The sequence below is a fragment of the Tachysurus vachellii genome, chromosome 2 (assembly GCF_030014155.1).
Source record: "Tachysurus vachellii isolate PV-2020 chromosome 2, HZAU_Pvac_v1, whole genome shotgun sequence".
Lineage (NCBI taxonomy): Eukaryota > Metazoa > Chordata > Actinopteri > Siluriformes > Bagridae > Tachysurus > Tachysurus vachellii.
In genome coordinates this window covers 11,227,336-11,371,514 of record NC_083461.1, presented here as the reverse complement: position 1 = coordinate 11,371,514, position 144,179 = coordinate 11,227,336, and the positions used below count along the sequence as shown (strand labels likewise).

The 144,179-nt window shown below is 37.0% G+C and overlaps 1 protein-coding gene across 1 annotated transcript; it reads right to left on the bottom strand.

Moving 5' to 3' along the window:
* Positions 1 to 69,071: 69,071 nt before the first annotated feature.
* On the bottom strand, positions 69,072 to 138,030 carry LOC132863714 (cadherin-12). The gene is made up of 11 exons (XM_060896674.1): positions 137,563 to 138,030; positions 120,717 to 121,011; positions 111,854 to 111,973; positions 108,755 to 108,922; positions 106,371 to 106,558; positions 87,177 to 87,430; positions 85,219 to 85,355; positions 79,996 to 80,117; positions 77,277 to 77,394; positions 75,386 to 75,637; positions 69,072 to 70,152 (listed from the first exon to the last, which is right to left on the bottom strand). Exons 1-11 carry the CDS (start codon positions 137,812 to 137,814, stop codon positions 69,629 to 69,631), a joined length of 2,430 nt encoding a protein of 809 aa, XP_060752657.1. The 5' UTR covers positions 137,815 to 138,030; the 3' UTR covers positions 69,072 to 69,628.
* Positions 138,031 to 144,179: the final 6,149 nt, after the last annotated feature.

The following is a 144,179-nucleotide window of genomic DNA, read 5'->3' as shown; positions in this document are numbered from 1 at the left end:
AGGCAAGCTTTCTTTTGTATCAAACATTCAAGGTAGTAGACTACAGTACATCATCATTCTGCTATGCTCTTTCTCAAGTTGTCTTCATCCTGCCCTTCTCAATATCATTCTTTACTTGATTCAGAAGCACTTTTGCCATATTAATATTTTAGACTGACATTGACACGGGTGCTATGTATGTGAGTGGGACAGCAAATATCAAGAGATTACAGTGCAGGAGACCATCTGTCATCCCATGCAATCTATCACATCCTTCAAATGCAACCTAAGTGAGACAAAGAGAAAGTTGTTGTTCTCACACCAACATTATGTGCACTGAGTGGCTTATTCACTGTGCCTCTGTAAGCGAACCAATACAGAGTCTTCTGCTTTTAAAGTCATTTAAAGCTTACTTTGTGAGATATCAGGCTGGTTAAAACTCTCAGTATATTAGACAATTTTACAGAGAAATAAAGAAAGAAAAAAATGCCATATTTCTAACACTCTGATGCTTTTAAAAGAGAAATATCCTAAATGCAGAAATGATCTGTAAATGACAGAAAAGAATTAATACTTGGATTGTTAAGTCACTTATGTAGTCACACCCTGTCATGTCAACACCTTTATATGCACCCCAACCACCAAAGAAAAGAACATTTTCAAAGAATTTTCTCTGCATACAAAATACCCCAAGCCATCAGCTCTCATACTGCTCTGAACTGGATTTCTTTTGTCCGCAATATTTCATGACCTTTGTGATTTATTCTTCATAAGCTTTAAGTGATTTTATTATGCATACTCTCCACCAGCTTACTTACAGTACATCTTGTGACTTTAGTTCTGTAAAGTTCTTTGTATTTTTGCTTAAACCATAACTGCGAGTGTACTTTATAAATCACATTCATATACGAAATACAGCTTGGTTTTATGATCTTTTCATAGATCTGTTAAATTAAGTGACAAATAGAAAGAAGTGAAATTATGATGACAATATCAACATACACATTCTAAAAATACTCTAATTTGAAAATAATGTGTCGACTGATGGAAGACAGGTATATGATATACAAGACAATCTTTTATCATCTCTTCAGTCAGAACAAGTAATTCTCTCTCTTTTTTTTGTTATCACATGTTATTGTTCTATTGTTGACAACAGTAGAGCACATAATGAAAAGTGCTCCATTACCTCTTACTGGGGAAAAAGCACATTGAAACCATCAAAGGTGTGTAAACGGATTTCTCTGTGAAGTGAGTGTGCTACGCTTGTCATTTAGACTTTGGTGGATGAACTCTTAAACTAGAATTGGGTAACAAGAGACAGAAGCTCTTAGGTCACAGCAATGAAGCGCTCCATGTTGCTTCCCTGCCGTGCTCAAGATTGCACTGTTAGTCAGAGCCAGGTTTAACTTTGTTTTGAGGAATAGCAATGGCAATGTATTGTCACCATGGGTGTAGACTGGCTCCCTCAGACTTAGACTCAGCTCCAATGTGGAGAAATACAATTACTTTTCAGAGATGGCACAGTGAGGAGACATTAAAGATCTGGGATTTTATTTGTTGGAAATAGATGGAGAAAACACATTAGCTATATGGTGGTCATTCAAAAACATACATTCTGAGTCTTCTATTATTTTTAGTCCTTAATATTGTATATCATTTCAGAGGTTAGCATCCCATCTGACTGTTCAATCTAAACATGGATTTTACATCACCTTGTGCACTTATAAATATCTTTTATAGTTAAAGGAATTGCTCAGGGGATGCTTGAGATCTGAACTCCTAACCTTCTAATTAGGAGTCCAACACCTTGACCACTGAGTTACCACTTCCCTTGCACAGCTAACATATTTCAAGGCAGGGTAAGACTTTCATCAGGTCTTATTCAGACCTCAGACCTTAATCAGATCTTTTTGAAAATGATTCTCATTCCCTGATAAGGTTATGGTATGATTATTTTTTTCCTTTTTTTTTTTTTTTTAATATATATGGATTTTAGAAGAATAAAGTGATCAATAACATTTCTTGGCTTTCTCTGATTATCTGCAAAAGGAACTAAAGCATCCTTGACAGCCTTTAAGGAGACTATTGCTCTCGCAAAGTGTTTTTTTGACCCCCAGTGGGATCATTTTTCTATTGTTCATTCTGAGAATTTCAGCAAACAAGTTTCTAAGCTCACTGCAAGGTGGTTGTTTGTGCATTTACTGACATTGTACTAGCAGTAAAGTAAGGGATTTTACAGAAAACAAGTTGCAACTAAGATATATTTATAGAATCATTATTAGACTGATTTAACAGTTACTTATCAGAGGTTGGTCAGATCTTAAATAGATTCCCAAGAGTGATTGGTGCTCTCATATTTCACTCCTGAGGCTATTTACTTCGTGACTTTCCTGGTGTTTCAACATGCCCATTGATTTGATTGATCTGTTGTACATACCATAGGGAGATTGCAGTTACAGTAGGTAGTGGTGCACAAGAACATGTATAATCATTAGTCACGACAGTTCACAATGTGTCTGTATTCATTATGGCTCACACAACCTAAGTAGATAAAGTTAACTTCTGCTCTCTTGGGGTAAGGATTGATTGTCATGACCTCCCAGCTGGCGTAATAATGTATAATGTTAAAACATTTTTTCCATAGCAAGAAAAAAAAAATATATATATATTTTTTTTTTACAAGAAAAGGGGATGAATTCATACAATACAAGCAGGATTATGACCAGGATAAAATTTTTAGTGAGGTCCAAACTTATAGAGTCTTCTGATTTCATTTTAATCTGAAAAAAAAAAAAACCTTTGAACTGTGTTTTATGTTCATGGTATCATAAGTCTGTAACCTAGTAAAGCTGAGTTAATGTATTCAATGATGGAGACTTAAAAGCACTGTGTACGCCGCTCTGGATAAGGGCATCTGCCAAATGCTGTAAATGTAAATGTAAATGAAATAAGAATTTGCTCTATGATGCTAATATCCAAAGTATCACCTGTAAACCTGTTATTCTTTAGATTATACAACCTATTATTTTAGTTTCACAACATGCTATACAGGGGGCACGGTGGCTTAGTGGTTAGCACGTTCGCCTCACACCTCCAGGGTTGGGGGTTCGATTCCTGCCTCCGCCTTGTGTGTGTGGAGTTTGCATGTTCTCCCCGTGGTTTTTTTGCATATTCTCCTCCCCCGGTCCAAAGACATGCATGGTAGGTTGATTGGCATCGCTGGAAAATTGTCCGTAGTGTGTGATTGTGTGAGTGAATGAGAGTGTGTGTGTGCCCTGTGATGGGTTGGCACTCCGTCCAGGGTGTATCCTGCCTTGATGCCCGATGACGCCTGAGATAGGCACAGGCTCCCCGTGACCCGAGGTAGTTCAGATAAGCGGTAGAAAATGAATGAACATGCTATACATTTTTTAGAATTTATAGGACAAACTTTAAGGTGTCTAAAATGGCAATTTCCTTCATACATTCACAGATTAATGTTCCTAAAATCAATTTCACGTTTATATCAGAAGTTATACTATATTATATGTGTTGCTCTTAACAAGAAGTTAAAGTTAGCAACAGCTCTTGAGGGCTAAATATAATAGCCAATTAATGTGCAGCATTTAATCAGTTGGAATCATATCTTGTTGCGTCTGATGTCTTGGCATGGATCAACTACAGTGAAAGTCATTCAACCCTGAAACGTCTCAACTGCAGGAAGCAAATCAAACATGCCAAGCATTTTGGTTTGCATGGAGCAGTTTTTTTAATAGATGTGAGCTACTGAACTGAAGCTCAAATGAGCCAACGGATAGAGCTGGAGTGCTGCATAAACGCCATGTGTTCTGGATATTTAGACCGAAATCAAATTAAAAACAAACGCTTTTTGTGATACAGAAAATGTTTAAACTAGCTATTCAATTAGCTATTCATTTATTGAGATGTGGTTCTGTGTTGTCTGTCTGACTGTCTGTCTGGTTTTGCTGATTAAGCAGTCATAGAAACTAATTTTTGGTGATTTATTTTTACATTTTAGAGTACATCTTTCTGCTACGTTATTAGGTTGTTGCTGTTTACATAGTAAAATTGACAAGTGGTTACATGAGCAGTAAATGAATTAATAAGTTCATGAATAAATTACATAAAAGCTTGCATTTCTGGACCCTGTTTGATGTGAATGTCTTCTTAAAAGCTTGTGTGGGTTCCAACAAGATAAACTTTTCCTCAAATGAAAATAAGAAATACACACAGTAGTATAGATACTGGGGTTTTTTAGCATAATTGGGTCAGCAATTTTAGGTCAGTTATTTTTCAATTTGCTGCAAGTCATCAGTGCTCTCTGTACATATAAAATTAACATGGAATGAAACATCAATTACTTTGCTTTCAAGGCCTGTTTATGCTGCTATTGTTGCAAATGAAGAGTAATTCTAAAGGGCCAATTTGAGTCAACTAATCACCATTCTCTCTGACTTAATTACTGAGTTAATCAGTAGGTTTTATTCAGCTATCTTAATTTCCTTAATTTACTTTATATTATTTCCTTTGTTATACTTTATTTGCACTCAAGAATTGCAACTTTGCCATATCAACAGAGATGCATGTACATCACAGATAATTTAATAATTTAAATGGATGTTATTTTTAAGTAAAACATTTTCAAACAATCTTATCAACTATATTTTCTCATTTAAGTTTCAGTGAAACAATGCAATATATTTAGACACATGCTCTGACAATCGAGGATGTTGCATTACAATATACTACATATGAGCAAGCTGTGCTCAAAATGGAATAGATCTTGTAGTTATGGTCAGCCATGCAGCTAGTAATGACCATCATAGTGCTAAAAAGATGCAACACTGAAGCTGCTAGCTCACAGGGTCTAAATGTGAGGCTGGCAGATGGTGTCTAATTTTAAATTTGCATAAATAGAAAATTGCCTGTTGCAACATTTGGGCTCTCTGGATGTTATAAAAAATTATATTTTATACAATAACCATAAATGGTGTAAAATGAGCTCTATAGGCAGTTATAAGTTTTGCACAGGCACTAATATAGGTACAGCTAATATAGGTACAACTAAAATAGGTACATCTAGTGACATATATTTGGAACTCTGAATACAGCTGAAAGTAAATCCTCACTTACACTATTATTTCTGAGAGATCAGTAGAAGTCAAGAATCTTCCATCGTCCATAATCCTGTCTTCTGTGGAGACACAGCAGGATCGGTTTACTGCATTGCATTTTTAAAAGTAAAAACACACATAAATCTCACAGTCTTCTAGGTATAAGTCAAATGGAGTAGCCGATGAACTCAGTTATAAAGCTATTCAAACAGTTTGTTTTCTGTATCTTCAAAACGGTTGATATGTTTTAAAAACAACAAAGGCTATGAGTTGAACCTTATCAGCTGAGTGATTTGTTTTATATCAGAAGAAATGTTTTCCTTTTCTTTTTTTTTTTCTTCTTACATAGAACATCAGGGAACATCAGGAGACTTTAATCGTAGAGCATCTAAATTTACTCCCAAGAAACTTCACTCCCCTGCTCAAATCAAACAAACTATAACAGAAATCTGAAAACAGCTTTTATATAATCCGATGAGGAAAGCTCGAGTGCTGAGTATTCAAGCTGATCATAAGGTGATATCAAAAATCCCACAAACTGACAGAATCAAAGAAAAACAGTAATTTTAACCTTTAAAAATAGCCATGCTCTGTAGTTTGTTTTCGATTACTCAGAAATGTTAATAATAATAGGTTTTCACTTGTGCTTTTCTTGCACCCAAGGTTGCTTTGCATATCAATGCAGAAAAAAGAGCAAAAATCAAATTGGAATAGAAATGACAACTGAGCATTGAAAAGTTGTAGACTTGCTCATATTAGCATAGTTTGGCAGCTCAGAGTCCCATTCATGGCTAGTGCCATCACACAACACATCACACATTGCCGCAGCTCTATGAAGTGCGTTGTGAATTATGCATTGGCCTACTGTGGTGGCCCTGATGGGAAAGTCACCTAAAGAGAGAGCGAGAGCGAGAGCGAGAGAGAGAGAGAGAGAATATATGTTTTTAAAAAAATGTAAACAAAAGAGACATTAAAAAATCGATATCTTAGATGAAAATACAATGATTTTGTAACTTTCTACCTGGTGTAAGTTAAAAGTTACAAAAAAACATGCCTACTTTTAGCAATGGCATATCTTGGAATTTACAGTGAAACATATTAGAATTAGCAACTGCATGCAGAACAATATAGTTTTCAGGGATAGAGTTCAATTTGTGAAGCAGGTGTTTCATAATTATGCTGTTATATTATACTGTTTCTTAATAGAAATGGAGATGTAGTGTTTTGTAATGTAAAATGTGATGGAATTTTAACAGTGCTAATGTTATTGGAACGTATGAGAGAAATGTGTGTGAATGGGAAAGGTGTCACTGTCTCCAACTAATCTTTGCCCATGTTCAAGCACTGAATTCATAATTTAGGCACTACTAAATTTGTCACTAAATGACATTTATTTAAAACTGGAAAGTACTTTTGTCAGATAGCACATCCGAGATTGTTTTTTTTTGTGACACCTGATTCTTTTATGTAGAGATCTGGTGCTATATCTGATTCTATTTGTTATGCACAAGGCACCTGCAACAGTTCAGTAGCTAATGAGATGAGTGCTCCATTTTATATCTAATTGTGCTGCATATCTGGATGATGTCAGGGTACATACATTCACTTCCACTGAACACATTCAATCTATAAGGACAGTATGTTGCCAAATATGAATTTGTTAAGCCATGACACGTCTAAAAGCATATATGAACTTGTTGAATATCTGGAAATCTAATTTCAAGTTTACATACAGGCTAAAACTCTACATTTTAAAGTTACTGGGGAATTGATTCATTTTAAAACTCAAAATAGCATAATGAAAATATGAAAAGGTTGATTGTCCTGTTAACTTGTACATCCAACTTACATCCAATGTTATGGCATCTGAAAATATATGAAACTATACAGTTCGCTTTGTTAGTCTGTATTTTCTATCCCCTGATTGTTTCAGAATTTGTTTTAAAAAAGCACAGGAAAATGTGAGCCATGAACTGAATGTGCTAATATAAATAATTAATAATCTAAATAATAGGGATGAGCGAGTACAGCATTATCTGTATCTGTATCCGTATCTGTTAACCATATGAATTATCTGTATCTGTATCCGTACTCTGAGTGGGTGGGGCCTAAGTAGGCGGGGCATGTCTTGAAATGGGCGGGGCTTTAACCAGTAATAATTAATTTGTAATATTTATAACACTAGTTTACTACCTTTATGTTTTTATGAAATACAGCAAAAACGTGTCAGACACTCAGTGTCTGGTTACTGGTTAGAGACAGCTGAAGGTTTAAAAAAGAAAAAAAATCTCCGACAGGCAGAGACGCAATGCGAGTCCCATTCTACCAAGCAAGCACCACGTCTGAACGAACCCACGTTTACCAGAACTCTACTGGTTAGTAAGTACGTATTATTAACGTTACAACCCGAAGTAAAAAGCTGAAGAAACCCTAAACGTTAACGGAAAAGACCCGCGAACCCGAGTGACTGAGGGAGAGACAGAGAGCTGTTCTGTGTGTGACTGTGAGTGAGCAGAGCGAGACACAGCAACACAATACATCTGTATGTGTGTAGGGGCGGGGCGCTGTGACTAGCCTATCACAGAACGCTGACACAATCAGTTACCCAATGATGATTTTCATTCAATCCGAGCACAGATATTGACTCGTATTACTCGTATAATACTTGTACTCGGCAGAAGTGCTTTATCCGTACCAGATACTCGTTTCAGTATCCGGCTCATCTCTACTAAATAATGATATGGAGCTGACTCTGAATACAGATTCTTAGAACACTAGACAACCTTTTAGTTGTCTATAGCTGAAAGTACATCCACAACTTGTAGTAAATATATTGTTATTTTAAATGAAATCATTAGAATTCAAGAATCTTTCATAGTGAGCTCTTCAGCACAACCCATTCCACTGCCCAAGTTGGTCTATGGAGATTTCATAGCAATGTACTTGATTTATTGCACTTTTATTAATGGATGTACAGTAGCTGAAACACCTGAAGATAATCATTAGGAGGAGTGTACACATAATTTTTGTCATCATGTTAATGTATGGATCCTAAATTGATAAAAACCTGTCCTGGAATATTCAACTCATCAGGTGTGAATTGCACCAATTCTGAAAACTCTTCTTTTGGAAGGATTTTTCCTCGGTGGTGTTTTTGGTAGTCTAGTCTGCTCAGTGACTGAATCGTTGACTGTGTGAGCTAAAGACTTCCGGAAGTCATCTGATGAAACGCCCTGTAGCGCATTTGAATTTAAAGTTAATGAATGTGATACTGGAGCTGGTGATCCAGCTGTGTTGATCCAGCAGGATAGCTAAGGTAATGACTATCTCATTTGGCTTGATGACAAAATGTTTATGAGTTACAAAAGGTGTTACAGTATAATTGATATGGAAAGCCTTGCATTACTACCTTAACTTAACATGTTCTACTGTCCTTGTTTTAAGCTGCCACTTTTTTAAATGCCTTGCCCATTGGTCCCATTCAGATAATAGATCCTAGTAACTTCTGCTGAATGTGGACCATCAGATGCTATTGGCTCAGTTTACATTAATCAGTGCCACTGTTCTCCACAGTCTGAGCTGTATCATAGATGTGCCAGCCCAACATGTGGCTGCTCAAACCCTGGAAAACTACACTACTGATCTGTGTATACTGGGCTGAAAAAGCCATGCCTCATCTCCTGTAGTCATAAATGACAGTCTGCACATGGCAAAAGCACCTGGGTTTTGCAATCAACTTGGCTCCTAAAAAAATATTATTACCTACAGAATTCCAAAGCCAGGAAAATGCACTGCTTGAGCTCTGGCTTGTCAGACCTTCACTACAGCCCGGAGGAACAACTCAAGCACTAAGCAAACCAGCTTCAATGCTACATAGGAATAATATTTAATAGTTCAAATTAAGATTTTCATTCTTGCGCAATACATTTACATTTTATTTTTTACATTTCTAGTATTTGGCAGACACCCTTACCTAGAGTGACTTACATTATCTAATCTTTTTTATACAGCTGAGCAATTGAGGCTTAAGGGCCTTGCTCAGGGGCCCAACAGTGGCAGCTTGGTGGACCTGGGATCAAACTCACAACCTTCCAATTAGTAGTCCAACACTTGAACCAATAGGCTACCACATGCCTTTAACACTTACTGTACAGTATTATGCTGCAATCTGTTGCTAACTGTCCTTTAAGTTTACTGCAGCCCATAGCGTTTTAGTTATTTTTTTCCTGCATGCACTTTATGTAGCATTGTTTATTGTACTAATTTTTGTGTTGTTTCGTTTTATGTAGCACCATGGTCGAGGAGAGCACACAGGAAAATTGGTTCATTTCCCTTTGTACTGCACCCGCTGTATATGGTTGAAATGACAATAAAATCTTGTTGACTTGACTCTTGACTAGCGAATACTGTTATCAAATTTGCACAGAATTTGCATGAAGAATATATGTTAAAATCTTTAATGCTCAACGCTGTAAAATCTGAAACTGGAGGTCTATCTCTTTGAGAACAGTTGAGAAAGAAAGGGAGTGATAACATTGCTCGACATGTTTGTATCTCAGTACATGGGAGCCGAGACAAATCATCACTGACTATAGCAAAGCTAAATAAAGTAATGTATACAGTAAATAGAGTGATATAGATAACAGTATTTTCATTACCTTGACCATTTTGAGGCTTGTATAACAATTTCTATCAAGACTGCCATGGTGCAAGATTTTTTACTTTATATAAGTTTTAAAAAAGATTTAGAGTATAAAATTACAATCTAAACAGCAATTTATATCTATGGTTATTTATATTTTGGCCAAGCTCTGACCACTCACTCACTCATTTTCTACCGCTTATCCGAACTACTCTCGGGTCACGGGGAGCTCAGGCGTCATCAGGCATCAAGGCAGGATACACCCTGGATGGAATGCCAACCCCCGAGGCACGGGGAGAACATGCAATCTCCACACACACAAGGCAGAGGCGGGAATCGAACCCCCAACCCTGGAGGTGTGAGGGGAACGTGCTAACCACTAAGCCACCGTGCCCCCCAGCTCTGACCACTCTTTTTAGACATTTCAAAAAATGATATTTATCATCATTACTAACTCTAACGCCAGTAGCCTTAAGAACTAATGTTGCTCACTAGTGTCCATGGGAAGTTCATTGAAATAGTCACACACTACAAGCTCCTCCTAATTACTGTCTTTGGCACCCTTGTTTAACTGCAATCATTCTTTCATTCAGCATTTTCTTTCTGCCCCCAGCTGTCTCAGGGACCGTCTGTGCTGAGAATTAGCCCTGCAGTTTAAATTCATCACCTGAATCCTGCCAGAAGGTGACAGTCATTTTGACTACGGCCATGTGGCGTTGATACTGTTGGGCTAAGGAGCAGGGGATGATGGAGGATAGGAGAGGTAAATGAGGCTCACTGTAGCCACTCAAGTGTAAAGCTTGTGAGCTGACTTAGTTGATGACTCCCAGCCTAATGGGTAATCTTTAGATCCTTCTGCAGTTTTGACTGACAGATCTTGCCACCATCTGTGACTTTTTCCTTCCCTTAACAATTTCTAATTAATTGTTTTTTCAATCATCCTCCAAAGTGGTATCCCAGCATTTTACAGAAACGCTCGCAGAGAATTAACATTTTTCACCCGTTTTTACCAGGATTCGGAAACAGATGGCTAGCTTAAGCTGCCATACAGGGCTTAATTTGCTCATGTGATTATTTGAACTGGAAATGAGAAAATAATTCCATGACTGGAACAGAGATATGCAAGTGTTTGAGTTCCTCCGCTATTAAAAATATATCAGATGTAATGAAAGCTTTTGGGACAGATAAATACAAAAAAGCACTCTCTTAATATAAATGAAGTACGTGGCTAATAACAAATACCAGTTGTTTATGTACAATCAGTTAAGCTCAAGGGATACATAAAAAGATCAGTGCTTGTCTTGACCTTCTGGGTCAAAATAATTAAACTTACAGTACCTCTATACAGTTTATTAAAGTGCGTGGTTGTTTATTTCTTTGTTTTTTTGCTCTTGAAGCAGGAGGTACATAAAGCTACTACTTTTGATGGATAATAATAATAAAATAATAATAATAATAATAATAATAATAATAATAATAAGAAGAAGAAGAAGAAGAAGAAGAAGATGAAGAAGAAGAAGAGGAAGAAGAAGAAGAAGAAGAAGAAAGAAAGAAAGAAAGAAAGAAAGAAAGAAAGAAATTTGCCCTAAAACATCATTCAACATGTAAAAGAACAAGTAAAGTGGTAAAGGAAGTTACATTTCACTGGTACAAAAAACAAGCAAATAAATATGCAGTTATCTGATAATAGACAGATCAGAAATAGATTCCAAAAAAAAAAGATTATTAAAATATGTATGGAAAAACCGATAAATACCATTTATAAATAGATACCATTTACAGTAAACAATCACCGTCCACTTTAATAGGAACACCTGTACACCTGTTCATTCATGCAGTTATTTGATTAGTCAATAATTTGGCAGCAGAGCAATAATAAAATCACAAAGATAAAGTTAAGAGCTTCAGTTAATGTTCATATCAAACAGAGTTGGAGAAAACAATGATTTGAGTAAAAGAATTGCACAGCAAGATCTCCCATAATCAGTACTAGTAAGAGTGGGGCCAGCAAGCCTAGAGAGGATGAAGGATGTCAGACTAAGGCACAGGGCTTTATAACATCACAGACTGCGTATAGTACAAGGGGTAAATATTATTCTAAATAAAGAGCTTTGGGGAAATTTAAACCTACATGCAGTATTTTATGTTAATCGTCATTAGACCATTTTGCTGTTTTTTTTTTGTGTGTAATTTTAATACTAATTTTAGTACTATCTTTAGTTCACACCTTCAGGGCTGAGGTTTGATTCTTGCCTCTGCTCTTTGTTTGTGGACTTTGCATTTGTTCCAATTTCCTCCCAATCATAGACATGCATAGTAGTCTGACTGGAATATCTAAACTGTTCCTGGTGTTTGTGTGTGTGTGTGTGTGTGTGTGTGTGTGTGTGTGTGTGTGTGTGTGTGTGTGTGTGTGTGTGTGTGTATGTGTGTGTGTGTGTGCCCAAAGTTTATCTGGGATAGACTCCAGGCTTCCTGTGACATTGTGTAGGATAAGCAATACCAAAAAAAAATAGATGGAATGGTTGGATCATTACTGAACATTATCAATTTCTTATCATTATCAAAACCTAACAATATATAATCTAGAAATTCTATAAAATTCTTGACTTGATCTGAAGAACCTGATCTATGTGGTTGGGCTTTGTTTCATATCACACCATTGGGTATAAAAAAGTATGGATGCTAAGTGTAATTTGTAAGCACGAGACAATCTTCGTCTCATTGCCCATGATACAAATGATGAGTGGTGTAAGTAGAAGTTCATTAATTGAGTATACAACATTGATTCCTAATTTAATTTCACATTCATTTTACTTCAGTCAACTAAATAATACAATGAACAGACTCACCACCATAGGACATGAAGAAATTAGAAACATAAAGAAATTTTAATCTTTTATTAGATTTCAGAGATTTGACTGAACTGCATTAAACATTTAAGATTAATGCAGATAAACCTCATTCTTCCTCTTCCCGGCCAAGACTTACTCGGGAAACTTCTTGAGCTTTGTAAAATGAGGGTGCAATTGCCATTGCCATGTAAATTCAGTGCCAGGGCTGCAGGCGAAAAGCCAACAATTGATCTGGAAATTGACATACTGCCACAGCAAGTGCCCTTCACTTTTTCTGAGATAAACAAAGTTGCGGTGAAAAATAAAACTATTACTTTTTTTTTTCACCATGATTAACTTAAAGGGTGGCAGTGCTTCAGGGTGTAAATTTATGTGGCCTCCTTAATGTCTAAGAAGCAATTAAAGCGTGTTAAATGGCAGCCGAAAGCCATCATGCACCACATACAAACAAATAAGCAAAATCTGGAAAATGAGTTTTTATTAAATTAAAAAATCTTCTGCATTAAACATCTTAAATTAGCCCTATATACTGTAAATGATGCCGTGTTAAATTAACACGTTGCTAATGCGATTTTTTAAGGATGTAAACATAGAGCTGGCAACAAAACCATGTGTTCGTTTGGATTCCTATTCAGATTTTTCCAAGAATTTTACCATGGATATAAATGCCATGGATATGAATACATAAAAATTCACCCTGTTACACAAGACTGAAAACCAAGCTCTAGAAAAAAAGGAAGAGTATTAATCATAATCCGCAATAAGGCTTTTAAACAATCTCACAACATATTACATTTATACATGGAATTCATTTCCTATATTTTTCTTCATATCTTTGTGTTATTCATGGATTATGTAGATTTTGAACTTCCCTAGAATTGTGTCATAGTGATCGATTGCAACAGCAAGACAGCGTAAAGGGTGCTGTATTCATGCTGCCAAAGCTAGCGGACAATAGATGACAGAAAATAAACTTCAGACAGAGAAAAAAAGAATCATCATGGTAATTCTCATGGAGAAGGAAAAAAATGTTGTGAGGGATTAAGAATGAGTGCCTGATGTATTTCTGGGTTTTTCTATTTTTGCTGTGTCATTTCCTTTTTTGCCACAATCATATGTCAAGGCTCGATTAAGGAAGTTTGCAACATCTCTTGGTGTAAGCAGTAAAAAATGGAATTGAATATACTTAGATATTTTAGAGTTTTATTCAGCCTTTTTTCACATTTGCCTTGTAAAGTTTTTCAAATCAATTTCAGCTGTATCTAACCTTGAACGAAGACCACCACTGAGGCCAAAACAAGTTTAATTTTTAATATGTTAAATGCTTAACCACTCACAGTGCTATATTGTAAATCTGCTTTATTACAAGTCAGTTGCATCAGGCCACAGGGTATTGAATTTTTGTTGATCTCTCTTTCTCTCTCTCTCTCTCTCTCTCTCTCTCTCTCTCTCTCTCTCTCTCTATCAATCTTCTAACTCCTGTCTTACTTAGATTTGTTATTGCTCCTCACTTAAATGGATGACTGATGGATGACACAAGGTGCCTTTTAAAGATGCTTCGGTTGATGATGGTCATGATGTTCATAGTGTTACTCTTTTATACTTCTTTCATCTAAATGGTTCTTTAAACCTAAACCCTCTGTTGTATTATAATACACTTTAGGGATTCATTCTCATTCTTGAATTAAAGTGACATTTTTTAAACACAGTTTTACAAAATAAATATTTCAGAGTACCTAAAAAAATGTTAACCCACAAATTTGAACCCACTTTATAAAACTTTCCAGTTCTTTATAAATCTATTCCATTAAATTGCCTTTCTGGCACCATTATAGTATAACTATACATATATTTCAATGTGTAAAATTGCATGCAAAATTAGTAATGCTTCTAAAACCAACTGCGCTTAGTCAGGTGAAAACCTATTAGCTTTCACCTGACTAAACAATGAACTAGACTTGTATTCACTTATTCTTCCTCTCACTCTCTACCTGAGAGGAACCCCCCACCACCACCACCACCAACCCACACAAACACAGACACACACACACACACACACACACACACACACACACACACACCATTTTTAACCCGTACTAATTTTAGTGCACAGAAAATGTTTAAGATGGAAAATGTACACTTAATGTTCTGTAAAACACATTATTACAGAAAAGGTTCTTACTCATAACATAATATTTTTTGGCTGATACAGAAAAAAAAGTATGAGTATTACAATTAATCCCACATCACAGTAACAAAGTAACAGACTTTATATAGGATACATGCTGATACTGGCTCTAACTAATGCTGAAAAGCAACCCAAACAGAATCAGGGCAAACATGAGCAAAACAGACTGCATACTGTAAAGTGCCTTCACATAAACTGTATGAACAATACAGTGCATCAGCCAAGTTATCCCTTAAAAACAATGTAATACTGATTTGTAAGAAACACAAAAACATTGAAAAAACGCTGATCCACCCATGCGTCGATTATAGATTAGCCTATAAAATAATCTCCCTTTTGCACAAATCACCTACATTTTGTAATATTCACAACATTTCATTGTTGTTACTCGTTCTCTAAATAGACAAGGGCTAAAAATTTAAATTTAAAAAAAAGTAAATCTTCACCTCATCACACTTCAACAGTTGACAAACTACAGGCATAGAATTTTTTTTCTTCTGCTGACTGTAAATTAATCATTATTTCTTAGTAGAATTTGTTTTTTTAAATAATTTTAATCAAATCTGTTATCTGGATTTGTGGAAAATAATGAAATCAAATAAATTTGCAAGCAGCCAGGTGGTAGTGGTAGGTGGTAAGAACTGCGGTGAGTAGCTTCAGGGAATAAATAAACTCTGTTTATCAAACATGTTACTGTATGTTCAATGTAGGACATGATATCTGGATTCAATCATTTATTAAATTGTTTATGGAATAGGTATGCATTCATACAAAGAAAATGCAGGTTATAAAGCATATTGTTTTAGTGAATGCTAAAGTGATAGAAAAAGCCAATATAAAGGTCTAACAGATTATTTTTTATCCAGGCTTAGAAATAAAATAAAATCATCGAACTCCACATTATATATTAATTTAAGCCAAAATGACAGCATGTATCATCACATTAAGGGATCATGCATGGCTAAAGGAAAGCAGGATTATAATTTATCTGTGATAGGTACTCTATCAGCCTCATGCCTGGCCTTAAATCTACATTAAATCTTCCATCATCTTTAATGTGGCAATCTAATGCACTATTAATGGAAAGGACAGGAGACAGGAGACAGGGTGAGACTGAGATGCAGGCTGTATTGAGGAAACAGAGCGATGCTGAACTGAATTGACAGCAGCGACAACAGAGGAAGTGAGTTAGAGCTAATCAAGTAATGGTTGACCATTCTCACCTTGAGTTTCTTCCCGAAAATGACATTCCATCATTGTCCTTGGTGTTTTTTCATGGACATTGACAAAACGAGGCAAACAATATTATTTCACATTATTCAACATATGCATCAGTGGTTTTACTGACAGGCGGCACATGGCTCCAAATAGGCGTTATTTCTCAAAACTGTTAATCTGATATTAAATTTTATCCTAGGTTTAAACCCAGAGCATCACCTGAGGACTGAATCATTATTTCTTAACAGATTAACCTTTTAGCTCTTGCTCTCAGTCCTAGCTGCCTTTTTTAATGACTTGCCAAACCACTGATTTCTAGGAATTACTTATCCAGGTCATAAGATGTCAGGACCACTCAGCTTGGGTGTTTGTCTCTGTGTTTTATCTGAAGCCCCTAAATGGGTAACGTTAAAGCCACTCTCTGACTCTGCTTTTTTTCTAAATTTATTAAAGTTCAACCTGGGCCTTCAGGGAAATCAACAGTGAGGAGACCACTGAGCCTCAATTCAATGCACCAAAAGGAGTAATGCAATCCCAAGAGATTTATTGAGTAATAAATAGAGCAAACATTTTCAATCAACACATACTGTAGATGCACAGAAGACTATTGGCCTGACTACCAGCATGCTATGGTTGTTCCTCCGCTATGCTATGAGGAGCAAACAAATGAATTATTTTATCAATGCACGTCCGATATAAAATTAGTCAGGAAACTGTTGGCTTTCAGGATTTAACAGTGTTTTTTCTTCTGTTTCGATACTCTTACACAGAATTTGGTGGTTGAATATAATTTAATGGTTGAATATAACACCTTCACAGTTTTGATACTTCTGACTACTACAAAGTCCGTATGATACTTAAAGCCTGGAGTGTCTTCTTTCATATGAGCCATTAACCACCACTCTGGAGTGTGACATGACAAAGAAATTCAATGCTGAACAGGAGCAAATTGCACTTTTTGGTAAAAAGACTTAAAAGTAACACGCCACTAATTTAAACTGATGTATAGCTCAGTGACAGAGTGGTGTGTGGTGGTTTTTAATTCACTATTTTGATTAAGATCCTTTCTATTAGTGGCTGCCTTAAGGACTTTTTGCACTTGAAATTCTAAACCCTGGGTAAACAGAATCTACATTGCTCATACATTATCTGGGGTTAACAGTTAATCCTGGCTTTTCATAATCTGACATTTCACACTTTAAATTCCTAAACCATCTTATTTGCATATTTGAGGTGCAACAACCATGAATGGATGAATACAGCACACGACCACAATGAATAATCTCTTATCTTGTTGCTAAGCATCTAGCCTTAACATTCTAGCACTGCATTATTTTATGCAGTACACATTTGGCAGCACAACGAGAGCTGAACACCACAAAAGCAGTGTTAATTCTGCTTCGGAGTAGGATTTGATTAACTGGGCACGAGAAGCTCTTAAAAGAGGAAACTATAATTGAGTGTAATTTTTCTGTTATATATTTTTGAATAAAATGTGATATTTTGTGTATGTTATAATGTACTAAAATATTGATAGACAATGATAAACTATATTTTTTTAACTAGATTTTTTTAAACTTTTTTTTTCAGTCCATAAAGTTTACTTTTTTAAATTTACACTTGCGTTGTTTTGTGATTGGTGTTAAAATTTAGAAAAACAAACAAACAAACATTTGGTATACGTTTACTGAAAAAGGGAAGGTTATGTAATGTGTTATTCTGATAATTATAATAAACATTCCGTCAGTTGTTGCAATATCTGTAGGTGTCTACAAAATTAAAAAGAAAGAAAAACTAAGAAATACAAAAGATATACATGCTTATGTAAAAGGATTTGAGTGATTTAGATAAGGGAAACTATTAAATTGTTTATACGGTATTTATTCAAATTTTGTAACAAAAAAGGTCTATGGGGTCAGTGCTGGTGTTGTACATGATCAATCACACTGCATATAATTGAGAGACAGACCAGTCACACATACAGTCACTGTACTGTAAGACATTTAATTAAAAATCATTGGTTTAAACTGTGTCTCGGATTTTGGCAAACAGTTATCGAAATGCACACCAAGGACATCATTGTTTAACACTGAACAATAGTAATTAGCTGCAAATGCAACCACAAACAAAATGAATAATGCTACTTCAGACACTGTAACCGAGTCTGTGATTTTTATTTATTTATCATTATTCATTTTCGTACCGTTGAACAAAAATCCTGGCAGTTAAAATAAATTAACATATTTTAAAATGAGACATTAGCTTGTTGACATTTTTTTTGTTGTGTGTGTGCATGTGTGCGTGCTTGTGTGTGTGTGTGTGTGTGTGTGTGTGTGTGTGTGTGTGTGTGTGTGTGTGTGTGTGAAAACAGCTCACAGGCTAAACATCAACCAACGACTTGATGACTTTTTGTTGAGGGAGCAAAAAGCAACACAGAACTGCATTTACAGTATACTCACTTTCACTTGCTCATTGGGTGAATTTATGATTTGTCCAACCCTGTATATGTATGTTAGTTGTATATAAGCTGTTTACAATGGTCAGCCCGTTCAGTTCCTGTTTATAGTGTTATACTGTAAACATACTGTATAGCGGCAGTGGTTGCTCAAGCGGTTAAAGGTCGGGTTGATGATTCGAGGCTCAGGGTTCAATCCCCCAGCACTGCCAAGCTGCCACTGTTAAGCCCTTGAGCAAGGCCCTTAACCCTCTCTGCTCTAGGGGAGCTGTATCATGCTTTGACCCCAACCTCCAAAGTTGATATTTCATGTATACTGAATGTACAAAAATAAATGGCTTTGTTTTATGACATTCTTCTTCTCCTATAGTGATGTATTCTTTCTGATAATATGACATCTAATAATAATAATAATATGTGACATAAAGTGTTGATGTATGAATTTGCTAAGTATAAAGTGACATGAATTGAATCGTTTTGTATCAGAGGAATAAAAGACATTTGTGTAAGATTCAGGTTGCTGTAGGAAGTATGGTTTGTGAGAAACTAAACAAAAAATACAAATCCTCCCTTCTCTCCTCTGCTGTCTGTCAGTTATGTCAAAGCAGCAGAGCACAGACAGTCACAGTTTCAGCTTTATTAAAGCACAGTGGGTGAGCCTGGGTCTGCTGACTCCAAAATGACATTTATGTCTTCCAATTATGTCCTGCAGTGGGGACCATATACATTATAAATTGTCCTACCATTTTTTTGTGTATTGCTTTTTGGAAATCATAACATTGTGGGATTGTAAGAGATATACTGTATACACTGACAGCTAGTATCTATTCAAACCATTGAGCATGGATGTCACCTCAGGATGGAGCTGCTGGTGGATTATTCGCAGTCCACAAGAGGATTGAGAAGAAGAGCAAATTGCTGGTCAGTGGGCACAAAGGGAGTTAAATTAGTTGAGCGTGTCCTGTCTGAAGAGCATTGAACACTTCTGCCACACACAAGGAAAGGAGATAGGAGAGGAGGAGTGACTGGCATAACCTAATTATGTGGACACAACTTAATTCAGGCTCAACAAAGGGCAAATCGATGATAAGGAAGTGCCAGCAAGTAGCTTTGACACCAGTCAATTGGTTATGTCAGTGTCCAGCTCAGATGGTGAATGCTGGCTCATAGTTGATTAAATTAAGTAGTACAGTACTTCTCTTTCACACACTTTATCTTTCACTTGGAGAGCAGGAGTAGTACACCAAATTCAGGAACCTTGTCATGAATCAATACACTTTTACAGAGGTTTAGATCTTATAACCCCCTCCCATACACACACACACACACACACACACACATACACACACACATCTGCTGAGAGGATAGTGAAACGTGAAGCGGTAGCAGCATTACATCAGTCTATTAAATTAAAAACTGTCAAAGAGATGGAAATTGTATTTAGTCGCTGATGAAAAACTTTTAGCATCGCGTAGAAACGCCAAATGGATTCAGACAGTATTAAATCATAAGCATCTGAATGAGTTGCACGAAGCCACTGTAAAGCCAGGAGATATTTTACAGTATTGGATAATAATATGTTAATGTATATGTAGTGCTAACAAACAACAGATATTTACAAATCAAGTATATGCATGACACATAGACAAGACCAAAGCAACAAAAGCAACAATCAAAAAATCAGTACAGTGAGAGCATCTGAAAATGTGAAAATCCAGTCTCAACATCTGAATTACATAAGCAAGGCATGTACAGTATAAACCTGGAGATCAGAGCTAAAGAATGAGTACCAAAAAGATAGGCTTCAATATTCAAATTTATACAAATTAAAATTTATTTGTATAGTGTTTTTAAAAATGGACATTGTCTCAAAGCAGCTTTACAGAACATAAACATAAAACAAAAAGTTTAACATAAAGATTAATATAATACAAAAATTAAAAATGAATATTAGATATATTTAAATGTGTGAAGGGTGTTAAATAAAATAAAATAAATTAAAATAAATTAAAATAAAATAAAATAAAATAAAATAAAATAATAATAATTCTTCTTCTTCTGCTTCTGCTCATTCACATGTGTATAGAGATAAGTAAAATAAAATAAAGTGATTTTGATTAAATAATACTTTTAATTTTGCTGCCTTTGTTTATCACAAGATTCTTCTTTTAAACTACTATCAGTGAAGAAATGTTTAATCACATTTTATGATGTGAATACTTGTGTTTGATTTATGTGAACTAAAGAGGGCTTTGGCAAAATGCATGTTGTAATGTCACATGACACATCTTGGCCCAAAATCTGTGAAAAATCTGCTGTATTTTTGAAAAATTGAAAGCTCATTCTAGTCAGTTAATTGGACTTGCTGTTTTGTTTTGTCCCCAGAAGTCACTCAGGAAAGTAAATACAACTTTTTAAAAAAATATTAAAACATCACTGTTTTTTTTTTTTTTTTCATGTCAACAGCAAGTTTAGGAAATTATCTCAGCTCAGTGGGTTATATTCTACACCGTGCTGTGTTCACTGAACACAAGTCTCTCGCAGCTGTTGAGTGTATGAAGTAGTGGATGTGTATGAAGTACTAAGTAGCAGCCCAGAGCCGATAGCACACAGGTTGCAGTTAAGGCTGAATTTCAATCAGTGACCTGTTATGCATGCAAAATTTTCACACTGACACAGAATATTATTAATACTGAAAGTTTATTCTCCTACTAAATAATGTCACATGTTTATATTGCTTATTTTTATCAGTTAACAATAACATAGCTGTCTTTGTTGTTGAGGGTAATAGTATTACTGGGTTTGAATCCTAATTTCAATATGTCATAAAAGCTGGCAAACAAGCTCAAGAGTATACAAATTAACACTTTTTTACTTGTAAATGCATTATGAGGTGGTCACTATACATCTAGCTAAGTGGATTGCTTGACATAAAAAAAAATGAACATAGAGGCATCAATGTTTTTATCCCCTCGTATATAAGAGTTTAGTTCCGGTCCAGTAATTTGATTGGTCAATCAGCATTCCAAGATTGCTCGTATATCTCCTATAACTGCACCTGGAACGTTCATTGTGTGTTTCAGTGCAAATCGGTTACTATGCTAGAGTTATAGCTACTGTTATAATAATTATACAATAATAGATTGATGGCAGAAGAAAAGCAAAAGGGAGAAGAGAATCCTGGAAGCACTTTTAATGAGAATGTACAAATCAATGTGAGCTAGCTGGTCATCTAGCTGACATTCTGTAAAGTGAGTGTGGATTCTTAAAGATTTATTTCTGCTAGCAAAACAAAACACGATTATCCAAAATGTCACTTATTCAATGTTGAATCTTATTTATAGAACTGCTGTATTAAAGTAATACCACACTTACAATTGTGCAGCTATATTATAAATCTGCACAGCTGTAAAAACACCACTCACCCTGTGGGCTTGTGCCTACAGCCCAATCACAACCATGTCACTATTACTGCTGTCTTCTTCTCCTGTGTGTCTTCCAATTGCAGTGCTGGCTCAAGTGGTTAAGGCTCTGGGTTGTTGATTGGAGGATCAGGGTTCAAACACCAGCACTGCCAAGCTGCCACTGTTGGGCCCTTGAGGCCCCCCTGAGTCCAAAAAATTGCAAAGAAAAATGTGACTTCTATTCTCTTCTAATATCACTTAGCTGTAGCTCAAGTGCACAGGTTGAAAATGCGTAAAGTAAAATAATTGAGAACTGAGTGAGAACTCAGTTCCCTGGAAGGAAGTTCATTTTCAAAGCCAAATACAGAATTTTACTTTTCATGTTACAGAATAATATATTGTGTTAAATATTTTTTATAATATTTTTACAAGGTTTTTCAGTTTGTACACTGAAACCTTGAAGCTCTTAGCAGAAATGGAACAAATACATGATTATACGTAAGGTGTCATCATCAACTACCCCCATGTTTTCTCTTGTTTGTAACAAAGCTTGAGCTGTGTGGCAGCCACATCCATACCAACAGAGTTCTGATCATGCTGTAGGACGTGGGAATGTTTCTATGATCCTGTAGGGAGGCAAACCTGGTGCTCCAATCCAGTCACAGCAGGTACATATTACCACATGTCAGCAAAACAGTACTAGACTAATGGCAGCGCTAGGAACAAATGAATCAGCACTATCATGGCAATACAATCTAAAACCCTGCCAAGAATACTGCATTATTACAGCATTGTTTCTGAATCAAAATAAATCCACACAGGTCATATATTGTAAAACTTTCCTTTAAAAACAAAATCTATGTGGATGTGGTTTTAATCAATAATATGTTCTGTACATGTTAAATACTAATGAATACACTTAGAAATATTATAAGCTATCATTAATAATTAATTCATTCTTAAATTCATATATCAGAGTCCAGTATTTGGTAATTGCTCATAAACAGGGTCTCTAAGCAAACATATTCCACATTTATTGCTTCTCCAATTAATGGACAATTTAGAGTAATTGAAAGTAATTACTTGAGGTAAAACTGATATGAAAAAATAAGTTTCCCTATAGACACACACTCACTCACTCACTCACTCATCTTCTACCGCTTATCCGAACTACCTCGGGTCACGGGGAGCCTGTGCCTATCTCAGGCGTCATCGGGCATCAAGGCAGGATACACCCTGGACGGAGTGCCAACCCATCGCAGGGCACACACACACACACACACACACACTCTCATTCACTCACGCAATCACACACTACGATTGATGTAGTGTTGATACACTGTAGTGCAACACTGTAGTGCAACATGTAGTGTTGATATACGATTGATACACTTCCAGACATGCCAATCAACCTACCATGCATGTCTTTGGACCAGGGGAGGAAACCGGAGTACTTGGAGGAAACCCCTGAGGCACGAGGAGAACATGCAAACTCCACACACACAAGGTGGAGGCGGGAATCAAACCCCCAACCCTGGAGGTGTGAGGCAAACATGCTAACCACTAAGCCACCGTGCCCCCCCTCCCTATAGACAGAGACTAAATAATAATATATTGCCACAGATTTGTTTCTATGTGAGTGGCAATTATGCACTGTTTATTTCTTTAAACTAAAAAAGAATCAGTGCATGATTTATATATGCATGAATGTTATGCATGTTAAAGTTTATATACTTTAAAGTAATTGGAGAAATTAGATGCAAAAATAATTTTAAATGAAATGTTAATGAAACTGCTCTTTTTCTTAGTGTTGGTGCTCTAACAGATCCTGTAACTTACATATTCCTGCATAGTTTGGACTGTAAATCTTCACCCTTCTCTTCATTAGGTGAATTCTGTTGTTAATCTGGTTTAATTTGGGTTAAACACTTGGTCAAAACAAGTCCATTTTACTCCAAAAAACTCAGATTCTTGTGAACTATGCTATTCACCATTTTCATCTCATTTTTAAAATTTTAAATATCTTTTGCCATTTAATACTTATAGCCTTAATGGAGATTCAATCCTCTCTATAGTGCATTCTCCTCAGAGACATTTGAAACAAACAACACTTGACACACAAAGTGCCATTCATTTAGTGCTCTGGGGAAGCTAATTACATTTTTCATAAGCAATCCAGCTTTGTGTTGGCACTTGGACATGCCACCCTGTGCGTTTGACAGAATATCTGGAAAAGAGCCTCTTAAAAATGCGTTAAATGTGACACTAAACTGTGCATTTCACTGGAGTCTTGCCCCTTTGTTAATTTTATGGTGGTAACAACAAAATACCATGGCTTGCATTATGAATGCCTAAATTCCAATTAATCATGAACAAAGGTATGATGTAGAAAATGATCTAATCTAGACTGAAAGAGACATAAACAGCACATAAAAGAAGACTGAATGAATGAATGCTCTTCTGAAAATGTGACCATTTTTTTTTTTTTTTTTTTTTTTACACATTTGTGATTAGGGAGAATCTACGAATTTAATAAGAGTTAAGATTTTTAAGAATTTCTCTAAAAATCTACTCTAAGAATTTAATTCATGTCGATTAAAAAAAGATTTTATACTGTACATTATTATATTTGTACATTTTACATTTCACATTGCAATAAATAAATAAATAAATAAATAAATAAATAAATTCTATGAGGGATAAAACAGAGAAAGCAAGACAGCATACGTTAAACGAATGAAGCACAACATGACAAACAAGTGTACACAAAGGATTTTACCTCTTTCTGTTTAAAAATAAAACTTTAAAGCTCTTAATATTTTGTATCAGTTGTTGGACTGCATTCTGTGACATGCCCAAATACTTGGGGGAGCCTCTTAATCAGACACGCATCAGACATGAATAGAACAAGGCTGGTTTTGTAAACAGATGCATATTCTTGAGATCCCTTTGTGTATATATATATATATATATATATATATATATATATATATATATATATATATATATATATATATATATATATATATATATAGACTGGACTAGGTTATATATATATAACCTTTGTTCTTTGTTATAAACTTTGTTTCTTACATTTATCCTGCTTCTTTATTTTTACTATGCACCAACACACTAAGACAAATTCTTGTACATGTAAACACTACAGTACCTGGCAATAAACCTGATTCTGATGTTTATTATTCACTTTGCTGAAGCATTTAAAGAAAAGTCTATTTAAAATCACTTTACATTTCCGTGGAGAAGATAAACAGATGTAGAGTGAATGCACTTACGGTTACGCTTACACATAGTTTTGCTCAAGTTGATCATTGTTGTATAGAAAAGGTATTGCTTTTCATTTTCGACATCCTCCATCAGTTGACATTTAAATGAAATTCACCAGCATAAAACTTCCTAAACGCACCATAGGTTAAAGAGATAAAAGTTGTATAAACCTCTAGGCCAAAAGAACGGATTTCCTTAGCCACTAATCGTGATCATTAATCACTGAGCAAGGCTTTTTTCTTTCCCATTGGCCAAGAGAGCACAGGTCAGAGCTTGAAACTGCACCGCGCTGCAGTTGCTTTGGATAATATAAATTATACAGTCCAGGTGTGAATTATATAGAAAATATCTGGGAAGGAAGATTATAGCAATAAGAAAAAAACTGCTGCAAAAATAATGACTGAATGTTATGAAACATACACCATTAATTCCAACAAAATTATTTTATTGGCATCAACAAGAGTGTGAGTCACGGACAAATCATCAAGAAGAAACCGATCCATACTTTAATAAATTCTGACTAATTTGTAATGAAATTACATTGTAATGATATCAGCATTTAATCTGATGTTGTTCTCAAAACTGAACTTGATTATAATTCAGATAAATCATTGATATTATCAAGGGAGATACCGTTTGCTCTGCAGTCTGACCTCTGTTATTGATTTGTTAGAAAAGATGAATAAAAATCAGATACTTACTGGCATCAAAATACAGAAAAATAGTGTAGATAAAAGAAACACAGCTATAGTGTTTTAGTAGCTGCTTTATCCTGGCCAGAGAAGTGGTTGATTTAGAGACGATCTCAATGGGTGCATAGCAGTTATACACCCTGTATGGGACTGTAGTTTACATCTAACAAACCTATCTTATCCAGTCCACCTACTGCCATCTCACTGTTTTTGAGATGCATGAAGAAACCAGTGATCCCAGAAGAACCTCACACAGACGGAAAACATGCACAGAAACTCTGCATAGATAGTAAACTAAACTCAGGATCAAAACTGGTACCCTAACTAAATGTCCCCAAAAAGGTCAAACCTGTCAGATGTCCTGATCACCATGGGGTCATTTGGTCTCCTCCATGAGTTAAATCACGTCTTACAGAGAAACAGGAACCACTGCATTTTCAGTGGAAGTCATTTTTGTGATGGAAAAACAGCTCCACTCAAGGTCAGCAAGTGCAACCTCACCTCGGGTATAAAAGAATGTGATATCCCTGCCTGCAGATGAAAATGGAAAAGAAAAAAAAAGAAATCAAAGACCAGCCAAGCAGAAAAATTCATAGCAGGGTCCTGCCTGCTATTTAAAATGTGTAGAAGGATCATTTCCCTAATGGATCTTTCTCAACGAAAGAAAAAAAAGGTGGTGAGTGAGAAACAGTTTGACTAATTTAAACAAAAATCAGAAAAACCTGAAACGAATTGAGAATGATTCGCACAAATGTACTTTCAGAAGATGTAGCATCACAAATGTGATGTAGTCACAAATCAATACTCACATACACTGACCTAAGCTCTCTCTGAAAGTCATTTGTAATCACTATCCTGATAATTCCCCACAGACATGAGGGAAGATAACGCTAAGACACTGGACCACAAAATCTATGCAGCACTCAGAATGGGTGCGTGCTTGTTCGTGTCAAATTAAGCTACAAGTGAAGTGAAAAATTAAACACACACTTTGAAAAAAATTCTTATTAAACGGTTACCTTTGCTGTGGACGTACCTCTTATTCTGTTCCTTAATACTGTATCTTTAGAGAGGATTTAAAGAATAACACAAAGAAGAACCACCCTAGAAACAAGAAACGGTCCAGTTTAGTACCATTTTAATACAATTAATAATTAATTTAAAAAGACAATAAAATCACCATTTGCATTTTGGCACTGAGGCACTGCAATGATCTGATCAATGACCGAGGCAATGGCAGGTAGCAGCTGGCTAATCATATCTGGCATGGTAAGAGCATTTTAATCAACAAGACTGTGCTTCACCAGACTGTGGCCGATAAAGAAATCGAAGGTGGATGCACACACATACACACACACACACACACACACACACACACACACACACACACACACACACACACACACACACACACACACACAGCTCTTCTGTTTATTTGCATGTCCACTTGTGATCACTAGCGGCATGTTTTTCTTCTTTCCATGGTAAATCTTCACTGTCACGATCAGACCTTGGACAAAGCATTCATACTGTGAGTCTCAAAGACACCTGAATACAGTTTCTCTCTAGGTAAGAAACAATGTCACTAACTTATAACTTTACAGTTTTAGCTCTACAGAAGTGGAACCTGGAGAAGGGAATTTTCCTAAACATGCATCATATCAGATTTGGGGCAATGGAGTCAATTACATTCATTGAAAATATCATGGGCTGGTACAAAACAAAAATCTAACAAAATAATGAATACTATTACTACTAATAATAATCTCTTAAAAATTACTGACAGTCTCCGGTTCCAACCTGTGTCAGTAGAGTCTACATATTCTTCCCATGATTAAAGTATTCTCTAGCTTCCCTTCCCAGTATAATGACACGTGTTGTACGCTGACTGACATCTCTAAATGTTTTATAGCGTGTGAAAGTTTGTGCACGACTGTGCCTGCTAGAATCATATAGACATGTATTTTGGTTTCTTGGGTTTTCTTTGATGATGTTGTGCTTGTTTTATAGATAGTCTGACAAAAACGACAGCTGTTCCTGGCACATTGTGTCTGAATGTTAGGATGCTTGAAAAGAAAGCGAGGGTTCAAAACAGATACATTTCTGAGTAGACAGCGTGGATACAAAAGCAGCTCTTTGACAGGGCAGAGAAGTTAAATTTTCTCTCCCGCAGATTTGGTTATACATGATGCATCAGAGATATAAATGCAGAGTGCATACAGCAGGTCACAATATCATGACCAGTACACCAAGTAATTCTCATAGCAGTAGAATGTCTTATCCTCCTCCTTTTCTTTGGCCTTTATCTATCCCACCTTTCAAGTTACTGTCCTTTACCCTACAGTATATAATCAGTCAAGCTGTTTAAAATGTTTAAATCTTTCGTTCACATACAGATTTTTAAGCATTCCTGTTTTCTGAGGCTCCCCCAAAAAGACCCATCAGACATGAGCAGAGAATGAGGGGGCAGAATAAAAGAAAGAGAAACAGTTAGAGAAAATGTTGATTTATGGATCCAAGGAGAGTACAATACTCATGCTGGATGGGGCACAGTGTGAATCATCCCTGAGATGAATCAAAACAGAACAAGCTAGTGAGAAAGAAAGGAAGAACGTAAAAAAAAAAAAAGCAAAGGGACAATAGATGATCAGATCAGTGAAGAGGAAAGGAGAGCTCTGACAAGTGTACACACAGAGGCGTAGTTATGCATTTCACCATGCAGGCCAATATGTTGTCGCTGGCAGATACAAAACCTGCATGTTTTGAAGAGTTTATTATACAACTGGACATGTCAACTGAAACTGTATATTCATGTATATTCATGTAGATTTTTGCAAACATTTTCTTTACTCATGGGTATGTGCTTTATACGTGCTAAATATGAGTGCATTGACTCTATATACATGTTAAATATTCGGATATTTAACAAGACACTCTGCTTGTCTGAAAACGTATTAGTACTGACTGTGAATATACAGAGAGACGAGTAATTAACCATTACTCAAACAAATTACTATGAATGCTTTCCATGTAAAGCATTTAAATATAACCTCATTTAGCAGAAACATGTTAAGGTTTACATTCGTAATAATAATAATAATAATAATAATAATAATAATAATAATAATAATAATAATAATAATAATTTTGTAATTTTTTTCAAAGCAGCTTTACAGAACAGGAAATATAGTTGTTCAAGATTATTAACTTGTTCAAGATTATTATTAGACATATTTATGTGTTACTATGTCTTTGTATTTGTCTACTAAGCAAATCTAAGGTGACTGAGGCGACTGTACCAAGGAAAATCTCTCTTAGATGGAAGAGGAAGAAACCTTGAGAGGAAGAAGATTCAAAAGGGAACCTCATCTTCATTTGGGTGACACTAGTGGGTGTGTTATGAATTGTATACACACCTTAATAATGGCAGAACCAACTGCATATTATATATGGAGAGAGAGAGAGAGAGAGAGAGAGAGAGAGAGAGAGAGAAGCCACCCATTTCTCCTGGTATCTTATTTACTAGCTAGCCTTGGATAAAGGAGTGCATTGTGTCAGATACTGTAGATGAGCAGAAGTATATGTTATGACAGCTTGTCAATCAAATATGCCTCTAGGTTATAGTGACTCCACAGCATGACTTCAATTTATGGGTGAAAGGGCGAATTTTTTTTCTCAACTCAGACAATATCATGTCGATCAAAGATAATTTTTCTATTGTTCTATGTTACATTTTTGTTCTATAATGTTTACCTTTTAATGTTTAAAAGGACTCGTCTTTTAAGGCATCCTCATTTTTAACACATTAGTATGTGTAGGTGTTGCTCCCAGTATACAATCCATATCTGAGAATATGTTGCTCCCATTATACAATCATATCCTGAGAAGTATGAAGATGAAGACAGAAACTAAAAAAACATCTAAACTGTAGATTTATATTTTAAATCACGTATACACACACACACACACACACACACACACACACACACACACACACTACCTAAGTTACACAAACAGTTTATCACAGGAATAAAAAGATGTTCTTTTTCAATATATACACATACACGTGGTATATTTGTCTTCTTACATTCAACCTTAAATTCTCTCTCTCTCTCAGCCACAGTGTACTGTGGCCTTGTGTCAGTGGATCATAGGGAATAACAGCACAGTATTCAAACACACACACACACACATGCACACGCACATGCACACACACACACGCACACACGCACACACACGCACACACACGCACACACACACACACACACACACACACACACGCACACACACACACAGCCCATCTATTTTTCCCCAGACACAAATAGTTCACAGAATGGAATCACTGTGGCTATGAATACACATATGTTATTCATAGTTGACAGGAGACTACAAAACAAATGACATCATTAAATTTTTATACAAATTTTATTTTTTCCTATGATGCTAAAGTTGTTCAGCCTATCCCTACTTCTCAGGTATCGGGGATATTTTTACCTTTAGACCTTTACTGTTCCTATTCCTGTGCAGATCTCTATTCTCCAGTCTCCTCTACCCCACACAGCTACTCCAGCTCATCACATAATTATAAAGCCCTTAGTAAAGTGTGAGAAACATTGTTCTAGATGTTCAAAATGATTGCAATCTTCTGTAGAATTTAGTCATCCAGTTAATTCACTCACTCACTCATCCACCCACTCAAACACACCCATTTACTCACTTAGTAAGTAAAGATTCTTAGTAAGCTTTTTACCCTGATCAGTGCTACTATGGATCTGGAGTCGATCCCAGGATCACTGGGTGTGAGGAGGAGCAAATACACCTGATTGGGATGCCAGTTCAATTTATAGCACAATGCGCACACATTCAGAATGTCCTTCAAAACTAGGGGAAATTTATCTTTGTCAATCCACTTGCTTGCACATTTTTTGGGAGGTGTAAGGGAAACTAGAAAACCTGGAGAAAATCCACAAGGACATGAGAAGAACATGCACAGAAATTCCATACAGACAGGACAGCAAGCCAACCACTGAAGCCAAATGGTAAGCCATCATTTGCTGCAAATCATATGATAAAATAAACATATTATATTTCAAACAAATTGCCATGATTATCAGGACTTTGTATAAATTAGTATTTGAAAGTTTTTAAATTTATCTACTATATACTTCTTGTATTTGTAAGAAAGCATTTTTGGAAATGTCTCGCTTCGTATAAAACACACTAGAAAGACATGGATAGGGAAGTGACGTTTGGTTTTATTATTTATGTCTGTTTCAGAAACGGGGGAGTCTTCATTGGGTAAAACCAGACCCAAATGCCAGGATAACAAAAATACAATTTAATAACAATAAATCAAAAAAACATAGACAGGGGAAACTATCACAAGAACTAAGAGAAATGACACAGCAAGAACAAACACAGAAAATACCAACTGAGCCGAACAGGGGGAAAGCAGATACATGATATATTTATTTATATTTATATATAAAATTTATATTTTTTAAAATAAGTATTTTTTTCTCATATAATTGTCCATATATAACATGTATACATAATAAATGCCATTATTAATAATAAATAAAATGGCATTCATAAAAATAAAATGGCATTTACTTTCAGTGTGTGTGTGTATGTGGTTGTCAGGGGATGTTGGCTACTGATTTAGCTAAACAACCCAGTTTTGTTTTACCTGATTGAATATGACATCTGGACATATTCAATCAGGTAAAACAAAACTGGGTTGTTTAGCTAAATCTTGTATCTTGTATCTTGTATCTTGTAGAGATGTTCTATAAATAAAGTCACTCATTGAATGAGTGACTTTATTTATAGAACATCTCTACAAGATACAAGATAGTCATTTCTTTGTAAACACATACATAGTCATACTGTATCTTTCAACCTTAGTCTCCAGCTTGGCAACAAAGTCCATCTCAACCTTGCAACAGCTTTCCGATTCAGTCATGAGAATAATCTCAAGACGTTCTTTTTTTTTTTTTGGCAAATACATTCTTTAAGGACATCTATAAATAAATAAATATATAAGCTCTTATTAATATATCCATAAGTTCTTATTAATATAAAATGTTCATTATATAATATAATCATTATTCAAAAATATAATCATTATTCTATCATGTTTTTCTCACTCACTCTCACTCAATCATTTTCTACCGCTTATCCGAACTACCTCGGGTAACAGGGAGCCTGTGCCTGTCTCAGGCGTCATCGGGCATCAAGGCAGGATACACCCTGGACGGAGTGCCAACCCATCGCAGGGCACACACACTCATACACTCACGCACTCACACACTACAGACAATTTTCCAGAGATGCCAATCAACCTACCATGCATGTCTTTGGACCGGGGGAGGACCGGGGGAGGCATGGGGAGAACATGCAAACTCCACACACACAAGGCGGAGGCGGGAATCGAACCCCCCAACCCTGGAGGTGTGAGGCGAACGTGCTAACCACTAAGCCACCGTGCCCCCCTTCATGTTTTTCTATCATTATTTATTAATCTTTCATTTGTTTATTACTTGATCTTATTCGGCATGTGACTGCTGCCAGATTTACTGAATGGATGCTGACAATGCCATGCTGGTGTCCTTAGCCCTCCTCTTCAAGAAGCACTGAAGACAGTCAGCACCCTTGTGGTCAGCTCTTTAACCCAGTGACTGGTTCAGAAATACAGGTGCATTCAGGGTGAACAGTTTGACTTTTGGATCTCATTCCTTTTGTCCTAAGGCACATTTGAGATCTGCCACAGAATGTGCTGTCAAACAGCAGAATGTGCCATCTTCCACTATTTGGCTTCTGGTTACAATTTTATTATAATAACAATATTTTCAGGTGTCATGTGGTGCAGTGAGTAGCACTGCCACTCACAAATCCAGGCAGCTACGTACCCACTCTTGAGCTTGAGTTACTGTCAGTGAGGAGTTATGCATGTTGTGCCTAAGTTTGTCTAAGTTATCTGGATTTATCTTCATAGTTCCGAGAAGATCCACCACGACACTCTCCGGTTAGTTACTAAAAAAGTATGAATGAATGAATGAATGAAAGAATAAATAAATAATAAAAAAAAAACTAGTTCCAAACATCAACATAAGCATTACTGTAAAATAGTCAGTTTGTTTATTTTGCTAGCTTGTTAATTTCCTTCCAAACTGAAGTCCATGGTTTTTTGGTTGTATGCCATAGCGAAATGGACATTTTGTAAATGGTATAAATTTGCATGTGTCAGCACTTAAACTAAGAAATGGTAGGAGGCCAAGTTGTCAAGTCGCTGAAATGCAAAATTTAGCAAACAGAACAGAACTTACTGATTTATCTGTGATTGTTTAATCACAGATGTCAGTCAGGGCAAACGTAACGATTCATTTTCGTCAAAGGCCGTGACTGACATTTACATCAGAAGACGAGACTAGAGGGAATAATGAGGATGGTGCATATGTTCAAAGTTATTAGATAGGCTGGATATTATTACATTTCATTATAATTCCTGCCATTTTTAAGCATGGGTGTGTAGACTTTAGATGCACTTTTAATTCAAGGAATCTTGTTAGTTTTTATGACTTCATACAATAAAACATTCCCCACAAAATTTCAACTTATGAAGGATTTTTCTTGGCTGCTTACAGCAACAAACTATGTGACTAAATAACAATGTAAATGGTACATTAACCTCTTTGCTGAAGTACCAATACCAATCATAATGAAAAAGCAAATTGGGCAAAATTGTACAAACCTGATTTTTTTTTCTATGTCATTAGACAACACGCTTCCTGATTTTGCCTCACAATCAGTGTGTGTGATTGAGGCCAATCAGAGACATCAAGAGGTGAAGAGCAGCAGAGGCTGTATCTCCACTGTTCATCATGTCTGCTCCATCAGTCGAGTATTTCTATTTTAATATCACAACTAGCACCATATTCATTCATCTATATGTGCGCACATGCACACACACACACACACACACTACCTACTTTAGTCCACTTAAAGGACAGAACTCAATCATGGGTAAAGAGTTGAGGCTGTAAACAAGATATGTCTTTATCATGTGTGGGAGGTACAGCCAATAATAACTGTGTTACCACAGCAATGATTGCAGATGCATTGGCAATGAAATTACATAGACCATTCAATAGTATATCTGGACAACACGAAAATAAATAAATAAATAAATAAATAAATAAATAAATAAATAAATAAATAAATGAATGAATGAATGAATAAATAAATAAATAAATAAATAAATAAATAGATAAATAAATAGATAAATAAATAAATAGACAGACATCTGAATGAGGTATTGGGCTTCATGCTTATATTCAGTAACCAAAGCCATGGATGGCATTCCTTGAAGTCACATGACCATGTCATTAGAACATATTAATTATCATCATCATCATCATTAAATCATTAGATAAATAGATAGTCAAAAATGTAATGTTAGATTCTTGTCTTCAGCTTATAACAATAATAATAATAATAATAATAATAATAATAATAATAATAATAATAATAATAATAATATAGTTGAAAACAAATTGAAAACAAATTGAAAAAGACATAAACTCATTTATTCCATATTTTATGATGTAAACAATGATTCCAAATTTAAGCAACAGTAGATTTGTTCTATTTAGCATTTTTATTTGTGTGTTGAATTATTCAGATTAGTCAATTATAAATGATGTGCAAAATATAAAGCTTTGGAGTGAGGTTGCTCTTGGGAAATGGAACTTTTCTTGAAACTCTGAAAAACATTGAAATTGATCCTGCCCTATATCTCTCAACCCTGCCTTACGAAGGTTTTTCTTCCACAGCTCAGACTGTCAGATACAGTACTGCAGAAAAGCCAAAAGCCTGGAGCCAGAAAGTGCTTGATGTTCACAAGTACAATGGAAAAGAAGCAGAGAAACGAAAACAGCAGGAGGTAATCCTTAGAGTATATGTCATTTCTTCTTAGTTATGATAATCCTTAATGAAAATCTTTGCACTTGTCTCTTCTGCTTGGTGTGATAAAGATTGCCCCTGAACATGTACTTTTTTGAAACATGCTGAGCAAATGTCATTTTCATGTGTGTTCAGTGGCTCTCTTCTTTTCAAGTCTTTGCTCTCTGTAGTGATTTAGGCTAATTCACTGAGCACAGGGTTAAAAGGGAGAAAATGGAAATATTTTTAAACGCTTACTAAATGTATTCTCATTTAATGTAACAAACTCCAGGTCCAGGATGATTGTTCATTGAATATATACAGTAGAACTATCTATATATTATTAAATCAATCTAATATTCAAGCAACCTTAAAATCTGTACAAATTAATATGAATAAAAGGACTATGACGGCTTTACTGTATAAAGCACATTATACCACATCACATGGGAAACAGAAACTAACAGGGGGTATTGGAAAGAAGTGCATTAAGCCCAGCAGAAACCACAGGAAATATACAGCTTTAATGCATTAAATAAATCAAGCCTTCCTGTTTTCAATAAACATGTTTTTCAGAATTTTTCTAAAGTTATACAGTTTTACAAGAGCCCTTTACTTCTAAGTAGTGTCAATCAGAAAGTGCTAATAACTGCCAAGGTCAAGATTTTCACATAAATTATTTAACCTCCTAGCGTGAGCTGCAGCCATTTTTTCTTTGTTTTTACTCCCTGCTGTGGTAACACAGAGTCAGAGGAAGGTAAAGAATAGCCCTCTGAATTTCTATAGCTTGAGAGGGCACACTTCACACAGCACTATTAGCATTAATGCTGCAGTTAGGACAAGACTCTGTAATTGCCAGTCCCATATGCTCCAATCCCAAACAGTTTGGCCGTTGATTATGTTCATCATTCAAGTTCATTGAGGTCTGCCACAACAAATGGTAAAAACAAGTAGTTATAAGTTTAGGAACTTAAGTTTGAGATACTCTGCATTAACAGCACTGCTGATACTGGCTGACAGAACAATAATAATTTTGTCTCTTTAAACAACCATGGTGAGAATATAAACAAGACAGATACTAGAATTAGCATCAAGCATCAACTTAATGGAAAAAATCCCCTCAGTCTCATATGACAGTGCAGGTTTAACAATAGCAAGATCAGGCTTATTAGTAAGAAACAACTAGTATATCGTTATATTCGACATCCTTGAATCCTTGGGAAGATGTGAATAGGAAAGCTGATGAGTATGACATACCTATCCTCACGATTATCCTTACGAAATACAACAGGTTTCTGACACTCAATGAATTATGACCAGTTGCTAATAATATTTAATAAAGCTTTATGATCTGCAATCTCAATCTATGGTTGTCAGTTCATATTGTGTCTTAATCAGTAATTCAGTCTTCCTTAAGTTGACTACTGTATAACTAGAGGACGGTTTAGTCAGTGTTATGCTTACGTGCATGCTCCTTGTCCAGATTGTACAGAAATCTTCATAGGCTTACGTGCTGTTCATAATAATATTTACAGGATGCAGTCCATTATGAGAAGACATTGTAACAAAGCTAGTGCCAGCAGAAGCTATTTGGTGTCTGGTATTGTGGCAGTAAATATTTCACTGGGTCACAGGTCAGACACATGGATAACATCTATTACAGGCTCAGTCGACAGATGGCAATGATTTTTTGAGAGCTGGGGCACAAGGCTGACCTTCAGATCAGCCGCTTCATTGCTGGAGCTAGCTACATGCCAAAAAGAAGTGTGGTAAGTATTCCTAACACATATAGTTGTTATTAGTCTACTGCATGGAGTCTGAATAGAAAGACAAGACAAAGTAGTTTTGGTTGAGACATGTTTGAACTTAAAGGTCATTTTTGAAAAACATGTTCAGTATTTAAAAAGTAGAAAAAGCATTAATATGTGTGGTTTCATTAGGCAGTGTATGATGTTAGTATTTCCATGACACCAGCGACATCACTAATAAAATAGTGTAATTAAATAAGTGCTCGCTCAGTACACTGGTTTGGGCATAACAACTTTACATGCAGCTGAACGTATATTAGTTTGTTAATTAATTCCAGTACAAGGTCATGGTGGATCTGGAGTATATTTTGGAAGTTAATCCATTAGAAAATTCATGGACACACTCACATTGGGCATACATGACAGCTCAGAGGGTGCACCAAATATTAAAAAAAAAATAATAATAATAAAAAAAATTCCATGGACTCTTGAGTAAAGATAATGTAACAGTTCTAATGTTAGGCTTTGTAAATGCATACATTGATAATCTTACCATTTATTGGAGCCATGCAGCATTTTATTCCTGACATTTTCACTCACATAGGATATTGTGGCTAAATTAAGCAGACTTTTAATCCTATTTGTTGCCAATATTGAAATTTGGATTACTCGTTTCAAGTGGCTAATAACTGTAAGAGCCTGAAGACAGGATGTTGATAGGATGTTTTTTGGTTTCCAGTAGTGTCATTAATTAAAAACAACACTGAACCCCTGGCTATGCTTCACAAACAACTGGGGATCCATGAAACCTTTATACTTCCTGTTTGAAGTGGCTATTAGCTATTCAGATTTAGTGACAGCTGGTGATTTAATGGCTGTTTTCTATAATTAAATTCTATATTTTATAATAATTGAATCTTTTTTTTATGTTTAACCTAATACAATGTAAAATTTTGACATAAATTTTACCGCCATACTATTTTACAGCTAGCGGAAATGCAGTGTAGCCAGTCCATCTACTAGACATGCTTTTGTGAGGTTGGAAAAAACTCATACAAAATGCAAAAAATACATTTAAAAAGTAACTGGAGCTCAGATTTGAGAACCCTCAATCATCCACATTAACTCATGACTCATTGTTCTACAACAAAACAATATGCATTTCAATCACACAGGATCCCCTCTGTTTTCTTGCTCTGGGACACATGAAGAGTGCAATGCAGTCAGCATGAAGAACTGCGATAATAAGGCTTGCTAATGTTTACAAAAGGAGATGGGCAGGGGGGACAAACAGATGGTGATGTACTCTGTCATTAGGACGGCTTAAAACTATTATGCATGCACATGAAATCACATTACATGCACTGTATGGTAGTTGTCATGATTTGCAATTGAAATATGTCTGAATATGACAAGGAAATATTATAAGTGAGCACTCCTTTCCCTGCCTCAGCAGCCATGGTAACATTTCTTTGGCTTTATTCATTCATCTACATTTATGACAATTGTGTTCATACAAAAAATGTCTATTTGAATATGGTTCCAAAAGAGTATTTACTCAGCAGCTTGTTCTGGTGCAGAACAAATTTGTTCTATCACATTGCTTAAAATTAAGGAGAGGAAAATCTAAGCCATTGACACCTTTCAGAGTATATGTCTTATTTACTGGAGAAACACAGCTTTCTATGGACAATTAGGGCTCCATTGCCAAGGCATGGATTGAATTTAAATTTTAACAACATATACAGAATCCCTTGGGTTGTTAAATAAGCAACTACTTCACAGCATAGCAGGTAAGCTGTGTGCACAAGTGTGTAAGTGTCTAATCCCTGACTGTACAGAAAAAGACACACCTCTTGGGACCCTCCAGGTTAAACACCCTGCACAGGATTATGAAACAGTGAAGAATGTTTATTTATGGCAGTACAGTAGCTGCAGGTTGTAGCTGGCCAAGCATTGGTGGCTAATTTACAAAATGACAGAGTTTTCCATTCACAAGGCAGGCCTAATAACAGGCCTTGGCATGACAACATATCTGGTATAGATGGAATTGACCTTGTTTCAGGAACGGATGCAGCAGTGAGGTGAGGGGTGGAATAAGTTTGTGAAATACCAATGAGGACAAAAGTCTTGGGTTGTTCTCGCTTTCTTTTTAAGGTCCCATATCTACCTACAGTAAAATGTAATGAAACAACATAAATATATGCAATTATTTGTGTTTTCTTCAGGCTTCAGTGGTTTCTTTGGGTACTCTGGTGTCTTCCCCCAGTCCAAAGACTTGCATTGTATTGTGAATGGCATCAATAACTGTCCAAAATGTGTGAATGAGTATGGAAATGTGCGTGCAGTTGTGCCCTATGATGGAATCCTAAGACCCTAAGACACACATATCTACCATGAATAAAATGTACAAAATACATTTTACATAGAATTTGAAATCATATAATCTAATAAACCAATCAAATAATGAATTAATAAAAGAATTAATATTAGCATGTAAGGCAGTTTGAATATTGAGTTGTTCAGTATTAATCTGGATTAATCGTCCACAGTTGGCAGTTTGTGATGCATTTAAATGGCAGAATCAGTATAGTCTTGATATGCACAGCAATGTCTGTTCAAGTAAATCTTTATGTTCACACACTGAACATTATGACCAACATGCATAGGCAACATTTCTTATGAGATGTACAATATAACAGAACATAGCAAATGATAAGTTTTGCTTTGTCTGTGTTTTATTGCAGTTGTTTTTGGGGTGGCTAATTATTGGCCTCAGTTGATTATTGTCAACAGTTTACTTTAAGGATGCAAACAACTGCCAATGCAATTCCTTGTAAGAGGTTCATTTAACCCTGTCCACTGTTGCAGAATTACATCATCTCTTTCAACAATTAAAAAAAAAAAAAAGGCCTGAGAATGTATTTTTTTCTCAAGAAAACATTTACATAGTTACGGGTTCTATTGTCCTCATAATGCTATTGGATTGAAGAAGTGTTTATAGGTCCGGTCATCTGGCCATGAACTCCCTCACATGTCGACCAAAACATCATGCACGTTCATTTATCTTAATATTTTCTAAAAATTATGATTGAGTTGAGTAATTAGGGACATAACTGGTTAATTATGTATATTGTGCAATATAGACATGCAAACAATATGTTAAAAAAAAAGATCAGTGGAATGAATGAATATGGATGAAGCATAGCTTGCAGTTGTCATGGCAGAGGAATGCAATACTCATTTTATACCCATGACTGTACTTTCCTCTGACGTTCTCTTATCACTGACCAGGATAATTAAATGGGGGCCAAACATGTATTGTTTTACAGCAAGATTAGACAGAAAACAATCTGAAACAAACACAGGATTACCATTTGAATGGGACCTGGAGGAACTGTGTATTATTAAACAGAACTCTTAGAGGGTGAGATAAGACCCATCAATAAACAGGAAGTAGTCCCTGTTTCAGGCAGAGCAGATGACCTGTTAGGTGTGTGTTTGCACAAGTGTATGTCGGCGTGTACTGACGCAAACCAGCCCACAGAGTGAAACTTTATCAGCACGACTGCAAAATAATTAACACAACGACAAATGGCATCACTGAATTGCTACAGTATATGCAGGGGAACAGTAGTAAATAGTAAATAAATGTTTTATGTTTTTAATAGTAAATGTTTTGCAACATAAAATAAAAGTAATAAAGTATGTTATGGCAAGTGTACAAGGAGTCACTGATTACTTTTCCTTCCAACATTATGGACTTCATGGTAAACACATCCTAGAGGGGTCCCAGCAGCTTTCTTACAAGCTTTACAGTCTAACGGTATGTTTTGCAGGCTGCCTTAGTGTCAAAGATTCTCAGAGGCAACAGATCTAAATGCAGACTCTTATTGTGCTCGGTGTAAAAATAACAACAAATCGCAAAAACATACAGACAAGGCTATAGATTGCAAAGCAATACATCAACAGAAGCATGATAAAGATGCACACAGTAACCAAACTTAAACTGTGGTGCAAATCAAGGTGAAACAACAAACAGGACTGAGTAACCAGTGAGACATGTGACAAGGCAAAATACAGGGGCTGATGGGTAATGTACCAATTCCACATAATCATGACATGTAGTAGAACCACAAAAGTTTGATATGGGTTTTGTAAGAAAATAATCAATGATGAGTGGGTAGGTCTTAATCAATAGGACAGAGAGTTGGTTCCCAGCATCTTGGCTGTTTAAGAATTAATCTGGATTCCCAAATTCCCTGGAACTTCAACATCCATTGACATTCAAAGGGAGTCATCACAGCCTTGTTTAGTAGCACATGACAAGGACTTCTGTAACCCATCTCAAATAATTATTAAATAAAAAGAAAACAAGCATGAACTATGACATAGTTCACTATGAATATTTAGTTATCCATGGTTGGTTTGTGAGAGCTAGTAATTTTTGGAGACCATCTGATCACTTAATGTAATTATTTTTATATTTAACAGTTTCTATATACTGTATATACAGTAAGAATTAATATATACATTTTCACTGTAATACAAGTAAAAAAAACACAAAACAATACCAATACATTAGCACTGTTTTTAATAAGAGCTCAGACACTGAGCCAAAATTACTGTAAAATGTCAGTTTAAGTAAGCAAACTGAAATATAGAATATACCAATGTGTTATTATAAAGCAAACACTCTTACATTATCTTTACACCTCTGGTCATTTATTTAAGACACTCTGTTATATAGAGAGAAATAAATATTAAAGAAAAAGTATGGAATGTGGATCTCTCTCTTCCAGAACATTTCTGTCCCTGAGTGAGTAATGTTTTCACTGTATAATATAGTTGCAGTTGTTCACCATAAAGCCTCTATGATTTTCTTTTTGGCTGTATTTCCTATGTGAAAATACAATATTTTTCATGTTAATGGGAAACATAATTGCCTTTTAATAATCACAAATTATTAATCCAAACACTAATGTCTATCTATCTATCTATCTATCTATCTATCTATCTATCTATCTATCTATCTATCGCTCTCACACACAGAGAGACACGCACAAACACACACACACAGAGACACACACACACAGAGAGACACACACACAGAGACACACACACAGACACACAGACACAGTAGTTTTCAGGCTTCAAAAACAAAAAAAGAATAATGTCTTCTAGATCTAGACGCTGATTTAAGAGAAAAAAAAAAGTTCAGGTCGATTGCTAAAAGGTCACTTCTAACTGAAAAAAGACCTGAATTGAAATATGAATAAAAATGGCTGGACTATGGCTGAACATTTGAGGTGTGTAAAGATATTGCTTCTGAACAGACAAATTCTCATGTGATCCCTCATCCTCTTATTTTCAATTTAGCAATATCAATGTAATTTAATCTTAACTATCCCTAAGCTAACATACAGACCAAACATTTTACCCAAGAGATCAGAAGATTCCAACAAGAAAAAGACTAGAGCAGATTCATGCAGTTGCCATGGGCTGAATATGCTCAAAATCTACTAATCAATACATCTACTAACCTTACGCCTTTTCAGCATCTTCTCTGTTTCCACACTGTATGAAGCTGCAAATGTTTCTTTGGCAGGGTTTCTGAAACATCAAGTAAATCTGGCAAGCTGCCCATGCTTACCACCAAAAACAGTCCACAAGCAAGACCAGCATGAAGCTCCCTTATAAAAATCTAAGTAAGATAATCAATGGAAACCTATGTTATCGCCTAAAATGATCAGCTCAGTACATACTATATATCGCTACTACTGTACATTACTTCTCTTTTTGTAATGCAGTCTAGTGGATTTTTATCTACATTGCTTTGCTTGCTTTCTTCATGCTTGACAGATCTGTATTTGTACAAGCTTTACCATATCAAGTATTTAAATCAGTAATGACTTTCAGTATTCATTTTTTTTGTATCACAAAAACACATTTTTGACAAAGAATGTGCACTCAATATGACGAACAAAATTCAACAGCTTACAGACAGAAAATAAGCCCAAAGCTCCATTCTGTGGAGTATGATAAAAGTATTTGTTTGATCTTGTGCTCTTGGTCAATTAATCAATAATGTAATGTAAATTTGCTTTTTTTTTAAACACACACACACACACACACACATGTGCAACACACAGCTTGAGGAGAACAACAGAGAACATGAGCGAGAGAAAGAGATCACAAATAATCGAAGAACAACAAGGCTCAGGTGTTCCATGTTAGTTATTATCCCTCTAGCTCATCCCTAAACACCCCCTCCCTGTGCGGACTCACAGCAAGCCACATGTCCACCTGCTACTTCTTGATTAAAATCAACAAAATGCTAAAAGAATTTAATCAAACAATGTATCACACACTAAAAATGAATAAAGTCCTATTATAGATTAGTATTAATATGTAATCATGTAAAAAAAAAGAAAAACCTAAAACAACAAATATACATATTTGTGCTTTCTGATTCACATTTACAAATTACATTACATTTGTATAAATAAACACTTTATTATAAGATGTTTGACGATTTATATTGCATTATATATAGGGAAGGAAAAAGTAGGGAAAAGAGAGATAGCTGAGGGCGCCTGTACAATCTGTGCATGTGTGTGTGTATACACCCAAAATAACGATTTAGTAATAATGACGTCATGTTTTCTAAACCCCTTCTATATCAGTATAAAAGAACCAGGAACTATATAGTTTACGTGATCAGTTTTGAGGTAAGCATCTGTTCTGAGGAGAACATAATACAACTGCAGCATGACTGGAAGATACTGTATAACATACGTCTGACATGGTGAGAGATGTCACTTCAGCATGGGAAACCAACTTCTCTAGTTAACATTCAGAAGCAAAGCACTAAGCAGACAACATCTGTGAGGGGTTAAACTTTAGGAATATAACACTCACTTAAAACAAAAAGAGACGATTAATGAGCCTCATTTAAAAAGCTATTTATTAAATCAATTATTTGTTATATCAGTCTTACTAGAATTTACACAATATATTTGCTACACAAGTAAATCTTGCAAATTTATATATATATATATATATATATATATATATATATATATATATATATATATATATATATATATATATAAATAAATAATAATACAAATTGTATTCTACTGAGTGTGGGCAAATTTATGCACAAGACTTGATGTGCTTTTATATATGGACTATTCTAATGAGTTTAAATTGCTATTTTTAAATTGTATTTACAGCATTTACTAGACATCCCTAACCCTCATCTTCATGGCATTTTATGTATAACCTCTGCAGTTCACATCCCGCTCTCTATCATTACTAAGGTTGCTTCTTGCCGTCCGGTTTGTTGTCTGTATACCTTTTTTTTTTAAACCCATTTGCATATTGGACACTGCTTGGTAATCTTTTCCACTCTGCATTGAACCCATCCCTGTTACACAAAGGCGTCAACTGACAAAATATTTATTGCTTCCTTAATACCATATTTTATGAAAACATTTTAATTGCCAGACAAGAGCCAAAATATCTTCCATTTGTACCTTTTAACCATTACCCACTGTTCATTTCATGCCCCCAGCTGTCTAAACACTAGAACATTTATAGAGTTTTGTGAAAACATGAATAAAGTGTCCACTTTTCTCTAAAACAAAAACTAAAAGATTTTCCAAGCTAGGTAGCTGATAAAAGGATATTCGCCAAATGTCAACAAAAGAAATAATTATGGCTCAGCAATTATCATTCCACTCTACTGTTCACAATCTTTCAGTGTTTCTCATTGTCTATAAAATCCACCAGTCTTTCAACAAAATAACATGAAAAAGATATGATCATTACTATTTCATTTGATTAGATGCAGAGGGCAGTGGAGATAAAATTTGATGCTGACAGCAGGTAGGAAAAGGGGGTAAACATTGTGAAATGTTACATGAAACTGCCAAAGAGTTTATATTCCAGCAAAGACAAGGTGAAAACAATCACAAACATGTCAACTCTCAATGATGTTACAGTGATCAACAACAGCTATTATATAATACTAAATATCAGACACAGTACTTCTGACCTCATCCACATAAGGAAAATAGAGTTTTATTTTGTTGTTTTTTTGTTTTGTTTTTTGATGGGCTCAAAGCCGCTTTACAGCTTTCGAGGCATTAAACTACTCAAGGCAAGAACAGCAAAAAAAAAAATAATAAAATAAATAAAATCTCCAAGGTAGAGCTATGAGGAAGAAACCTTGAAAGGAGCTAAAATTCAGACAGAGCCCATTCTCCTTTGGCTGGCACTGTGATATAATCATGAATGGCTGCATACGATATGTTCTAAGAATTCCAGTTAATGAGGAACATATTAATAGACCAGCGACATGAATACCTGCATATTCACTGGATTGCTGTGATAAGATTAGCAGATTTGGTATCTGAGATTAACAATAGATGATGGGAATGATAAAGAATCCTGATTAGACAAAATGCAAATGAAACAAACAAACAAACAAACAAACAAACAAAGATTAGCTAGCATTGATGCAAATGGAAGATACAGATGGGTGACAACCATGTTTCTGTATAACAGTTTCTAATCCATAAGGAAAAAGCAATAGTCACTATAATGGTGCTTCCAAGTGCTGCCTTCATTTAAATTATCGGAAATATGAGTGTTCCGCTAGGAAGTTGCACATGAACAAACTCTCACATTGTAATTATGAATTTAAACTCAGAGATGGGAGGAGTCCTAAATGTTCAACATTGTGGAAGCGACCACAGTTTCTCTACTGAATGATACCCATTCTGTACACGTTGTACAGTTTTAACCCATGAAAATAGCCTGTATTTTTATTGGAACGTCATTACCATCAGCATGCTAGCTAACTGAGTAATGTAAACCTAAAATAAATAAAAATAAAAAATAAAATATCTAGGAATGAACCTTGTGCTCCCTATGTTTCATGCTCTTTCTGACAGCAAAGCAGGGGAATGCAACATGCTTGTAATTTCTACTTTAATTGTATTCACTGGATTGCTGTGATAAGATTAAGCAGATTTGGTATCTGAGATTGACAATAGATGATGGGAATCTACAGAGTGCATGATAAAGAATCCTGATTAGACAAAATGCAAACAAAACAAACAAACAAAGATTAACTAGCATTGATGCAAATGGAAGATAATGATGGGTGACAACCATGTTTCTGTATAACAGTGTCTAATCCTTAAGGAAAAAGCAATAGTCACTATAATGGTGCTTCCAGGTGCTGCCATCATCTAAATTATCGTAAATATGAGTGTTCCGCTAGGAAGTTGCACATGAACAAACTCTCACATTGTAATTATGAATGGAAACTCAGATGGGAGGAGTCTTAAATGTTCAACATTGTGGAAGCGAGCACAGTTTCTCTACTGAATGATACCCATTCTGTACACGTTGTACAGTTTTAACCCATGAAAATAGCCTGTATTTTTATTGGAACTTCATTACCATCAGCATGCTAGCTAACTGAGTAATGTGTAATGCTGTAGAGAAAAAAAAACTAAAAGAAATAAAAATAAAAAATAAAATATCTAGGAATGAACCTTGTGTCCAATACATTTCATGTTCTTTCTGACAGCAAAGCAGGGGAACAAACACAACATGCTTGTAATTTCTACTTTAATAGTAAGGAGTAGGAAAATTCTGACAGCACTTGAATGCAGCATAAGTTCCACAGCATAGATTCCACAGCAATTTCTGCAGAAATCATCCCAAAAATGTGTACAGCAACAGCAAGAAACAAAGAAATTTTGAATTGAAAAGTTGAATTGACTTGTAATACCAAAGAGGCCTCTTTAGTCTGAAAAGGCAGCTGCTGCTTGACATAATTAACCAAATCATTGATCAACAGCACTCTCTAAGAAATTTCTGCAATTTCTGAAGATTTTGAGTGCTCCCTTGCCGAAAAGCCTCCTATATAATGTCTATACTGCCAGCCAGAAGTAATGACTTGTATTACTAAATGGCCTCTGGGTCTCCGTGTGTTTCCTCTTTAGTTAGCCACCTAATTTTGAGCATTTGTCGAAGATGAAAACTTGTGAAAATTCTACCCCAATCCAAAGTACAGCTAGGGCAATATATCAATTTAAAAAAATCTATATTCCCAAATAAATATGTAATATTTTTATTTGATCATCAGAATAAATATAGATCAGCAGCACAAATCATTCTCCATTCTCTCTCTCTCTCTCTCTCTCTCTCTCTCTCTCTCTCGTAGAATATGAGACTTGGCAGTTTCACAATGACAATGAATCTCTGTCACAAAACATTTGAGCTAATGATCTGTTAAAAAGAGAACCTTTCCCCTGACTTGTTCATAGGGTAGTTCATTAGGCAAGTTGCCTTCGAGGGGATCCTACACTAGAGCTTGCGACTGAATATAGTGAATTGTGTGAGCTGAGACCTCAGTGTTCCTATGGGAAGTCTGAAGCTATTTGATATTTTTCTCTTAAGAACACCAAAAAGTGCCTTCATTTTACTTTCCTGATCCTTGTATCCATTGATGTAATCAGTACATGACTTTATAATACAGGGCTTCCTGGAGCACATTAGTATTTTGAGTGAATGAACAGATAAATGGAACTACAGAGTATTTACTTTACTACAGAGTAAATAGCCATGTAGTTTAACATGTACAGTAAATAAATAATGTGTGCAACCTTGAAATACTTTCTTGAGATACATCTTAAGATATGCATAGATATATACAGTATAAGAATATGCCTGCATGAATGTGCCATAAAAGGTACACGAATATATGTGTGCCTTTTGTCTATACAGATTTATTTTGTAGTTCTATTTAGAGGGAGCTGTAAAGGTACAATTGTGGTTTAAAAAAAAAATCTGTAAATAATGCATGAACATCAACATGTTTGAGGTTTTACAACTCAAAGGTTAACTTAATTGTAGTAAACTCCACAGAGTTTAAAGCCAGTAATGTCAGCATGGATTAAAATATTGAAAAAGTCTTGGGATATTGAAATAAAGAAATATTATAGTAATATTGTGTAGAATGTAAAAAATAAAAGTCTAGGTACAGCTTTGATCATAAATACTAAGAAAATAGAGAAAATCTGATTTGAAATGCTATAGGCTGGGGTGTCAAAAGCTACCTTAAACAAATTGCAGGTAGTGCAAAATTCGGCTGCTAGAATTCTAACTAGAACAAAGTTAAGAGTTCATATTACTCCCATTTTGGAGTCTGTAATGATGCAGGACAAAGGCGAGTGAGAATCCAAATGCAGATTTTAGAGTTTTAATCATCCAAAACACAAAAGCAGCTGAACAGACAGGCAGACAGAACAAGGCAGCAAACAGGGCTAACAGGAAATGGGAACAGGCACACCGACATCCAACATGCAATAACGACCAACACCAGGGAAGTGAACAAACAGAGTATAAATAACAGACAGGATCCAATCACAGCGCAGAAACAATCAGAGACAAAGACAACACACCTGAAGGAGAGATGGAGTTCAATTAATGTCCGTGGTAACCAATGAGTGGGCGGAGCAAACAATTAACAACAGGGAAAGACAGCAGACAGAAACAGGGCAGAAACACAGACAGACTCATTACAGAACCCCCCCTACGAGCGGCTTCCAGACGCTCCCAAGGCCGCAGAAAACCAGTCCAGGAGGGCGGAGCGAAGGCGCAACAGGGTGGAAGGGCGGGTCCAGTTCATGTTGTGGTGAGGCTGACCGGGCAGGTGGCCAGGGCGGAGCCGGCGGAGCAGGAGGCCAGGGCGGAGCCAGCAGAGCAGGGGGCCAGGGCGGAGCTGGCAGAGCAGGAGGCCAGGGCGGAGCCGGCAGAGCAGGAGGCCAGGGCGGAGCCGGCAGAGCAGGAGGCCAGGGCGGAGCAGGAGGCCAGGGCGGAGCCGGCAGAACAGGAGGCCACGGCGGAGCTGAAGGCCAGGGCGGAGCCGGTGGAGCAGAAGGCCGGGGCAGGACAGAAGACCAGGGTGGTGCCGCAGGCAGGGCCAGAGACCGCAGCGGAGTTAGCGGCCAGGGTGGTGCTGCAGACCGAGCCAGAGACCATAACGGCGTTGGCGGCCAGGGTGGTGCTGGAGGTGCTCTGAACCTATAAGTAGGGACAGGAGAGGAAGAGACTGACAGACAGGGAGACAAAACTAGGGACTGACAGAGCAGATAGGCAGAGCAGTTCAAACGCAGTCATTTTTGACCAGGCAGAGAGTCTGGTACCAAGCCCTTCAGGCAGGACAGAGAGTCTACGGGGCTTGGGCGCAACCATACTCGCTGGTTCCGTCGACCCGGTCGGTTCGGCCGGCCCCGTCGACCCGGCCGGTTCCGTCAACCCGGTCGGTCCGGCTGGTTCTGGTGCGTCGGCGGGTTCGGGTGCTTCAGGTGCTCCAGCAGGTGCCGTAGGGATGCCGGCCGCCCGAACCGACACCATCAGGGTATCCGCCAGGTTAGCGATCAGCCGGTTCACACGGGCCTCGACCGAGCTTTCCGGTCTGGCATCCATGTGGACAGGCTCGGTCACCGGCGTACACAGGCCTGGGTTGGACCGAGGTACTGTAGGGGCTCCGGGTGTCCGTGGCTGGTTTGGCCAGGTCTGTGAAAGGCCCCACCTCTCGGCCCAATGGCATTAGGTAGCGTATCGAGTCTCGCAATCCATGCCGGAACATGTCCTTAAGGGCCCTTTCCCCAAAGTCCACCTGATTACACAGGTCCAGGAACACCTCCACATATTCCTCAAGTGGGGAATCCCCCTGACATAAACAGAGCAAGATTTCTGCTGGATCCATTTGTGGTTGGTCGTTCTGTAATGATGCAGGACAAAGGCGAGTGAGGATCCAAATGCAGATGTTAGAGTTTTAATCATCCAAAACACAAAAGCAGCTGAACAGACAGGCAGACAGAACAAGGCAGCAAACAGGGTTAACAGGAAACGGGAACAGGCACACCAACATGCAATAACGACCAACACCAGGGAAGTGAACAAACAGAGTATAAATAACAGACAGGAACCAATCACAGCGCAGAAACAATCAGAGACAAAGACAACACACCTGAAGGAGAGATGGAGTTCAATTAATGTCCGTGGTAACCAATGAGTGGGCGGAGCAAACAATTAACAACAGGGACAGACAGCAGACAGAAACAGGGCAGAAACACAGACAGACTCATTACAGAGTCTTTGCACCCGTTAGGTTTACGGTTGATTTTAAGATTCTGATGCTTACCTACAAGGCCTTACATGGGTTGGCTCCTCAATATCTGACTGAGCTTTTAATTCCTTATATTCCATCTCATGACCTTCGTTCTTCTGAAACTTTTTTTAACTGTTCCTTTAACTCGTTTACGATCGATGGGAGATAGGGCTTTCTCTTCACAAGCTCCAAAACTTTGGAATTCCTTACCAACTGAGATATGGCAAGCAAAATCTTTTGGCATTTTAAATCCCAGCTTAAAACTAATTTTTTTAGGGTAGCTTTTAATTGACAAATTGTAATTTTACATTGTGCTTATTTTATAATCTATTCTTGTTGTTTTAATTTTATCTTTATATTATGTGGTATATTTTTGTTTTGTTTTTTGTTTATGTTTTGTAAAGCGCTTTGAGATGTACTTTTAAAGGCGCTATAGAAAATAAAGGTTATTATTATTATTATTATTATTATTATTATTATTATTATTATTATTATTATATAGAAGTAATGAAAGTATAGTAAAAGGGATTAAAGTAAGTGTGTGTCTGTGTGTGTGGGGTGATAGATAGATAGATAGATAGATAGATAGATAGATAGATAGATAGATAGATAGATACAGGTAGATAGATAGATGAAAAATATTAGAAAAAACAATCAATAAGAAAATCATAGAGGCTTTATCTTGAACAACTGAATTCCTTACCATAAGTAAGGAATGACACATTATAGATAATGATGTCATTGAAAAAAAATCAGAACCAACAACATGGTAAGGATGTAGACACACACACACGCACACACACACACACACACACACACACACACACACATATACATATATATATATATATATATATATATATATATATATATATATATATATATATATATATATATATATATATATATACAGTGTATATATATAATGTGTGTGGTCTGTATATGTATGAGAGCATGTTTTCAAAGTATTTCAATTTTCAATTAACCAGTGATTACAATGATCTATTTTTACAATGTCAACATCATGTTTCTTTGTTATATTTATAGTTACATTTAATCTTATTGAGCTTTTCTGAGACAAGTTGGTTCTGGTTTGCTTACATCATAGCAGCTCCTCTGTACTGAAGACCCTGCAGTGTCAGGAACCTCATGAGGAACAGTGGACACCCAGGACTTTTTCACAATGGTCAGCAAGTTTCCCTTTGCACTCATTCTTCTAATATGTCATCATTTCTATAGTAACTTTCTATAATAACAAGGAATACTACGATTAGCATGACACAAAATCTAAACTACAAACTACTAATAAAATGCACTTCTTCTATAATAATAATAATAATAATAATAATAATAATAATAATAGTAATAATAATAATCATCATCATCATCTATTTTCAGATTAATTAAAATATACACATCGAAAAGTGTAATTTGTTTTAGTTGGAGTTCATCCATGAATTATTGTAGATATGTTTGTGACTGGCGAGTTTTAACATAAATACACATTAGTAACTGCAAAGGATGTCCCTGCATATTTCTTTTATAAATCTAATTAAAATTGCTTTATTGTGGTACACTACAATGTGTCTGTACTATACACAATAATGAATTTTACTGTAACGGCTCCAGACTGTGTATAGCAAACTTTCTAGATCCTGCATGATTTAATATGTGACCTTGTGTCAGTATCCACCAGATATCTTTCCTCATAAATTTCACCATGAAGTAGACAAAATAATGTGCTGGGGGAAAAAAAAACAACAAAGAAAAAAGAAATTATGTTTGTGCTTTATGTGACAGAAACTGATTTTTGGAACCATGTTTTACATGTTTAGAGAGTTGTAGAGGGAAATTGAATTTTGTGGAAGAGGATGTACTTTTATAAACAGAATTTGTTACCAGGCTTTGTGGATTATAGGCTTCCTTTGTTTTGTTTTTTGTTTTTTTGTTTGTTTTGTTCTTTCTAAAATTATAATGGAACTGAAATGTAAAATGTAATGCATGAGAGAATGAAAAAAAACAGAGAGAGGTCTGTTGACATTATTCTGCATGGTTTAGGTGCTGTTTATTCTGTAGCATACCAGCATATCATTTCATACAGTATCAGTATTAAAATAAAAATGTACTGTAGTTTTTTTAGCTATAGTTTTTTTTTCCTATAAATAAAAACACAATCGTTTAGAAGAGCTATGAATACACAGATTAAAGGAAAAACCTGCTGGCTCTGTTTTACAGGTCTAAAGGGTAGGAGGCTCGATTCTGTAAAAGTGTAACAGAATTTGGAAGCAGCATCACACTGAGCAGCAGAAGTGCACATATAGCTTTGGCAGAGAGCTATTTTGTATTAAAGGAGGATGCAACTGCTTTAAAGAGTGCTGTGATCAATCAGAGTGCAAGCAGGGACTCCCAACAAACCTGAGTGATTGTGTGAGGTGTAAAAATGTCTTTCTTTTTGTGATGTATAAAAAAGAAGCAAGGTAAATCATGTCAGAGCTTTTACCACCTTCAATGTGAAATTACATAGTATATAAAAATGGAGTGAAAAACAATTGGAAACATTTTAGGGAAAACTAGGAAAAATAAAAATAACCTGGTTGCTTCATTGCTCACACCCTACTGTATGTTCAGAGTGAACCAATCACATTCGGTTTCATGATCATACAGCTGCCATCACTATATATACACTTATTCTGAATGTTGTTATAAACTTTATTAAGCAACTAAGAAGATCTTATTTAATCGCTTAAATTAAGAGCTGATCCTTAAAATTAAATGTTAGTTATTATTTTTTGAGAAGCAATGTTTCCAAATATGGAGATTATAGTAGTTTAGACAACATCAGTGCCATCGTGGAAAAACTGTGCTGCTACCCCTAAAAAAAAAAGTCATTAAAAAATCTATTGAGCTACTGCAGTACCACATCCAACCCATTTATAATCGTTTATACTGTATACAACTGTTCTTGTGGTGGTAAATTATTCTAAAGTAGAAAATGTTTAGAACTGTAAACTGTATATAATGCTTGATACAGTATCCAGCAGCTGGAATTATTTATTTTTTTATCATGGCACTGTGCTAATGAGATTTCAGTAATGGGCTCTGCTACCTTACTGGTGTATAAAAGAATAGTCTAGTGGACATCTGAAATCCAGAAGAGCATTAGGTAACTAATTATAATGAGCTGTATACTCCAGTCGTAACGTTAAAATTTTGTAAATGGTAAGATATTACTAGTTCATAGATTGGTACACTGATTTGGCTGTGTATTTTAATATGGTAGAATATAGTATGAATTATGGTCTGTAGTTATTGTGGCCAGTTGGTTTTCCCAATCACTTCCCATCAGAATTTGTGCAGTGTACACGTTGGCAATCCTGAAAATGTATATACTTTACATCGGCTGCTCCCTGTTTGGGTTCTCCACAGAGGATCATGTGGTCCGCATATTATATTTTTCACAGATTTTACGCCGGATGCCCTTCCGATTTGCACTCTTTGAAATTGTTAATAAATTTAGCCATAGTGTCATGTTTCCTGTTATATATATTATTATTTATTAACAAAAAGAGTGCAAGTATAATATACATGTGTACACTGCACACACAGACACAGACACACACACACACAAATCACTCATAGGAAACAAAACTACACCAGGTTACGTATGTAAGCCGGTTCCCTGAGAAGGGAACGAGACGCTGCGTCAGTGCTGACGCTATGGGAACGCTTCTGTGAGGAAGTTGTGTCTGAAGCTCTGTGTGCACACACGCCATTTTAATGGCTCGGGAAGGACACGTGATGGAGTGATTACGCGGCAGCAAGTCCATATAAGGGCATCTACATCACACTACTCCAGCTTCTATTTGTCTGAAGGAAGCAAGAGAGGATGCCCGGGGCGTGGCCAGCAACACAGCGTCTCGTTCCCTTCTCAGGGAACCGGGTTACATACGTAACCTGGTGTAGTTCCCTTTCGAGGGAACTCGATGCTGCTGATGCTATGGGAACGCCAATACCCACATCGCCACGCACCGGTCGATGACTGTTCACTAAGCAGACTGGGAACAGACCATCAAGGCCCTGCAGGACCTGGGACCCTGGAGTAGGGTCCAAGACCAGGTTAAGGAACCAGATAAAGGTGTGCGGAGAGGACCAACCTGCCACAACACAAACATCTTCAAAGGGAACACCCCTGGCCAAGGCAATGGATGAGGCAATACCCCTAGTGGAGTTAGCCCTGATGCCGAGAGGCGAGGCAAGACCGCGCACCTCATAGGCCTGAGCTAGTGGCCTCCACTACCCAATACACCAGGCGCTGCTTGGAAACCGGATTACCCTTATTCCGGCCCAGGACAGACAAAAAGGGCGGAGGAGTTACTCCACGAGCTAGAGCGGTGGACATAAGACCTCAAGGCCCTCAGTGGGCAAAGCAAATGCAGCCTCTCCTGTTCCACCGACTCATGGGGCGGGGGACAGTAGGCCAGCAGTATGACTGGACAGCCAGCCATCCTGGGCACCTTAGGGTCATATCGTGCCCCAGGGTGCAGAATAGCCTTGGCCATGCCAGGGGAAAATTATAGGCAGGTGGGGGCGATCGACAAATCCTGCGAATTCCCCACTCTCTCGAGAGAGGCCAAGGCTAGGAGCAGAGCCAACTTCAGGGTCAGAAACTTCTCAGAGGCTGACTCCATGGGCTCAAAGGGGGCTTCCAGCAGCCCCTCCAGGACCACAGAGCGGTCCCAGGAAGAAAAGCGCGGTCTGCAGGAAGGCCTCAGCTGCCTGACACCACGCAGAAAGCGAGAGACCAGAGGGTGCCTACCCAAGGAGGCCCTGAGGACAGGCTCATGGTTCGCAGCGATGGCGGCCACGTACTCCTTCAAAGTAGAGGGGGACAGGCCCCCCAAAAAAAAGCAAGACTGCAGGAACTCCAGCACTGTACCGACCAGGCAGTGAACTGGATCCTGACAGTGTTCATCATCCCAGAGGCGAAAAAGCCTCCACTTCAGAGCATATAGCTTCCTAATGGAGGGAGCCCTAGCATTCAGTAGAGACTCGGTCACCTCAGATGAGAGGGCTGCCTCTAGGAACTGGTCCCCCTCGGGGGCCAGACCCGAAGCTTCCACATCTCGGGGCGGGGGTATAGTATTGCCCCCTGCCCCTGAGAGAGGAGATCCTACCTGATGGGAACCTCCATAGAGTGCCGTTCAGGAGGGAGGCTAGGACCGTGAATCAAACTGGAGAGGGCCAACGAGGGGCAACTAGGAGTAGGTTGACCCGGTCGTGGCGTACTCTGGCTAGGACATGCGGGAGCAGAGCTACCGGGGGAAGGCGTACGGATGGAGCCTTGGCCACGTCCATACCAATTTCGCTCCACCGTGTGGGGGTGCAGACGTCACTCCCCGGGCCTCAGCACCTGCCTCGACAGGAAGTCTGCCTCCTGATTTACATGCCCTGGGATGAAAATCGCTCTCAGCGAAAGGAACCTGGTCTCTGCTCAGAGCAGAATCTGCTGTGCCAACCTGAAATGGGGGCACAAACACAGACCACCCAGATGATTGATATGGGGAACCACCACAGTGCTGTCTGTCTGTACTAAGACATGGCAGCCCCTGAGGTGTGGAAGGAAGTGTTAGAAACACAGCCCTCATCTCCAGGCAGTTTATGTGCCACGAGAGATAAGGGCCCTCCCATAGACCCTGGGCGTGCTAGGCCAAAAGGAAGAACACAATACTGGTACACTTCGCCCCCCAAAAGTGAACTCAAGGAACCTCCTGTGCTCTGGCAGGACACCTATGTGAAAATAAGCGTCCACAAGGTCGATCGTCACCAATCAGTCTTTGGACCTGATCTGGGACACGATAACCTTGAGCGTGAGCATCCCGAACTTGTACGTCTTCAGAGTACAGTTCAGAGCCCAGAGGTCCAAAATTGGACAGAGCCCCCCGTCCTTCTTGGGGACAACAAAATATCGGCTGTAGAAGCCGGGGTCCCGCTCTGGGAGGGGAAAAAGCTCTAAGGCCCCTTTCCTCAGGAGTGAGAGACGTTCCTCTTGGAGGAACGTCGCCTGGTGCCTGCCAACAATCGTGGGCAGCACACCTTGGAAGCGTGGAGGACGGGAGGAGAACCGGATGCTGTTGCCTTTTCCTACGGTAAAGCTCCAGGACCCACTGAGACACACCTGGCAGATGTTTCCACACTGCCTGGCTGTCTGATAGTGGTGTCAACCTCGTGCAGACCTCCCGAGTGCCCTGAAACTGGCAGGTGCCAACTCAGGGAGCGCTGTACAAGGAAGAGGAGTGGGCACAGACCTTACTGCTCCCCGAAACGCCGGAGGTGGTGGGGCAGGCAGTAGAGGGGGCCTTCCTGAATAGGATGCTCCTAGGAACCCCAGCCCTCGAGCATCAGGGCTCCTTTGTAGCTCGCCTGGCCGAGATGACGGACCTTAGGTCCCATCTCACCTGAAAGGACTGGGCACAGGTATGCCGACGGGCACCCACACTAACCCTTTTTACTGCCCTGAGTGAGCTAGCAGGGGGTTGGGTGTGGCTGGAAGATGGCCCAGGCTGCTTGCCGCGGCGGGGGAGAAACTCTCTGAATGCTGCAGACTGGCGTTTTGCCTCCTGATGCCTGTCGACGACAGTACTCACTGCGTCACCGAACTGCGCCGCCCCATACCGATGGCTTTCAAGCCCTATAATGGCCGAAAAGTCAGACATGGCAGGGGAAAAAACACACGCTGAAAATTGACTTTTCCATGACCTCGACACTCCGGTTTCCTCCCCGGTCCAAAGACATGCATGGTAGGTTGATTGGCATCTCTGGAAAATTGTCCCTAGTGTGTGAGTGAATGAGTGTGTGTGTGTGTGTGTGTGTGTGTGTGTGTGTGTGCCCTGCGATGGGTTGGCATTCAGGTTGGCCGTCCAGGGTGTATCCAGCCTTGATGCCCGATGACGCCTGAGATAGGCACAGGCTCCCCATGACCCGAGGTAGTTCGGATAAGCGGTAGAAGATGAATGAATGACTGAATGAGCACGTTAAAATATGTACCTTGATGAGATTTTCCTTGTGTGTAAAATAATATTCTGAAATGCATTGAGAAGTACTGAGGTACAGATACAGTGTTCTGAGTTCAGTTATGCACATTATGTGAGGATTTAATATGAAAATTGTCTACATCTGCATTCAAACCTTGGATGTAACTACAGACTTGCTTTAATAGTCATGCAGGATTTGTGCGTGGAGCTGAGATTGCCTAAAGCAGAGATGTGTCGCAGTTATGCATGATTCAGAACCTGAACTTAAGCAGGTTTATCTTCCAAAATATTGACTTGAGCTAGCGAGCAGCATTAGGTTCAGTTTCATTGTCTGCAAGTTTGTTGTAAATATAGTTCGCCACCCAGACATGTTTTAGGCTATAAATACAATCAATGGCAATAATAAAAACATTTATGTGACACTAATAGAGCAATTACAAAGAAACTGAAAAGCCCGTAGAACAAAGAAACAAAAAGATCTGGCAAACTGAATTGCAAATACCAAAATGTGCATTGTAAACAGACAATACCATGACAAACATCCAGCAAATGTACAACAGAACAAAACTAAAGTCACAAATTCCACAACAAGGGGTAAATTGGGAAACTAACAATTCAGTAGCTTGTTGGATAATTAGCAAACCAATCTCTTTTTAAAATTACAAAAATTACTTGCTAGCATTACTCTAAAAGATCTTAATGCTTATGCTTATTCTAAGTTATGCATACAGGTATGAAGTGTCTTCTATGTTCTGACTTCTCCGGCTCATCCCTGATTTCTTGAGGAAATGATCCATCTGCTTACTGCCTGAGGATACTTTTTTATTTAAAAAATAGAAACATTATTGGACAGTAGGACAAATATTACATTATAGTATGATGTTCACCCTGATGATCCTGTAATAGTAATTTACAGGCATTGCTGAGTCTAGGGAAATTTGCACTAACATATGATGCACCAGCTCAGATATATCAAATGTTTTGTCAAGCCCCAACTTCAGGCACAAAAGAATGGGTATCAAAATGGGGAAAAAGAAAAAGAGGAGTACAGATGCAAGCGTGAATTTTTTTGCTGTTGTTGTAAAAAAGATAAAGAATTTGTTCTTAAATTTGAAAGGAAGTGAGTAATTTATTTGAATTTGATATATCCACACTGTAAAAACAGTATCATCATATAGATGTGAAGTTGTTTTAGCTGTTCAGACATTCAGCTGTACATGCATTTGTGTTTCTGTGTATGTTTATAATTTTCATTTTTTAATGATGACATAATTTTATACTCTAAAAGATTTTAGCAAACTAGCTCAAGTTAGCAGGCTAGTTTAATAACTCAGTTGTGTGTAGACTCATGGAAAGCATTAATATTTATCCTACAGTCCAGCACTGAGTTCCAGCAGAGCAAAATTTCACCTTCAACATAAACTTATATTTTAGCTAAAGTTTTTGCTAAGTTTTCTCTGTATGTTTTGTACTGTTAAGATTCCACAGAATGAGCAGAGTTACACATCAGCATTGGTGATGCCTGAGCATTGCTGCATTACATCATGCAGGGTTACACCGAAAGAACCAGCAAAGGCTAGCTAAAAAGAGTAGACCTCATTGAACATAACAGGTTTTCTTTTTTTACCTAGTGTTCAATAAATGTGGCAGTCACAGCAATATACATGTTAAATTATTCATTCTCATTTCTGTAAGGAAAAGGTGATAATAACAACAAATTATATCCATAACGTGTATCTAAAATCATCTACTGCTGCACTGAATAGCAATACTTGGTGTGCAGTATACTGTATATGGTTAGGGGCTTTCACTGATGTGGCCTGGGTTCGATTTCCATTCAGGGAACCAACCCAGTCACTAAAGGGTCAATTCTCATTGCTAGTCCAAGCCTGGATAAAATGAGAGGGTTGTTTTAGGAAGGGCAACCAGCAAAAAATCTTTACCAAAATCAAAATATGTTGATTGGATGATATCCTGTGATGACCTCGAACAGGGAGCAGCCTGTATTTTTGCTTGTTTTTTTTTTTTAGTTTGCTGTAGTATTTTTGTACCAAAAGTGTTGAAAATCCAAAATCTAGCTGCTTTAAATATAATTGTTCCAAGACAGGTAGCTGACTGCAGATGTATTAATGATGAACAATAAAAGGAAGAAGACAACTGGTATGAAACATAGACTGGTTCAGTGAATTAGAATGCAGTGTGTGTATTTGCGTGTACGAACATGTGCTTTTGTGTATGCTTTGGAAACTCGGTGTGAATGTCTGCGTTTGGTCACGGCTGAGCTAGTTAATCTCCATATCTGCCTTACACAGCACGGCCTCTGGAGTCACATTTTCTTCTCCGCTGCTACACTCCAGTCACTTCCAGGCACATGGGTATCACGAGTTTTATGGGTCAGAATGGCTAAGCTTTTACTGGCCGGGCCTGAAAGCATGTTTCCTTAGAATTCATTGGAAAATCTGATTAATAACTGACTGATCAAGTTGGCAGATAGTTTGTACGTCAATGCTGTACATTCACTTACAACAAGAACAGACCAACAATGGCATTAAACTCAACCAAACTCCAATCTCCTAGTTGCAAATACTCACACTTACATTTTTATTAACCTAGGTGACAGAATTTCAAGGTCTAAATATGTCAAGATGTTTTACTGGGTGAATCACAATTTAGGTAAAACTCTCCAGTATACTGGAACTCTACTGTACTGTAAAATGGAAATGGATTATCGAACATGTTTTACAATCACTATAAACAAATTAAATGAATTCTGATATCAAATTAGTCAGGACACTGTTGGCTTTTTAGTAGTTAAAGATAGCGCCTTCAAATTGTATATGCTTACAAACAAGCACTTGTGGCATCTTAGAGACCAGAAATAGGTTTGATATCACCATTTACATGAAGATATAAACATATGTGTGTAAGAATAAGAATATGAAAGTAGTACCCATAGTAGGCTAAGAAAAGATATTTAAGAAATATTTCAGTCTTAGCCTACTATGCCTACATAAGTGTCTACTTCCACTTTTAATGAGCCACTCTGGTGTGCAACATGACAAAAAAAAAAAAACATGAATATGGGCAACCCAAAACAGGCAGAAATTCTTTTTTGGCAAAAAATTAAATTAAATTAATTTAATTAAATTAACTATAACTATGATTTAATAATAATTATATTATAATTATAATGAATCCAGTGTCCATGTCACCTATTCATTTTAGTATGAAGCTAATTAATTAGTTTATGTTATGACCAGGCTGTGAGGATAATAAATCATTTATTTTTGTCAGGGCATGCTAACAGCTTACGATTTTAGTGGTTGGGTCAGGTAAATGCTATCTATTTCCATCTGCCTGTTTCTGAATGAAGCTAAAGAGATGCATGCGCTTGGGTAGAAGGCTTTGTTTTGTTTTTATATTAATCGCTTTACCCTAGGTTGAAACACTGAATTATTCATTTCATGTACTGACTTAACCTTATAGAAAGGAGAGAGGAAGAGACAAGCTGGTCTGAATGAAACACCAAGAGGAGCCAAAACATTATTGAAGCTTTAGATAAGAAGCTGCACAAGACCCTTAAGCCAATTTGGAAGCACTGACAGAATGGTGCCTGTTGGAAGATGCTTTCTTGCATGAGTTAGCAGGTGTTTGACAACAAACTGCCTCAATGCTTGTGTGCAAATGTACTTCCTGTAGAGTTCAGATAGCATAGGTTTGGTGGGGGGTCAGGAAAATAAAAGCAAAGAAAAAGCTAAGACTAACAATATGGAGGTTTCCATGCATAGGTTTTCAAACTATGCATAATTTAATGTCTAAAACTGACTACTTATGAAATATAAACAGCCAGTGTACCCCAATAAAGTGCTAGCCAAAGTGGATCAGCATGAGGTGTGCGAAAGTGATTCACAAAGCACACATTACTCACCATGTCTGCTTTTAACAGAGCATGATATATCAAAACATTTTAACCTACATCTGCTCTGTCAGCAAAAAAAAAACTATTTTCAAAACTTTACAGTTTTATTAATTCAGACTGGAGTTATTGGAGCTTGAGTAAAATTTAGATTTTTCATTTGAGGTTAGCCCTGAATATAAACTCCTAAGAGAAAATGTGAAAGTAAGCATTGACCTCATCTTTCATTTAATTCACCCAGAAAGCAATTTTCTAGAATAGAGTAGTGCTATTTTCTCATTCTGATCATCATTCTCATAAATAAATAATTAAATAAAAACTACTACTACTACTACTACTACTACTACTACTACTACTACTACTACTAATAATAATAATAATAGTAGGCCTAATTTAGAAGTCTGTAAGGAGTCTGTATACCAAAAATATAATGGTAAATATAACAGTATATAAATATACTGACTTTTGAAATGAAACTCTTCAAATATTCATAACCAGAGCTGTCATGATGCGAGAAGTGGTAAATTTGATTAACTGAGCAGCTTTCCTGATTTCTCAACTGAAAAAGAAGAAATTTAGCTGAGAAACCTGAAAACTCTTCAAGCTTTGTGAACTGTGACTCCACTGATGGCATTTAAACATGCTCTTATCCATAATGTCATGCTGTCAGCACTGCAAATCAATGCTGCCACTTCCTATAGAATCAAACTGTTTCCTCCACTGCTAGCGATGCATACAAATGTGAACTCTCACACAAAGTCTTGGCACTGTCATGATGAATATAAGCCTGCCACATTTAAATGATAGCAAGTGAAGGCAGAAGAAAAGATGGAGTCAAGAAATGGAGGGAAACAAAGTGGGACAGAAACACTTGTTGAAACTGAGGGAGTTTTTTTTTTTTTGTCTCTGTGGGATTGGATTTTTCACATTATCAGATTATACATATAAAGAATGAAAGCGCTTTAATTGGTGGTTGCTGGTGGTAATGATTTAGTTTTTGTGAAAAATATGTGAACATGTGAGGAACAATAGGCAAGTAAGTTCAATGAAAATTAGACCTTGTTTGCTGTACACTTTGTTAACTGCTATAACAAAATATTTTACTCCACCTTTCCTTTGTACAGATGCTGCAAAAGTATCTCATGATGAATTATGTTTCAAATTCAACTGAACTGTGATTGACAAAAAAGATCAGAGATGTTTCTTTCTCTCTAATCAAGTTTACCTTACCTACTGTAAATAACATTATAGCCATGATTTGGTAGCAAGTGGATGCAATTTATACTTTTATATTTATATTTATATTTTCACTTTTACTACCACTACTTTATTAGGAACAACTGTACACCTACCCATTCATCGATGCAATTATCCAGGCAACCAATCATGTCGTACCACGAGTCAAGAGTTACTGTTAAAGTTCACGTTAAACTATAGAATGTGATCAGCAAAATGTGATCTCAGTGATTTTGTCCATGACAGATGGGGTGCTTTGAATATTCCAGAAACTAATTTCTTAGGATTTTCACTAACAACAGACTTTTGAGTTTGCACAGAATGCTGTGAAAACAAACACTTTCCAGTAAGCAACGGTTCTGTGCACAGTAATGCCTTGTTGATGAGAGAGGAGAAAGCCAGACTGATTCCAGAAGACAGAATGGTTATTGTAACTTAAATAACGCTCAGTGAATAAAACACAACAACTTTTTACAACCATGCTGGGCAGAAAATCATTTCGGAAAACACCATGAGGAAAATACCACACTGAGTTCAACTCCTGGAATCTGAGGCCGCAGTAGCTAAAATTCAAATCAAATCAATCAGTCAAATCAAATCAAATTTTATTTTTCACATACACATACATACAGAGATCGACATGCAGTGAAATGCTTTTTACGTCTGTCCTGTACGGTGGCCGAGAAGTGCAAAACACATTAACAAATCCGAAAACAAATGAACAAATCCGAAAACAAATGAACAAATCCCAAAACACATTAACAAATCCCAAAACAAATGAACAAATCCCAAAACACATTAACAAATGCGAAAACAAATGAACAAATCCGAAAACAAATGAACAAATCCCAAAACAAATGAACAAATCCCAAAACACATTAACAAATCCGAAAACAAATGAACAAATCCCAAAACAAATGAACAAATCCCAAAACACATTAACAAATCCCAAAACAAATGAACAAATCCCAAAACACATTAACAAATGCGAAAACAAATGAACAAATCCGAAAACAAATGAACAAATCCGAAAACAAATTAACAAATCCCAAAACACATTAACAAATCCCAAAACACATTAACAAATCCGAAAACAAATTAACAAATCCGAAAAACAAATTAACAAATCCGAAAACACTAACAAATCCCAAAACAAATTAACAAATCCCAAAACACATTAACAAATCCAAAAACAAATTAACAAATCCGAAAACAAATTAACAAATCCGAAAACAAATTAACAAATCCGAAAACAAATTAACAAATCCCAAAACACATTAACAAATCCCAAAACAAATGAACAAATCCCAAAACACAGTAACAAATGCGAAAACAAATTAACAAATCCGAGAACAAATCCCAAAACAAATTAACAAATCACAAAACACATTAACAAATCCCAAAACAAATTAACAAATCCCAAAACACATTAACAAGTCAGACAACCCGGAAGCGGTTGGTATAGTTTTAGTTATAGTTAGAGTTCCGGGTTGTCTGACTTGTTAATGTGTTTTGGGATTTGTTAATTTGTTTTGGGATTTGTTAATGTGTTTTGGGATTTGTTAATTTGTTTTCGGATTTGTTAATGTGTTTTGCACTTCCCGGCCACCGTAGTCCGGTATTCAAGCATAAAAAGGAATGGAATTAAGAATAAAAATAAAAACCAAAAGGAGGTAGATAAATAAAAAGTATAAACTATATAAAAACTATATTAAATATGAAAATATATGTGAAAAATATATGTGTATACATAAATGCCTATGGTTTTAATGATTGTCCTTAAAGTGTCCATGTGCAGTATGGTGTGTATAAAGTGGCACTGAGTTCAGAGTTAAAGTGACAGTCCAGAGTTAAACTGTCATAGTGGAAAAAAAAAGGTTATGCAGAAAGATAGAGGGAGAGGTCCAGTACTAGATCCTGGGTGTTTCCTGGTTTAAACTCCGAATGGCCTGCGGGAAGAAGCTGCTCCTCATTCTCTCTGTGTTTGCTTTCAAGGAGCAGAAGCATTTCCCTGAACGCAACAAAGAAAAGAGTCCATTGTTGGGATGGCTGAGATCCTTTACAATCTTCCTGGCCCTGGTCTGGCACCACGTGCTGTAGATGTCCTGCAGGTCAGGGAGCTCAGTGTGGATGGTACGTTCAGCTGACCACACCACTCTCTGGAGCAGGTGTACAAAGTCTTTAGCACCTGAGAGGGTAGTTTGAAGTCCTTTAAGCGTGTCAGACACTGCCGTGCCTTCTTCACCAGGGTGTTGATGTGACAGGACCAAGATAGGTCCTGTGTGATGTGAACACCTAGGTACCGGAAACTGTCCACTCTCTCCACTGAGGTCGGGTTGATATTTAGCGGTTGGTATGACCGCTCCTGCTTTGTGCTGAAGTCCACTATCAACTCCTTAGTCTTGCTGACGTTCAGGAGAAGATTGTTCTCCTGGCACCATCTCTCCAGGTTTTTAGTCTCCTGTAGGTAGGCCGTCTCATCGTTGTTGGAGATCAAGCCCACCACAACAGTGTTGTCAGCAAACTTGATGATGGTGGTGTAGTTGGAAGTGGCCACACATATGTGTACAGTGAGTACAACAGCGGGCTTAGAACACAACCCTGGGGAGCTCCAGTGCTGAGGTTGAGGGTGGATGAAGTGTGTTTAAGGCTTGTGGTTTGTCTGTCAGGACGTTGGAGATCCATTGATACAGTGGCAGGCTGAGTCACAGGACCTCCAACTTAGAGGTGAGCATGGAGGGAATTATGGTGTTGAACGCTGAACTATAGTCCACAAACAGAATTTTTGCATAATTCCTTTTTTCTGCAGTCTAGGTGGCTCATCGCAGTCTGGAAAAGATGAGCACTGGCGTCCTCAGTAGTGCGGTTCTGGCGGTACGCAAACTGTAGTGGATCCAGTGTGTCTGGTAGTGATGCAGTGATGAAGTCTCTGAGCAATCTTTCAAAGCACTTCATCACTACTGAGGTCAGGGCTACAGGGCGGTAATCATTGAGGCAAACGGGCTGGGGTTTGTTCAAGACAGAAACAATGGTGGACTGTTTGAAGCATGAGGGAACAACAGACCGTTCCAGTGAGACGCTGAATATCTCAGTGAACACCGGTGCTAGCTGGTCAGCGCAGGCTTTCAGAACCCGACCTGTGATGCCATCTGGTCCTGCTGCCTTCCTGGTATTCACACTCTTGAATGCCGTCCTCACGTCATGATAGAAGATTGTGTTCTATAGTCTGTGATATTCCTTAGTCCCTGCCACAGGCTCCTAGAGCCACCATGTTGGAACTGTGACTCTAGTTTCCTCCTGTAGCGCCGCTTTGATTCCTTCCCCGCTCTGCGCACACTGTAAGATGCAGCCTTGTACTCATCCATGTCCCCGGTGGAGAGCCCCATGTTGTAGGCAGTGGAGCAGGATCTCAGAGCATCGCGGATGGTTTTATCCACCCACGGCTTCTGGTTGGGAAACGTTCTGATGGTGTTTCTGAACCAAATTGGTGTTTCAAATTGAAAAGATTGGAAAACATATTCTGGTCTACTTTAACAAACTTACATTACATTAACATTTACATCATTTGGCAGATGCCCTTATCCAGAGCGATGTACAGAAGTGATTAAATCACTATCATTGGATACATTAATGCTGGTTTACTAGGTTACATACTTAAGATACCATGAGTTTAAAACATTGTTCAAAGTTACAATGAAAAAGTAGGGAAAGAAGTACTAGTTGAATTGTTTCCTGAATAAGTGGGTGTTCAACCGTCGTTTGAAAATAGCCAGTGACTCAGCTGTCCGGACACCTAGGGGAAGTTCATTCCACCCCCTTGGTGCCAGAACAGAAAAGAGTCTTGTAGTATACTTGCCTCTTACCCTGAGAAATGGAGGAACCAGTCGAGCAGTGCTGGAAGATCGGAGGGTGCGGGGTCCAGTGCGAGAAGTGATGAGGTCTTTGAGGTAAGAGGGAGCTGGTCCCTTTTTGGCTTTGTAGGCCATCAGTGTTTTGCATCTGATGCGTGCAGCTATTGGGAGCAAGTGGAGGGATCGCAGCAGTGGGGTGGTATGCGAGAACAAGCCGTGCAGCTGCATTTTGGATCATTTGCAGAGGACGAATTGCGTTTATAGGTAGGCCTGCCAGCAGTGCATTGCAGTAATCCCATCCTGAAATGACAAGAGACTGAACAAGTACCTGAGCAGCCTGTGTGGACAAAAATGGCTGAATCATTCTAATGTTGTAGAGAAGAAACCAACATGAGTGAGTCAAATTAGCAACATGAGAGGAAAAGGACAGTTGATTGTCCATGGTTACCCCAAGGTTGCGAGCTGTGGCTGAAGGGGGGATGGTTGTGTAGGGATATAGCAAGGTCATGACCTGGAGATGAATCACCTGGGATAACCAGCAGTTCAGTTTTGCTAGGATTGAGCTTTAACTGATGAGCATTCATCCATGATAAAATTTCTGCCAGGCATGCTGAGATCCGATCAGAAGCTGTGGTAACTGAGGGTGGGAAAGAGAAGATAAGTTGTGTATCATCAGCATATCAGTGGTAAGAGAACCCATGTGAGGAAATAACTTCACCAAGAGAGTGAGTATACAGGGAGAAAAGAAGAGGACCTAGTACTGAGCCCTGTGGGACACCAGTGGAGAGTCTGCATGGAGCAGATGTCACTCCCCTCCATGTTACCTGATATGAGCGTCCTTCCAGGTAGGAAGTGAACCATTCCCAAGTGTATCCGCAAATCCCAAGACTCCTGAGGGTCTTATAAAGGACCTCTCAGTCATATGTGCAAATAAAAGATGTAAACTATTTTATTCTGTTTTTAAAATTCATTAATTTGAGTGTATAATTTTTGTCATTAGCCAAGACTGTTTAATGCTAAAACTGACTGGGAAACACCCCAGAACAAAATCACAATGTCTGTGAACCTCTGCTACATTTTTTATAGCATAAGACAGTAATTACTATCATCAAACTGTCAGGCTGCTATTCTTTAAATTCACAATAGACAGCCAATGCCTAAAGACTGCAGAGGTAGAGCTGTGACAATGCTTAGGAAGAGGAGTGAGATAGCACATTTTTATGCCTGCAATTCAAACAGTGTGTTATGCATCTTGCAGATAACATTATTTTTTCAATCACTTGACTATAATCTTATAACCCTGGGCATATATTATAATCCAATTGAAGCAAGGAGTGATTAGTTATGGCAGATTTATTTATTTATAAAAAATGTATAATGAAGGATGTGAAGTGATGTATTACTCCAGCACTGGTCCATCTGTAGGAGCAGAGCTATGCCAGGCTCTCCCCAGGTTGCTGAAGCAACAGTGTAAGATGTACGCCAAGATTGCAGAAGCACATGCAGCAGATTGAGCCCACTTCAGGAGCTTCATTATCCCCTCCTACTCCCCTGTGATACTGTTGATGAGCACCCTCAACCTGGTCAGGATGATGCCCCAGGACAATATTGAAGCTCAACTCAATATGCTGGAGTGTGTGTGATAATATGTTTGAGTGATATTTTTAACATAGGCATGATTATGCATGCTGATTTTAACAATGGCATCTACAAGGTTTTGCTGGTGTGTGATGTGCCTCTGATGGCTGGCTGTACTACACTTTGTACATGGCAGAATTACATCTATTCATGCGCAGACACACACACACATACAATTCGATGGCCAAAGTAGGAAGGAACGGAAATTATTGCCTCAAAATGAAAGCTCCAAGCAAATAAAGAAACTAAATGTTTGTGCTGGTCCTCAATTCTGGTTTCATATTAAAAATTCTTCCTGTATACCAATAACATTTGTCTTCATAAACACTCTAAATATGACATACATTTAAGAAAATACTGCATGATAAACAAAGAACTCAACTCCTTTCCTAAATACGTTTTGCAAATTTTTGAGCTCTGTGTTATTGTCCTGTTGTAGGCAAGCTTGCTGGGCTTTTGAGACTTATTGAATATTTAATTTAGTGTCCATTTTCTGTCCTGCTGATGTTATAACCACGTGAAACACGTTTGTAACGACATATCGTTTCCACAGTAATTTAACAGAAACTTAGAAACCTAGATTATGGCCTGTGGTACAGATTAATTCCAGGTAGAGTGTTATGGACTGGATGAAAATGCTTAATAATAATATGTTTTTTTATTCAATAAATGTCAGGTGATCATTGGGTTTTTAATGGTTTGAAAAAAAAAAACAACTGTTCATTTGCAAACCAGAATCACAGTCTATATTTTGCTCTATACAGTATCTTCAATCAGTGCTTTCTGGTTTTGGCGGCAAACTTTAGTTATTATGATGTGAAGTATAAGTGGTATCTAATGCTATGTCCAGACATGAACAATCCATGCCATATCCATGCTAATTTAATATACTAGTTTAAAATGGATTATTAAATTTGAAATAGTTCCCTTTTCCAGTGAGCAGGTTGAACCTGCTGTGATGGCATTATGCGTTCAGACGAATGTGTAAACTGAGTGGACTCTTTCTGCATTAACTTTGCCTTGTGTATTTTTAGTGCTTTGGATTTGTCCATGGAACAAGAATCGGTGTGTTCATACAGATGTTCATTCAACCCACAGCCATGACCCTGAGCAGGATAAAGCAGAAGATTGATGAATGTATGAATGAATGAATGAATGAATGAATGAATGAATGAATGAATGAAACGAAACTCAAACCTTAGACTACCTAAATGTCCTATTCACTGACAGTAACCACTTTAGGGTCAGGGCTGTTGGGTATCCGGAGCATGTCCTGTGAATCCGGGGTGAGAGGGAGGACACAACCTGTATAAGACACCAGTCCATTGTAGGGCTCCATGCACACAAATTCACCCTCATACCCACCTCAAGTCAGTGTGACTTACCAAAGTTCACCTACTGGAGTGTGTTGTAAGTAGAAGGAAAGCAGCAAACAGAAACTTGAAATTAAATATATTAAAAAAAACTTTTCTAAGAGATGTTTATTTAAGAAAACAGTGTGATACATGATTCAATATAGTAGCTCATGTTTAGCCCTAAACAGATTTTACAATTAACATTATGTACAATCTTTACAGTTCCCTCACAACATTTCAACATCCATGTTAATATGAGGAACACATCATTACAAAAATCCCCCAGTGTATTCAAAAGACGGAAAAAAAAAGATTGCGATAAATAGAGATAAATACATTTTAAAAGTCTTAAAAGAAAAAGAAATCAGCCTCACAAATAAATAAATATAATCATAAATAACATTTAAATGATCAGTGGACAAACTTGGGCCATGTCTATATTTGCCTTCTGTAATCCATAAAGCTTGTCTAAACATTATTTAAGAGGAGCTAGAGCACTTGACATCTTTAGCACTGTCTTGCTTTACTGGAAGGCATGTGTTTGTGTGGGAAGTAGTGTGTAGGAGTAGTTTTGTGTGAGCATGAAAATCAGAGGTAAAGCAAAGGAAAAAAATCTTTTGAGGCACTTTTTACGGATGTTTTCATTCCATTTTTTGAGTATTTTTCTTTCCTTTAGCACTGAAAACAAACAAAAATAAATAAATATAAGCAAAAATAATAGTCTTTTGAATTGTAGTGAGTTTTGTTGCATGGGGAACCGGGACAAACCAGAGCTCACAACCGTACCATAAGGATAAAAAAAAATTTAAATTAAAAAAGAAACAAAAAAGGTAGTGAATTAAATAAACGTCTTGCAAATTGGCATTTGTATTCATCATCAATGTTTGTTTTCTGTGGTACTTGAGGAGGTGACGTCAGTCTGGTTTTGCAAATGTTCTCCAAAGATCCCTGCAAGTGTTTTGAATCGAGGTCCCCACTCGTTTAGGTAATCATAATCCTCTTCTGTGTCACCGTTTAATGATTCTATGGAGCTCAGGCTTTCTCCCACCGATCCTTCGCCTTCGTATGCGTAGGTGGCCAGTGAGTCATAGGGCGGTGCAGAGTTATCACCGTCATGTGCCTGCAGTCTCTGACTGATGAACTTCTGAAGGTCTTCACTGTCTTGTGAGATGGGTAACGGCTGAGGAACAGAGGCGGCCTCTGGTTTAACGTCCCTCCGATAAAGATTGTCTTTGATGGCTTTAGGGTTACGGAGAGTGCTAATGTCAAAGGCATGTGTGTCTTCCTCGCCTCCACCCTCATCATCATAGTGGATAACATTGTCTCGGATGTCCTCTTTGGAGGTCATAAGGGTTTCCTTTTTCTTCTGCCGCCTTACTCCCATGTATAGCACTACGATCACTGCAGAGATACAGAGGCATGTTTGTAAAGCCATCAATTTGACCACAATCAGTGAGTGAAAAGGAAAATAATAATAGGAAATTTCTTTGTTCTATAAAATCAAAGAAAAGGCTTGATTTGATGTTTAGGGTTTACAGTAACAATTTCTTGCCTCTTCCTTCATGGGTTAACAGATTGCCATGATTTTCAATCCTGCAAAGTCTACTCAGGATGTGCAATCGTTAACCACTCTGTCTGACTGCTCTAAAGTGCTGCAGAACCTTCTCTTCCCAGCCTTCTGACTTAAATTTTACTGAGCTATCGAAGAAGAAATAGTGCCCTTTGGCTAGAGTCTGGTAAATATAGATATGCATGTTCATGAATGCAGTGTAGTCTTCTCAGTGTGTGTGCAGACTGATGTGTTGTTTTTTTCTTCAATGTGGGGTAAAAAAAGGGGTGTAGCAGTATATAGTGCCTGTTGAGGATGAAAGCAAATGTTCATAAATTTCATAAAAGTGAAGAATTGTGGAATATTACACTTGCGGGAAGAACATGACACCAGCAGGACCAGAGAAATAAAAATAACCCAGTGGTTTATGCCCTCTCATTTGAGAGATTATGGCTGTGAAACAACAGCCCCCCCAAGTGATACACATCTACATTACAACATTTAATCTCTCTCTCTCTCTCTCTCTCTCTCTCTCGTGTGTGTGCGCATGTGTGTGTGTCTCAGGGGGTTATTTCTTGTGTGTATTTGGCCCCAGATAGGCAGGAGAGCAATTGATAATGCATTTTCTTTGCTCATACAGAGTTTAACTGTGACTGCCACGGAGCTGCTGCAGAACTGAAAGTGGGTCAGGCTGACAAATAGAGCACCTATAATAGAGTTCGCCCACCATGTCTGTCCCTGAATATTCCTTCTCTTCTTCTGTGCATGTGTGTTTACTCAGGGAGTGATTTGCTCTATCACAAGGATATGACTAAAAGAGCCTTAGGGGTCTGTCTCATTCTCACAGGCACGAAGGCAGTGAGGCAGTGAGGAACGCCTGCCTTTTGCTAGTCCTCCTAACACCTTTGCTGGTATTCTCTTATCAACAGCACACTGGAATGTGGAGCAATGAGAAATTCAAGGATGACACAATGTTCTGTATCATCTTTCGGCTGCTAGGCTTGTGAGATTTTTTTTTTTGTGGGATCATGCCTTGTAACCATCGCATAATGTTAAAAGTATTGCCTGTAGACTTAGTAAAGAAAGACAGGGCTCTTGGCAAACATCCATAATATGTATTGTGTACATTATTATAGTAAAAAAAGGAAAAAAAAAACAAAACAAACTATTGCTTTTGCTTTTGCTGTAGCTTTTATTTTAGGATCATTTTACTTGCAACTTTACTTATGGATGTAAATAAAATCTTTTAGATTAAATAAAAATGTTTTGTTGGTCTGCTGAAAAATCAGTCATCAGACTATAAAAAAAGAAAAAAAAAAAGAAACACATATCCTACATGGCCAAAAGTATGATGAGATCCAAAATTATGACCACATAGTTTTTTTTTTTCAATCTATCTCCCAAGTTCCCATGGACGTACAATAGTACAATCCTGGTGATCACTGACCATTTCTTAAGGGCCTGCAGGCTGGTGCCCCTCAAGGGACTCCCTACAACTATGGACACTGCCAAAGCGCTCTTCCACCACATGTTCTACATCTACAGCCTCCCGGAGGGCACCGTAGGGGAGCCAAATTTTCCTCCCATGTATGGAGCGCCTTCTGTGTGCAGCTAGACATCAATATCAGCCTCACGTCAAGCTACCATCTGCAGGCTAATGGCCAAGCTGAGAGACTGACCAGGAACTTGGCTATTACCTGTACAGTACATATACTGTAGCCAGGGACAGCATATCTAGAGTGAGTTCTTCCCATGGGCAGAGTACACCCAAATCTCACTCACTGCTTGGGTTTCAAGATTTATCCATTTTCTGGTCATGCCATTGTTTACTGATTTGGATTTCTCTATTAAATTCTGCGTATGGATTCTGTATTTCCTGCTTTATATAAAAGGTCAGATATTTCTCATGCTTAATTACATCTATTAAAGCATGTGTTTAGACAACATTCTAAAGGATTTGATCTAAAATTGTTTCCATGAGTCTATGCTAGCTCTAGCTCTAGTTTAACTGTCACCGAAGCAAAAAAGGAGACAAAATGGGACAAAAAGTTATTGTCAGTAACATAATTTTGAATGAAATGTGTTGTATAAAATTAGAAAGGAATGCAAAATGCAGAAGCATTATCACTAGTGCTCTCAGATCTTTGGGTATGTGCTAATCGTCACACCAGTATGTGCTTGTTGAACATTGTATTCCAGATTTAGTCCCCCCTTTGCTGTTATTGGAAGGGCTCCACTAGAATTTGGAATGTGACTGTGGGGATTTGTGTTCATTCAGCCACAAGAGCATTAGTGAATTTGGGCACTGATGTTGGGCAAGAAGGCCTGACGAACAGTCAACATTCCATTTCATGGCAAAAGCGATCAATACTACAGCATTCCAAGATATACAGTACTAGACACTTCTGCTCGCCCAACTTTGTTTGTTTTGGGAAGGTTCGTGCATGGGTGTGAAGTACAGGTGCCCGTATTATTTTGGCCATAGAGCATATTACCAGATACAACGCTTTTTAATTTTAAACTTTCAGACTCTATATTTATGTTTATGACATTTGGCAGATGCTCTTATCCAGAGTGACTTGCTGAAATGCTTTTGAATTCTTTATCAATACATCTATTCCTGTTATTAGCAGGTCACAGATTAAGAAATTGCATCAGTTTAAAAACTCTTTTGGTAGGTAATATAGCTAGACTTTCACACAGACTTTTTTTTAGTGCTACTACATGAAGATTCAGCAGTTGTGCAGTACTAGAGGATCGGAGGAATCATGGTGCAGTGCGGGAAGTTTTCTGACAGACATTTAAATCATCTAACTTGCTAGCCATAGTGATATCTATAGCAATTCAACTACACAATCATCAATCATCCCATGCCTAACGCTTACATTTAAGGGGGAAAAAAAAGTCTGCACCCAATCCCAGCATTGATCTGAAGCAGGTAATGTATAACATCTCCAAGATATATCAAGAGGAATGAGCAAAGACTGACCAAGAATTTTGGAAGTGCTAGAGATTATCACCACTAAGAGGATCGAGAGCTGCTAAGAAGATACAGCAGAGGTTGAAGGTATTTATATAAGCAAACGGGTGGATATAGAGTGCAACTTGAGAATATCTCAGTCACAATTTGAAAGGAAAAAGGAGCATTTTAAGCAGATTTTTGATCTTCTTGTACACTATTATCAAACTATTTGCAGTCAGGCATTAAAATAAAAATACAGACACAGTACAGTATTTATTCTGTTGAAGATTTTTGGTTTATTTTTAATCCTAAAGTTTTTCCTTCAGCATTATTAATAATATTGATTGTATTAAGCACTTTATATTATATACTACTAAAAATAAGATATTTTGGTATACAGCTAGTCAACTAGTTTAGTATGCAAATGCATAAAGCATCCTATCTTGAGCATAGTGTGTACTGTAGATTAATGTTGCATTATGTTCTGATTTTGACATCAGACATCAGGCGTGATGAGTAAACAATATTCTAAACTATAAACACTATACAGAGCATCAGCATATTTTGCTTTAGCTCTTTACTGTGCATTGATATCTTTCTAAACTGTCCAACATTACCACTTAGGGCTGGTCTTGCAAATGTTAGGTTTTACTTTATCAGTGTACTTGTACTTGCTGCTACATTCTCGATATGTGCGATTTAGATTATACTCCTGCTGCTCTGTGTAGTTAGTGTATAATTAATGTTTACTGTTATATAATTATCTATGCTTTCCTGTTCATTTTTCTGTGCTGTGCTACAATTATATGTCATTATACCAGTTATCCCCCCAACCCCACCCCAATGTTATTTATGTAATTATGTCACACCCAATCCTTTGGACAGACACTGGAGTCATTACCTTATCTTGTTGAAAAAGTCCTACCTTAATGACCAACAAATCTTCTTAAATCATCACTGTAAAGAGGCAATAATGGATCTCTAGCCCATTCTTTATGCTCAGTCGTTTAGTTTATCACTGCAGAGCTTAGAGCTTAGATCCTGATGAGTAATTTCGATTGGGCAATAACTAAGTCCACCTACTGTAGCTAGTGGGAACTTTTTTTAATATGAATCTGATTAGGAGAGAAGCCACCATGGATGATATCCCGGTGCCTAATTAATAAGTGCTTTCTAATTAACTGAGCCTGGAAAGCCCCTGAAGTCTGTTTATTTTGATCCATTCAACAAAATGTCTTCCAGGATCAGGTTGGCTTATAGCTCATGAAGCATCAAACTTTAAGATTTTTTTAATTAGATAAAACTGACAATAGAGGAAGGGGGGGCACGGTGGCTTAGTGGTTAGCATGTTCGCCTCACACCGTCGGGGTTCGATTCCCGCCTCCACCTTGTGTGTGGAGTTTGCATGTTCTCCCCGTGCCTCGGGGGTTTCCTCCAGGTACTCCGGTTTCCTTCCCTGGTCCAAAGACATGCATGGTAGGTTGATTGGCATCTCTGGAAAATTGTCCTGATTGTATGAGTGTGTGTGTGTGCCCTGCTATGGGTTGGCACTCCGTCCAGGGTGTATCCTGCCTTGATGCCCAATGACGCCTGAGATAGGCACAGGCTCCCTGTGACCCGAGGTAGTTCGAATAAGTGGTAGAAGATGAATGAATGACAAGAGAGGAAATATTTATACAAAATTTAAAAAAAGGCATAGTTTTTAAAATCACAGTTTTAGTTCCAAATAGATTCTCTTTTCTTGAAATCCTTTCTTTTGCAGAGGCGTACACTTGATGCATGCAATATATACATTTTCTTAGCTTAGTAACTGTGATACGTTTCAAATCTGCTCTCCACCATCTGGCTGCACTAATGATTTTGTCCATGATTAAAAGAACCTAATTACTGAGATCATCTGTAATGTATCTGTAGCCACTGCAATCCATTTGTTGGATTCATTTTACTATCTTTCATCACTGCAAAATTTTTCACCAAAAAATTAAGATTTTGTACGCCTAATATTACCATAATCTAATGTCTGTGTGGCACGCTCACACAATGTAATATCTGTATATTTCAATTCCCTGTTAATTATGTGATTCTTTTTTATTCCAATTGGTCACAGCTAGCAGTCCACTCACCTAGCAGTATGACAATGCAAAGCAGAATAGCGATCAGTGCTCCGGTGCTGAGACCCACAGGGAGGAAGATGGCCTCTGCACTGCAGGTCAGCAGGGAGCCGTCAGAATCACAGCCACACACACGGATGGTCAGGGTGCCGGTGCTGCTCTGTACTGGGTAACCGCTGTCCTCAATCACTACTGGAAGGTGGTAGATCTCCTGAGCACGCCGCCAAAAGCCACTGTGCAGGGTTACAATGCCTGCAGTGTTGTCTGGGTGGATATGGATATGGGAAAAATGTAGGATATTAAAACAAGTAGCAAGACTTTTCTGAAAAGTTTTAGAAAAGTGATTTATTAAAGAATTGTGTAAATTTGAGTGAGTAAAGCTTGGTTTAATATTCAGAACAAGCACTAGAATGGCAAATGTAGAAAAACACTTGAAACGGAGCCTTGTGCAGCAGATAAAAAAATAAAAATAAAAATAAAAAAGACCAAACTAAATTCATCCAACTCAAAGGTTGACCAGTATGAATATCTCAATGAATAGGGTGCCTATTTATTGAGATATGGCAGGATGCATCTGTCAATCTATTTACACTCTTATCTATGTCCATAGCATGGAAGAAGCAATATCTAATCTAAATTAAGTGGCTGTAACTTCTTAAACAATTTCACTTATCAAGGAATAGTAACACAGGCTATTCTCAAAGTAAGCTACATGTTATTGAACTGTTAGTACTGTTGATCACTACACACTCAGAAAGTTTAATGAGTTTTTTCAGTCAGAGAAGTAATGTTTGTTTTATTTGCTTACAAAATCAGCATTTGGGGACTTAGGGACCAACTCAACGTACCCCCTAACTATTTTTCTTGATTGGGTTGTATATTCAAGATTAAACCAGAAATCAATAGTCAGTTCTGTTAAATGATTCCCCATTAGCTGTCCCTTGTTGGTTGCACAGTTAAGATCCTCCAACTGTTCTAAATGACTGTGGACATTCTGAGCTTTCAGAAATGTATGTTAGATTAAAAGATAAACCAGGATTACGGTTCAGGTGGGGTGATTATATCAAAAAATCATGCATATTAAAGAATGGGCATTCTTGCAATGCAGAACGTTGTGTCCTCTCAGAAATACAAAGCATTTTTCATTTTCTCACAAAGACTGTGACCTTATATTTCAGATAACATTTCATGTTAGATCTGGTTTATTTTATTTTTATTCTACATACGTGAATCACTTACTGTGATTACTCTGTTATTTCTACCTCATCAGCATCTGTAGGAATGCGCAATTGTCATTTTTTGTAAGGACTACAACAGCTAGCAGGCTGATACATAATGGAGATGGCCTTTGTGTTAGAGGAAGGTATCAGCTGCCAGGTGCCAGTGGTGTAATTATGAAAATGTAAATCTTTTTGTTTTCAAAATTCAATTCAATGTATTTGTATATTATTATTATTATTATTATTATTATTATTATTATTATTATTGTTGTTGTTGTTGTTGTTGTTGTTATTATTATTATTATTAAAGTAAATAAATTAATTGATACATTCATGTAAAGTTATAAATTAATACAAAATATTAATTTAAAATTTGAAATACTATATTTCTCTAACATCTATACCTAATGAGCAAGCCGGAGGCGATGGTGGCAAGGAAAACCTCCCTGAGAAAACAGCATCTTTAACTTGGATCAAGTTTATTTCTTGGCAGAAATACCATCCACTACATCTCTCAAAACTATATTTCTCGTTTTTAAGAGACTTGATTTTGTTGTTCAGAGACAACATGGAAAAATGTTACAGCAATAAAAACAGGTATTGACATATATTATGCATTAATGGACAAAATTGGTAAGATACTGTACAATCAAGACTGAATGTGATGAGATAGAGACACTCACTTCCAAAATCTTTGATGGTGAAGTTCTTGTTCTTCACCTCTTCCTGTGGTGATTTGAAGGAGAAATTATGTTCTGTCATTGGAATATCTTCATCTTTTGCACTGAAGATCTGAATAACCTACGGATAAAGGACTGGTTGGTAAAAGTGGATCAATTATTGAGTGGATGTTCAGTAGTTTTTCCTGTGGTCATCATCAATATAAATGTATATAAGTAACAGATAAAGACCTACAGGCCACTCTTCCATAGAGTAAATGTTCATAGGTCCAATGTTCATACAGTAGGTCCACCATCAGGCAAAAACTGAATAAGAAGATGTGCGTGGCAGAATAATGAGGAGGAAGCCATTATTCTGCAAAAAAGATCCCTGCTGGCTGACTGAAGTTTGCCCAAGACTATGTAGATGAGGCAGATGTCTATAGGAAGAATGTTCTGTGTGTGATGAAACTGATATTTCAGTTTAAATAAAAAGTTAAGATTGGTGAAAACCAAACACTGAATTCTAACATATGAACCTCATCCCTAAATTAAGTATAGGGCGTATGCATAAGTAGTATGGCATTTGGGGCTGCTTTACTGTCCATATCCATGCTTTATATCAATATCTGTATTTGGATTAACATTGGTGTTGGCGTGGCCTAAACTAGAATGGATTTCTGTTTTCTTTATTGAATTAAAAATCAACTCTTCCACTACGATAGCAGAAACACTGAACAACACAGGGAAGTAAAACTGCCAGTTCAGTCAGCATGGCCTGTAAATTCTGCCTCTCACAGTTCCTTAAACTTGGCTGTATCACACGAGTACATTACTCTGAAATAGAGATGAATAGGTAGGACTTATTTTATAAATCTTACTTGTGCGCTTATTCTTTTGTTGGTACTTGCATATGATACATGTATTCAGTTAGGTCTATTTCCCAAAACCACATAAGCACACAATTTGCCCACATTTAATCCACCTGATCAGGCAGTTAATACACACGACTGAATAAATGTTGATTAAGCAAGCATTCGTATGTTAATATCTGTCCTGCAAACTTGATACCTGACTGCTCGCCTGTGCTGGTCATGTTGGCGATGGCGTGGCATAGACCGAACAGACCCAAATGCAGGGATAAAGACGACTATGGTTTATTAGATGAAATCATAATGAAAGATGATTAAACTTAAACAAACATAATATTAAGCAAAACGCGAACACTTAGAAACTATATGAAATAACTAAGACAAAAACAAGTTTACTTGAAAACATGAAAACAAAACATAAATGCGACAGCATCTAACGGCAAACCTAGTGCATGTTGGAATGGTACTGTATAAGTAACCAAGCACATTAGGAGTAGTGGGAAACGGGTGAAATCATACAAGACATCTATCACATGACCATCATCACATGACCATAACTACAATACCCCTGTCAGCGTGCCTCAGTGCTCCAGCAGGGTGACGTCCCAGGCTCTGGTAACCTACTTGTGCACAGTTTTTTTTTATGTGTAACACAATGTTAGTCCTGATGCTCACTTCCAGTACATGAATTTACTGTAAGTTCATTTAGAACACATTGTCTGTTTATTTTGAATAATGTAGTAAAATTTGTTACTACCCTACTAGTATAGGTAACGAGATCAGATGCTTTTTGTGTTTACGTTCTCAGTGAATGCATTTCACTGAGTATTATTGAAGATACTTCAGCTGAGAATGCTTTACTGTCACTCTCTGTGTCTATGTAAGCACTTTGTGTGTTTTCTTTCCATTTCTGAATGACTGGCCAAAATCTGTCACCATAGGACTGACTATTTATACCTGACACTCTGAATGATCATAATCTGCCTCATGCAGTTGCATCACATATCTCATATTTTATCCTCTGCTGCTCATGCCTGCTCCAGCACCATCCTGCCCTGCTGTTAACATCACCTGCTGCATTGCTGCTATGAACACTGCAGGTGCATGTTGAACAAAGCGATTAGCTCTGAGCTAATGCATCACTTAGCCACATGTGCCCAACCCATCATGAACATCCGTCAGCCCATGCTGCTCAACCACCTGATCACTGCCAGGTAGTTCATCATCACAGCGTGCTAACAAATTTGTCAAATACCCAGAAATCCAAACAACTAGAGCTAATCCCTCATCAAAGTCACCAAATATGAAAACAAAGATTGGTAGATCTGAATAAATGTTTATGCAGTTTTATAATATCGTAAAGTTTAAAGATCAATAAGCAAAGTTATTTTTCTGTCATTATTCTGTTACCATTACTCTAAATGTATTTTTTTATCCTTAAGAAGCTAGTTGCATAAATTAACTCAAATGTAGAATAATACCTAGTATCAATCACTCCTAGGTTGTCTCCTACTATAGCCGTGTCCAAGGCCCCACCTCCAACCCCCCAAACACACATACACACACATACACACACTCAGCTACAACTGCCCTGCAATTTTAATGAATGCACTGGTATGCAAAGGGTCATAAATCATCTTAAATGGCTCATTAGTCCAGAATTGTTCTATGACTTGAATCTTCTCACAACACCTTGTTGTGCTCACTTTCCTTTCTGTTTTTTATAAAAACCTTGTTTGCCTGTGTGTGTTAGTCTTTGTGTGTGTGTGTGTGTGTGGGTGTGTGTGTCTGTGTGTGTGAGAGAGAGAGAGAGAGAGAGAGAGAGAGAGAGAGAGAGTTAAAAATTGAACCATATATTGCTAAACACTCACCTGTCCTACTTTGGCACCTTCACACACATAGGTCTCGTAAGGTATAGCCAACTCAGGAGAAAACTCATTGACGTCTAACACATGAATTGTGACTGTCACTTTGCTGGTTAGGACTGGATTATCTGTAATAAATAAATAAATAAATAAAAAGGGAGAAAAAGCACAGAGATGGTGCTTTAGACATTGTGCTGATAATTTGAGATTTTCTCATTATATGTTCTGTACCTATTATATTCTTATTGCTTAAATAAATGCAGTGCTTTGTTTTCAAGCACCAAATAATATTTTTATGTAGAACAGAAAGAAGAGAAAGCTTCAGGGTCTGTAAGAAAGACACCTTGAGGATTACAATTTTGTAACATGAATTCAACACAACACACTAATACATCATATGTATTATGTCAAGCCTTATGGTGTTCCAAAGCTGGACAGAATTTATCAACTGTATAACACTGACATCATGTGGTCATATTAAGAAACACTCAGTAAAGAAGCAGAATTAAATTTACATCTTGTATTTCACATGCATGAGAAACAGAAGACCATTAAAACATCTTTATATTGGTTATTATGGATTCTTCGGCGATGCCTCCACCACTAACTAAGTCTAGTAGTTCAGGTCACTTATTTGTATGCCTATAATACCCTAATAATATGCTTCAAAAGGAAGGAAGCTGTTAAAAAACAGAGATGTTTGATCTTCTTTTGACCTTGAACATGTTTAGATCAGTTGCAAAATCTAATTGGTTACAATGAGGATTATATATAAACGAAACTTTCAGTCACTTATTCTTTAGAAATTGCACTCATGAGAATCTCAATCTCAGAGGGTCAGACGTTTGAAAACCAAGATGCAGTAACCTTAGCTAACTAGTCGTCGAAATCTTTAGCTAAGCGTATAATTGATATTACTGCTATCAGTTAGCAGGGACATCTAGAGTCAATAAAACAGCCAACATACAAACAAACAAAAGTTATAAATGAATAAGATGCATAGAAACATTCTAGATATTATGCTATTTGTGGGCTTAGTAGATTTGAATAAATACCCATGAATCATTGATATCAGCTATGAATTATTCAATAACCAGAGTGAAACTAATGTCCTTATTAAAAGTCTCCTGGCAGTTTAAGGAGTCAAAAGAGCCATTAACTACCACAGACATTGCCTCATGGCAAACTGGCAACAATTCACATGTACAAATAGTTCATATAAACAGCTCCAAAAGTTAGTGTTAGAGTTAAAGATGAGTTTAGGAAACAAATTTAAATTAGTGCAGTTATTATAAACTGTGATGTGTAAATGTACATTTTAATATTAATATTAATCATTTACTTGCCCTAAAAAGTGGTTTATATGTAATTATTATTTAATTGAAAAATGATGAATTGAACATTTATAAATTATGTATATACAAGAATAAAATACATTATAGGTACAGATTAGATTAGATTAGATTAGATTAGATTAGATTAGATTAGAATAGATTAGTTTGTCATTGTGTAAAGTACATGTGAAATGCATTTAGCATCTGCCAGAACCAGAAGTGCAACCAGGAGTGCATAGTGGTATATTTATAATGAAGTACGAATAAAATATGATCAGGAATAAAGCATTTATGATGACTTTTATAAACTGCTTGCTAATGCCTATTACTGTACAAGCAATACTTTCTAAATGATAAATTAAATATTTACTCATGCTGAACTAATGCTTCGTAGCGTGCAGTCATTAACATTTATTACAAATTACAGTAATGCATTGCTACACTACATTGTTCATCTATAACTCAATGCCCTTATTTATTTATTTATTGACTAAAACTTAGATTTAAATGAATGAAAATGAAAGTTTAAATTAGATTTTCTCAAAACATGTAAATACACGTTGCTCTCAAATTATTGTAGCACAAACTGTGCTGAATATAGTTTAGAGAGTCTGAAATAAATTCAATATAAGTAACTGAAATAAGTTACTTATTTCATTGAACAAACGTCAAAATATCTCCAGCATCCAAAAACACCCCAGACTCCAGACAGTTAAAAAGACAGAACTATTCAGTATGTTCTTAAAAGATGTAATGCTGTGCTATCAATATAAACCTAAATAACTTTTCAGACTGATTAGTGATTATATTTCAAATATTCTTCTGTCACCTATTACTTCTTAAACTGCCAGAAGATTTACATCACGCTTATTATTACTATTACAACCCTTAGTAGTAGTTTCTGGAAAATTCATTGCTGTTACTACAACTTTATGATTAATAACAAAATAAAAAAATAGGAGCTTTCAGAGGTTGACAACAGGAGATAATGTCACCCAGGTGACGACATGGCTAGCACACGGAAAGCCAGGTCAAAGTGAACCCAGCAGACCTACAGTGTTAAACTTGATTACTTACAGCCATGATGTTGTTTGAATTCTGTGTGTGCGGTGCAGTGGGGACATCAGTGTGGAATGAACTTTTATAGATTTGATCCGTGATATGAGTTTGTGGTGGCTAAAGGGATGGCTTAGAGAAAAAGAGATCTATACTCATCCCCTCTGGGGTCCCATATACAGCCAAGACCTTTGGCTGACCTTGATGGAGAAAAGCAATCTTCCTGGCAATACAGTGATGTGTAGAAGTGTGTGTGTGTGTGTGTGTTAGTGAGTGCAATTATGTGTGTGTGTGCGTGTGTGTGTGCGTGTCCTTATAGGTGTGTTTAGGGGTTGCGAAGACGTCGCGTCTCTGTGTCAGATCTGCTGAAGTTTGGAGCCATGCCATTCAACCTAAAGTAAGTTATAATGAGAAACCTTTCAATGTTTCCTGTCCTGCTTATTTGATTGAAATTTCACAATGAATTTAACTACACTAAATTGTTCAAGGCCCAGCTGTGTGAAACGATAAGCCTGTCACACAAAATGTCTTCTCTGTCTTCTGACTAAATGGAGCTATGGCCTGTGGTGTCTGGTGTGAAGCTAAATGTCAGCACACTGCCAGGATCCTGCCAGAGATCCAGACAAAGGCTGTCAACATTAAAGGTTATTGGTGCAGTTTGTCACCAGTTTGTCATTTACAGTAGATTTATGACCATTCTCTGATGGCTATAGGTTGTTTTTTCTTTAAGTCAGAAAGAAAAATATCAGGAAATTTATTTTTAGTGAAAAACTATATTTAATTCCACGGACATTTGTGCAGAAATATTTACCTTTTATTTTTTTAAGTATATGACTTAGTATCTATGATGCAAGTGTGAAAATAGCATTGTGTTCATAATCCAAAAATCACTGTCATAGCCTATAGTAAGGGTTTATAGAAGGCTAGAAGACAAGGCTTAGAAATGCACACATACAATAAATGAGTCTTTGCAACAACAGGAGGTTGAAAAAAATGCTGAATGAAGTCAAATAACATGACATAATAAGAGTTCAGGCTTTGCACCATGCCCTGAGGGATGCGTGACTATATACTGTAACTGTGATTTATCTGTCATTTATAATTAATTATAAATTAGTTTTTTAACTCTTGTATAGCTGTTGCTCTCAAACAAACATAACAAAATAAATGATATTAACATTCGCTTTTGTGAATGAAAATAATAATAATAATAATAATAATAATAATAATTTGTCAATGTACCAATTTAAATGTCATATAGACATAAGCACTTTGCTATTTATTTTGAGTGAATTTAGTTCTATTTCTTTATCCACTAGATGGTGCCGTGCTCTTAAGTGACTCATCTATGCCTAGCTCTTTGCACTTTATCACTGGGCCTGAGGTCCTGTTAAGGTTCTAAACTCAGTATGCTGCATAAGGAATTCGTTTGGAGTAGGAATAGATGGGAGATTTTCTAGATTGTCATAGTTGCTGCTAATATGATATTAGAGATCGTGGCCTGTTTTAAAGGTTCACAAGCTGACTAGCCTCTAATTAATTTCACGCAGCCAAATGCCCACACGTTTGCTGCATTAACAGAAACAAGGTCTCAAGAGCATGCTTCTCATTACCAGCAACAAGTGCACTATTTTAGGACACAGTGCTGACTCATCATCTCAGACAGTATCGTCAGCAGTATTATTTCTGATTTCATATTCTCTATTCTACAACATGTGTGACTGCACCTGGCTCAGGAGGAGAGAGAGAGAGAGATAAAGAGAGAGGGAGAGAGGGAGAGAGAGCGAGAGAGCGAGAGAGAGAGAGAGAGAGAGAGAGAGAGAGAGAGAGAGAGAGAGAGAGAGAGAGAGAGAGAGAGAGAGAGCATCTGGGTATTTGCCTGCAGGATTATAAAGCAAATTTTAAGTTGTGATATATGATATTTACAAAACTTGTAACTTGTCTTCTTCTTCTTCTTCTTCTTCTTCTTCTTCTTCTTCTTCTTCTTCTTATTATTATTATTATTACAATAATAATAATAGCAATAACAACAACAACAACAACAACAATAATAATAATAATAATAATAATAATAATAATAATAATAATAATATAGTTGATTTTATTAGCTTTATTCATCTTATTCATCTTACTAATCTTAATAAAATTAAATCAATGTACATTTTTAAATTTGGGACTATGGCTCAGTCGGTGGTGTGATTTAATGTGAGCCCTGGGATTACATTAATTCTGTAAGATTCTCTCTTTACTATCAGTGCCTACTAACGACTGATATTATCGATGTGAGCTTCCAACACTGAATGAACAAGTCTCACTGCAACAGAGAACCAGAGTTTTACAGACTTGTTCATCTCCCAACAACTCTACAAATTAGCATTAACTAACTGTAATTAGCATATCAGCAGCATGAGATACAGTAAGACATTAACTTTAATGGGGTCATGAGAATTTTCTGGTTTTCTAAATACAATCTAAATACATTTCTATACGTATTTAATTTTGCTAGCCTTAAATCATTAAGGCTAAATTTAGCACTGTAGTTTTAAAACATGTAACAAGGTGTTAAAAATCGTTTGGTAATTAACACTTGATCGCTGTCTAGGAAGACCATTTAAGAGATATTACCTTGCATAACTAATTAAATTGGAGAATAAAACCGCTTTAATCAGCTACAGTAACAGCTGAAGGTCGTAGAAAGGAAATGAGCATGTTGTTAAACTGATAAGGTCAAAGCAACAAGACAGACACTTTAACAATGAAACCCATTCAAAGGAGACATAATATTTCAGCTCATCGTTAAATACTTTGAGACCATTTGGGGAAAAGTAAGCATACTTACTAACTTTAGTTGCCACAACAGTAATGTTATGTTGGACTCTGGTCTCCCTGTCCAGAAGCTCGTTAGTGGAGATAGTTCCTATTACAGGGTCAATGTCAAAGAAGCTATCCAGGTCACTTTTCCAGTCAATAGAATACCTACAGGGATAAAGTAAAAAAAAAACCTCAATTACTAATAACTGTACAGATTCTATAGGATTCACATTACTGACAAACCTAAATGGGTAACATTCGGCCATAATTTCCAGCTTGATCATTAAAAAAAGATGCTTCATCCATGAATGAAGCATCAAATGGTTATGGCTGAGAGATGCTATATTAGAGTATGTTACATAGTAATTTGTACGTTTCTGGTTCACCAGTTTGATTAGATAAGTGAAATTTCAATTCCATTCCAAACTGGGATGTTTCATTGTTTGTATCACTCGGCTTTGACTGTGTTAAGCATGTAAAATTCTTCTAAAAAACATCTAGAACCAGTCTCACTTAAATCATTACAATAAAATTTGTATTACAGTAATGATAGTAGGTAGTAGATCTTTAGTGCACATGCCAAATTATAATTTTTTTTATGATTCTGACCAGAAATAAATATAAAAGTTCTGGTATTTTAAATCTAAGAAAGCATGTCAAAGGATGATGAGGGAAGCCAGTTTCATCAGATGCACCTTTAACAGGAATTTATAAATCATTGTGAGCTATAGCTACCCACCTAGACAACAGTGAGTGTGGCTTCTTCAAGATCTTTTTCATTTATGGAGTAAATATAAACTAAAATTGTTTGAAATTTTATCAGCAATATTATTGTGAAAATACTAAAAACGTCTATATTACCAGAATCCAGTATGCAATCATTTGTGTAGATAACATAGACATCTATTTTGCATAGCTGTGCTGCTGAATCTGTCCAAACGGAAATGTATAATTGGAAATCATTAGCATAGAAGTACAAGATTTTGCTTGCTGATTACTTGTCCAATTAAGAGGGAACAATAAGTTATGGATTGTTTCTAAGGCTTTCTCAAAAACTGATGCATGTTTGTATGGTGTTCATCCTCGCATTAGAAGATATATACTACATGTAGGTCACAAGGAGCTGAAATTTAAAATCTGCACTGGATGCACATGATCCTCATGAGATGGAGACTTTCGGAGAGAAAATAATCTGCATTAGAATGAGAAAAGCTTTCCTATGAATATGTTCAAAACTCCTAGCTGAAATAGAAAAAAGGTTGAAAAGTGTTGAAGTTAGCAAAGGATGCTTTTGCTATTTTCTTCTTTCAGGCATTACAGTATGTGCTTTCCATATAGAGTTCTAAGGCATGACTTTTAAAAGCTGTTCCATACACAAGGGTGCATTCAATGGCATTGTTTAGTGGTGAGTGAGTGCAGCACCAGAGAACAATGCTAAAAGTTTTTAAATAATTCAACATGGACAAAAAGTAAATGTATATATTGAAGTAACTCCTGGAGAAGGGGTTATTTGTTTGGCCATCAGAGCATTGGAGCCATCACGTAGCACTTATACTGTGGTCAGGACTATCAGGAGGAAAAAAAAAATTCTATTAACCTGGAGTGAGAAATAAAGGAATGAGGAGAGAAAGCAGTCTAGTCTCTTACAAAAAAATACAGATGGATCACTCTGAAAAAACTTTATGTGAGTGATTTTCCCGACACAGTCAAGATCTATTTGTCTTATTAGAGGAATACTTCTAACTTATTAACTTTATCCTACCACGTACCATTTCCATTCAGATGGGTGTGGTCTCTACTGTCGAACGACAGAAGGGTTTACTGAATGATTTAATGAGCATGGAAATGATTTAGATCGATTGCTATAGCCTATCCAATCACAAGATCTCAAATCAGCTGAAGGTCAATGGTAGACTGTTCTGTTAGCTCATGGAGTCCCGACACGTTAATTATTTTACAATCCTATGTGTGTTTTCAGATACATACCTGACCAAGCTATTTCCTGCATCCAAATCCTGAGCAGTCACTGCTCCAATAATGGTGCCTGCTGGTGTGTCCTCATAAACATCCATTGTGTAGTATGGTTTACTGAAAACAGGAGGCTCATCCACATCCAGAACATTAATCTTGACAGTTGCTGTGTCTTTAAAAGGACCAAAACTGTGAAACCGTGGGTCCAAGTGTGCATTTGATGCTTCAACTGTAAATGTATAGGCCTTCTTTGTCTCGTAGTCTAGAGGCTGTGGAAGAACAAAAACAAATAAATAAATAATCTAGCATATGACTCATATTAATGCAGGCAATTCTTTGCTCCTTCTGAGTGTAATCAATGAAGCGTAAGTGAATATCTAAGTACTAGTCATTGCATCAAGCTAGTGTTCATAGATATCATGTAAATTTGTGTGTTTATTGGTGTGTTATAGGCAGTGTTGCCAGGTGTGTGTCAGAAATGAGATACATTTAAACTACTAGCATACTGTATTGATTCTCATAGCCAATTTTTAACTCAGACTAAAAATATGACAATATGAGAACCTTCATAAAATGATTTAAAAATAGTATTTCTTCTATTACTGCTTGTCAATTTGTCAATCAAATCTGGCAACCCTGTCAGAGTACTTTCACCCGCAGTTTTCTGATGTAATCAACTTCCCAATTTCATACATTAAACATGGCTTAGAGTATGTTTCTGATTATTAAAATAGTACAGAAAATGTAAAAAGTCTAAAATTTTAATCGTCAGTTTTATATGCCATACTGTAACCTTCTGAAAACACCTTCAGTATCATTAAATCCATTAAAATAAAATCATATGTAAACCAGTTAAATATCTTTCACACTGCTTACCTGTTCTGTCATGAGTCGCTATTTAATGAAAGCTTCATTTATTTCATTTATTAACATATTATCTTTGCACTGAACTTGCATTTCCCAGTCTTACTTTAGTTCCAGTCTCAGTCTTTCTGACAGCTTTATGGGTGACCATTTTCACCACTTCACATCAGCGCCACTTCACTTCACACAGAGGGCATCTAGTTTGCATGATGAGCTACAGCAGTTGTAAATTGAAAAAAATTCAGCTGCACTAAAACTGTATGCATGGGATTTGGCAAGCATCTATCTATCTATCTGTCTGTCTGTCTGTCTGTCTGTCTGTCTGTCTACTTGTTGTATTAATAAATTTTGCACTACAATGAGTCTATGTTCATCAGTGTTAACCAGATAAAATCATCCACAAGTCATTTGTATAAACCAATATGAATTTAGTTGATAGAATATAATATTGTTTAAGAAACTAAAAAGATAAAGACTCTTTGAAAGCCAATTGTGTGGGTCATATCTTTGGCTACAAGGAGATATAAGCGAACTTGTGATGCCCGAGATCACCCTGAGAGTTTTCTGACATCAATTTCTGTTTCTCTGAACATTCTTTGGTGGAAAACACACTTGTTTGAGAAATCCCACAGCATTTATCACAAAGGTCAAAGAAACCTACACACACACGCACACACACATGCGTGCACATACACACACAACACACACACACACATTCACACACACAAACCCACAAGATACAATGGATAGAGAACACTAGAGAAAATGCTTTTTTTAAATGCTATTTTGTATTTTTTTAAATGCAAAACAGGGGTGCACGGTGGCTTAGTGGTTAGCACGTTCAACTCACACCTCCAGGGTTGGGGGTTCGATTCCCACCTCCGCCTTGTGTGTGGAGTTTGCATGTTCTCCCCGTGCCTCAGGGGTTTCCTCCGGGTACTCCAGTTTCCTCCCCCAGTCCAAAGACATGCATGGTAGGTTGATTGGCATCTCTGGAAAATTGTCCCTAGTGTGTGATTGCGTGAGTGAATGAGAGTGTGTGTGTGCCCTGTGATGGGTTGGCACTCCGTCCGATGACGCCTGAGATAGGCACAGGCTCCCCGTGACCCGAGGTAGTTCGGATAAGCGGTAGAAAATGAGTGAGTGAGAGTAAATGCAAAACATTTTATCTGCAGCCACCTGACAGTATATGAATTTCAAAAAAAAATTCTCAAATTTTTATTTTATTAAAAAAAAAAAAAAATTTTAATAAAAGATTTACCTCATGGGGATCAGTCACAAGTCAACAAAAGGTGTTGGGAAGATATAAAATCATTCTTCAAATTTGATTGTTGCAAAAACAGCAGTTGTGTGTATGCAATGTCATTGAAATGTAAAGTTTAGAATGAGTTTTAAAGTCTCCATTTAAAGTTTATGAACAACTTTACTCCCTAACAGGGAGAATGTGCATTATCATGGAAATTTAAAACTGGGATTGTGCTGATAATTACCTTTTCAAAGTAAGAACTACAGCTGGAACTGTTTCAATGTAATATACACTGGCTTGTCCACTTTTCAAATATGAAAAGCATGGCAATATCACATTATGCATCATGCTCCTTGGCAGTGTGCTGAAAACTGCTCAATCGGTATGTTTTGACTAAAGTCATATGGCAGTCCAGAATGAATATTCCCTCATTTATCAGGTGAATGAGATTCCAATAAGCCACGACATTTTTCTGAACTGCTGATGGGTTGCCTTAAGGAGAAATTGGGAAATCAATATGCTGTGGTGATGATGGTGGGAAGGGAGGAAGGGAAAAAGATCCTCCATTCTGCTTCTGACCACTCTTCAGCAGTAGATGTGCAAGCTGATTAAATGTCAGAAGAATCTGTCGAATTATTGAGGGTTGTGAGGGCAAGCCAAGCAAGAGTGTCAAGTGCATCATTGCCCTTTTACTGTAGCATGTGCAACTGCCCACATCACAGCAATATCCCTAGTTAATTATTCTGCAGAGAGATATGTAGATATGTGGAGAGAGAGAAAGAGAGAGAGAGAGAGAGATAGAGAGAAAGAGTGTTTGAGACAGCAAGAGGCAGAAAGAAGATGCTATGATATTGAGCTGATGGATGAAATTTTATAGGTAATTTGAGCATTTACGCATCTGAGCATTGCACGCCAGATGCAGTAAGATGTTTCTGCTGGTTCCCAGACATAATAAGGCTGTATCTTGTGCAAAATAACTTTAAGGACAAAAATGGTATGCAAACCTTAAATTAGACTTTATGCACCATGCAACATAAAAAATGCACTTTGCCAACCTCATACATATGCATTTAAGGGAAGGTCAACTCTAAAAAGGTGGGGAAAAGGAAAGTACACCTAATTACATATTTACTTCGATGGACAATTAGCGGATGGCTTGGATTGTGTGTGTAATTTTATCAAGCATATCATCATAAGAAGTTATTACCGTAATTATAATTTAACAAAGAAATTCAGCATATTAAACAGGACTGGCTTTTGTTTAGCAATGCCACTGTCAAACACAAAAAAATGAAGTTGTATCTTGTTATCTTTATTCTGTACATCATTTCATTTAAACCAATTATAAAGTCATTCACAGACATAGACACTTCATTAATACTGTACATGATCTTGCTTTTTAAACTTTTCATTTTCTCTTTGGTGCAAGAGTTTTTGACAGCATTGCTGTTAATATGTTATGCTTTTAAACAACAATTTGATCTTTACATACAGCGTATTTAGTAGGCAGTTTGAATATATACAGTACTGTAGCACATGCAACGTTTTTTATGAATCTGTGTAGTTAATATAAAAAACATACCATGTGTTTTATTTGCTACTTCTATAATATTTACTTGTCAACATATACAATTAGTGAATTGGAGTCTTATCAATGTAATGCATACAGGTCAAATAAGTGTTCTTTTTTCCCACACTTCCAGTGCCTCACACACTGTACATACATTTGAATACAAGTCATTAAAACACCTTTGTTTGAAAGAACACTCCCTTCTACCAATACAGTGTGTTTACTTGACCAACCCCTATTTTCATATTGTGTTTCCTATGTAGTGAATGACATGACACTAAATGATTGATTCATAATAGGCTTTTCACCGTGTTTATCTATTTATGTATTTAAAGATACAGGGGAGGAGAGGAAGAGAGAAACTGCTCAAACTTTACCAAAGTGAGACACTTTGAATTCAGGACTTCACACTCAAAACGTCTTTGATATGATAATGAGATCTCTCATTGCACCCGCTGTAGAAGCCAGCAAAGACATTCACAGATCTTCACCAACTGCATCAACACCAGCTGTGCAAATTGAATAATTGTCTATGTAAGGCCTGAATCAAAGAATCATGAACATATGTGCTTATTGCTAAATAAGTCATCTTTTGGTCCTGCCTGCTTACACAAATATGAGATTATCATATACTTTATGATAAACAATACAGTGAAACAGTTCAATTACTTTAATCCTATAAGAACTGCAATCCCCAGGCTGTCAATATGGATCATTTACTTCAATCAAAAACCTACTGTGTAAATCTTCTACATTTAAGAGTATCCAGCCATTTCGTTCAGGGCTTACACTGGTGTTTTTGTGTAGATAAGTCTTTACTCACCATCTAAATGTTCTACACACATTTCAGAATATTTTGACTTAACATTTTATGCACTTTGTATTTACAATTATAGTGCATGAGGTTGTTTACTGAGTAATAGAGCTCATAAGATTGTATAATAATATACGTAGAGGATAGCCTGTTCAACTGTACCATTTTTTAAAGTTCCTAAACAATGATGTACTTTATAGATTTCATACCTTAAAACATTCATTTCTGTGTAATATTCATTTGATGGTAGCCTAGAAAATATGATAGAATGACATAGTTCTAGTAGATCACCATAATGTACATGTGGAGAAGCACACAAAGCAATTGGCCCTTTTAAAATATGTTTATGTTGTCTTTATATTATCGCATATTATATGGCATATAATGGGTACTTTCAATTAACCGTGATGCTTTTAAAGGTAAACAATTTCAAAAGATCTGCGACTGTTGCAGTTAGGAGTAGGGATGCACCGATCCGAGATTTTTCGGATCGGTATCGGCGCCGATCCAAGCATTTTGAGTGGATCGGGTATCGGTGGTGCGTGACCGATCCAAATCCGATACCCGTGGTCATGTGGTGTCGGAACCATTATATGTGGGTGGGACAGGACCCACCCACTTTTTAAGACCAATAATATTGGACCCATCCACTTTTACCGTCTCTATTCAGCGCATATGTCTTTTTTTATTACTTTTCAGAGTGCCGCCAGTCGAATCCATTCTGCTTGAGGAATGCCCTTATAAATTAAACTCCATTCCACGTTTTACCTACAGCATTGACCACGCTCCTTCTTCCTGAAATCCATGGGTGTTGGAACCATTATATGTGGGTGGGACAGGACAGGCCCACTTTTTATTTGTTTCCGACGCCCATGCCCGTGGTGGTTGCATAATGAACAGCAAACATCATAGACTATTGCTTAAACTTCTAAGAAAAATACACTCACTCATTCATTTTCTACCGCTTATCTGAACTACCTCGGGCATCATCGGGCATCAAGGCAGGATACACCCTGGACAGAGTGCCAACCCATCGCAGGGCACACACACACTTTCATTCACTCACGCAATCACGCACTACGGACAATTTTCCAGAGATGCCAATCAACCTACCATGCATGTCTTTGGACCGGGGGAGGAAACCGGAGTACCCGGAGGAAACCCCAGAGGCACGGGGAGAACATGCAAACTCCACACACACAAGGCGGAGGCGGGAATTGAACCCCCAACCCTGGAGGTGTGAGGTGAATGTGCTAACCACTAAGCCACCGTGCCCCCCTCGATGAATAACATAACATAAGTGAATTTATTTTTTGATATCTGTTGCTGTTCAGAAATTCATCCATTTGTGGTCAATGTCTATTATAGTGTTTATTCATCAAACAGAACACATATCTTGCAATAATGCATCTCTAGTTCCTGCATGTATTATAAAAAAAATTAACGATATGGTTAAGTGAAAACTTGTTTTTGTCATCTACATGCCAAAGCATGTCTATTAGTCTTTTCTTTTGGTGTAGCTCCTGGTTCATTTTGTTGTTTTCTTTACAAGAATGCTCACACTGTGGAGACCCATCTGCTTCTCCCTGGTGTTTTCCTCTTTTGGAAACCAAAAAAAGGATGCTGCATTTTTAATACGGCCTGGATTTGTTTTTGTTGAGTGCACTATTACAATAGCTCAAATGCTTTTTGGGCTGTCTATTTTTTCTTTTGCTTTCTTTCTTCTTACTTTCCCTCTAGAGTGAATGAACAAATGGATTTAAAACAAGCACAAGGATGCGTTAAGTGGAAGCATGCTCAGCTTCCTATGGAGGTCCCCAGGGCATCAGTGGCACCTTTTGTGCAGTACTGCGTGTGGGCCGCATGTGCTTGTGTCTGCTATATCAAACACCTGAGACAATTGCTGGAAAGCTTTTCTTAGATTTTGAAGCAGAAACCCAATGATTACTTTTCATTGTTTTAGTGTCATTAAAAAAAAAAAAAAAAAAAAGTAATAGTATGCTTTAGGAAATAATGATGCCAGAAAAGCTATACCCTGAATCACATTAAACATGGTTAAATTGTAATATTTGTTTTAAGCTTACTGATGTTAATGCTAATTTGTTTGTTTTTATTTCCATGACAACTCTGGCATCACTTGGGGCATTGCATAATTGGAAACGTATGGCATACCGGTCAGGTTTCAATATTACAACTAAAAATAAAAGCACTTCTTTCTTCACTCACCAATTTGCAGTGATGTCCATTAGATGTCCAGATTGCAATGCTGCTATACAAAGAGTTATAGTATAGGCAAAGACTCGGCTCAGCTAATTAGTGAAATACAAGATGTCAAGCATTATGGGTTCATAGAAAATAAGCTAGCTTGATACATCATATCTGCTCTCTCCAACCAGATCATCTTAGACTTCAGGTACACAACCCCCAACACTCTTGGCTGGACAAAGAACTCACCCATTGGTCAACTTTCTGCTTCAACAACTGCCTCCAAAGCCAGTTTATGAGCCACTGTCTCTCCACCACAGTGAAAAACCCAGAGCCACGTAACAACACTATAATCCCGAAGGAAAATTAGGATCTGCTACAGGTATTTAGAAAGGTGCGTGCAACCCATGTGCCTCCACACCGACCTTGGAATTGTGCTATCAATTGTGCTTTTCTGAACATATCACCTCCCAAGAGTACCTAGGTAGGTTCATCCCTCTACATTACCTGTCACCTGAACTTTATTTTGTATAGCGCCTTTAAAAGTAGCATCTCAAAGCACTTAACATATAAAGATTAAATCAACAGATAGACATAATATTACAGGCCCTAAAACTAACCATACAAAAAAAAAAAAAAAAAAATCAATAAATAACAAACAAAGTAATCACAAAAAAGCATTTTTTTTTTTTTTTTTAGTTTTAAGGTGGCATTTAAAAACACCCAGGGATTCTGCAGTCCTAATCTCTGAGGGCAGGGAATTCCACAATTTGGGAGCCAAAGAAGAAAAAGCCAGATCACCCATAGTTTTTAGTCGTGTTGTTTGGATAGTTAGAAGACCAGCTTTAGTAGCTGCGTAAAGCACGTGTAGGAATATAGAGGGTTAACAGCTCACACAAATATTGAGGGGCCAAATTATTCAAGGCCTTATAAGTGAGCATGAGAATTTTAAAATCAATACGAAAACTAACAGGAAGCCAGTGCAATTTTTCCAGGATAGGCGTGATGTGCTCCCTTGCACTGGTCCTAGTCAGAATTCTAGCAGCTGAATTTTGTACCAACTGTAATTTACTTAGGGTAGCTTTAGGAACTCCTGCCATCAAAGCATTACAGCAATCAATACACACAAAAAAAAGTGTTGATTTACTTTTCAGCCACAGAGAAAATCAACATGGGACGTAATTTGTTAATGTTTCTGAGACAAATGTTAAATTGGCATCAAATATTACCCCCAAATTCTTTTGTTTAGTTTGGAATTGTAAAGCAGAGCCATCCACACTTAAGATTATGGACTCTGCTTTATGCAACTGATGAGGTGAACCATTAAGCCTCACTTCAGTCTTGTCACTGTTAGGACAAAGAAAATTTTCAGACATCCATTTCTTAATCTAAGTAAAACATTGAAAAAGAAAAGACACAGGCATATTGATATCTGGTTTTGAACGTATATAGATCTGAGTGTCATCGGCATAAAAGTGATAGTTAAGACCAAATGATCTTAAAAGCTGGCCAAATGGAAAAATGTAAATACTAAAAAGTAATGGGCCCCAAACTGATCCCTGAGGAACACCAGATTGCACTACACCGACCTCAGACTTGCAGTCACCCATCACAACAAACTGTTATGATCAGAGAGGTAGGACTTAAACCACTTTAATGCAGAATCAGAAACTCCAAAGATAGTCTCTAGGCGGGTGATCAAAATTGAGTGATCTATAGTGTCAAAAGCGGCACTAAGATCAAGAAGAATCAGTATAGATAGACGGCCAGAATCAGAAGCCATTAACAAGTCCAGAAACACCACGTGCAGCCACTTGCAACATTCACAGCAACCCATGCAAACTGTTTCCTTGTACTTTCTTCTTCAGAAACATAACCTGTGCCAAGGCCACTTACAACATTGGAAACCCAGAGCTATTGTCGTTCAAGGAAGCACATGAGCAGTGGTGACAACATTTATCACCATAAACTTTGTCATGAACCTCAGAAAATTTCCATGGATATATGGTAGTCCTGGTTATCTTTGACCGGTTCTCAAAGGCCTTCAGATTGGTGCCTCTCAATAGCCTGCCAACAGCGATGGACAATAGCAAGGTCTACTTCACTACATTTTCCACAATTATGGTCTTCCAGAGGACATTGTGTCAGACAGAGGTACCCAATTCACCACTCCTGTTTGGAAAGCATTCTGTGAAATACTGGGCATCAACATAACTCTCACATCCAGCACCCAACAGTCCTATTGCAGCCAAGAATTGCAGCTCTAGAGCAAGTTCCTCCCATAGGCTAAATTCCACAGAAATTCCTCAGTCACTCCTTCATGGACCTCATGTCATTTCACTGTGCTTGGATAACAACCACCCTAGTCAGGGGACCTGTCTATTGTACCAGCCATGGATGATTGGGTTAGATGCTGTATAAAACATGCGCCTCTAGAGGTCCGATATGCGCCACTAGAGGGCCATATGGCACCAACGTCTACGGGTCAACTGCCGGTGATGCCCACACCTTCAGTTACAGCCACAGAAGATTCCTATGAAGAACCTCCACTTCCTCTAGACATTGATGGCTCCCCCACCTACCTGGTGCACCCCATCTTGGACTCCCGACAGAGAAGAGGCCAAATATAATACCTAATAAACTGGCAAGGATATGGCCCAGAAGAGAGATCCTGGATGAGCGCACATGACATCCAAAACCTGTCACTCACTATGGAGATCCACAGATTGCACCCTGACAAACCATTCCAAGACACCGGAACAGGCCCTGTAGAACATCTGGAGGTGTTCCTAGAACATGTGCCAGAAGAAGTCCTTGCCCAAATATTGATCCATTTCTAGGTTACTTTTGGGATTTGCATACCTAAAATATGTATTCACACTATTCTCTGTGCCAAGTATTTTGAGTTCCTGGTACACACCGAGACATTCTTTGTATTCTAATGCTTGTTTGCCTGTTTTACTGACTCTAGATTTACTTGCCTTCTCTATTAAATTTCACAACTGGATTCTGGTCATCCTCTTGCTGGCTCATCATTACAGTATGCACACGTTTATACGTGTATACATACATACATACATACAGGAAAGCAGTATATAAAGGCTTCATATAAAAATAGAGTCTGTCACCTTAAATAATGGATTTAACAGACTGATAGTAAGGAGGGGGTAAATTATGGTGTTGTTTCCTGTCTGAATCTGCAGCGTATATGCTACCTTATTATAGAAGCAGTTGTACTAAACAGAATACACAATTGTGCTTTTTAAAAATGTGTTAAACAGAGAATTAACTACTTGGTTAAGCAGTCAAATGTGTAATTACTCCTACACTGTCACATGTGCCAAAACATGCACAGGCATACACTTTCACTGCTGAAGGTTTTATCACTAAGACTTAAAATATCTCCTTTTAAAAGATATGCACCAATATTCCATTTTGCACCTACGTACTGTTCTTTTAACATACTCAGAGTAAAATGTCAGTGTAATCTCACATTTTCTCTCATTGTTTTGCATAAATATCAGTCTGCTTTCTTTGAGCTCACTTTTTAAGAACAAATCACTCACTCCTACTTTGTTCGAACTAACAGACTTTTTGCTACCGTGAACTAAGTATAAACACATACTCGGTTTTCTTATTTTCTTCTTATTTTCTTATTGTTCAGGCTATATGCATATTCTTCTTCAAGCTCATGGAATCTTTAGGTAAGGCTTAATTATAAATATAGAACAAGGTGTTGCTGCAGGTAAGCATTTGTCCAAAAGTGGCAAGTCCCAAAACTTAACTATAGGTGGCATTATTCACTCCTGAAATAACTCTGGAAATCAACATTACACACAAAACAGCACCAGATTTTAACCGAACAACATAATCAGTGATGTGTGATTCACACCACCTCATTTCCTCTTTTTAATTATGCTCCTAGCTGTCACAACCATTTCTTTGGGTGCTTGAGCCCATCATGGTCTTGTTCAATCATCTCCTATGCACTAAAGACTGTAACTCATCAAGACCAGGAGAGCTGTTAGCAGTTAACATGCTCTCTAGAGATTTACAGTTCAAACAGGAAATTAATGACATTTTTAATGGAAGGATGGAATGGCTCACAGTGGCTGTGATATGGTGAGAGCTCAAATGATGGCCATTAGTATAAGAGGGTTATTTGCCCACCACTGACTTTGAAAAGTGAAATTACAGTTTAAGAGAGTTTTAAAGGTTGGACAAGTTATAATAGACACTGTTGCCTGTGTGCCACTGTGCTCCATTCCAAACTTTACCTTTTATTTAGACTGATTTTAATTAGAGTTCATGGATGTTTTAAACCTAATGCTAAAAGAACTAAATATGCTACCTAACAAATCCACACACTCACATAACTAGAATTGCATCTTATTCATTACTTGTACTAACCAGTGGGAGGAAATAGTGATTCATTTCTGATGACTAATCATCATCTGACCCACTTTAGGGGATTTGGGGAATATTGTAGTGTTGGTTTGTAGAGCACAATGCTGCTTAGTCTGCACTGCATTGTTCCTGCAGCATTTCTATTACACTATTTTGCTGAACACTGCGTAGATATATCTGATATGGTGATCTCCAAGGTCTCTGGTTCATTCCTGAGTCTGTGTGAACCTTTATGTGTTCTCCCAGTGTCAACAAGGGATACTTTCTCATATCTCCCACAAGTCTATACACTAAAATGAACTGGCTACTCAAAATTTCCCAAATGTGTGTATTCTTCTGGTTGTACTAGAGTCCAATTTATGGGGGTTTCCTGCCCTGACAAGTGTTCCGAGGATATGCTCTTGATCAATGTAAGGTAAGGGTAAGGTAAACTTTTATTGTCCCCAGTAGGGAAATTTGTCTTGGACCATCACCCATGCTGCAATCATACAGTACACACATTAGACAGATACAATTCACAAGATATTGAATACATAAAATAGCAACTATGTCCTTCCCCTATTTACCAACTTCACCGACACTGGGATAAAAGAGTTTTTAAATCTATTTAATCTGCAGCCAGGAACTCTGAACCTCCTGCCAGAAGGCAACTCATACTCCATATTCAAAACATGGGAAAAATCACAGACAATCCTCTCAGCGTGTCTTACAATGACATGTTCGTACATAGTTTGCAATGGTGTCAATTCTTTCACTCCTATAATTTTCCAAGCAGTATGTATCATTCGATTCAATGTAACTCTAACAAGAAATATAGCTGCAAGCAGCGATGGCGGGCCTTCGCGCGTTTTTTTATCGCTATACGGTGCCTTCCAGAAAACAATGCACAGTGGGCAAGTGCATCAAGTGGGTAAATATCAGTGGACTATTTTATGTTGTTACTGACCCATTTGGGGACTGTTGGTAAATGAAACCCCATATTTTAGACAAACGGGGGCGCTAGTGAGCCACTTAAGAGACACGCCTTTGTCTGACCTTTTTGTCCACACTTAACAAATGTGATGTATGTGTCAAATTTCAAGTTAATCTAAGCATGCCAAAAGCCTTAAATATGCCTGAAATAAAAGTAAACTTTGACACGATGCCATGGCAACAGTGTTTGAGATATATATCTGCGTCATGGTGGCCAAGTCTGGTCTCAATTGCATGAATCCCCTAGGAGGAGTATTTAAAAGTTTACCGCATGCAGCTGACAAAAAATCCACCTTTGTGACTGACACACTTCCTGGGGCCTGTTGGTGGCGCTATACCCGGGACTCACAATAAGCACATCGATGCGATCGGAATCCTTGGCCGAACATACACACCGCGTGTCATCACAATAGGAGATTTTTTGCTTTAGATATTAGACACTTTCTGTTTCTCTGAATTCGCCATAATTAGTCGCCTCGCCATGGCAACACCGTTCGAGATATCAAAAATCCCTTCGCAATTTAGCAAGTGCAATGTCTCGGCATCATGTTCACCACGTTTGATGTCAATCGCATGAATTCCCTAGGAGGAGTATTTAAAAGTTCACCGCATGCACTTATAAAACAATCCAAAATGGCCGACTTCCTGTTGGGCGGAGCTCATAGTTTAGAGCGTGAAAGTTGTTCGGGTCGATGAGATCTATATGCATCCCAACTCTCGTACATGTGCGTACTTAATTGCCCGATCCTTGCACCAATGTTTGGTTTTGCATTACAGGGGGCGCTACAGAGCCCCCCTGCCACGCCCGTATTCCAGCCTTTGCCCGAGCCTGGCGTCGCACGACTCTGACGTGTGTGCCAATTTTCAAGAGTTTTCGAGCATGTTAAGGGACCCCAATTGGCCAATGTGTGGGGAAAAAAATAAAATAAATAAATAAATAAATAAATAAATAAATAAATAAATAAAATATAGCTGCAAGCAGCGATGACGGGCCTTCGCACGTTTGTTCATCGCTATACGGTGCCTTCCAGAAAACACTGCACGGTGGGCAAGTGCATCAAGTGGGTAAATATCAGTGGACTATTTTATGTTGTTACTGACCCATTTGGGGACTGTAGGTAAATGAAACCCCACATTTTAGACAAACGGGGGCGCTAGTGAGCCACTTAAGAGACACACCTTTGTCTGACCTTTTTGTCCACACTTAACAGCCGACAAATGTGATGTATGTGTCAAATTTCAAGTTAATCTAAGCACGCCAAAAGACTTAAATATGCCTGAAAAAGAAAGTAAAGTTTGACACGTTACCATGAGAACAGTGTTTGAGATATCAAAAATCCGTTCGCAATTTCGCATCTGCAATATCTCTGCACCATGTTGGCCAAGTCTGGTCTCAATTGCATGAATCCCCTAGGAGGAGTATTTAAAAGTTTACTGCATGAAGCTGACAAAAAATCCACCTTTGTGACTGACACACTTCCTGGGGCCTGTTGGTGGCGCTATACCTGGGACTCACAATAAGCACATAGATGCGATCGGAATCCTTGGCCGAACATACACACCGCGTGTCATCACAATAAGACATTTTTTGCTTTAGATATTAGACACTTTCTGTTTCTCTGAATTCGCCATAATTTTGTCGCCTCGCCATGGCAGCACCGTTCGAGATATCGAAACTCACTTCGCAATTTAGCAAGTTCAATGTCTCGGCATCATGTTCACCACTTTTGGTGTCAATCGCATGAATCCTCTAGGAGGAGTATTTAAAAGTTCATTGCATGCAACTGTGAAAAAATCCACCTTTGTGACTGACACACTTCCTGGGGCCTGTTGGTGGCGCTATACCCGGGACTCACAATAAGCACATCGATGCGATCGGAATCCTTGGCCGAACATACACACCGCGTGTCATCACAATAAGACATTTTTTGCTTTAGATATTAGACACTTTCTGTTTCTCTGAATTCGCCATAACTTTGTCGCCTCGCCATGGCAGCACCGTTCGAGATATCAAAAATCCCTTCGCAATTTAGCAAGTGCAATGTCTCGGCATCATGTTCACCACTTTTGGTGTCAATCGCATGAATTCCCTAGGAGGAGTATTTAAAAGTTCACCACATGCAACTGTTGTGACTGACACACTTCCTGGCGCCTGTTGGTGGCGCTATGTCCGAGATTCACAATAGGCACATCGATGCGATCGGAATCCTTGGCCGAACATACACACCGCGTGTCATCCCAATAAGACATTTTTTGCTTTAGATATTAGACACTTCCTGTTTCTCTGAATTCGCCATAACTTTGTCGCCTCGCCATGGCAGCACCGTTCGAGATATCAAAAATCCCTTCGCAATTTAGCAAGTGCAATGTCTTGGCATCATGTTCACAACGTTTGATGTCAATCGCATGAATTCCCTAGGAGGAGTATTTAAAAGTTCACCGCATGCACTTATAAAACAATCCAAAATGGCCGACTTCCTGTTGGGCGGAGCTCATAGTTTAGAGCGCGAAAGTTGTTCGGGTCGATGAGATCTATATGCGTACCAACTCTCGTACATGTGCGTACATAATTGCCCGATCTGTGCACCAATGTTTGTTTTTGCATTACAGGGGGCGCTACAGAGCCCCCCTGCCACGCCCGTATTCCAACCTTTGTCCAATCCTTGTGTCGCGCGACTCTGACGTGTGTGCCAAATTTCAAGAGTTTTCGAGCATGTTAAGGGACCCCAATTGGCCAATGTGTGGGAAAAAAAAAAAAAAAAAAAAAAAAAAAAAAAAAAAATAATACTCCCGAGGAAAAACAATAGGGCTTCGCACCATTCGGTGCTCAGGCCCTAATAATACTCCCGAGGAAAAACAATAGGGCTTCGCACCATTCGGTGCTCAGGCCCTAATAAAGAGGTTACTGAAGATGAGTCAATAAGTATAAAGTATAGGTTTTATATCCCACAGATATATACACATGTGGTAGCTCAGTGGTTAAGGTGTTGGGCTACTGATCAGAAGGTCATGGGTTTAAACCCCAGGTCCAAAAAGCTGCCACTGCTGGGCCCCTGAGCAAGGCCCTTAACCCTCAGTTGCTCAGTTGTAAGTCACTCTGGATAAGGGTGTCTGCTAAATGCCGTAAATGTAAAATGTAAATATCTGATTCTAAATGAGATTTGAGGCTATGAGCCAGACATACATGATACTATTAAACTGATCGATTCCCCACAGCTCACTGCTTTTTAATTGCACTTTAGATTCCCCATGATTGCCACGCTTTCACTGAACAAGTAATCGCATGTATACTATCAAGGAAACCAATCCAATAAGCTGAGAAGAATGTTCACTAAAATCCCATAATGCAACACGGTGATTGTTGAAAAGTATAGTATCAAATGTTTGAAAGAAATGTGATTTTATTTTAAATTAGAAACTATAACTGTTCATTTTTTGGGAATTATACCACCTTGTACTGTACTTTTACCGATGCAACATGTTCTCTACTGTACATTTACATCTAAGAATGTATGTGTGTGTTATACTATCTTACTTATTGCCTTTTGACCTGTTGTGCTTTTTGCAATTTATGTATTTAGTGTGTAGTCAGGATGTAGTTAGCAAATAATGCATTATGGATTGTTCTATATGGTTTATGTACTAATATTTAATTGCATTAATTTATTAGTCACTTCACTTCATATATATATATATGAATGTAATAATAAAAATAAGTAATATAAATGTAGAAGTTCTTAATGGAAGCCAGTAGCACATTTCTATACTGTGTGAACGTAGAACCACTGTAGCACCACGACTATTACTGCTGTTTAATAAGAAAATATTTAGAGTCAGTACTATTTTGTATACATATATGGCTACACACTTGCATACACATGCAGTCGTATGCAAAAGTATTTCATTTTTTTTTTTTTTTTTATCAAATAACTGAAGGACACAGTAATATTTCAGTAGTGAAATAAGGTTTATTGGATTAACAGAAAATGCGCAATATGCATCAAAACAAAATTAGACAGGTGCATAAATTTGGGCACCCCTCAAAGAAAAATCACATCAATATTTAGTAGAGCCTCCTTAAGCAGAAATAACAGCCTCTAGACGCTTCCTATAGCCTGTAATGAGTGTCTGGATTCTGAATGAAAGTATTTTGGACCATTCCTCCTTACAAAACATCTCCAGTTCAGTTAGTTTTGATGGTTGCCGAGCTTGTACAGACCGCTTCAAATCACCCCACAGATGTTGGGGAATGGCCATTCCAGAACATTGTACTTGTTCCTCTGCATAAATGCCTGAACAAGAACTGTGCCTGTGGTCTTCCATTTCCTCACTATGTTCCTCACAGTGGATACTGACAGCTTATATCTCTGTGATAACTTTTTGTAACCATCCCCTAAACCATAATGTTGAACAGTCTTTGTTTTCAGGTCGTTTGAGAGTTGTTTTGAGGCCTCCATGTTTCCACTCTTCAGAGGAGAGTCAAAGAGAACAACAACTTGCAATTGGCCACCTTAAATACCTTTTCTCATGATTGGATGCACCTGTCTATGAAGTTCAAGGCTTAACCAGCTCACCAAACCAATTGTGTGTTCCAATTAATCAGTGCTAAGTAGTTACAGGTGTTCAAATAAAAAAAAAAAAAAATGGCAAGGGTGCCCAAATTTATGCACCTGTCTAAGTTTTGATGCACATTCCACATTTTCTGTTAATCCAATAAACCTCATTTCACTGCTGAAATATTACTGTGTCCTTCAGTTATTTGTAGATCAAAATGAAATTGCTGATCCAAACACCCAAATATTTATAAATGAAAATCATGGAAATTGTCAGGGGTTCCTAAACTTTTGCATACGACTCTATTCACACTTTTCACACGGTAAGTAATTATAAGTAATATATATTCTGTTAATATTACAGAAATAATACTATAATACTTCTAGCATATTCTGTATATAAATGTGTTCTTGTCAGTTTATCATGGCTTCATGATTTTAGTTTAACAGCCCTTTGCCATTGTGTTTATAACAGCATATAAACACATTTTAAATGAATATGCAGTGATGGTATGTAGGGGAAATTTAAGTACAATTACAAGTATAAGTATTCGGCATACTAGAGCATTGAAGATTTGAAGTAACAAACAAATTCGGTGTGATTCTAAATGGATCTGTTTTTAGCACAAATAAAATATAGTAACCTTTGAGTTTACCTGAACAGAGACTTTGAGATAGAGAGAGAGAGAGAGAGAGAGAGAGATGTACTGTATAAAAAAGAAGTACAGAGTCCCCTATATTTCTAAATATCTTAGATATGTTCCTCAATGGGAGGTAAACAAATGTTTTTAAGACACATCCAGGTACACAGTGCCAGTAAGTGTCACCCACCTGCTTTCAACAGTGAAAAATGAGACATTTTTATGAGGAAGACAAAGAAAAAGAAAATGTGATCTTTTATGGCTTGAGGCGACTGGAGGAAAGAAGATGCAGCGCCGGAGTTTAGAAACTGACAATAATCTGCCTGCCTTATACTTTCAGATAGGGTTTTCTGGGTGGATGACTGCTGTTTATGCAAGCTTTCCCCAGCTTTATTTTTTTCTACAATTTTCATCTCCCTTGTGATTTTTTATAGCTTTGTGTTGACAAAATGGAATTTGAAATTACTAGCAAAGCATTTTATCACTTGAAAGATTTAATAGCAGGAGGGTATGCCCAATATATACAAGTGTGTGTGTGTGTGTGTGTGTGTGTGTGTGTGTGTGTGTGTGTTGGTGGAGAATGATGGATAATCTTTGGAATTTTTTTTTTCCCAGATCACATGTCATGAAGAGCTTTTATCGGCTAACATATAATGCATATCTGTGTATCTCTATCTATCTATCTATCTATCTATCTATCTATCTATCTATCTATCTATCTATCTATCTATCTATCTCTCTCTCTCTCTCTCTCTCTCTATATATATATATATATCTATATATATATATATATATATATATATATATATATATATATATATATATATGTAGGTAGTAAGTGCTTCAGTGATTATTAATAAAATCGAGTTGTATACAATTTTGAGCTTGAAACTTAATCCATTTTTTTAGCTATAAGATCAGTGACAAGAAGGAAAGCAAAACAAAAAAACATCATGCCATAACCAAAGATGCTAGTCATCACAATCATGTTAATGATCAATTACATTATTTGGCTGCCAATCATATAAAATAGAACATTTTCCCATGATGAAATAAAAGTGATAGAAAGTGCCATGCTTATAGCAGATGTGAAAAGCACTACATTTAACAGATTTAGGTTACTGAAGTTTTAGTACTCTTGTAAAAAGTTTTAACTTGTTACTTCAGCAATTAGCATGAAACTGGTGGGAGACAAAATCTATGAAACATACATATGTTACACTAATTAGGTACTGTTTCAGAATGCAAAACAACAGCACATACCACTTCTAAGTCTTTGGCAAACCACTGACACACTGCTATATGTTGCAGTCATTTCATTCTATAACATTAAATATTAAAATAAGACCTTTTGGGATGTACACTAACACAAGGATTTGTATTTCTACACAAAATATGCTAGTAACTTTGGGGGATGTGGTAGCTTAGTGATTAAGGTACTAGTCTTCCAATCGGAAGGTTGGGAGTTCAAATCCTACAGTAACTCCACCAAGCTACCACGGCTGGGCCCGTGAGCAAAGCCCGTAACCCTTAATTGCTCAGTTGTGTAAAATGTAAGTTGCTCTGAATAAGGGTTTCTGTTAAATGCTGTTAAAAACATGTATTAAATACATTTATGATGAAAATATAACTTTAGAAGATGAACCGGTTAAAAAATAGTCTACAGTTAGGCTAGAGACAGTAATTGATAAAAAAAAAAAAAACAAATGTGATTAAATAAACCCCTGCATGAAAATATGCTTAAACATATTAATAAATTACAGTATGTTAATGTTTTAGGCCAAATATGTTTTAATATCACCTCTATGTGTGTGTGTGTATGTGTGTGTGTGTGTGTGTGTGTGTGTGTGTGTGTGTGTGTGTGCGTGCGCGCGCGTGTGTGTGTGTGTGTGTGTGTGAATGCATGTACAGTTTGTGTGTCATTAATTAAGTCTTACCTGTCTAAGAATAATAATGCCTTCCTGGTTGTGCTCATTGGTGATGATGTCAAACATGGATCCTCCATCTCCAGGGACAATGTTATACTCCACCTCAGCATTCTTGCCAATATCCAGGTCATGGGCTTTGATTCGTCCCACAGCAGAACCCACCGCCGAAGATTCAGGCACACGCAAATGGAATGTATCTGATGTAGGAAACACATGATTAGTCTTCTTAATAATGTATGCCTTTTAGCTGGGTTTATTTAGATTTCACTTATGTAAAAAGGATATTTATAAGGAACCGGCAAAACATACTACATAAACCAAACAGGACGAGGACTCTGCAAAGGTAAACACAACACAACGCGGGGTAAATAAATAGATATGATAATAAGTCAATTACAAACAGGTGAGTATTGATGAGACATGTGACAACACAGTGCAAGAAAGCCCCTTAATGTCAGCAAAGTCCTGTCAATGCACATAATATGCTTTACCATTCAATTGCTGATGAAAGCAACTTACTCTTTTACATTGAAACTCCTCTGTAAAATGGAATTTCCAAATCTTTAAACAAATAAGTATTTGAGGATACTGTAAGTTGGCCTCAAGATTTTACTCAAGCATAACACAAAGCATTATACTAATCAATCATATTTGAAAAATAAAAAAATGAATTAATTATTGTTTACATTAGAAAATAGTAACTATGTGCTCCATTGTATTTTGTAAATACAATTTATTCTTTTAAACAGCCAATTTTTTTTCAAAATTGAATTTTATCTATGATACATTTGTGCTTTGCCATTTCAAGGTCCCCCAGATCCTTCCTGAATGCCTTGTTTAAAATTTTCTGGAGTCACCACTGACAGTACTGATTAGCTGAAGTTAATTCTCAGTGGCCATTTAGAGGGGGAAAAAACACCTCAGCTAATTGCAAAGTCATTAGACAAATTAGAGCAATGTACTGAAAGAGACAAACAGAAAAAATCATCCACAAGGGACAGAGTCCAGCACGCAGTGAATGTCAGAGCATTCTCTCCTGACCTAATTACATACACACAGTATACACTTTTAGTGTATAAATATAAAGTACCTACTAATATACATGTAGACAGCGTATGTGCTATGAGATATTTGTGCTAGCTCTGAGCTACAAACTTTTACTAGTTGTCTGATTTTGTATTATAGTTATGTGAAGATTTGTGAAGTTTGAATAATAGAGAAAATATATTGTCTAATTTAGTGTCAAATTTATTTGAAGCTCAATACACATTAATTCATGCTTGCTGTGGATTCTGTGTCAATCCCTCAAAGACAAGACGCAATGCTGTAATACACCCTGAAAGGGATGCAGGTTTGTTCTCAGGACAGCATGTATGTGCACACACACACACACATACACACACACACACACACACTTCTTGTAGCCAATCCATCTATCAGCATGTTTAGGAAGGTGGGAGGAATCCGACAAAACCAGTAACATAACAGTGGTCTGAGCTCAGTACCAAAGCTCTCAGCTCTCAGGCAGCAGCGTTGTCCACTGTGTATCTAAGCCTTCCTCAATACACATTACATCAGCAAATTGTTGTTATTAATTTAAGGACCATGATGATTCAGTAGCAGTAAAGGCTAACTGAGCTTAGACCTAATAGCTGCAGTGCACAACTGACTAAGAAACAATTGTATGGCCAGTTCCCTTACTGTTTACCTCACCGATTTCTAAATTAGAAATCATTGGCCTTTAATTCCATTTTCAGCTGCTGAAAAGTGCAATAGTTTTTGTAATTATGTAATTCCTAATGTAATTCCAAAAGCATCCAAAACAATTAGACAATGTTATTATTGTTTTATCAATATTCAGAGTGGTTTTCGAACATTATATTTGATTTTATAAAATGTAATCATCAGCACTCGATAAGAATTGCCCATGAAATACTTCTACAGGTCATTTGGTTAGGAGTTCATTTTCTACATCTGAACAAAGCTTGTTGCTTTTATATTTTAATCTTCTTTTCCAGTACAAAAAGCTCACCTAATGCTTTTTCAAATGTCAGAAGGAAGCTTTCACAGATCAAGCAACATAGGATTCTTTTGAAACAGGTGCATATACCCTGAATGTGAACTTGATTCAAAGCTATCTTAACAAACAAATATGTTATTGTGTGTGCTGCACTGTATCAGTATTATATTTTGGTTATTTACTGCAAATTACCATTTATATGTCAGAGCGCAATGTGGATGAATTGTAATCTCTGTTTCAGTTTTGCTTTGCTGTCTGTATTCTAAGCATTTCATATAGCATGAAAATATCTGCTTATGATAGTACAATACAACTCTCTCTACATTATACTAATAGCTTAGATTGAATTAAGTATAATTATAAAGTGGCTTACTTTTGGAGAATCTGGGTGGGTTATCATTGACGTCACTAAGGGTGATGTTGATGGTTGCTGTTCCTGCCAGACCTCCCAGTTGGCCTCCCATGTCTTTGGCCTGGATAAGAACCTGATAAAGCTCCTTTACCTCACGATCCATTTTAGGTAGAGCAGTTCTAATAACACCTTTACACCAGAAAAAATAAATAAATAAATAATTAGATCAGATTAGAGTGCAAGGGGTGAATAAAAGAACAAAAAGGTGATATGAGACACATGAGAAACATTACACAAAAATTTACTCCAAGTGGTTTTCAAACACTGTAATTATTCAGTTTAATCAGCAGCACTGATGCTTGGTACATCTTTAAAATGCAGGTCATTTTGGTGAGGAGTTCATTCTCTGTATCTGAACAAAGCTTGTTGCTTTTATATTTACATGCTTTTTTTTTTAGAACAAAAAGCCTGCCTAGTGCCAGAGGAAGCTTTTACAGATCAAGCAAGCACCCTATAGGTCAGATTAGACATGGAGGTGGGTGGTTAAAAGGGTCATGGAGGTCTTTGAGGCACTGGTATCAGGTAATATGGAAGTTGATGTCACATTTTATCTCTTGGGTTTGTGCGCCAGGGAGCACCATGAAAGGCATTCGCTTCTGACTCTCTTATCATCACGTTCGGCAAAGCACACGGCTCTGTGAAGTGCTGAATGATTGATCCCACCTTCCTCCCATTCTCATTTTCTCTCCTATTTATCTGCTTTTTTTTCTATTTATATCTCTTACTGTGTGTGATGTAGGTCTGTACAGGAGTTATCAATTTTGTTATAGCATTACATGAGGAAGGTTGATTTGTCCTTCCTGTTACAGTACGAACCCCTTGGGCTGCACAGGAAATTTAATCCTAGGAAATTGAATCTGTACTCTGTGTGGTTCCAGTGGTAGTGATGTCTAAATGCATCCTAACTAAGGGATTTTAGGGATGTCAGAGCAGTGATCAGTGAATACATGCTTACTTATTTACAGCTGTTTATCCAAATAATGCATGATGTGTTTTGATTTAAGCCACTTTTGAATAGTAGGAAGTCATATTTTATTTAATTGAAAACTAATCTAATAATCATGCTTTCGATATGTTTTATGATATCATGTTTGTAGTTTATTTAATAATGTTTGAGTTATTTCGTGTAAAATATAGAAGAAAATCCATTTCATGTCAGCAAGCTTACTTTGCATGCACTGGATTATTGGGCTATGTGAAATGTAGCACCTGCTCACATGGACATTGATCTCTAAGGCTATTGACTTGACAGGATATCTATTGCTTCCCCACTTTTCAAAGTGACTTACAGTTTAGAATTGGCGTCCAATGTGAATCTATTGCTCAGACCAGCCATGACGTAATGAAATCAAGCAACCTTTCACCATTTGTATAATAGGGTCGATATGTTGTAATTAAATAGCATCCTGTGCATTGACTTCATTCTTAGAGGAAAATTTCCAATTTTCTTTTTTTTAATTAACCTCTTGTAAGTAGGTTATTATACAGAACTGCACAAAAGTTTTAGACAACAGACATGTTTATACTGACTTACCTTTTGTCTTACATGCATATATAAGGTCTAATGCATTACTATGTCAGTGTTAGAAATGTGTTATTTGATTTCAGTGCACCTTTTAATACAATAGAGCACAACGTTCTAGATGAACTACAATATTTTCTTGCAGTTTAGGGAATGACTCTTTCCTGGCTCAGGTCTTAGCTGATTGCTATCAGCTTGTAAATGTAACAGTTAACGGATGACTCCATGCATAAAAAAAGTAGGTTGCTGTTTCACAAGGCTTAATTCTGTAGACACTGCTTTTTTTCTTTATATATGCTGCCTCTGGGTGCAATTATTTCGACACATGATATTAACTTCCTCCTATGATAAGAACACACAGCTGTTTTGTGTCAGCAAAACCAAATGACAGGCACAAGCTTAATAAAGTTGAGAATGAGATAATGGACATTAGAGCCTGGATGCTGAGGACATCTAAGTTAGTAAAGCTAAGACAGAAGTGTAAATACTTTTAATAGGGACATCAGCAGCTTGGTGTAAATCTCTTTCAATTCCATTAGGTGCAGAAGTTGAGGAATGTGCTGTGATTATTAACTCCAGGATCTGTATTGAAGCTGGTGTAGATAATATTACTAGGATAGCCGTATTTATCTGAGAAACATTGCTTAGTGATGAAAATGTTATGTGAAGCAGAAATAAGTCCTCTTTTTACTTTTAACCCTGAATATTTTTGGACATTAAAATAGGTTCATTAAGCTCCAGATAGTCTAGAATGCAGCAGATAAGAGTCCATAATAATCTTACTTTATCCATGCTCCTTTGGCTCATTTTGTTTAACCAGAAGGTATTTTACATTGTTTTTCTCTTAACCTTCTCTGAAGTTACAGATCCGAGGTATTACAGGAATAGACAATTATGGATAATCAGGATGTTTTGATGCTGTCAGTACCCACCCCATGCCACTTGGGATGCTGATGTCCCAGGGTGCCCTCATGCCTGTGTTACCTTCTGCTATGCTGTCATATATAAAACTTTCTAAAGATGCAAACCTCATTCATGCTCATGACTCAGCGTTGCTTCAACAGATATCATCTTCCGAAGATTCTTACTCACAACTTACTCATACTGAATATCCTTTCATCCCACTGTTTGACTTTATTCTTTCGCATCTGTTTATTGTAATAATTTATAATCCCATTCTCTGGTGTAATCAGAATGGATTTCCTTTCAGTTAGTCTGGCTTTTCTCAAGGTTTCTTCCTCATGTTGCCTACCGTGCTTATTAGTGATCTAAATCTATATCTGGATTTCTGGCATTATCTGTTGTTAAAGGCGTTATGCAAATAACTTTGAATTGAACTTAAGAAAGTTTTTTTTATGTTTCTTGTAACACGATGATTTAAAAACTGCATAAAACAATATAAGACTAATATTTTTTATCATGGATACGTTTAATAGGTTTACTGCTCAGAATAAAACAATAGTTATAGTTTATGTACATACCACAAGGTTTTTTTTTTTTTTTTTTTTTTTTTTTTTATCAAACAGATTTTTACCTACCTGTTTCAGGCTCTACAGAGAAGTATGGTTGTCCATGCAGAATGCTGTACACCACTTTTGCACTATTGCCATAAGTGGGATCGTCTGCATCTGTTGCAGTCACTTTGGTCACATAAGTTCCTGCAAAAAGACACATGGTCAATTTAAATTTTGCATTGATTATACAATACTACTACTGACCTTGCGTGACCTGAATGGTCTCACGCCACAGTACCTGGGCGATCTTGGTTTTTTTATGATCCGCCACACGTACTTCAATCAAAAGTTGCAGGCTACTTGGTAGTACCTCAAGTAGTAAAGACTGCAGCAGTTGGCAGAGTTTTTCCTGTAGTTATGAAACATACAGTTCATACTGTACTTAAGATATAAAAGTTATGGAACAGACTATTTTTAGATCGCTCAGGTTTACTGACTTTGGATTGGTTGGGCGGTTTATATCCCAGGAAGCCATCGTGTCTGTGTCACCTTCTGGCTCTTTCTTTTACTTAAGCTGTGATAGCTAGTCTTGCCAGAGTTCCTGCCTACACTTTGCACATAATGTTTATTGTCTTTCACTATGACTTGATTACAAGCTTATCTAATATTTTTCTCTCTCTGACTTTCTTTCCGGACCTACCTGATCCATCCTGATGCCTTAACCCTAGTCTCGTCACTTGGTGGGGCATTCTGCTGGGAATAGATCTGCATGGACCGTCTGTGACAAACAGAATTGCTGTGGATAGAACCACTTGGAGACTATCACGCAGTCTTTGATCTACAGTGATAGTCTATGATCTGGTCAGCTTTGTGCTCGGGATCAGTGATCATTTGAAAACTTCGGCTGGAAGGAATTAGCATTAAGTCTACGATGAATTTAGAAATTACCCTGACCAATTCCTCAGGAGCGCTTGGTTGCAAAATTCCGCTCGATTACAAACTGTTATAGAAAGGACATTATTTACATTGACATTATTTACTGTCCAGTGTCACCCAAATGAGGATGGTTTCCCCTTCTGATTTCCTCTTAAAGTTTCTTCCTCATATCGTCTCAGGGAGTTTTTCCATGCCACCATCGCCACAGGCTTGCTCATTAGGGATAGATTTTAGAGATAAATACTAACTTAATTTTAAACTTACATTTGTTTATTCTGTCTCTATATTTTCGTAAAGCTGCTTTGAGACAATATCAATTGTTAAAAGTGGTATATAAAAATAAATTAAAATCAACTGAATTGAAATGATGTGAATAAAAGTCCTGTTACCTCCATTCGATTTTATTACTAATGAAAGTGTGATTACTTAATACCCTTTAATTGCTGAAGGTGAACATGATTTATTCGAAAGTGATATGGTCATGTGTGCGTTTCTTTACAGCAGTAGGCTATATATTTTTTAATACATCAAAGTAATCAGCTTATGCTAATAGGCTTATGCCTTTATTAACACAGCACCCTGTGGCTAGCAGGTGGTTAACAATGGCATTAAAACTGTGGCTGAGCAAGATCTAGGCTTTAATCCAATAAACAAAGGCCAGCCATGTTTGACAGCATAGCAGTGCTGTAGGGATGCTGGAGGAAGGCCATGGTCTTATTTAGAATGTGGTGGAGAATTAATAAGAGAAGCGGTGCTAACATTCAGTGCCGATTATGTATTCTTAACTGAAACGGATTGCAGAAATGTTTATGTTAGAGAAATTCTCTCTACATTAATAGAGTTTGGAAGCACTAATTAGTAAGATTATTTGTTTCAAGTGAAATTATCTTTTTTTTTTGTGTGTGTGTTTTTTAATTATTCCCATGCCAACAATATACATAATGATGCAGTCTGTGAAATCGTGTCCCCCCTAGCACGATGTGGCAACACAAACCATAATATATAGACACAATTCAGAAGATTAGATGCATTCAATACAGTGAGGCCATGGCAGAAGTAACAATATTAATTTGAAACAACAACAGGAAAAAAATGTTGCTCTCACAGGCAGCAAAATGTAAATGTATAGATAAAACAAATGAATATAATAGAATACAGTTGTCATGTCCTCTTCTGGAGTGTATACATTTCATACATTTTAGAGTTAATATCGAGCACTGCTTTTTCAGTAACTATTAGAATTGGCTTTGTAGGCTTCTGTGCTTAACACCTTATTTGATTAATTAACTTGACACTTATTTATAACTACACACCACTGCTTGAAGGGAGATATGGCTAATCACCTTCTTTCCAGTTGGTTTCCCAAAGAACAATGGCTCATTTCTGTTCGAATTAGCAAACTAAATACACCCCTGAGTTAGACATGCTTCTTGGCTGCAAAAACATAGTGGGAGACTGTAGTGGTTTTTATTAGCAGACCAGACATGTTTTCTTAAATGCTGGATTGTTTTGCTAGGTGTCAGAATCAGAAAATGTTTAATAAACACATCTGTTCATACCGCATACTATCAAATACCCTTTTCCAGGATCTACAGAACACAGTTGCAGTTACACACAATTAGGAGAAATGATTGATTGGAAGAGCTTTATCTTTTCAGAGACCATTTCATCCCAGATATAGCCCTTGTCACATCAGTGAAGCTGGCTCGTTAACCACATGGCCTAACTTATGCTTAAACTGAGGAGTTGTCAATAATGGACATGGTTAACTAGTTAAATGTGTCCAAATAACAAATATGTTTATAGCAGTTTCATATAGTGCAGTCATATACAGTATTTGGCCAAAACTGCGTAAATACCTAACCATCACAACCATATGTGGGTCATCCCCAAACTGTTGCCATAACTGTGAAGCACACAGTTGTGTAGAACTTCTCTCTGCAGATTAAATTAAGAACTCTGAGTCCCAAACCTGCTCCAGTATGACAATGCCCCTGTGAACAAAGCAAGCTCCATGAAGACGTAGTGTGCAAGTTTCGAGTGGAGGAACTTAAGTGGTCTGCACAGAGCCCCAACCTTGACCACAATGAACACCTTTGGGATGAACTGGTCCACCAACTGTGCAACAGGCCTTCATGCCCGACATCACTCCAGAACCACACTCTTGCTCTTGTGGCTGAATGGAAAGTTCCCATAATCACACTCCAAAATCTTGTAGAAAGCCTGACTAGAAGGGAAAAGGCTGTTATTACAGTAAAAGGGAGACTAAAGCTGGAAAATGATGTTCAAAAAGCACATAGGGGTGTGATGGTGAGATATCTAAATAGATTTAGACATGTAGTATATGCCGGGTCATTGCAGGCTAGAGCACCGGATGGATTTGGACATGTAGTATATGCCGGGTCATTGCAGGCTAGAGCACCGGATGGATTATTTAGCTACTGATAGGGCACTAAACCTAAAGGAGTTCTAGAGTTGCAGCATTTGAAAGTGTTAGTTTGGCTGAATAGCACTCCCTGTCTTTTAGTAGTAATCCATCATAATAAGTAGATAGCAATTTATCTAAAAAAAAATCTATCTGATTCCTAAACAAAATTTTATTCTTCAATCAGCTCATAACACGTTGTACAAGTTTGCTAGATTAGCCACATCTTTAACCTACATCTACATCTTCTGTCTATAAGCAAAGTTCAAATCTGGTTCTTATTCTTACCAATAATCGAACATTTCTTCAGTTTCTTACTTGTCCTCAGATAGATACAAGGACTAGGCCTACTTGTGCTTTCTCTCTGACGCAAAGATACCATGATTCATATTTAATAACAATTTCTTATAGCCGCTAAACCATAGTATTATTATTCTGACCACATTGATTCTCTTCTTCATTTTTGTCCCTAAGAAATGCTCATTCTTTATGTACACATTCTAAGCATATAGATAACACAGGAATAATCATTACATATTCCTTACAGTAGATTTTTTAATTTTTAATATTGATTATTTAATCTAATCTTAATTTAAGGTAATATTTATTACTTCTCACTGATTTCATTTCTAGTTATTACTGTCCTAAAATTCTGTCATTTATTAGGGCTGGACAACAAAATGGTGTTATTTTTTCCCTCCTCATACTCAGTAGGATCTGGATCTACTGTGACCCTAATAATAAGAAAGTAGTTAAATGAGTCTGAAGGTGTAAATTAATATTTTATTGTCCTTATATTGTAGTTGTGCATATACAGTACGGTGTTGTATAGTTACAAATTCAGTCAGAAATCTTATCAGGTTAGCTTGTGTAACTACAGAATGACATTATTGTTATACTATTAATACTAATTACTACTTTGGTCTGGAAGCAGGTGACTCTTGATCATTTCAGGATTAACATAAAAAAAGTAAAAAAAAACATGAGGTCATGGACATTAGAAGAAAATGGCACCTCAGATGCACAACTGCTCAATGATGAGTATGATGTTAGTTATGATGATGATGGTGATGATGATGGGTGAGAGGTGGCGGAGGAAGAGGAGAAAAATAAGGAGCATGACTTGCTATTATTTTCAGTATGTTAAAGATGTGTTGCAAGCAGTTTATTTGGCACTGACCAGTATTCTGATAATATTTTGTGAAATAAATTATTTTTTCTTTGTTTGCCTGATTAGTTTAAAGAATATTTGGCAACAGTATATTCAGAGCTCAGACACAGAGTAAGTAACTAGGTGCAATACTTATTGAACTAAATGTAGCAACAAATGCCCAGGTTCAGCACAAAGAACAGGCATACAAGGCAAATAAATTATATATATATATATATATATATATATATATATATATATATATATATATATATATATATATATATATATATATATATCTGTATATATCTGTCCAAACAGTAAAAGAGATGTTTTTTTTTTTTTTTTAGATGTGAGTCAGAAGCCAGAACATGGTGAGAAAACAACAAAATAATAAGATCCCAATTCTAATAAACACAACTTAGGACAAGAATGGTGCAAACTGTAAATGATCGAAAGGATGTGAGTGTGACAAACAAAAAAAAGGTCTTACAGTTCAACTTACATTATTTAAAAATTATATATTAATAACATGAAATGAAACAATATATTTGAGCACCTTTTTTTACAGTATTTAGAGTATTTTTTGCACTACACTGGCATGTGGTGTGTCAGCTATAGTATATGTTAGGCCAGAATCACTATGTAAACAAGTTGTGTAAGACTCAAATTTGGCCATGTCAGCTTATACCTATGTCTATCCTCTGGTAGATGTGGAAGTGTTGTTGAGTTGTTCTGGCTGTACAGCCATGATCCAGGTGAAATATTCTGGCATATATGATTGGCTGTATTATGGTCTTTTGACTGTTCAGATTTGGGCCAGATTTGTAGGCCAGACATGTGACCTATATTTATCTCAAAGAAAATCTGACGACTGAGTTACATCTGGGAAAACGTCACTTGTTAGTGTAACATGGCTCTAATTAAAAGCATCACATGCTTAATGAGTCAGCAAACCCCCCCAGTGATCAAATGCACTTGAAATCCTTCATTCATATAAAAAACATCTATGCATCCGCTATAGAAGCTGCTGTAAAGTTTTATATGCAGACTTGTAAAGATAGGCCAAGAATAATGATGTGTACAAACTCACACTCACACTGGGTTTGGCTTGACTAGATGATGCTTGACTTTGTCTCAGAGTGAATTACCTTGATCTCTCTTCCTCAAGGGGAAAGCATGAAGAGTGGCTCAGATCAATATGAGGCACACTGGGTATTTTGCTCAAACAGTGACATGTGGATGTACTTGAGATGTTATTTATCTTTTATTCTTGTTGGAATTGGCAGCATAAAAGCATCCTGCTCCTTTTTTATATATGTGTTATTTATTTATTTATTTATTTATTTATTTATTTATTTGCACCATGAAGAACCTGTTTCCCCTAAAAATAATTAATAAATACATAAATAAATCATTGTATAATCAATCATAAATCAATAAATCAAACTCTACTGTACAGCTTTACAAACTGGTTCAATAAATCGTGACCTTAATACTTTGAGGTTTTCCAGTTTACTCTTATCCCAGGTAGAACCTTGTAATATAAAAATGAGGTCACAGAACAAAAGGCCTATTACACCAACAATATTCACATATCCTGAGGGTACTTAACAGTTCTTTCTAATTTATTTACTTCCTTATTTGTTTCCTCACACTTTCATATACATAACTCTCTCAAATGACAAGCTACCTGCTAACTTTAATTAAAGTTAGAGTAAAGATGGCTGCTTGCCAGTAAAACCAGGACCTGCCTTTAAGAGTGATAATGCACCATGCTGTCACTCCCTTTACCCAAGCACAGTGAAGCAGAATGATTCTAAACTTAATTACACTCCATAAATGCCTGATTCACAAGCTAGGTGCAAATGACTGCATGCCCTAAATCACGGCAAGGAATAAAAGCGAGAGAAGACTAAAAAAACAACCACTACTGGTTTACAACCTTTGGGTTTAAAATGTGTTTAAAAAGGCTTGAAAGGACTGGCTTAAGATAATGCATCAGTAACTACTGGCTGCGTAATTCATTTTGACATACTTGCTTGCATTATTTCGGATATTTGTTGAAACGTGTAATTTCAGACACATGGTCAAATAGCAATTTCAAGTCCCTATAGACTTTAGTGAAAAACCACATCTGAATCGAAAGATTAGCACAAGTATGGGGATTGTATAAATTCGTATTAAACATCATATTCAAGGTGACAAGTCTATGTTGAATTGGCTCCAGTATGTAGGACAAGGTCTGAATTATGATGAGTAATACACACAGAGAATCCGAGTGGAAAATTGTCCTCAATTGTACAAAACATTGAAGGGTATTAAGCATTTACAAATATATTTAATCGCAGACCTCTGTCGTGCTTCTGCCTATCTGTGAATGCAAAGAGCATATGCGTGTCTTTGTGACTTAAAAGCAACAAACTTAAAGAAGTAGGTCATTTCTTTTATCTGCAGCAGAGCTTTTCAGATGCTTAAACCACCCATAAATACTACAGAGCCTTCTCAAGAGCACTTTACAAAAGACACCTGGATAAACAAGTTTAATAAGACTCAGGGGTAAGAAACACATACAGTATTTCATGAGTAGGGAATAGCATGGATAAAATTTGAAATGGCCTACAATACCTGATGCATGCCAATGCAACCGGATTCCAGCAAACAGTCAAAACAATGGGAAGGGAAAAAAAAAAGATTTTCACCAAATTGGATTTTTTTTTCTTTCTGTAACATACGATATGGTGATGTCTCGATAAGATATATTTTTGACACTGGATAAAATAAACATTGGCTACATATTCGGACGAGATAAGTCAATTAATGCTTATTATGAACATTTATCACACATTTCCTTATAATCTGGTAATTACTGTTTGTTACCAGCAACTCAGATTCCAGCAACAATCTGTAGTCTTACTTTATAATCACAAAGTATTGGAGTTAGTTTGGACAAGACTTTGTGTGTTGTGTCCCTCCATCTGCACTATGTTTGACTGGATCAAGTGCAGAATGTATCGAAAGTATTGACTACTTGAAGAGAATTACTGTGAATGTTGAAACACAACAAGAAGATAGGGAAATCAGTGCTGTCTGTTCTACAAAGCAATTGACTCTATCTTGGCTAAGCAACTTTGGCATTTTAGTCTAATCTTATTTCATTCTTAACTAAATGGTGAGTCTAAATACTTTACATAGCAGCAAATCTTTTTTTTTTCCAAAGTGAGCCAAACACAGATGTGTATCTAACTGGATTAACATTAAAAATGAGTAAATCAAGTTATAACTTTCTCAGAGGAAGATCCGGATAGAAAGTTACCTACAGTAAGGGAACGTAATCACATCTGATCACAGGGCTTAAGGTTTCCATTTTCAATTGATTAAAATATTCCCCAGTACATTTTAAACATAATAATGACACAATAATAGTGTGAGTGATCCATTCAGGCTCTTAGCAACATATAATAAAACAAAATCTGTGCATTTTCAATATAACAAAATTAACCATGGCTTTAAACACATTGAGCAAAGTTTTCTTTGGTGTGACTTTCAAAGTGGGGACAGGCTCTCTGAAGAGATTTGGATTCCCCTTTCTGCTGTTAGCGAGTTGTGCTTTCCAAATCAGGTAGATCTCTTGAGCCTAAGACGTGTAGAATCCTTCTCCACTTCCAAGTAGAGTCTAATATTTGCAATAACTTCCTAATCACTATAGCAATTCCTTTAACCAAGACTGAATCAGTTGGAAAACGCTGTTTAAATGCAGCAAAAAGCCATGTTTTATTTTATTTTATTGTGTGTGTGTGTGTGTGTGTGTGTGTGTGTGTGTGTGGGATTTGCTCTACTGACCAAAACAAAAGGTTGATTTCTGCACAGATCTGTGGAGGTTTTCCTGGTATTTTCACCAGTGCATGGTATGTTTACTTTGTGGATTAATCACATTGCAATGTTTTGGTCCACCAGTCACTGTAGCTTTCAATTCACCACTCATTGTAGCTTACTGGGAAAAAGTGCTCCCATACACTAGGCTTTAATATTTGGGGGAATATCTCCTGCTTTTTAGTTACTGTTAGCTGTTACTGTTGCTTTTCCCAAGTGAATACACTAGTATGATTTTATATATATATACACATATTAATTTGAGAAAAATTGTACTACCCCATAACCTTTGCTGATTTAAGATAAAAAGAGGCTACTTTTTCTAAAGCAGAAGTGTTACCTTGATTTTTTTATTATTATTATTATTAATAAAAAGAAAAGCTTTTCTATCCCAGCCTCCTTGCCTGTCCTGTATATATGCTTCATGTATATTCCATATACAGTAACAGAATATTTTGGATACAGTCCTCCAAAAATCTGATAAAATCACATTTTCTTCTGAAACTTTTTTAATGAACTTATTTGCAAAGTCAAACTTGAAAGGACAAAGTAAATGTCCTTACCCACAGGCGACATCTCAGGAACGCTAGCTGTATAAGGACCCTCCAGAAACTTTGGCTCATTGTCATTGATATCCTGAACCTTGATGATGAACTCAGACTCAGGCTCCAGGGGACGGTTGGTGTTGAGGTCCACAGCTTGTGCTCGAAGTGTGTAATAAGGCTTTTCCTCCCTGTCCAGGCTGCGTAAGGCATGGATGTCTCCAGTGGTCTGATCAATAGTGAAGATGGTGCCGGCCCCCTCTCCTGAGAGAGTGTATTTCACCTCACTCTCTCCTTTGTCCAGATCTGTGTGGAGCTGAGAACAGAAATATAAAAAAATTCTACTGAGGATAGTGATTATTACAGTTACATTGGATGTGTTTATTCTTTGTGAGCATCATAGGACATTTTATATCAGAAACATAAGTACAGTCATGAGGAAGTAAATTAATGAAAACAAAGTGTTCGTTACTGACTAAAATATTAATTATACATTTATTCCTAAAAAGTGACTTTTCAACACATTTTGCACATAACTCAGTTGGCATATTTCTGACAGAATTTAAATGATATTTTTACTTTTCATTTAGTTTTCGACTTTGGTGATGAGACTCATTCTGTTAGCTGGATGGTAAGTTAACTTGACCTCGTTCTGTCTGCTCTTGAAATTTCTTTTCCTTTTGTTCTTTAAAGATTTTTTAAGCCAGTGGGGATAAAATGTTCACTCAGAGTTACTCACTCATCATGTCACCTCCAACACATCTTTTTTTTAAACATAAGACTGTTATGGGAAATATAATGTAATACTATGACATTAATCATATGTTGGAATAATGGAAATTTAACTCTAGCTGAGTGCAGGTATGTTTATCAGTGTGGGTTTAGTTTTAATTCTTCTCGTATTGAAATTATAAGCATTTTATGTAGCTCAAATGGTAGAGCGCTCTAGGTAGAGCCTATAGGGGTGTGGTAGCCTAGTGCTTAAGGTGTTTGGTTACCAATCGTAAGGTTGTGAGTTTGATTCCTACATCCACCAAGCTGCCACTGCTGGGCCCCTGAGCAAGGCCCTTAATCCTCAATTGCTCCGTTGTATAAAAAAAAAAAAGTAAGTCATTCTGGATAAGGGTGTCTGCTAAATGCTGTAAATGAAAATGTAAATATACTCATATTCTACCTGTGTGGCCAATTAGATGGTAATACGCATGGAATAATCCTGCAATTGTCTCCATTTCAGATTAGAACAATTGCAGATGTTTAAAGTAAAGAGGTTTTTTAAAGAGAAAATCAGCACTTTTTCCTCATTAACTTGTAGCGGAAAAGTCTAGTGATACTAATTAAAAATTCCATTAGGCTAACAAAAGTAATCGATGGTATAAAGAGATTCATTAATGAGAGAATTGCACTAGAGTACTCTATTTAATATGCTTCCTCATCTGCTGAGTCCTATGGAGTGCAAAGGATAAGTAAGTCAGTAGTTGCAGGTTCATATTTTTGAATTTACATGTATTTCTTAACAATGAATTTAAGAAACAAAATATGCATTAGAAGCATTTCAGCCAAATGTTCAGAGAACTCTCATCAGTATGACGTCCTTTTCGGTTTGTGCACAGACATCAACACAACGGAAGGTACTGTGTGGATATCCAAGAGGCGTAAAGTACTAGAAGCAGGAAATAATCAAGTTATTATCATGCAAATTCTAGTAGGAGAGAGCTGTTGGAACACACAAACTGGAAAAGGGGAGGCAGGAAGTGGGAAAGCAGGAGAGCAGTAAGGAACAATTAAGGGTCAATGGTGAGAGGTAAACTGTGTGTGTGTGTGTGTGTGTGTGTGTGTGTGTGTGTGTGTGTGTGTGTGTGTGTGTGTGTGTGTGTGTGTGTGTGTGTGAGTGTCTTTTACAAAAAAAAAAAAATGCATGCAATTTGTTATTCACTTTCTGAGATAATAAGCACTCACATTTACAGCTCGACTGGGTAGGAAATTGTTGTTGTTTAATTTGCATTGGATCAAACTCCTATCCCTTTAGATAGTGTCTGTTTGCCTGGGTGCATTGTGGGGTAGCAGACAGGTGGTGGAATTTGAACATCGAATCCTTTGCCCTTCTTTTAACAGCAACAATTAGTAGTCAACTCTGTATTGTGATGCTGGTGGTGCGTAATGAGATGCAGAAATAATAAGTCCCATTATGAGCACATGGGCATGTGAAAGTATGAAACACTTCAGTACACGGAAATTAAAATGCTGGAACTGAGAACTTTGAAAAAGCTTAAACATTCATTCCTTCTAGACAAATATAATGCCTTGAGATCTGGGGAACATAAGATTTAAATTTCTTTTCAGAAATGAGACTCCATTTTGGTCGAATCAATACTTCATTTTCTCTATGTATGTCTTTAAAGGGACCAATCAGATAGCCAGCTCATGTTCTACAGTCTTTACAGATATAGTTACAGATGCTATTATGCATAATATTAAAATCATAAAATAAATAAAACAATACAAATTTTTAAGATGAAAGAGGAAAAAAATCACCGGACTACCGATCATGGAATGTTACAAAGGAAGCAGTTCTTACAATTGGAGTATTTTTTAGGATGCTTTAGGCCATTTGTACGGTGGCCGAGAAGTGCAAAACAAATTAACAAATCCGAAAACACATTAACAAATCCAAAAAACACATTAACAAATCCAAAAAACACATTAACAAATCCAAAAAACACATTAACAAATCCGAAAACAAGTGAACAAATCTGAAAACACATTAACAAATCTGAAAACACAACGACAAGTCAGACAACCCAAAAACGGTAGTGTATCGTTTTTGAATGGAAACTTACCGATAATTGGACAAGACACCTGTCACTCAAGATATACAGGTATGGAATCTTATGTGTAATGTGTAAAGTTCTCCGTTTAAATATAAGAAAATAACAGAATTAATCCACAATAATCCATTCCATCCATCCATTCTAACTTTTCCCTGCGGCAGACTGTTGAACTTCATGTATACCTTGAGTGACAGGTGTCTTGTCCAATGATCGGTACGTGTTCCAATCACAAACTATAACAACCTCTTCCGGGTTGTCTGAATTGTCGTTGTGTTTTCGGATTTGTTAATGTGTTTTCGGATTTGTTAATGTGTTTTCGGATTTGTTAATGTGTTTTCGGATTTGTTAATGTGTTTCGTGCACCGATTCAGACAACCCAGAAGAGGTAGGTATAGTTTGTGAATGGAAACTTACCGATCATTGTACAAGACACCTGTCATTCAAGATATACAGGCGAATGAAAGGTGTCTTGTCCGATGATCGGTAAATGTCCATTCACAAACTATACCAACCTCTTCCGGGTTGTCTGAATTGTCGTTGTATTTTCGGATTTGTTAATGTGTTTTCGGATTTGTTAATGTGTTTTCGGATTTGTTAATTTGTTTTCGGATTTGTTAATGTGTTCTCGGATTTGTTAATTTGTTTTGCACTTCTCGGCCACCGTGCATTTGACTAGAAACAGACTCTGAAGTTTTGCCTTACGAGAAGAAAATTCTTTGCTGTAACAAAGGTACTACTAAGAAAAATTTACAGTCGTAAAGAAACAATTTTGAAGCCAGATTTCTATGCCGGAGTCTGAGCAAACATTTGACTGTGTTTTCCTATGACCCTTCATGAATGCTATCAAATTTGCCAGTTTCTACAAATTTCTTTATAACACTTTACATATCCACAGTAAGGTCCAGTTTACTTCTTGCCAAAATCCTGGCCATCTTAGGTATGTGTAGTTTAATCCAATATTAGCACATGCAGCATGACCTTTTTTATGTGGGATAATATGTGCAGAAAATAGGAAATATATTAAATATAAATATATAGGTTTCTAATACAAATGTGTTCTAGTAATTTCAAATATAAGCTTTGTTTATATGTATTCTGTGTATAGTATTTACAATATACAACTCAAGTGTGGTAAACTAATGTTGGCTGTTTATCAAGTGAGATATGAACAGATTTGACTGTAAATCGTTTGCAGGTGCGTTCATGTGGTATTGAAGAAAATCAATCAATCAGTCGGTCAATTGAGACAAAAACATAAATGACAGCCCATAAGAGAAAGAGCTAGTGTTTGTCTATGATACTGTTTGTCATGGTGTGATCGCTAAGCTGAATTACTGGACGGTTTAGCATATGCTGTTCTTAGTGTTTTTTCAACATGTAGTCATCATTTTTATCATATTCAGCTTTGCTTTTTTTGGGCATCTTTGGGCATCATTAAATGTAAATATGCTGTCATGTGAACACGCTTGGGTACCTGTGGATGACTGACAGTATACACACTTGAGCACAAAATAAAGCAGTGTTCCCAAAACATTGTTGGAATTTTGAGTTCAATTTAGCCTACAAATCATTAACACACAACTGTAATAAAAGATTGATAATTGAGGTTTATTTTTCAAAACATTTTTCATAAATTGCTTCACATTGATTTTCTATGCACCACGTCCCACAAGAAACATGAAATAAGTTTTCCTGCAGCAGTGAAAAGGATCCAGCTAAAATAACATTCGGAAATGAAGAATGGCACAGAGGAGAAGGGCATGCCAATAAAATAACTGCAGCACGAAATGTTTAGCTGGTGTAGTGGGAGTATATATAAATCTTGCTTGTGTATTTCGAGGCTGATATTTTCAGTCTTTACATATATGCCTAGGTACATGATGACATTTCTCTTTTAGATGTGCCATAAAACATTTTGATATTTAAAGACTTAGGGAAACATTGCTCATATTTATCGATGTTGCCAATCCATTAATTTGACAGATCCAGCTAGATACCAGTCTAATTAATTCCCTGTTGTGCTGTATCAAGAATATTGATGGCTGTCTGCCAACATGCAAAATGCTAGCAATTAACTAGCGGAAAGTTTAGATTTAATGTCACAATATCTGAAGACATTTTCAGCATATAGCTACTTTGTCTAGTCTAAGGATCACTGGTAGCATTGATAATATAGAGCGGGAAAAATAGATGGATAAAGATAAAAAACCAGCATTAACCACACAATACTATTCACCTTGCTTTAAATTCTTGTGTCAGATTGTTGGAAAAGGCTGATAAGTGATACTGATTGAAGCATTAGCAGTTCTGTAATATGCCTGAAGAAGCAATTCAAGCAGAAATCCCATTATTATAGTAGGTCAATTCAAAACTTGGGGAGAAATATATTATATTGGCATTGCAGATAAATGGCATCGTTATCCTTTGGTTTTTAAGATAATCTTTTCAGTTGTGCTCCATGCACCGTCATCAACATACATTACCATTGTAAATGTCTTCAGCTCCCTAAACGTATTATAATGGCTCACTGGATTATTGGCAAGTCACATGCATAATTGAAGGCAGGGTAATCCTTACAAACGACTCCACATCTGCAGCACCAAAATTAGTTTGGCATCACGTCTATATACAACAGATGAGTGAAAATACCAGTCTGTCTCCTTTGTCTATTGCTTGACATTAAATATGACAGTAAGATTATGGTTTGTAAGGCAGTTGTACATTAACATTGTAAGAATAAATCTTTACTGTTCGCTGATTTGGCCTTAATGATATAACTGTAATATTTTATGAGTATATTATATTTTATCAGTGTTCAGTATGGAGAACCTTCATGAGTGCCAAATCTCACCCTATTAAATAAATTCAAATCTATTAGTGTTGACTTATTGACTTGTTTGTGTAAGTGTTAAGCTGGCTTTAACAGCAAAGGCACTTGCAGTTACAGTGTTAGGTCAGGCTAACTACAGATTATTGCTATCCATATCTGAAGGGTCACTGCACATCGCAAAGAGTAGAAATAAATTAAAAAAAAAAAAACGGCCAACAGTTCAAAGCACAGCAGGATAAAACACACACTTGGCCATGACAGTCACAATCTCACCTAATGCTTTAGACATGCTTCATGAGCAACAGCGAGTGGATAATTGTGATGCGCTTTGCGAGCTCTATGGGAACAGTAACCTTGATTATCGTGTAGGTCAGTTGAGAGATTTTTCTCTCTGGTCATTTGAGCCCAATTAGCGTGGAATAGAAGTTGTGATTGTATTACGCAAGTTAATGGCTTGGTTTAGCTTGTAGGTCATGTAGTTATGGAGTGTGTCATGCATTTGCCTTCGCATAATGCGTTAAATCATACCTAGACATTGCCCTTTCTCTGGTATGAAACATATACACTAAATATATTTTATATAAAGCAACAGTATAAATGATAACATTTTAAGCTTTGGTAATAAATTATAAATACGCAATTAATACAACGTTATTGAAAGAAAAGTATTTAAAGATTAAGAAAGTTTAATAATTAGTCATCATGTTAATTGTTTAAAGTTTTTTTATATAATACAGTACATAATATTATAATTTTATTTATGTTTTAAAATTAAGTATTGTAAGGTATAGCGTGCAGTTTGATGACATATTTTTTGTAGGCCAACCAAAAGTTAGCATCAACCTTGTTCCCTCAACAAAAAGCCAACAGGATTATTCCACTGGCTTTTGGAATACTGCAGAAAATAAGTTGCGAGCTACACCACAGTCACATGACTTACGACAACATGACCACCACTAAGCTTATGACAACTTTTTATTAATAAAAAGTACCTGATAAGGGTCCTGATAAGGATCTTCCATTGTTTTGGAAATTATTTTTCCTCTTCTATGTGATGACAGCCTCTGTTTTTAGCTACTTGTTAGCAACCACCTTTGTCAAAACTTAAATTCATTTTAAGGTATTAATGATGTATTTTATGTTGTAGAATAAAATGTGAAAAGACATTGTGTTTGTGTTAACTATAGACCTTATTGCAAGCATTTTACCAAAAACCCATTCAAACAACCCATTGATTCAGGATGTTAGAACAGTTCAAATGCAAAAATACATGCTTATTTCTGGGTTCATTTCCTTCAGCACTCTATAGTCTACTAATTATCATGAATAATCATTTACGTTGATCAACTATCAGCTGACTATTTGATTACTGATGTTTTTTATAGCCGAATGGGCAACTCCCCACATCCCTGCTCCAAAATCTAGAGAGAAGCCTTCCCATAAGAGTGGAGGCAGCAGGAAGGCAAGGACCAAATCTGAAAACAAGCACATATACAGTAGGTGCAATGATCAGATGTTGACAAGCTATAGTCAATTTTGTTTCATTTAATAATATTAATACTGTAATACAACTTTCATTTTAAATAACTTGCACCAACAGATTTCAACTCCAGTCCTAGAAAATCTTGCACAGTTTCAAGCTTTCTTTGTTACAACATTTATCTTGTTGATAATGAGCTCAGGTGCCCTTTGAGAGAAGGATCAGATGTGTTGGGAATAAGAGAATGCAATGTTTGCAAGAACCTCAGGACTGTAATTGAGGATCCATGACACCCATTTTAATATTTGTTTTTGAATAAGCTAATCAATGCTTTGGGATCCATCTGATAGAACTATTCTAGCACATATACTACATTCATATAAAACATCACAAAACCTTGAACTTTGCTAAAAAGACACAGGACGTTAATGATAGTTTTCTAAATGTGTAAATTACAGAGCCTGAAAGAAAAGATGGATGATAAAATAGGAAAAAAATAGTAAAGAAATGCACAATTGGTGGTGCAGGTTGCGCTCAAGTAAACACACTGTATTGGGGAGAGGAGTGGCCTTTCCAACAAAAGTGCCTTATTGACTTGTATTCTAATAAGTGACCTTTCTGATATGAGATTTTTTTGTCATAAAACAAAGATGGAGAGACTACAGTGTGATAAATGTCAGTAGAAAGACAGACATAATGCCTGCTATACTGTAACCTATGTTTTATGTCATAAATTATTTGGATTAATGTTGGTACATATTATATAATTTGTATGTATAGGGCTGTGTTTCCTGCTGTCAAATATTCTTCAGTTCTTTATATCATTCTCTCTTCAAGCCAAATCAATGCATCAATTTGGCATCAATTCAAGCCAAAAGATGATTCATTTTTTAGTCATGTGTTTATTAACCCATTTACTCTCAATATAGTAAACTGGTACGGAAAGCAAGTTATATCCATACATTTTTTACAGGTATATTACACTAAAATATTGCAACACAAATACTATTGCTTTTGCATAGTAAAAATAGACAGTGAAGAATTATTTGCCTTAAAAATTAATGAAAATATGATTCACTACTTTTTGAAAGTAATTTACAGGGCAAAATGCGTTGGCATTTCCTCTGCATACACAAATACCATATTTTCAGGGAAATGTTGGGTAATGTGTTTGGTGCTGATTGGTGACTTTTATCGAAAGAAACTGTAAGAAAGGCTAGAGAAAAAAAAAGTTTTATCTCATTCTGAGCATTTAAGCTTAGCTAGGATATGGATGACTAATTACAGTTATTTGTATATATTTGCTGATATTTACATCCATTCTTCCACCTATCAATTTTTTTACCTCTTAATCTACACAGAATTTAGGGGAACCTGGAGCCTATCTCACAAGCCCGCTACCAACTGCTTGACTTTGAATGCCTCCTGTTGCACATGTACAATATCAAGGGAAGCATTGTATAGTCCACATATTTATATTTATTTCTTGAGTGTATTGTTTGTACTGATGGCATAATCTGTACCTGCCCCCTGCTTCGTTGTTGTTTTATGTTTTTTGTCGGTATGTATGTCGCACCGTTGACCTGTGAGACACGACATCTCGTTCCACTGCATGTCTCAACATGTAGCGGAATGACAGTAAAGCTAACTTGAACTTGAACTTGAACTTGAACAAGACTCGTGACACACCTGGGATGGGGAGCCAACCCGATACAAGACACAACTGCACACATAGTGTATTGTGGAAAATTTTGTGATACCGATCAGCCTACAACACATGCCTTTGTTCTGGTTAAGAAAATCATTTACAGCATTTGGCAGATGTCGTTATCAACTTTTATAAAACTGTGCAATTGAGGGTTAAGAACCTTGATCAGAGGCCCAGCAGTGGCTGATTGTTGGATCTGGGATTCAAACTCACTACTGTCCAATCAGTAGTCTAACACCTTAACCACCAGGCTACCACATCCCTCAGAGGAGATCAGAGAAAATCAGTGGAGGGAACCAGAGTACCTGGAGGATCCCCTTGAAACAGGGGAGAAAAGGAATCTCTGCACACACTGGAACTGAATCACCAACCCCAGAGGTGCAAGGCAGACATTACAGTGTTTAAATGATTTCTCAGCAATAAATGCTCAAATAAACGAGAAGTAGCATCCAGTCCAAAGCCTCTGGACCTCTGACACTTTGATGCAATCATACAGTCCTGCATATTTTTTTGGTTTGGTTGTAAATATAATCATAATACAATATGGCAATAATATAAATGAATATATGTGACGTTAATCGTATTGTTCCTGTAAAATTAAAATAATACAGCCTCTTAATATGAGACAATGCTTAAAACAATGCAAATAAAAAAGTATTTTTGCTTAAAATTGAGCTGTTACAGCATGTTTTAAGTTTGCTTTAATTTTTCTCTTGCTGTTTTTCTAGTTCTTTGTGCAAAACGTGTTGGTGAATAATGAGAGTGGATGCAATATGACGTGATAGTAATGTGATATTTATAACCAGATCTATTCATGCAGCAGTGTATTGATATTATCCTAGCCTCCTATTAGATGTTTATTTGAATGCTTGCCATTTTCTCATTTATATTCCATTTCTTTACTCTTTCTATTTGTTTATTTTATGCTACATCTCATTGCAATTACCAGTAAAGCAAAAACAATGATCTTCTCCAGTCCACGTTTTTATTTTTAGATTAAAGCACATGCAAGTTGTTCTCTGAATATGGAGAACTTTCATCACATTAATCCCGATGTCATAAACTCTGAATACAAATCATAGGCATTAGGGGATTCTCGTTGTGGATCCGTTTCTTTTCAATGATGTTTATGCAAAATTAAAGCTGCTCTATGTTTAAACTGTTATTTTGAATGGACTATTATGAGTCTGTGGTAAAATGTACTTGACAGTCTTTAGTTATTCATCCTGACAGCCTGTATTTATTTTTAAAAGTTTGCTTATGGCTTGTAGCTTAGATTTAGAACACAGTGCTTTAATGGTGTGGTGCTGTCATACTAAAAGACCAAGCAAACTGCTGAAGTAAATGGACATGACAAAAATGTTTGTTTTATGTCACAATGGTTCAAAGTGTAAGCATAATAATATCCCAAGGGCTAAAAGAAAGCTGAAGAAATGCAAAGCACATATTTCTTTTTCTGCTTTGTTTATTTCTTTGACACTCTGATAGGGAAAAATGCCAAGAGAGCACTTTTCCCACTGCTTGCTCAGTCACTCAAAGAGAAGTAAACAAATGTTGGCAAAGTTTGCATTTATTAATTTATTAAAATATCTAATGGCACTAATAAACACACTGTCATATATACACTTCCCCTGAATTTCCATCAGCATGCATAAACATATGGACTCATGCAAGTAGTGGCAAACATATTGACAAGTAAGAATTAATAAAGTTATTATTAAGTAATAATTGCAAAAGTAATATTTACATATGAAGCGATAATTAGTGTGTTATATAGAGCATTATGTTTGTGTCAGTACATTGCATTATTCTCTTTTTGTCTCCTACATGTCTATGCTGTCAGGGTTTATCCGCATGCTGTCTTGGTCTAGTAGACCTGACGGTGAGAAATTGTGAGCAAATTAAAATATATATAGAACATCATATGGACCATCAGCATATTAATATGGCAGGCTATGACAGGCCCAGATTCACATTTTCCACATCCTTGCTTAGAGGTGAAGAACAAGGACTAATGGATAAAAAGTATACTTTGGTAGAGTGGAAATCATCTCTCTCAGTGTAAAATACCGGGAAATGCAAACTATCATTACCATCCATCCTTGACGAGAGAGAGAGACAGAGAGAGAGAGAGAGAGAGAGAGAGAGAGAGAGAGAGAGAGAGAGAGAGAGAGAGAGAGAGAGAGAGAGAGAGAGAGAGAGAGAGAGAGAGAGAGAGAGAGAGAGAGAGAGAGAGAGAGAGAGAGAGAGAGAGAGAGAGTAATTTAAGAGCATAAAAACAGGCACAAAATGAAGAAAAGTCTAAAAAAGGATGTTATAATGTAAAATAATGAATTAATGTCAGCATTCCAAGCTGAACACTTAAAATATATTGTATATCTGTATTGTAACCTACTGGGTGTCTACATCACTCTTGACTTTTTTTTTAATAGGATACTTTTTTACTATTTTTAGGATAATTTAGTACTGTAACATATGTTGTTGATTAGCAGTAATGTGCTTGTACATTTACTTTTATGCTAATCTATAATATATCTTGTAGGAATGCTAAAAAGATGGTGTGTGTGTGTGTGTGTGTGTGTGTGTGTGTGTGTGTGTGTGTGTGTGTGTGTGTTTGTGTATGTATAAACAAACAAACCAATCAATAAATGCATATTTATTTATTTGTTTGTTTGTTTGTTTGTTTATTTATTTATTTATTTCCCACAGGAGAGTTCTTTTTCACTGAACAGTTTAACTTACTAAAAATCCAAACCCTGTATCTTTGGATGAATACTGTATGTGTATTTATTTATCACATGATGCTACACATGAAAGCAATATGAGGTTCTCTGAATGTTATCCAGGATTTGGTTGGTGATTAAAGACATGTGTATATATGTTTGCAAGAACCCTGTCTTAACAATCCTCTTTTGAAAAATGTTCATGAGCCTATAATGTTCTAGACAATGCACAGAATGCACACTGGTCGGAGATATGTTGTGTTTTTTTTTTTGTCCATTAGTGTGTTGTATTCTCTGTCTGCATTGTCTTTCTCCTTGCACTGTTTGCAGTAGGGTTGCATACGTTGATCTTTATGTGGCTAGGACAACTTACGTTCAGTCCTTAGCTCTGTGTTTTATGTAGTTTATAGCTCTACAGTATGTTGTTTTATGTAGCACCATGGTCCTGACTTGGGGTCTTTAGCAGTATTCAAGAAAATAAACAAATATTAGGTTAAAATTAGTGTGACCAGTATCTCTGTCACAACAAAGTACCCCCCAAAAATTCTTTAAATGCAACCTATTTGCATGACATTTCTGTCACAATTATATATAATACATATCAACATGTGAAAATTTAACTCAACTGCTTTGCATGTTATGCACCAACATCAGTTAAGAGAACAATCTTTTTTTTTAAGATTATTTGACTAGAATCAACAATAATAATGAATTTTTCCACACTCTGAGGTATGCTGCATTACAGTATGACATGATCAACCAACTTGGAAGCCTAGCACATGTGTCAGTGCCACTCATTTGTCCATAAACCCAATACAATTATTTCACATTAAAGTTTAAATGCTTTTGTATAAACTGAATAAAGTGGCGTTGATAAACTGAATAAACTGAAATTTTGCTTTTCATGATTGCTGCTGGCAATTTGCATAGTAAACACAGAGCTATTCTATTTAAGTGCATCAGTCAGTCCATTGCTTTCTTTGTTGAGCATCGCTGCTCGGACTGAAAATGAATGTGTGGGACCTTTAAACAAGGATAGCATTTTATGTTGATGGAAAAAAAAAAGGAAAATATACAAAAAGACCCAAAACCATAAGGGTTTCGACTCTGCTTGGATCTTGGATTCTCATTTGCATAAAGTTAAGCTTTGTTGTGTAGCATTGCCTGAAGCTGTCAGTGTGAAAACTGAACACGAGGGCATGGGGCTTTAAATGTTTAATTTAACAATAGTTTGTCCTGTAGAAAATACCGGATAAAGAACATTATTTTGATTGATTGATGAATACATCATCAGTGACTGAGATTTCAGAAGACCTTACTGATGGTTCATTTGAAGCCAGCAGTGCCAAGCAATGCTAAGAGCAAAATGTTAATAAAAAAATAATTACTCTACATATGAGACTGTATCTGAAAAGAACACTCAACAGAATACACATCAGCATTTAATGAAGTTTTATAATCTTATAATTAATCATGAAAAAAACAAACTTCTCAACAAATGATCAACTTAGATGGTGTAACAAATTTTGGTGATTTGTTGTCAGTCCATCATGAATTAAATATTGCCTGAAGCGCAAGACACAGACACAGCAATCAAACTGGAATTATCAGACATTAATAACTGGCAGAGCATGTGTGTGTGTGTGGATGAATTTAGAGCAAATGATTAGCAGAAAAACAAATTGCATTCTGCTATATTTTAACTAAATAATACTGTAAGCTTTGCCGATGTGTGTAGGAGCTATGAAGAAGAAACAAGTCTACGGTCTGCTAATGCATGTTTGTGAGGAACTAACTGGAGAATGTATTATGTAAAGTCTCAGCTTTTCAATTTATAGCCTTGGATTTAACCACAATTCTTTCTTACATGGTGAATTCTGTTATACTGTAATGTGATAAACTTTAAATACAGTAACTGACTTACATACAGTATAATCTAAACATGTATGTTCAGACTATTTTGTCAAAGCAAAGTGCTACTAAGCAATTCTTTTATAGCAGTAAAAATTAAATGCCAATGCTATCACTTATGTCAAGTCAATGATTGTGGCTTTTAATGCATACTAAAGCAGAAGAGAAACAACATCATTTACACTATGGCAGTGTCATTATTGGGAATAATGACCAGCTTTCTCCAGTTATGTTCCCGGCAAGAGCGACTATTGTTGCTCTTATTAAGTTATGATGAATTAGTCATAAACATTTTCAGTATGCTTTACCCGTTCCATTACTCCACGGAGGTACTTTACTAAAGGAATATACACACATATTTACTAAAGAACTTACCGTTGTAACAACTTACTCTCATGTGAATGCTCGTATGTGTATCCTTGAGTTATAAATTCCCTTCTCACTTGTTTTATTTGTATTGGCTGACATTTACTTTGATTTCTGATTGTCGTGCACAGGGCTCAGAGGCTACATTTCTTTTTCCGTTAGTATACAGCCCAGAATCTGTCCATTACTATGAAGTCCTGGCCAAAGTTTAGGATTAAGTGACTTGGAGTAAAAAGAAAACTCTCTCCCGTCTTCTTTCTACTGCTTTATATACAGTCACAGACTTGGCCACAAATAGTGGCATGTGTTCAGAGTGATTGCTGTGGCAATCACAGGGGCAAACCTGCCATTCCTGGGAAAGCCACAGCACTACAAACTACACTTTCATTATACTAAAGTCTCTTTAATTTTTTCCCTTTTCCTTTTTTCTAAAAGTGTCCACATGACTGACCAAACAAAATGTTAGGAAGTTTACATATTGTACATTGTGCCAGAAACTGTGGCCTGTGCCTTTAAATAAAAATATTTATCCACCATAAAGATTTACATTTACAACCTAAAAATGAAATGGTCCAATTGAATTTCCAACCGAATTGTTTACATTAAAAAAAAAAAAAAACATTTTAAATGTAAAGATCTAAGCGTTTAATTGTTACTGCAGTATTAAGTTTTAACCAACCCTCCTCTTATTGTTTGATTTCTTCCTATCAGCTCTGACTAAGAAACATCCAGAAACAAAATGCTTCAAGACAACCAGCATGTGGCTTCAGCAATATTCACACACAGACACACACACACACACACACACACACACACACACACACACACACACACACACACACACAGTTGTCTCTAGAGTTTACACAGAATATTGAAAAAACATTGGATGACTGACAGTTCTGCAGGTGGAAACACCTTGTTGATAAGCGGAAAATGGCCAAATTGGATGAAGGCAGCAAGGAAGGACATAATAACTCATATAACTCATCTCAGCATGTACACACCATCTAACCTTGAAGTGGATGGGCTGCAACAGCAGAAGACCACATTGGGATCCATGCCTGTCATTTACATTTATTGCATCTGGCAGTCAGCCTTATCCAAAGCAACTTACAAAAGTGCTATGTAGTCTCCAGCAATAAATAAATTCTGATACTGGTTCACTAGGTCACAGAATAAGAATACTATCAGACTACAAACTCTGTTGGGATGTAATACAGCAGACCTTTTGTAGTTGAAGTGTTAATTTAAGTACTTCAGGAAGAGCTAGGCCTTTACATCTTGTTTGATGACAGCCGGTGACTCAGATGTTCAGGCATCTAGAGGAAGTTCATTTCGCCACCTTGGTACAAGAACAGAGAAGAGCCTTGAAGAGGTTCAGGATGAGGGTGGTGCAGTGTGCCATGTGATAAGCACTTTTAGCCAAGATCAGGAATCAGAAGGCACAGACTCAATCTTACTGAACAGATTAGAAAAATATCACCAGGTCTGTTTTAGTCTCATCTGCCAGAATCTGCACCCATGATAGCCTAAGATTCTTGACCAACATGGAACCTGATGATGTCTTCTGTATTTGTAGCTCATCTACGTCAGTGTTTGATTGTGTTGTGATTTCTGAGACGCCTTTATGCTCACCACAGTTGTATAGACTGTATTTGAGTTACTATAGACTTCCTGTCTGCTCAAACCAGTCTGAGTATTATCCAATGATCTCAAACTGTTTCGGCCTACAGACCTTCCGCTCATTTATTTTTTCTTTTTTTGATTGTTTTTTTTCACCATACTGTGTAAACTCCAGAGATTATTAAAAAATTTCCAGGAGACAAAGATTTCCGAAATACTTTAACCAGCCTATCCGGCATCAACTACCAGACCACAGTTAAAGCCACGGAGATCACAGTCTTTCTCCATTCTGATGTTTGATGTGAATATGTACTGAAGCTCTTGACCTGTATCTACATGATTTTATGTGTGAAGCTACATATACATATTCCCATTTCACATTCCTAATAAACTGGTCAGTGAGAGTATTTCCCCAATGAAGTTCATATTATTTCAAAGATCTAACACTATAAAATATGGCAACAGTTCAAAAGACCTTGTATAGAACATTAAATTGCAGCAAAGATTAGGAACCAAATTTATGCAGCGGTTTTCAACGAACACGTAATCGTTATACTCAATTTGAGAACATGCTGAATTCCCTTATACACACTCTAAATGGATATGACCAAATATTTATTTACTTGCACAAGCACAAGGAACCTGGTGAATAATTCTGCAAGGCACCGTATCTATACGGTTTGAGAATATATGGAGGTGACGGGCTTGATATGATGTATTAACAGCTAGTCAGCTTGTTCTTAAATATGTGTTTCTCTACTGTCAAAACTTTAAGCACAACCACACTCTGTGGAGGGTCAGTAGCAGTCACTGACTTCAAATAAATGGACATATATAAGGACATATTTTAGTTCACTCACCAGAAGGCCCAAGGGAACATCCCTATGATAATGCAAGGTCGATATGAAAGTGTCGGCAAGAAGCCAGCATATGTATTGATTTTTGTCTTTATGCTTCCAGAATATTAAAACAATAGAATACATGCACTCACATGCACACACACACAATGTCTGTTTTCTCTCATTAGAAAAATCACTCTTTAGAGACTGGAAGTGACATTTTTTGTAATTAACAAAAAAGTATTTCTTTGTCTGTTTCTGTATTAACCTTCTACTACTCTACAGCCTAGTTGTCATTCAAGCCTGCTCATGAAAGATATTTTCTCTGCTTTTGCACTGTTTCCCACTGTGATTTTTTTCTTTCCTTTTGCTCACTAAAGGTATTTTTCAGTTCAATAGTCACTTCCATGCTTGATGTGACTATTGAACTGTATAAAGCATTTGGAGAGAAATAGGAAAGGAAATGTAAAGTGCAACACTTTGCTATATTTGAATTCGGGTTACATTTACAGCCCAATCTTGGGAAACTTGATATTCCTGGAATAGCATATTTCCTTACCTTGCCCACATACTGAGGGTCAGATCCCATGTACTCCTCCAGGACAAAGAACTGGTTCCATACCCAACCCCTCTTAACCCTCTGAAAGCTTCCATTTGGTCCTCTGTTTCCTGCTGTAGACATGGATCTGTGTGGCCAACTGAGTCCCAGTCGGCTCTGGTTCTGAGCTGGGTGCACAGAGTGGAGAGGAGCTGGAGAGCTCTTCTCAAACAGGAAGCAAAGGAACAGCAGCAGACTGTTGCTCTTCAGCATTGGGCAGTCCGGAACAGTCCTTTTTTAAAGTCCAAAGAAGAGTAGGAGATGAGAATGAGAGAGCCAGGGCACAGACGGATGGCTGAACAATGAGGCCATCCGATGTAAGTGAGAATAAGTGAGAAGTGAGTGAAGGTGGCACCAGGTATGACGTGAACCCCTGGTGTTCCTCGAGTCCTCTTCTTAGTGCTGGTGAGTCAGTCAACAGGTTATGAAATCATCACCTGTAATAAAAAAAGTATTGTTTACTTTAAGCTCTTTAAAGCCAATGTAAACCACAGATAATTTTTTTCCTTTAAATTATAGTTTATTGGCCATTTTCCTATCACCTAGGGACAGAGAATTTGTGATTACGTGTGCATGATTGACAGTATCCTCAGCTTCTCTGACTAACGATAAAGAGAACCCACATCATGACTGCAGAAGGTCCAGAACTATCTCATTTCATTTGGCAGAAGATAGAACCTCCATTAAAATGAGCTACATTTTAAGACACTGGTTGTCTTAGATATCAGCTAAAAGAATTGATGCATCAAGATTCCCAAGGAAGTTATAAAACACCTGAGCATCATTGGTTGTAAAATATATTCTATTGATGCACCATAGGCCTTTCTATTTATTATACACCCATATAGTACATTACATATAACTAATATTCCTCTTACATAGATTACTTCATCTGAAATGACAAATTTCTTTAGTACTATATAACAGAAGAATAAAGTCAAGACTGGGCTTTGTCTGTCAGAAATGAAATGTAATTATGGGATGTGCGAGTCTCGAAGAGATGGAGAAAATATGTCTCATAAGAACCCTTAAAATACATAAGACTGTTTATACTCTGCTATGCTAGCGCAAAAAAAAAAACATTCTTCAAATCATCTTGTCAAGATAGTTGAGGAAATAAACCAAATAAAGATTTACAACATATAGGTTTCTACAACAAATCTGTAAAAAATAGCAAAGTAATCTATCGTGTGAACCTGATTTAAACCCTATTAACAAATATGTTAATTCAAATACGTATAGATTTAACTGTAAGTTAAGCTATTAATAATAACTGCTAAACGCATCCTAACCATCTGATTACTGCTCATTCAGGAATCTTTATAAATATACAGTTGTCTGTAATTATATATACATGCGATCTTTTTTTCAAATGTTGACTGAGGTTTAAGTATCTGACAGTCTTTTGATTAATTTTTGTAAAAACACAAATTAACACAGGTAGAAAATCAACAAAGTACATCATCACTAAACCTCATTAGCAAGTTCCAGTACTGTTTTATTATTTTCCAGCAGCGAAAGTTACTCCTCTCACACCTCCAGCCTTGGCCAGATGCCAAGCCAATATTGCTTTGCTATGCCTCAGTGCGCCACACTTCTCTCATTTGCTTCACTGGCTGCATGATTGATCGTTGGCACTTTGTGTCTGGGTCAATGTGCTTATCAGGTGACCTGTGTTGAGCTCCACCTGCTCCACCATGGTGCTAGGTTTGGCAATGTTTAAGTGCATTGAGATGGCTTTGCCAGCAGACTCAGCTAGACCACAATAGCAGGAGATGCTGGCCTTTAAGAAAGTGGCCTACAGAGGCCCAAATGCAGCTGCCCTCCAAAACATGCCAAGCTATAAAAATCCCTCCAGGCTTAAAGGTAGACAAGGAAAGTGTACTTGACCTTGGATATCAGGATGCTCCAGCCAAGCAGTATCAAATAACCTTTTATAGAACATTATGTTGTAACAAAGATTAGGAACCTAATTTATGCACTCGGTTTCAATGAACAAGAAATTGTTCCATTAAATATTTGAGAACATGCTGAATTCCCTTATACACGCTCTAAAACAATATGACAAAAGATCTATTTACTAGCACAAGCACATCGACGCTGGCTCCCATAACCGAGCAATAACAACACAGCAATGAAACGATGACTGTATTTATTTATAAACATAAGTAGATTTCCGTGAGCAGTTTAAAGAAATTGGCAAAAGAATATTGTTTCTCTCACAGTACATTTGTTCTTTGACATAGCATGTCTTAAGATAACACACCATAACTCTTCTGTGGTTCAGTGATTCTATTTATTCATAGCACAGTGAATAACACATATAACCACTTGCACCTGAATGTAAAAAGGTAACCTTCAAGTCAAACTGTAATGCTATATTCGAATAACTGAACGTAATGGAAATGAAAGCTCATATTTGCAATGTCTATCGAAAGACTTTAAGAGGAGGGGGTTGGTTTGTCAGAAATGTTGATGCCATGTCAGTTCAGTATGGATGGAGATGACCTGGAGTCAAACTCATCTCACTCCACCAATGCTGGTGAAATATAGCTCTTATTACATTTACCATGCTGTCTGAGTAAATCACATGTTCCGATGTTCACTCAATTAAGGGTTCCAAGTTCCATGACAGTGAAATTAATGGGTAGCGGTCAAAGAGAACTCATAGAGCAACATGGGAGAGATTTCAGTGTTTGTAAACATGATATGAATACCATTTAAATATTGAAAAAAAATTATAGTGCATGAATTGTGAGTGTAAGAATTATTACTATGTAAACTGGCATTAAAACATAAACAAAAAATTCACATTGTTTTTCAAGCAATCAGGCAATGTAAAGATGACTGGAAAATATAGCAGTGCAATGTAAATTTTAGCCCAAAGCACTCTTTGTCTGTTTATAGAACCACAGTGAACCATATTATGTTAAACTACGGGAAGTCCAAAGAATTGTAAAAGGAAATAGATTCATTTGTATGCACTATTTAAAATATGCAGTGCTTACAGTACGTACATTGGTGAGTGGTGACCCGGGGTTTGAAGGATTAAGGCATTTCTAACCACTAATCAGAAGGTCATCAGTTCTTGATAAAAACCCCAAACCCTCTCAATTCTTTCATAAAAATAAATGACTCCAATTGCACTTTGGGAAACACTTATCATTTCTACGTTGCTTTGGATAAAAAGCAAATAAAGAGCGAACGTAACCCAAATATTAAAAGGAATGTTTGATGCTATATACTGTGTCAGCATCAGCATTAATTATTACTCCACATCTACACGTTTAGGATATAATGATTGATCTTGTGATGGAAGTCATTAGATGATTTACATGAATCAGTAACGGTGGAGTAGGACAAATTGCTGGGTCTAAGACTGGCAGCTGTGAAGAACTGTTCTAGACAGAAAGATTGATCTACTCAGGACAATTCAGTCTCTTCTGCCACTGTTACTGATTTGTTCAATGTCAATTCTGAAATAGCACAATTGCATACGACGTTTCTCGTTTATTTTTTGAGGAGGCTTAATCTAACAGTGCTCATCACTGCGGCAATACTGGAAACTTCTCAAGTATTAATCTGACGATGCTCTGAGTGATAAGAGCCCTCTCAGAATAGTCCTTCTCCAAATTACGGTGTCTTTCTCTAAGTGTCTGTTTTAAGCAGGCTAAATTCAAATAGCAGGTAGAGTAACTCAATTTTTTTTAGTGAAGCAATGAGTGATCAGTATACAGTGGGACTGCTGTTGATTTTTCCTCTTGATTTCATCAGTTAATATGATCATATGTTTAATATTTGAGTTATTATTCTCACCTTCCAAGTGGTGCAATAATATATGCCATCAGTACACAGATTTGATTATAGCATCTCATTGACACCACTGTCGTTGGTTAATTCCATTGACATGGAACATAGACTCCAGAGATTATCAAGGTTACATGGCAAATCTTGTTTCATTTATTCCCACAAGTGCTGCTTAAAAGTCAAAACTCATCAGCCTCCACCAATCTCTCCCTACCTGCATACATAATCAAGCTAAGTTGTCACTGCGTAGGTCATCTATGTGATGCTGAGGGTCAATGTTTTTCCCATGCCTGATATAATGCAGCATTACTTCTTCCATAGGTTCTTGAGAGTACTCAGCAGTCTGATGGTCATTTTCTTTTCTGGGCATGAATTGCACTGAATACCTGATGAGAGGGGTTCATTAGCATGTGTCAGACTCAGTGCATACTGCGTTGACCCATGCGTCAGACTCTGATAATGTGAAGCTGTGGCCTGACAGCGTTCCCTGAGTGTTTTGCCAGCATTGGTATAGTGTTCGCTCAACTCATCACCCCCAATAATCAGCAAACATATGGCTTGCCAAGCTGCCAGCTCAGATTAAGAGGGATATGAAAGTTATTCGTTGTCAGGCTTGTCGTAAACTTGATTAACAGATAAGCAGTAGAGATTGCAGGAAAGTAAGGGAAGTGGAATGAGATTAATCTGGTGGAGAGATCTACTAGAGGTTTGCATCAAGAGAAGTATTATTTATTTATTTATCCCCTCATTTTATTTTTTGAGGGGATGTGTGGGTGTGTGTGAAGGGGGCTCATATCTTGTTCTATTTTTATATAGAGTAAAACAGACTTTTTTATTCCTTAAACCTAAGTCTAAACTTACCATCAGTAATCATGTGGAATGTGGTAGCCTAGTGGTTAAGGTGTTGGGCTACCAATCGGAAGGTTGTAAGTTTGATTCCTACGTCCACCAAGCTGCCACTGCTGGGCCCCTGAGCAAGGCCCTTAACCCTCAATTGCTCAGTTGTATTAAAAAAAAGTAAGTCGCTCTGGATAATGGCGTCTGCTAAATGCTGTGAATGTAATCAAAAGGATAAAAATGGAATTCTGAAGTGGACAGTCCAGAAAGATGGACAGACGGACGAAAGGAAGGAGGGAGCATAATAAATAATCAAGTACAGACACATGAATTAAAGATGGGTGGTTAAATAGTTTCTGAGAGTGGTTGTAGCACTTGTTTCCTCAGTGGAACAACCCACACAATGGTTCTCAACGTTACCTCCCTATGGATTCCTTTTACCCTAGAAGTGGCAGTTTCAGGGCTGAGGCTCTCCCAATATTACCCAGATGCCATCTTAGATCCTCTTGAGCTTGTCATTTAACTGTTACAGTTTGCACCCAGCACATTTTATTTCGCAATGCACTTTGTTAGACTTTTTGGCTCATGCTCAGGCACATTTCATTCCTCAGCTTCCAGGCTTGCTGCAAAAAAAATAATAAAATAATTTTAATGGACAAGTCTATTACCCATATATCATCTTCTAAAGAAAAGCATACAGTTATTTACTTTAGGCAAGGTTTACTTCCCTGAAATGCATTTTGTCTGACAACAATGAAATATGGGTTTTGGTAAATGGATTTTGAATTTTATAGTTTATGTTGTGCATCTGTTTTTAAAAAAGACTAAACAGGGAAACAGATGCAAACAGGCTGAAAAGTTTCCGTGGAGACTAGCTTTAGGCAATAACTATCACAGAATGGCTCACAAGGACTATGTCCATATGTGAAAAGGCATGTTTGGCTACATTCACTAAATGATTACATATACTGATTTTATTCACCTTTTCTGCTTCATAGCCCTGGCAATAGGGTATTGCAATATTAACACTGTTTTTTTAGAATAAAATTGATCCCCAGAGAGAACCAGATGTTTCATTGCTTCTTCTCTCAAAGTTAACCAGCAATTTACATTAACTGCATATGGCTGTTGCTTATACTAATTATACATTTTTTGCTTCTTCTAAACGACAAGGATATGAATAAAAGATTTGGGGTAAAAAAATAGGTATCCACAGACACACTACTTAGGTATGTAACTTCCTAAAAATTACTGCAGTGTATTTCAGAGTTCATTCAAATTGAAATTATAATTAGAAAAATTCAAGTATTCAAGCAACGTTTTCTGTGTGACTGCATAATTATAGAAATTTATTTGTGATATGTCTGTTTATGTTAGGAGTTTCTTGCATAACTGCATATGGATTCATGGCACATTTCAGAAAGGAAGTATAGTCTTTCTGACACATTCAGTAAGCACCAGGGAGGTGGAGGTCCTGAAGCCAATCTAATGGACACTGGATAGGATGCTAGCCCATCTCACGGCATCACACACACACATACACACACACAAACACACACACACACACACACACACACACACACACACACACACACACACACACACACACACACACACACACACACACACACACATTCACCCACTGGGCCAATTTAAAGTAGTCAGTCCACCGACCAGCATGTATTTTGGAAACCAGAGAACCTAAAGGAAACCGTGGTGAGAACATGTGAAACTCCATATCTGAGTGAATTCTGTTTAGTCCTCTGATTGGCAAACTGACAATTGATTTGTTCTGCTGTTATATTGGTGTCAGTGTTATCCACTGTAACTAATATTATTCTAACATATTTGAAAAAAAAAAAAAAAATTAAATAAAAAAATAAGCAGTTCTTCCATTTTTGCTGTCTAACAGTCAAACTCTGTCTGACAAAAAA

What these genes read in the sequence shown, in the direction of transcription:
- LOC132863714 (XM_060896674.1), bottom strand. Translation starts at nt 137,814, where the DNA reads ATGCTGAAGAGCAACAGTCTGCTGCTGTTCCTTTGCTTCCTGTTTGAG. An exon ending in ACCCTCAGTATGTGGGCAAG is followed by an intron (nt 121,012 to 137,562) that starts GTAAGGAAATAT and finishes TTCTGTTCTCAG; the next exon opens with CTCCACACAGATCTGGACAA. An exon ending in TTGCATTGTCATACTGCTAG is followed by an intron (nt 70,153 to 75,385) that starts GTGAGTGGACTG and finishes GTATCTCTGCAG; the next exon opens with TGATCGTAGTGCTATACATG.